General features: G+C 38.2%; 3 protein-coding genes across 4 annotated transcripts; 1 reads left to right on the forward strand and 2 right to left on the reverse strand.

The window, feature by feature from the left end:
• The first annotated feature begins 17021 nt into the window (after window positions 1–17021).
• On the forward strand, window positions 17022–62467 carry LOC140244189 (sodium/potassium/calcium exchanger 3-like). 2 transcript variants are annotated; one of them, XM_072323820.1, is made up of 12 exons: window positions 17022–17351; window positions 44270–44508; window positions 50072–50209; window positions 51305–51546; window positions 52314–52510; window positions 53191–53371; window positions 53838–53948; window positions 55072–55629; window positions 56267–56493; window positions 57301–57454; window positions 58470–58637; window positions 60135–62467. In XM_072323820.1, exons 2-12 carry the CDS (start codon window positions 44274–44276, stop codon window positions 60342–60344), a joined length of 2421 nt encoding a protein of 806 aa, XP_072179921.1. In that variant the 5' UTR covers window positions 17022–17351; window positions 44270–44273; the 3' UTR covers window positions 60345–62467. The 2 variants fall into 2 exon arrangements, with proteins under 2 accessions (XP_072179921.1, XP_072179922.1); XM_072323821.1 differs by lacking the exon at window positions 17022–17351 and adding an exon at window positions 41953–42088 and having other exon boundaries at window positions 55540–55629.
• A 3385-nt stretch (window positions 62468–65852) lies between these two features.
• LOC140244816 (uncharacterized) lies at window positions 65853–73631 on the reverse strand. Its single transcript, XM_072324430.1, has 6 exons — window positions 72896–73631; window positions 70571–70637; window positions 69672–69737; window positions 69105–69191; window positions 67796–68024; window positions 65853–66060 (listed from the first exon to the last, which is right to left on the reverse strand). The coding sequence occupies exons 1-6, from the start codon at window positions 73244–73246 to the stop codon at window positions 65853–65855; spliced, it is 1008 nt and encodes a 335-aa protein (XP_072180531.1). The 5' UTR covers window positions 73247–73631.
• Window positions 73632–112171: 38540 nt separating this feature from the next.
• Window positions 112172–136144, reverse strand: LOC140244565 (uncharacterized). The gene is made up of 7 exons (XM_072324191.1): window positions 135713–136144; window positions 135202–135475; window positions 129047–129082; window positions 120210–120272; window positions 117045–117092; window positions 112973–113103; window positions 112172–112408 (listed from the first exon to the last, which is right to left on the reverse strand). Exons 1-7 carry the CDS (start codon window positions 136142–136144, stop codon window positions 112172–112174), a joined length of 1221 nt encoding a protein of 406 aa, XP_072180292.1.
• Window positions 136145–144179: the final 8035 nt, after the last annotated feature.

Consider the following 144179-nt stretch of genomic DNA (forward strand, 5'->3'; position numbering starts at 1 on the left):
GCTCCCAAAGGTAAACTGAGCCTTTAAACCCAACCTTCCAACGACAAGAACAAGCAAACTTCGACTCCAATGGATAAAGGCACAAAACATAACTTTTATTGACACAAATGACAATAAATCTCATCTCTATATGCTCTAACCTGAAAAGTTACATTATCCCCATCATTCCAGAGCAAAATAATACTTGATTAATGTTTCATCTGAGTTTTCAGGGAGATATTGAATGCAAGAACTATACAAAGTTATGAGATAATGCAAATAGAAGCACCAATTTGTGTTTACTTTGTAAGAATGAATCATGTGTATATTTTGAGATGTCTTTCTTCTTGTACTATGTCCCATGGATTATGACATTTTGCAAGGTACCATGTGGTCAAGTCAAAGATTCTTGCGATGAGATGGGGGAGGGGCAAGAATGATTGAAGTCTAAGTAAAAATACGTTAAAAGAAAATTAAAGCTACCAGGGAAACGAAAGCAGACTAAAGAGTTATTATTCGTAACTTCATTGTATCTACAACTTGTGACGGTGTGATTGGAAAGTAATGCGATACCAGCTAGGAATGCTAATGGTTCGATCGTGGTTGCCAATATTTGACATTATCAAAAGAGGTCTTTCTGCCCCCTCCCCCTCATAAAAAGATATTTTTTTTTGATAATTCTTTATTCGAATTTCGTACCATTTCATATCATAGAAACAGAAATGTTCACAGAAACAAAACAAAACATCATAGAAAGACAAACTGCTTTTTACACAAACATTGTACACAACAACGTCAATTTTACACTACATAAAGACCAATGCAGTATCACCAAAATGTAAACAAAACATGTACACACACACACACACACATACACACACACACACACACAACACACACACACACGCACGCACACACGCACGCACACACGCAAGCAAGCAAACAAACTACATAAAGGGACGGATGTTTACCCATGACAGTCATAACATTTTGTGCGTTAGAAAATCATTGTTGTGTTCTGTCGAGTTGCTTGATTCTAGGCAAAATTCTGCCTAATTTGAGGACATCGCGATAACCATGACCTTTTAGAATGCTTACATAAGTGCTCCATAATGGCTCTCCTGTCATTCTGTAATAAACAGACCGTTGACGAAAGAGGACATCGTGAAATAATCGCCGTTAGCTCACATGTAAACAAAGTGAATACATCATTAATAACGTATTATAAATCGAGCAAAGTGTTTTGCTCTGGCATAGTGTAAACACTGTTGTAATTAATGGCATTGCTTGGAAACGGTGTTTGCTATATTCTTGTTTTCAATATAGTTTTTTAATATAGTAGCTCGATTGTGCAATGCACTGATATTTGTGTCTCCCGTTGAAATGTGCAGTCTTTGGACAAATCAACTGCAAAGGCCGTTATTGTTCCTTCTTGTTTTCTTCTACGTGTCTCAATACCTACTTTAAACATCGAAGATCAACCGGATATCAGGAATATCGTGACATCGGAATAAGGCTCGATCTCACCCTCTGTATTGGCGTCGCCATAGCAACGACGTGCTGCCTCAACTGAGGGCGCCCAAGGCTGCCGCCGTCCCCGTGGGGAAGAAATGTATTTTTCCCATTAGCACGGTGTTATGCAAACTTAATCGATCTGTTGTCATTGTTGTTTTTTTATTCGGTATGTAATACTCTATTTACTTGAGACATTTTAGGTATGTGCAACGCATGTATGAATGATTACGAGTGTGGAATCTGCACATACCTACTCTCTCTCACTCCCTCTGTTTCTTTATATATCTATATCATATGCGATAATATTATACATACTTAAATAATATGAACAATCGCATACACAACCAGTCTACATCTTGAACAACTTGCATTCAGAAGTTTTCTCTGAAGCAAGTTGTATTTTTGCCATCGTCATCATAATCTTAATCATCATCATAACCATCATTATCATTTGATCATCATCATCATTCTCAACATTACCACCACCACCATTATCATCATTATCATCATCATCATCATCATCATTATCAAACACCATCATCATCATCATCATCATCATTATCATCATCATTATCAAACACCATCATCATCATTATCATTATCAAACACCATCATCATCATCATCATTATCATCATCATCATCATCATCATCATCATCATCATCATCATCATCATCATCATCATCATCAAACACCATCATCATCATCAGCAGCAGCAGCAGCAGCAGCAGCACTCTTTCTCCTTCCGACGTTCATTCTTTTTCTTACCGATCTACGCACCGTTTGTCATAGTACACGTACAGTATCTTTACTCTTGTAAGCTCTCGAGACACTGTGCTGTGGCGCGCAGGGAGCGCCTTAACCCTTTCTCTTCCATGCATGCAGTGAGTCAACTGTTTGTGCACAAATTTTCACGCACAAACCTAAGGACAGGATATGAACGTGGCACTCAAAGAGTTTAATGAGTTTTCTTGGGAATGATGTGTAAAGCAGCATTTATAAAGCTTGGAAATTCAGCCACTGAGTCCGCAAACGGGTGCGTAAAGATGGCCTCATGAGGCCAAAGTGTTTCCCGCCCGCAGTGACCGATTTACACGATTTTAAGAGTTATCTTTCCCCTTTTATGTCATGAAAATCTCTTTCTCTCTTCTCTGTCCTTTCATAGTTATATAATATTATGCATGCATGGATCTATCTATCCATCTACTTATCTATTAGTGAATCAAGAGAAAACATATGTGGCAAATATCTCATAATGTCTTTCCTCTTTCGTTTTAAACTTGTCGACACTGGTTGCACATCGCGGTAAGCACTGGTAAGAGTGGTCAACAGTGAATCATCTTAAGCGCTCTTGATGATCAAAATGACGGGACTGTGGATAGTGTTCTGTTGATCTTCTGGCATTATACAATTCCCCTTGCGAGTCCACTCGCTGCTTTTGTTCGCAGACTGACGGTCGCGAGTTCACCCTGTAACTTCTTTTTCTCTCTCCAGGGAGAGAAGAGGGGGGACTTGCATTATTAATGAGAATGCACGGTCGATTTCCCACGTAAGATTTTTCGTTTCCCTGCGTGGGTGCGTGTTGCTGTTGCTCCTGTTGTTTTCGTAGTCAACCACTTATTTTCGACTTCACCAAGTTGTGTCAGTGCTTGTCGCAAAGCGATGGGCAGCGATGGCATTGATAATTATTTCTGTATTTAATTCTTTGTTCATCATTGTTCGAGCAAACGTCACTGCATTCCGAATAGGGATCACAGATCCTGATTCACGTCACAGAATGCAATGAGGGCACTTTGGCTTAGTGGATAAGACTGTTGACGTTTCGTTCGAGGATCCGAGTTCGAATCCCGTCAAGGCCTGTATGTCCTTGGGCAAAATGTTCTTTTACACACCATGTCCCTCTCGATCCAGGTGCACAAATGGTTATCTGGCAACCTTATAGAGTGATTATGGTGGCAGGTCCTCTTGTACAGCAATGGCAACATCAAAGAGATTTCCCTGGATTAAAAAAAAAACAAAAAAAAACAAAAACGCATTATGAAATGTATTATTATTAGGTGATCCGAGTATCCTCTCGGATCACCTTCTGTATTTGTACGGATTCTTTGTTGGTTCTTATTTCTGGACAAAAGTTGTGTATCTACTTACTCAAAAAGTTCTCAGAGTATCAATTTCAAACTCATACCATATATGTATCATGTCCCAAAGACGACAAATTTTATGTATCACTGTGATCAGTCGACCGTGACGTCACTATGACGTCATTATATGAAAACACATTTTCATTCATATCTCATTAATGGAATGGAATTTTTCAATGAAATTTACGTCACATACATTTCAAGTTATGCACATTTTACTCATATTCTCAAAATTCATATTTTCTCTTAAAACGTGCGCGTACGCGCGCGTTAAAATATTTGTATGCTCAAATCGAGCTCAAATTTTTTTTGCACACGTTTCAGACCATTTAGAGCATTTTTTGAAAAATTGAAAAAATTGGACGGACGCGTACGCGCGCGCACATATACGCACGTACAGCTCATACGCAATAGAAATTCCCCGTTTTTTTACACTTATCGGATGCGTAAAATGTCAAGGAATATTTCTACCAAGTTTCAAGTTGATCTGACTCAATATGACGTCATACGGGCCCGTCAAAGTTGAAATTCCGCGCGCGCGTCAATGGCGATATACAGTGCAACAATGCCAAAAAAGTGCCAATTTTAAATCCGATTTTACTCGTCAGGATGGACGGTGACCCCCCATTTTCTTTACATATTCTGAAAGCTGATGAGTTGTACATGTCATTTCATGAGTTGGCGATGCTGAAAAAATGATTAAAATATATCAAATTTCTTAATAAAGTTAAAAAAGTAAATTTTCAAAATGACGTCATCAAATTTCAAGTTCATTCAAGCATATCTCACTTATTCTTTAGTTGATTTTCGTCCAAATTTCAATATGTTGTAGCCTATTAAATGGTCTTTCAGATATATAATAACAACAATTTGATTGGATGACGGCATCACCTCGTAAAAAGGGATTAAAAGTAACATTGTTAAATTTGACCAGTTTACGTGTTATCTCTATGGGAGTGCAGTTTTTCTGGAAATGAAAACTGACATGACTATCTTTATCGAGCACTAGCTCACTTATGCTTCGGTGAATTTCTCCCATATTTTAGTATGTTGTAGCTGAGACTTTGGGCTATCGTTACTGTGCCCTTCGTTTTTTCATACGGAGTCGGCATCATGCCCAAAAAGTTGGTTGAAATTAAAGCTTATCTTCGATGTATTTTCATATTCCTTTCTTTCTGCAACTTTCTTTGCAATAACTCAAGAAAAACAAGCTCTATCAGCCCAATATTTTGCACATGTTTAGTTTATGTCACGTACATTATTTCATAAAATAACAACTACTTGATCGGGCACCTTCTTGGGTATGTAAATTAGGGTCAAAGGTCAAAAATGTTTCATCCTGTATCTTGGTGAATACATGTCTTATCTTTCCCATATTTTGCATACGTAAAGACCATGTTACAAGGATCATTTCACAAAATAACCACTTTTTGCTCAGACGCCATCTTGTCTGTGCAAAGTAGGGTCAAAGGTCATATGTACTTCTTTCTTTATCTTCATTATGACGTGTTATCTCTATGGGAGGGAATTTTTCTAGATGTGAAAATTGACATGATTGTCTTTATCGACGACTAGCTCAATTACCCTTCGGTGAATTTCTTCCAGATTTTAGTATGTTGTAGCCAATGTAATACTCTTTAAGTTTTCTTCAATCAAAGTTTTAATCGGATGATGTCTTCACCTCGTGAAAATAGATATAATGTAACCTTGTCAAATTTAACCAGTTTACGTGTTATCTCTATGGGAGGGAATTTTTCTGGAAATGAAAATTGACATGACGGTCTTTATCGAACACTAGCTCACTTACTCTTCTGTGAATTTCTCCCAGATTTTAATATGTTGTAGCTCAGACTTTGGGCTATCGTGACTATACCCTGCATTTTTTCATACGACGCCGAGATCACGTCAAAAAACTTGGTTGAAATCAAACTTATCTTCGATGTATTGAGATATTTCTTTCTTTCTACAACTTTCTTTGCAATAACTCAAGAAAAACAGCCCCTATCACGCCCATACTTTTGCATATGTTTAGTTCATGTCACGTACATTATTTCATAAAATAACAACTACTTGATCAGACACCATCTTGGGTATGTAAATTAGGGTCAAAGGTCATAAATGTTTCAACCTGTATCTTGGTGAATACATGTTCTATCTTTCCCATATTTTGCACACGTAAAGAACATGTTACAAGGATCATTTCACAAAATAACAATTTTTTGCTCAGATGCCATCTTGGCTGTGCAAATTGGGGTCAAAGGTCAAATATACTTCATTCTGTATCTTCGTTAGTGTATACGGAATTGTGTACCATAGATGGCAGGTCTGACTCCCTTTTCTAAATGAGAATCCAAACATCACACGGCCAATGTCCACTAAACACAGATGAAACCGGTATGGTCATGCCTATTGGGATCAGGAGACTCAAATCGTTGATTTACGAACAGATCGGATCACCTAATTTGTCAGTGTTGACAAATTCCAAGTCTAGTTGTTATTATTATTACTATTATCATTATTATTATTATTATTATTATTATTATTATTATCATCATTATTATTATCATTATTATTATTATCATTATTGTCGTTATTGTTATCATTATTATTATCATCATCATCATCATTATCTTCATCATCTTCATTATCTTTATCATTGACATAATGTGTTAGTACACTTGAATGGTATCAGTGAACTTCCTTGAGGTTCTTTTCAAGCTGCATTAAAGGAGACCTCCGGATGATATTCAGACTTTTACATTTGAAAAACTATAAATTAGTTAAACTGAGTACGGAGTTCCACCCCTTTATTGTGATTGGGATGAGGACTGAAAATGTTTTCAAAATTTATAACAAATTGCAATGAACAAGGATGATGACATGGCAGTCTCACCATAAGAATGCATGAGTTGGGGCTCAAGGAAGCAGAATTAACAAAAGAATAAGGCATGCATAGATTCTTCACAGGTGAACTTGTTAGGCAGGCGGTATTGTAATGGAATTACACTGGTACATTTCTGAAATATGTGAGTCTCTGATGTCATCAAGACTGTTCAGTGTAATTTGTTTAAGATTTTCAGTATATTGGTTTCTCTGCTCAAGGACAACAATAAATTCCACGAATCTATCTACACATGGATCTGTCGATTTATGTACTACATGATGTGAAATTATGAAAATCGTCTGGAATGATCCTTAAAGCTTGCTGCTCAGCTCGGAACAGATAAAGCAGAGAGCAGCCATCTTTTCAAGCTAGGTTTTGGCGAATTGTATTTTTTTTTTTTTTTACATCAAGATTTTGGTATAAAGCGCCTACCTCATTCAAATTGACGCTGCGGGGATGCACAATTACAGAGAACGAATAGACATCTATTATAGGCAGCAATGTGAACGACAGATAAATTGATAGAAAACGTTAAAAACCTACGAAAGCCTTGTAGGTGTCTTGTACGGTTGCAGCTCATTATTCCGAAGGTTCGTTATTCCGAAGGCTCTTTAGTCCGAAGATTCGTTATTCCGAAGGTTCGTTATTCCGAATTTCATTTTCGGATTAACCAATCTCCGGAATAACGAACCTTTGGAATAACGCCACAAATGTTCGGATTAATGAACCCTTTTTCATTTTCGGATTAACGAACCTTCGGAATAACGAACCTTCGGAAGAGCGAACCTTCGGAATAACGAACAGCACCCGTCTTGTACAACCCTTTGCTAGGATGAGGAAGGCTGCTGCCTGCGCAGTTTCAGAGGTGTTGATGATCGAACAAAAATGGGCAAACGTTAATAACGCTCTCTTTTTTAACCAGCTGGTCAAGGATCATCAATGTATAGAAGCTATCATTTCGCAATTATTTCCGCGAGGGCTCACAAACAAAGCAATCAACCACAGAACACTATAGCTAGTTATCCATCAATTCTATTGTTATGTACTCCTAATTAAGTGACCCCACTAATTGACTGAAGGAGGGGGTGGGGTGTTGGAGAAAGGAGAGATGAAAGAAATTAACACTGCCACTAGACTGGGCTGATTTGGTATACGTTCATTTAGCACTGTCTAGAGAAAGAAGTGACCGATACAAAATATCATTTTCCTGGTTCTCTCGGATTGTTCTGAAATCGGCGGAAACTGAGGGGCGAAGTGGTTCCGTACCGTACCATAAAGGGTCACGGTTATTGCAATAGGTTTGACAGTGATGCTTTTAAAATGTGAAAAACAAATGAATATTCCCGATATTCATCGAACAAATATTCGTCTGGTTGAAATGAAATGTAAGCGAAATAATAATGGCCAGTGCATAGTTGCACTGTGAGGTCTGGAATCAATTACCATTTGACATTATAAACAATGTCTTACTGTTGAGAATTTTAAATTGGGATTTGAAAAAAAAAAAAGAAGTTTATTTCAAACAAATTTGATGATATAATTAATAGCATACTATCTTAACTTAAAAGTTTTTTTTTTTTTGTATACCATAGCTGTCACTCATATTGTAATTCTTGCTATTTTTATGCCGATGTATTTTTTTTTCTCCGTGTAGATTCATCTGTCATTTTATCAGAGGACAGCATCAGAAACCAACTTCTAATGCCCTTAGCTCTCTTGGCAGAGTAGTAGATATAATACGAGCAAATAAAAATCAGTCAATCAGTCAATCAGTCAATCAATCAATCAATCAACCGATCAATCGATCAATCAATCTATCTATCTATCTATCTATCTATCTATCTATCTACCTATCTATTTATCTTTCTATCTCTCATATCCATTTATTTTTATTTATTTATTTATTTATTTATTTATCTATCTATCTATCTATCTATCTATCTATCTCTATACCTACATCTATCTATCTATTTATCTATCTACTGTATCCTGCTATCTATTCATCCATCCATCTATTCAAATATCTATGTCAATGGGTGTCCAACCTGTAGAGTGATGATGTATGTAGAAGCCCTTGGCTAAAGCAGCTCACCGTGATAATTGCGGAAAAGGAGGATTCACTCTTTTCGAACACACACACACAAAAAAAAAACAAGCTAGCCCCGAAGGTTCACGCTACCGCCTATTCGCTCAAGCTATTTGTCTGAATCTCCAGTGCTATCGCTAATTGTTTCTGTCAGTGGTAGCCATGGGCATGCAGTCTCTTTTACTTTTAACAAGCGCATCCCGAACAATGGTATCCTAAATCCGGACACTTAACAAAACACCACCAACACAATACACACTGACCTCTGTAAGAATGCTGACCAACGCCGCTCCTTTTGAGTTTCCTCCCAAAACTAGAAAGCTAAGTCCAAATCAATATCAATTAAAAATAGTTTGCTCTCTCTGGTTGTACAGTATAGCGTGCATGGCGAAAGTTCTTTATTTCATATGTCGATTTTCTTAATCCAAATCCGATCTTGCTTTTTTTTTCCATATCCTAAACGTCCTACTTGTATAATAGATGTATGCGTTCCGCATCACCAGCTCATTATGATCTTCAAACTGTTGATATCACAGGACTGGAGACCAATGACAATCAAGTCTCCTCTTAAATTGAACATGAGAGTTGATGAACCCTTTGTACCCATGAGACCTTCTCACCTTGGAGTCGGCCAAATCTCCAGCAGGCTGTCCAATTGAGTTTCATTTTCTAAGTCGCTTTTAACTGTTTCACCATAGTTATACCACTAAATGCCAACATTTCCATAACTCCATATCTAAATATAAAATAAAGATTATCAGGATTGAAACAGTATTGCTTCTTTTGTTATACTTCATAATGTATAATACAATTGCATAAAAATTGTCGGATATTTGTAAAACGTTCCAACTTTTTTAAACATTTTTTTTTTCATTCGTTTTCTTCCCTTTCCATTTTTCCTTTAAGCATAGTTGTTCTCCGTGTCTTTTTTTTTGTTGTTGTTCTTTTTGTCTTTATCTTTTTCAGTTATGGAAGGAACTCATTCTCCGATTTCTATCGGCGGATTTCTGGCTGCTCTCATTTCGACTGCGATCAAAATATATCAATTATGTTCTGCCCGCAAGGAAGGGTATATAGACAGTGCAAACACATCACATGCTGCTGATTGAGCTCCTTTGAGTCCCTTAAAGGACAGATCTATGAGACTTGCGGGCGTAAAAAAGCTAATTTCATCGCTTTTGTCTTGTTCTTCTGCCGTCCAGCGGAAATGATGAAAAACGCAACGTGATTCTGTTATTTGCTAAGTTTCATTACTTTTATCTTTTCGCTCAATATCCTTTTGTACCACCTGCAAATTAGAACAAAGCGCCCAACCTGAGGGGCAGGGATATTATGACATGAATCACAAATTTCTAGGAATGCTGGAAAATGAAAATAATGATACAGGGAGATAATAGGAGAGGTTAATGGAAAAGGGAACGTCATCATAGTTACTTCGCGTAATGCATTATTAACAACTCTTGAAATATTACTTGCACACTGCGTCATTAGGTGGAATGAGGGGTGCGGAGGGGGAAGGAGGATAGTAAAAATATTCCCTCACTTCACACTAAGGCTACAGTCAAACCTGTCTATATAGCGGCCACCCAAGGGATAAAAAAAATGGCCGTTGTAAACAGTTGGCCGCTAGAGACAGAGTCATTAACACGACTTTTCCCCTTTGGGGAATTGTGCTTATATAGTGGTCGCATACCGCAGGTGGTCGCTGTAGACAGGTTTGACTGCACTTGATATGCAAATTAGTCCGCGATTATCAATTTTTGTCAGTCGTGTTAAACTTGTGTGTGCAATCAATTTGTCCCCTGTCACCATTTGTGTTTTTCAATGATTTCTATATAGTTAAAAATTCATCCATCCCATTCCATACCATTCCATTCTATTCCATTTTATTCCATTCCATCCCATTCCATTCCAATCCATTCCATTCCATTCCATCCCATTCCATTCCATTTCATTTCAATTCATTCCATTCCATTCCATTCCATCCCATTCCATTCCATTCTAATCCAATCCATTCCATTCCATTCCATTCCAATCCATTCCATTCCAATCCATTCCACCCCATTCCATCCCATTCCATTCCATTCCATCCCATTCCATCCCATTCCATTCCATTCCAATCTGTACAATTCAGTGTTCATTCCAATTCAATTTACTCCAATTCATTTGAATCATCCAATAAGTATATAACAGGAAGTAGGAGTTTTGCATCCATGAATGATGGTGTTTACATAAAAACGCCAAGAACATTAAATGGCAATTCGTAAATAAATACATACCGTCAAGCAGAGTAAAAAGTTTTATAATGATATTTTACAACTTAAAGACAATAGCAGTATATCAGTCAAGCCAAGTTTTATTTTTGATATTTTACAAATCAAGAAATGGAAGTTTCAGCGGTGTCAATTGATATCAGCGGCAATGAGATCAGAGCCGAATTTGAACATTTTTTTTCTTTATCTTGTGTCCATCAATACTGCTCAATTTTGGGACAGTGTGTGACGCATGCACTCCTGAAAACTCGGCAAACTCATAGAATTAGGTCAGACGACTTAGTTTCCATTTAGCGCGAAAGATGCGAATGTGGAAGAAGCAAAAACCTTATGTCACTGGAGCGCGGTGATGTAAAATGTTTTGACAAGTCTATTTATCGATTAGGACTTTCTCGCCTGCTCAAAGCGATCAGCGAACGTTGAAGGCCAGACAAGGATTAACAGCGTTGCCGATTTAATGCTCACCGCTGTTTGTTATTTCTTCTGCTCTATTATGCGCTTTCTCGCGGCCTTTGGAGCGTTCAACCTTTGCCAAAGAAATTGCTTCATAATCATTTGTGTATGTATGTATGTGTGTGTGTGTGTGTGTGTGTGTGTGTAAATTAACGTTTTGAAATGAAGACAAGTAATTTCAAAATTATTAGCCGTGGTCCTTGCATTAAGGCCACGAATAAAGATAATCGTGTTAAAAGGTCGAAACGTATTTTCTTTCTATCCTTCACTACTGCATCCACTAATACCGTGCTGTTTGTCTAACAGTCTGAGAGCTGTCGGGTGATAGAGCTTTGACATCAGAGAATTAGTTTTACAGGGCCGGCGCAACTAGGGGCCTGGCCTCCCCCTTTTGTGATGAAACCCGGAAGTAGCACCAGAAAACTCCGCTGACATGGCTAAAAGTCCTTTTTTTTTTTTTTTTTTTTTTTTTTTGGGGGGGGGGGGGGGGGGCTTGTCAGCTAATGAAACCCGGAAGTGGCACCAGAAATGTAGACTGCCCCCCACTTTTAAAAACGCAGCGCCGGTCGTGTTTTAGACCCCAGTATAGACAGATTACGAGCTCATCCCGAAAGCATGGGAACCAGTATAGATAGCATTCTCATTGTAGTTAACTTGAGTGTGTGAGTGTGTGTGTGTGTGTGTGTGTGTGTGTGTGTGTGTGTGTGTGTGTGTGTGTGTGTGTGTGTGTGTGAATAAAGGGTGCAGGGGTGGATCCAGTAATTCCGGAAAGGGGGGGGGGCAAAATAAACAAAAAGCGGGGCTTGGCGACCCTTTCATTTGTTTTCCTTTCTTTCTTTTATTTTAACAAAAAATAAAGATGGCACAGGCCCGATGCGCCACCCCCCCCCCCCTCCCCTCGATCCACCACTGCGGGTGTAGCGTACGTGTTATACAGCAATTGTTGTAGAATGGAAGGCATGCCTGTTTCATTTTCCATCTGACAATATTTGCTGGCTAACCCACATTCAGCTGCAGTAGCTGGTCTTTCATGTTACAGTTTGTTATTCTCAGGGTTCATTTTCCGAAAGTTCGTTATATCAAATTAAAGGTTCGCTAATCCGAAAATGAAATAAGGTTAGTTATTCCAAAGATCCGTTAGTCTGAAAATGAAAGAAAAAGGTTGGCTTTTTCGAAGGTCTGTTAATCATATCCGAAACGAAACTAATAAGGTTCGTCATTCCGAAGGTTCGTAAGGACGTACCTTTTTCATTTTCGGATTAAGTCATTTCGCCGCCTTTCCATGATAAAGATGTTTTATGATAATCGATCGATAAAATGCTTTCCTCTTATTATTCACATGGGTTCTTTTTTATTTCAGGTTTGCATAACGTTATCCACGATCCTGTGTATATCTTTACCTTGAAACTGACGAATGGAATCAATAGACATTCGTGCAAAAAATCACCATTAAAGGTACTGTTTATCCAAGGGAGCAGTGATTTTAAAAATGTTCAAGATATCACGATTATGTGGACATCAGTTGTATCACAAAACATCCTGCCATATAAAAAAAAAAAAAAAAAAACGGGAAACGCATCTTCTCTCGGTTGATCGCCAGCATAAAGGTCACATGTTTAGAAGCCATTGAGCCACTCTGTATGTCTTCTCAAGGCAAACCAAGACGCTCCCTATACATGAAAGTGATTCATTAGTGTGGTCAATTTGCGCCATACCGTTATCCGTTATTTTAATACCACGACATCGGAGAAGATTCTGACGGGAACGATTCCTACGATTAGCTGCTTGGAGGATTGAGAAAGTATTTGAGCAAGAAGAGTGATAATGATGATAATGACAATAATAAGCATAATCATAATAATAATAATGATAATAATGATAATAATAATAAATTGATAAAAAAGAACAATGTTAATAATGATAATAATAATAACAATAATAATAATAATAATAATAACAATAACAATAATAATAATAATAATAATAATAATAATTATTATTATTATTATTATTATTATTATTATTATTATTATTATTATTATAATAACAAAATGATCATTTCAATAATGGTACCAAGGATGATAACATGATAGTGATAATGATAACGATAATTAAATAAAAACTATAAAAACAACACAAACAAAATGCAAAACTGACGATTACAATGATTTCGCATAAAGTTATAATCATAATCACATTAATGAAAATACATTAAATTCGTCATAATGGGCATATTAAGAAGACGAAGAAAGTAAATAATGTATATTTAAAGTAGAGGAAAATTTGCTACACTTGATCACTGGATAAAAGATTCACTGTAAGTTTCCAGACGTGTTATTATGTTTTTTCTTTACCATCTTTGGCAGGGCAAGCAAATCGGCCATCAGGCATAGGAGAACATCTTGAATGGTGTAGCTGTACTAGACAGACAAATTTTCCTGTATCGTATATACAGAAGAAGAAAATGTCATTGTAAATACTGAATACTTCTTTCACCCCTAACTTAAAGATGAATTCAGTTCATTATATTGATTCGATTCATTTTCCCCATAGAAAATATTGAATAACATAATGTATTATATGAAAATTACAATTATCTTGAGTACACAATGGTTGTTTTTATGATGAAAATTAAAGCTAATAAACGAATTGAAAGAATGTGTTCGTAGTAGCTGTCTCACAGTTTCTAAGAACAAAAGAATAACGGGTTTTTACTTTAAAGGCAGTGCTTGTATACTGCGGGCAACTCATTCAATCGAATCATCACATTGGTGATATAACAAGTAAGATGATAGATGTATTAGATAATCGCATTGCCTACGAAGAAATAGTGGACTGCATTGGAAGAGTCGTGATATTCATGACTCGTATTCTTTTGACTATCCATCACTATACGTCCAAATCAGCTGCTGGCGGGATATAGCTGCGCCATGCCAGTTTACATAGGTTGTATGTTGATGTTATTGGTACTGAATAGAAGTTAATTCATTTCAGCAGGCATTACCAAGATAGACTGAGCTTCACAATGTTGCTACACCCTTCCCCCTCCAAGTTTATTCAGCTGATGCATTCAGCATTCAAGGAAACAACTTTATAGGAGTGCTTGGCTTCATTGCTCTTTGGAGGTATTAGTCAGTGAAATTCATAGCATTCTCTTGGTTCCTCATTATCTGTTTGTTTGCTCATTTATTTCAGTTGCCTTTCGCCTGTATACCTGAGGGAAACGTACGCAAGGGTTGACAGGAGATGTAATCTGCTCGTATCTGACACATCCATGTATGCATAACAGCGAACATACATACGCATTAATACACACATAAGCAAGTGGTGCATACACAAATACACGCGCACACACACACCCAATTTATACACTCAGGCACAGATAGACAAACGTAGCACACACACAAACACACAAAAACACATCATCCCCAAGAAAAGCTACATATGACAGAGTGTCGCATTTCATCTCGAGGCCATTGCAACAATTACTCACGCCCGCGAATACCTAATTCTATACATCAAGTAACGATTCTATCACCGTTGAACCAGTCTTAGTTTGGGCGTAAACTTCATGCATGCAGTGTACAATTGTAAAACATAACGGCAACAACATGACATCAGGGAGGTGCTAGAGAAGGAGTGGCAACTAAAGCTCTCCTTTGAAGTCATGCGCGGCACCGCCGAGAAGTTATGCGTTCAACAACAGGTGTTACCCATGTGCTTTGACAAAAGAGAGCATCAATAATCGTGACTAGCGCTCTCACATCTGCTCCTACTGCAATTCGCTCTCTCTTTCAATGTGATGGCAACAATGAATTTGTGTACCTTGAATTGGAGCAGCGAAGCAAAATGCAGTGTAAAACTTACAATTTTAACAGCAAATAGTTTAAAAACACGCTGGAACACGCTTTAACGGAGTACTTTATTTGAAAGATCAAAATATCCCTTTATCAAAAGATAGAAAATTAACATGCGGAAATGTGCGCATTTTAGAAAAAATAATGTTTTTAAGAGGGCCTAATTCTAATTTCCTTTCGATTTGCGAATTACGAAGAAACTAGAAATACATGTTAATGATAGTGAATTCTTTCCTAAACTATTCTAAATCGATTCGAGTATTTCATATAAAATTTTGCGGTGAAATAAAGCTTGTAATTCAACGAAAGGTGAAATGCGTTCTTCGTCTCCGAACTTCGTCTTGCAACTAGAGCGGTGCCGAGCATGACTTCAAAGCGTAAATGGAATGCTAGACATCCCATTGTAACGCCTTGAACCCAAACATGTATTTGCATGAATTACGAAGAGTTGCCACTCCATCTCTGTAACACCTCCCTGATGACATCGCGGTTGTTACTTAAGCTGTGCTGATAAGTCTTTCATGGTTATAAAGGGGCAGTCCAGGCGATTTTCATAATTTCACATCATGTTGTAGCACATAAATCAACAGCTCCATGTACTAGAATTGTAGAATTTATTGTGGTCTTTGAGGAGAGAAACAATACTCTGAAAAGTCTGAAACAAATTACACTGAACAGTGTTGATGACATAAAGGAGCCTCACATGATTCAGAAATGTAGCAGTGTAATCCATTACAATACCACTTACTTAACAAGTTCACCTGTGTAGAATGTATGCATGCCATCTTCTTTTGTTCTGCTTCCTTGAGCCCCAACTCATGTATTCTTATGGCGAGGCTGCTAGTCATGATCCTTGTTCATTGCACTTTGTTGTAAATTTTGAAAACACTCTTATTCCTCAACCCAATCACTATAAATTCTGAAACTCTGTACTCGGTATAACTAATTCATAGTTGTTCAAATTACCTGTAAAAGTTCGAAAATCATCTGGATGTCTCTTTTAAGGTCAAGTAAAACTCTCTTTTTTTTTCTGCAGCGCTGTTCTGATGTTCGCCGCCTATACCGAGACGTAAAACTCATTGAAACACTGTGTCTGTAAGCGCGATAAGTTCGATGTTTAGAAGCGTTTAGGTCTCGATGAATGATTTTGGATTGTTTCCGCTTTGCAACAGTAATAATGCGCTACGTCACTTCTCGGAGTTTGCAAAATTTTCGCTTTAGGGAATATAGCAAAGGAAACCAAAGATGCAAAGATGTATCATCTATTGCGCATTTATTGTGAATAGATTGCGTAAATTCTATTTGTTAAAATCCAATCGTCTTGTATTGAGGATATTAAGAATGGTATCTCAGACGATGCAGCGATAGAATTTACACTCAAGACAACACAGTATCGCGTCTGATAGTTCGAAATCTCCTCATTTTGAAGCAAAACCAAACAAACAAAATGGTAGACAAAGCAAAAGAAAGGATAACACGCCATTACATGTGCTAGGTTTCTCGACTGTAAAGCAGTAACTAACGGTGCAGTGAGTTTGAAAATGCCACTGCTAAAATGTAGCCTCAATGTATTCATCTTTTCTTTCAGACTCTCTTGGAATCCGTTCGTGTTTTGGACCACTCGTGCGTAAACAGGTGCACTAAACCGCATTTTCACCGCTCTGGGCAAAATGCATCACTATAGGGCCGCGGTATTCACAAGTCCCCCTTTATGTGAGTGTGTGTGTGGAGTATTTTGCACCTCGTACATAGCGACGCGAGCGAGTGTGAGAAAGTGAAGTGTGTGATCGTGGATAGTTAATTCTGACGGACGTATTTCTGCCTATTGCGCCTCGGAGGAATACGCACGTTGTTGTTGTGCTGCGAAGGAACAGAACTAGGATTTCTGCCCGATCCAAGTCCAGTTGGTACAGGCCCGTTTGCTCCCCTCTGTTTTGTTCTCGAAATTTGAATGACGATGGAAATGGACAAATCATTGACGGATAGCAGCCTGATGATGTCCATGTCAACATCTGACCATGTATGACTTCATGACCAGCTGTTTGTCCGAGGATAGATAATCGCTGACAACTGACATATTCACTCTTTTTTACCTTCATCAGGCACTTTGATCTCCACACGACAACTTCTTAGGCCTGAAGAAGCCATTGGACGCTCGATCCGGGTAATTATAATCTAATATCTACTTCGTTGCGTTGTTACATTCTAGCAATCAGATATCTCAGCTAGCACAAATTCTCTCTTTGCCCATGTATCCATCGCAGGCCTTTAATTTGCGCAGAGAACGCACCGTGTTCCAGGAGCAAGAATCCTGTCATTGTTTCACGGAGCACAGTCAGCGTCTTCTCTCGTCTCGCCCCGCGACCCGAGGCGCGGGACTGACGGTCCGTGACCCGTTTAGAAAGGTCGGGTGCGTTACATAGATCACGGAATTGTCGTCAGTAAGTGCACCAAGCTTGGCATTTCCATCCTTTGACATTCGATTCGCCCTTTTAAAGGCTGAACTCTTCTCTGTCCGTATCGAACGCACTGAATCACGGCAATATCTCACTTTTGGCGATGTATAAGTAGCCAAACGCAAATATCCTTGCAACCTTGCAAGCCCTTGCAAGCACAAATTGCTCAGTCTGAAGAGAAGTTAGTGATAATTTACTTACAGTCAAACTACTAAATTCAAATAACATATGACGGAACTCATTGTCGGACGAATACGATGATCATGGATTAAACAGTGTACTAAGTATTCCACATCATTTCCGAGTTGGCTTTATTGACCTGAGGAAAATAAAACACATCTACTGATTGGTAGAGGTTTCACCAAAATAGGACCAAAAAGAGAGTAACTGAATTTAAGCGTTTCACACCTTTTTCTTTCTTCTTTTTTTTTTTTTTTTGCCGAACAGTATCAGAGCAACTATTATTCTGATGAAATGGTGTGATGACGCGGGTTAAATGTCTTCCACTGACCTTTGCCCTCTGTTGCCAATGGTAACGCGCATGCCGTATACTCCTCAAGGTTAATATTGTACATCTCAAATTATCAAGTGAATTTATTCATCGATCATAGAATACTATCATAAGATATGAATGATTCACTATCTGTAGACGACAGCAGTATAATCCCTGTCGGAAAATGTGAATAAATATCTGGAGTCGGAAAGAATTGCGTATGAGCGCCAAAAACAAACTCGTAAAATAAATCATACGCATGAGCCTATCTACATTATAAAACACACAGACAGACAGACAGACATTCACACACACACACACACACACACACGCACAAACAACACACAATGCTCGACAAAACAAACGACGATTGCGATCGTAAAAATTATATAGGGTTCGTTTCATAAAGTAATTGGAGTTTTCGTGCATGGTGATACCACAGATAGATGAATTGTTGTTTATTCTTGCTGCCATGGTATCTGCACACACTGCAATTTATAGTGATCACACTCACACACACACACACACACGCACACACACACACACACACACACAAAGCTTTTAAAACAATTTCTTGGTGTCATGTTCATCTGCAGTCCTGTATATATATATGTATATACACTGTGTATATATATATATATACACGGGGGGGGGGTTAGAAATGGGTTAGGAGATGGTGGGAGATGGTGGCTCATCACCAGGTGACGAAGCTTTACGAATATTAATATGTGCTGAAGGAAATGATTATTTTCATATCTGGTTTGTTGTTTTTTTTTTACCTACAGAAAACATTATGCCTGCCACCTTGCAAGCAAGATGTAAAAATCCATCAGTAACAGTGTCTTAAAGCTCGAGAGAACACTGAGCGCGCCTGCCTGCTTGCAAAAGAACCCCAAACAAATACCCAAAATCAATCAATCAAACAAACAAACATTCGAACGAACGAACGAACGAATGAACGAATATAATACATGTGTCATAATATTCCTGAACTAATTCGTGGAGATGAAGCGTCTGATTTCAAAGCAGGTTAAGCAACACTTGTAGGCATCAGATAGACCAAAATAAAATCTTTCCAGTGGTCCTTTTTTTAATTATGGTTTTAAAAAATCAAAAAGGCGTGTTTTCTTTCTTTTTTCCCCCTCTTAGCAGCTTTAATCACAAATATCTCAAATTAAGAAGAATGGAGTTGACTTGTTTTGCAATCAAAGTCTTCATGAATAAATAATGAAATCATTCTGAGGCGCCATGATGATTGCAGTTAACACTATAGATGATAGCAGGGTGTTTAACCCGGTGAAGTGGTCCCACCTCACATCCAACTGGACCCCATGGAAGACCAGCTTAGCATAGCTGAATACGCGGGCTATCCAGCCATCTTCTCAGATGGACGTGAACAATCAAACAAACTTTATTGCCACGGGCTCATTGGTTATTACTTGGCTGTTGCAATGATAGTAGCTGCATACAATTATTGCAACTTTGAAAAATAACTAGGCATCTCTTTCAAAGATATGCCCTGGAAACGTGACTAAGTGGATGGCCGCCATTTCTCTCACCTCTTGCCTGCAAATGCCCAAAGGAGCTCGAAGGTCTGGAGCATCTCTGAGTAGGTACGCAGGCTAAGATGTATAGTTCTCCGCATTGCTGAGCATGGCATACAATTCATCCATTTTCCCGCGTTTCTTTGGACTAGGTGGCTGGAAAAAAAAACAACAACATTCATCTCCTATTCTTCAACTCTAAAAATTGTCATTGTCATCATTTTTTGAAAGCGGGATTAATCGGTGATAAAAACAAATATGACGTGAAATATAAGTATACATGACGGGTTCTGTTTTCAGGGTTTATGACCCTTAATAATTATGTTGAGGTTTGAAAATAGAATCATGCACCTACTTTAGGCCAACACACCTGACGCCTGACGGGTGGTTTTGAATGCGGGAGCCAATTATTTCTTATGTATATATATATATATATATATATATATATATATATATATATATATGCGTGTGTGTGTGTATGTGTGTGTGTGTGTGTGTGTGTGCATGTGTGTGTTCATGGGTGTACTTTTACGACGCCATTTTGATTTTCCCGTATAAGAATGAATATAATATACTAAGAGCTGTTTCTATATACAAAAAAAAAAAAACTCACTACCTTGATTTCATATATCTCTGTTTATTTCTGCTTTATTGATATGGTCATCGAGCAGTGGTCTTCTATTGGGAATTATAAAGAACAACAGCAAGTGCCGTAAAACCTGATAAAAAAAAAAGAGCACAATGTTTGCAAGGTAGTTGCATTTAGGCCAAATACATCATACGCCCAATACCAGTATTTGATCGACTAAGAAATGCAAATCAAATTCAGCAAGGAATGCATTCTTCAGCGTTTACTTGAATGCCAGAAGTGAAGGGGTGGATCGTATAATGCTCGCATTTTTCTTATAAAAGAGCATGAATAGCATAACAGAAGATAACAAATACGATAGACAAGAGAAATATTCCTATAGCAACTTGTAACAAATCAGGCGCAGAAAATGAAGAAAAATGATAAAGTTTGATGGCATATCTACCTAAAAATTCTGTTGTGCTCCTTTAAGTCAATGCCTAGTCTATCAGGCTGCAAGGTAGATCAATAATGCATCCAAAATATCATAAATAATCAATAAGCCTTAAGTACACCTTTCTTCGTGCCATATCAGCAGTAATTAGATAATCAAACCCATAGAGAGTATTTGATAATTCAGATTTTTCTTCCATTTTCATCAAAGGAGAATACGATATACAAAAGATCACTAAATTTGGTAGGTAGATCCATTGTACTCGGAAGTGAACGTGATTAATTTTGTTTTTGTCTACTTGGTGCATGAGTGTCTTTCAGTGTTTGCCTTGAAAAACAAACAAGCAACAAACCAACTATATTGTTTATATGCCAGAGTGGGAAAATGTATCTTTCATGGAGCAGTGTTAAAGACAATGTGCGCCTTATTCGTCGTCATACAGTTTCTATACAGACTTTAAAAAAATATATTTCCATTCTGTTCCACAAATCTCTTGTAATCTACCAATCAAATAATAATAATAATAATAATAATAACCGGCGTAACTTTTTTTTTCTTATCCCCTTGAAATGCCAATAACTGATGGATACAGAAATGACTGAAAAGATAGATTGCAAACTTTCTTCAATAGTGATAGTAAAATAATCTCCTCTGCTGTCTCTTTACTGCTTGCAATTCATCATGTTCATGAAGAGTATTTGACGTTGTTTAAAGGCGATTCGTGCATTATGAATTATGTTAGACTTATTTGATGTGTATAGTGCACAATAGGATGGAATTCATGAAACCTTACGAATTTCTGTAAAATAGCTGTCACTCAGAAGGCAAATTTGTTAGTCTCTGTAATTATGCTGCAGCACTGTACACCCTGAAAGCAAACTTTTTAACTCGTTAAAAAAATAAAGACTCAAAGAGTAGTTTTCAAAATCGGTATTTTTCATTCCTTTGCTATCTAACAAAAAAAGTCATGATGTTAGCGTTAAAAGAAGAAGAAAGGAAGAACAAAACAAACAAATGTACCCAAAATACTGCCAATAGAACTAGAGAGCCGGTATGTCATTAGTGAGGGAAATGGATTGAAGAATACAAAATGAATAGTACCGAGTTATAAATGATACTTTTATAGGTATATTATTATGTTTGTGTGTTAGTGCGATATCTTCTTTATTCTGTGCAAAGAGTTTGTCCTTCTGTAGCAGCGATCTTGTGGAGCACTATACCCGTTAATGCATGATTATTATGTTTATTTACCGTTCTCCCTCACTTCGTCATGTTAGTAACTTCTACAATAACAAAACTGGATTTTCTTTTTGTCTTCGGATAAAAGCACGTCCAAGTTCAGCGATCATTGAGAATTATGTGCTCATTTTAAGCACTATGGATGATGTAGCTTCTTCTTTTTTTTTTCTCTCTCTCCCTGTTCTTATCATTTTTACCTTTAGCAGGATGTGGTTGCCACGGTAACAGGCAGGTGATGCGCCCCCAGCATCCTCCCTGGTGTCAGGTTGTGGCTTTACAACAACACACACAACGTGACCGATAGAGCGATGGGAAGAAGCGAAGTAGCTTTTTGAGCGTACGTGTGTTACAATACATGTTACTGTAAAAACACTGTGTTGCTTTGAATAGACATGGTTGATATTTCGCTCGATATACGTGATTATGTCCTCGTTTGGGCATCGTGTGTATATTTTGTCGATTCTTTTTTTTTCTGCGACGACCGTTGTTCCCTCTTACCACTTACATTAAGCCATTATTTTCTTTACGACTATTTTATAGCTACAGCAAAAAAAAAAAAAAGGGCGAACAAAATAAAAAAAGAAAAGGAGCGCTGCTTGCGTTGTGTGTACGTGTGCTCTGTCTTTTAACTTTCAAACCAAATTATTGATCAAACTTGTCTTTTTCCTTCCCCACTTTCCTTAAAAAAAGAAATCAAAAGCAACAACAAGTATAGAACATAAAAAATTCCTGTATAGAGGCACAGGGACTCTGTCCATGCAGGAAACTATTTTCTTTCTCTTTTTTTTTTCTTTGCAGCTCCCTATCATTTGGAGATCCGCGAAAATAACTCTTTGTACAATGTCAGCAAATGATTACACTGTATTTACCGAGATTATGTTTTAAATGTAAGATACTGGTGTATTACATACACACGTTAAAGGCAAAGCTGATCTAACCTTCTCCCCATTGCTTTGAAAGGTTCAGAAAGAAACAACATTCATGAAACGGAGAAGAGGCGTGTACACCGAGTGGCGCAATTAACGAGCCCACGAGGATATGCTATACGGTAGTATAACATATTTTGCTTGAGCAAGCGTTGCATCTCAAGGTGAAAATGTATTCAGGTGAGCATCGCCAGGCATTATTCAATCAGTGAGAGGATTTACGCTGGCTGATCACTGTAAGTGTAGGCGTTTGACATTCCCTTTTTTCCCCTTGAGCAGTTGAAGGTACATAGGGTTTTGTGTAGGCTGCTATATGCAGTGCCGCCCCACCCCTCCACCGTAATTCTGATGATGGAGATCAGGGGTGGGGCGGAGGAGTTTCTTCGAGATTGGTTGATTAAGGGAGGGCAGTCGTAGGCTGGTCAGATGCGCACGGCAAATTTTCCTTCTTTTATCATGTTTCCATGAAGGACTTCACGGACAAAATACTATTTCTACTAAATTACTGTTACTACAACTACTATACTAATAGTAAAAATGATAATAATGACAATATTAATAACAATTACAACAAATATATAGATAAAAAAGTAAATCAATAGATAAATAATGAATGAATAAATAAATACAATAATTCAAAAAAAAAACGAACAAGGAGCGGATGTCATTCACGACTGGTTTTTCAGGGAACCATCTGAGTTGAGATCTACTGTAGATCATCTGGCGGACCGTGTTATTCATGTCAGGGATAAACCTACGATTCCGCTATAAGATAAGAGAGATATGAAAGAAAATAGAGCCCTCCTTCGCACCCTGTGAGGAAGTCTCCAACAGTCCAAGTCTGTGGATGGATTATTACGCAACAAAGACGAATATACAAGAAACCATTAGTCCACTGAGCAGCACGAAGTAAATATCTTATTCCGTCAAGGAGGTATCAATGTGTGTGATAGACTCCTTCTCCATCCGTTTGCGCATATATATAACACGTAAGCAGGGTGAGTGACTCGTGTTTGGTTACCACATTTTGAAGGCAAATCATCGGAGTCGTGAATTCCTCGTTCGATTTTAATTGAACTTCTGGGAAGAAGCTGCGCTGAGCTATAAACGACTTAAATCCACCCATAAACTGTGCTGTATTGTGGATAAGTCTCCTAATCTAGATGCAATTAGATTTGGCGTGGGTTTTAGAAAAAAAAAAAACACCAACCAAACAAACAAACAAACACACGAGATGAATCAGTGGCCTCGATATAGTCATAATTTAATATTCCCTCACTGTCTTTTTTTAAATATAAGTTGCTATTACATTTCACGACTTGCAAGTGCATTGTGATAGTGCATGATTGTATAAAGTCGAGAATGATTTTGTCCACTTCATCTTGATGTTGGCCTTAATAATTTGAGTAAAATTTGAAACAAACCAAATAGCAGAAGTTCCATCAGGAGTGGACATGACCTATAGTAATAAACTTGTTATATTGCTGCGGTCCTAAAACCGCACGAACTGTAGTTCGCAGCTGCCGCTCCTAATAATCTTGTTTCTTTTCCTATGCTACCCTGCGAGTTCCAGATGTCTACGGCATTGTAAGTGTTGCGTGTGTATATGTTTGGTTTGACATTTTCCTACCGAAAGGTTACACTCATCTTAATTCGTAACCCGAAAGAACATTTGCTATGTAAGCGTGAAACGTGATTACGTGTCGAAGGGGTGACAAATGAAATTGCTCGGGGCAACTGTATCGTACCTGTCATATTTCTCACTTCTAGATGACGTCTCCAGGTACTGGGCATGCTGCAAGTACCCTTGCTCATTTCCCCTCCATTTTTCCTCTCACATTCCCATTATGTTGCACTGTCAAAAGTTTAGCTTGTTTCCATCGGTAATTTCCTCATGTTCAAATGGGCAGCTGTTTCAAGTGACAAAAATCGCCAGCAGCAAATATAAATGGATAAACAGGCTGTCGTTACTGTTGTAAACGGGCAACTAGTTTGTTAGAAGAAAATAGCAGAAGAGTGTTATATATTATGTTGTGTAGCGCTTATGTAACAAAAAATGAAGCTCCATTAGTCATAACAAGTCATATTCCATTTGTATGCATAAATTCCTTGGTTCTCTCTCTCTCTCTCTCTCCCTGTCTGTCTGTCTGTCTGTCTGTTTGTCTGTTTGTCTTTCTTTCTCTCTCTCTCTCTCTTTCTTCATCTATGCAAAGTTAAGACTTGTTTATCAAAATTGACCAAATCCTTTGTAGGAACTTAATACTCTTTATAGGCTCACCTCAAGATATATATATATATATATATATATTTTTTTTTTTTGCAGTAGAATTGTATAGGGAGAGAAAATAACAGATTGTGCAGATAGTAAAACAAATGGAGGTCAAGTTATAGCAAGATATACAATCCGCTTCTATACAAATGCAGGACCCTGGATACGAATATGACGATTTTTTTTTTCCCGCAAAGCGCACAATATGCAAAATAACCACACAGCATTTGGTGAAGGGCTCGAGGGGACATTCTTTCCCATGTTACACCCACAGACATTGCAGTGAGAGAAGTATATCTGTCATGGCCGCCATCAGACATTGTCGAAGTTGTAGCCATGTCATGTCCCAGATAACATTGGTTAATGGATCATTGTGTCAGCAACTAAAGAGAGCTTGATATCCAGTGGTACATTTTAGAGTACAAAGCCCACTTTAAACCCCCTTTAATTTTTGTTAAAACAAAAAGAAATAAAAAGAAAAAATGGGGGTGGAGTGCTTACGCCCCCTTTAATTTTGTAAAGGCGCCCCCTCTTTACGGAATTCCTGGATCCGCCCCTGTTAAGGGTACTGTCTACCACTTTGGAGCAGTGATTTGAAAAAAAAAAAATGGTTGAGTTATCACATTTGATACATATTATATGTAGGTCAGTGTTATCAGAAAACATCCTACTTTGTATTAAATTTTGCAATAAAGCCTACACTTAAGGAGATATTATTTTTCTCAATAAACCATAACTGGAGATCATCATCAGTATTATTGCAAAGAATATAGAAATATCTGTAAAATATCTGTTATGGGAACACTATAATTCATATCACGTTTTATCATCACCTGTATCATTTGCCATGATGAGAATTTCATATGGGCTATGGTGAATAGTTACTTGCATTTTGTCATTTCCCCATCATTATCATTGTTGTCGTTCTTATCGTAATCGTTTTCGTTGTAGAAAGCTTCAAACGCTACCATGGTATAATTACTCTTCGCGTTACTTTTCGTAGCAATGAAAAAAAAGTCTTTAGCTCAAATACCTGAACAACATCATCATCAACAACAACAGTTATTTCTTTTTCCCCTTCTCTCTTCAGTGACCACCATGGCTTCACAATTACATGCAAAGCAATTAGCTTCACACTTTATAGGGAGTATCCGCTCTCAATAAATTGTTCCTATGAACGAAGTTAATAACGCGAGAGGCATACTAATTGGTAACAAGAGCGCGTACAACAAACTTCACTCCTTTATCATTTGTTTATTCAAAAACAATGACCAGTAAGGAAGCGGATTGATTGCCATAAGGGTACTCCTTGCAAGATGATATTACGAAAAATAAACGATAAAAATCCTCCATGAGTAGGATGTTTTCACGGCAACTTGTCCTGGCATTAGAACAGGTTAATCGTTTTCTAAGTTCAAAAAGCAAATCTTTTCTGAAAATCATTTAGCGAATGATTTTCATTCAGTTAGACAGTAATACGTATATTGTATATATATATTATACATTTTAGTATTCCTCAGCGTTTATGCACGGGTCTAGGTTGTGTCATTTCGTTTGAGTATTGATTGTTCACAGGTTATTCATACATCCAGCAATCATGTAGAATCTGCTTTATATGCAGTCTTTCCTCATCTTCTCACAATACACAGAGTTGCTGAACCTTGCTGATCTATGCTATTCATGGAACATCAGATCTTATAACTCTGGTGTAACTCTAAATTTTATATTATGTTAACATAAGTCGTACACACTCCATGACGTTGCCTAAAGAAAACGGATCTTTTTTTAAACTTCTGTTTTGGAAAGCATTCACGAATTGTTCCAACATTTTTTCGCCAACTTGAAGTTGATCAGATTATTCAAGAGATCCTCAGTCCCTGTATTACTCGTTTCCGGTTTTCAGCTCGGCTAAGGATTATTTGAGTGACTCATTGTTTCTCTTTCTGTCTCATTCAGAGATGCTAAATCACACGTCTCCTTTCTCAGGGCCTGGCGAACGCAACCGTGAAAATGGAGTTCGAAATGTAGCGGAAAAGGAGGGGAAACCGCTGCAATTTTATCCCCAGGTCTCCCGGCTGAACGCGAAGTCGACTGAGGTTTCAGACAATGGAGCCATTGTCTGAATTCGCGTTGTCATGGTTGTACATGGCATATTAATACACGTTCACGTTGAAACATAATCGCCTGCCAAAGTACTGCGAACCTCTGTCCTCGGGAGAAGGCAACTATACTTTGAACTCCATATAGCTGTGGCTCTGGCACACTTTCCCTTGGCGCTACTAAAGAGGAAGAGAAAAAAAAAATAGGGAAGTAGGCCGATTGTCGGACATTTTTTTCTCGAAAACTAAAATAATTGCCTTTTTGCTCTGGACATTGATGCTACGATATGAAATGATTTGATTAAAGTAAATCACTGTGGTCTTGTTTGAATCACAGCAATATGATACATAACATTTCGTCTATTCTATTAGGCTATTTTGAATACGACGATTTCCCCACAATGTGATGATGATGATGAAACAGCACTTATATAGCGCCATTTATCTGTAGAAACATTCAAAGGCGCCCATAGTAATAACATGAAAACGTGAAAAGTATGCTCAGTGTAGGGGGAGCTATATTCCTATGTCTTTTCTAATCATATCATTCTTCGGTAATGATTGACAGATGATGTCACTGGCAGAATCTTGGTTTGGAAGTTCTTTTTTTTTCTGGGCACATCCAAGTAATCTAAAAAAAAAAAAATACATTGTAGTAAAAAAAAAAAAAAAAAAAAAAAATCATAGAATAAAATGGCACGTGCTAGGATATGCATTGGCCGCATACGAAATGTTGAGGGTATCATAAACCAAACACCAGCCAACATGCATTTGCATTGCATAGTTCCTTTAATGTAAACTCCCACCCATCAATTCCCTGAAATGATTATGGTATGGAGATTTGTGTGTAAGCAAATTCTAGACTTTTTGCAGTGTTTTGGATCAGTTTATTTACATCTGTCTTAAACACGCGAAAACTATGGCTTCACTCTGTCTACCAGATTTAAAACTTGAATGTAATTATGTAGCCGGAGCGCATTTTCGTTGTCTAGGTAGGATTCTTGAGATTTTTCTTGAGCCTGATACAGGGGCAAATTATTTTATAGTTTTATAAGATACTCTCCAAGCGAAGCATCAATGCGCACATACTGGCAATATAAAGGATACTTATCAGTAGAGTTACACGCGCCAGTCTACTGCGTCTAGGAATATACCTGACATATTAATGATAATCCTCTTGATTTATTCATTTGAAATTTCCAGCTTTAGACGGACTATTAGACGGATTATTCAATAACCCCTTTGGCGTCATTGCAGTGGAGAGTACATGTCTTATTTGTTTTGTTGCTCTCTTGACAAAAAAAAAAAAAAAAAAAAATTGATTGGGTGTGTTTCCTTTATCAAAATGTGAATGTATCAACTGCTATAGCGTTTCGTACTGATAACAGTTCAACTCATTCCAGTATGCATCACTGGCCAGAGACAGTAATATAATATTATTCTGTTGCCATGCATTGTTATGATAACTTCATGAGCCGTAACGGTTGTCATTGCCTGGTGGAACGAAGAGGGTATATTTTCGTTTCGACGCATACATCAGCCATCAATTCAGTTTCTTTATGCTAAAAAGTCGTTAATCTCCACAACGTTTTTCATTTATTCATAATCTGCATGACTCATCAAAGCCGATAATTGAATAATTATCGCCACCACATCGCAGCATGTACGGCGAGCCACCGCACTGCGCAGAGCTGCCTTGTCAGTGACGTCACAGCACTGTCTGGTATACCTCACTGATCTCTGTCTGTGATATTTACTTAAAGACCTTACCCATCGTTAAACCAGGGAGGTGGAAGCAAATCTTCCACCTCCCTGGTAGTAGCTTCCCAAAGAGCAGTCTCCATCTCTCTTACACCTTCCTGGTTAAACTTTGTAAATCTATGCTAGATGGATGAATCTGGTCGAGAGAAGGGTATCGTGGGGGAGCAGTTGTGTACGAGAATTTAGCACGGAGTGATGTTCCCAATTCCGAATTTTCGTTAATCCGAAAATGAAAAAAGCTTAGTTTTTTCGAAGGTTAGTTTTTATTTTATTTTTTTTTTTAATACACGAAAGTTCCTTGTTCCTAGATGTTAATCCCAAATCAAGAAGAAGAAGAAGAAGAAGAAGATGCATACCTACGAGCCTTATTTCGCTTTTGGATCAACGAACCTGCGGAATAACGAACTGCTTCTGCAAAAGCACCCTGCAGCACTCGATCTCTTCATTTTGTAGTAGTATATTATTCATTCATTTTTACACCTTTACAAAAGTGAGATACTTAGTACTCGGAAATACTAATGTTGTCTGTGTATAATTGATTGTACATCCGTATAAAACAAGAATTACAATTATCATTTTGCTCTGAGTTTATAATAATGAAGTAGCAGTGTATCCATTTATATGCTTGTTCATTTCCTGTTACAACCCGTTCAGCCTTTGTTTGAATTGTTCGTGGCATAACCATTTTTTACCGTTGACTGAATGTGCCTTTACGCCAGAACATTGTTCAGATTCTGGCGGATTTCGATTTAGAACACTGCCTGCGTCACACTCCGTCTTCTTCTGGACCAATACCTTTCTTGGGTGCCACCTTCGTTCTGGTAGCTGGATAAAATGTCTCCCCAGACCAATTCATCCATACCTCTTTTCTAATGTCAGCGACAAGCAGAAGCATACGGGATTTGATTGATGGGGGCTGAGAAGTTGAAAGCGAAATACATGGAACGTCGAACATTCGTGACGGGAGAAATACGAGCCCGGACAGGAACGCTTTATTGTTGAAGTTGTACTGAATTCTCGACGAGCTGATGCACGAAATGTCGATGGTGTATTAATGAGGGAAGAAACATCACCGAAGAGACGCGAGTAGATTGGAGAGAGGAGACGAAGACAGGAAAAATTTAGAGGAGATAGTTAAAGGGATAGTACAGTTTTGGTTGAGAAAGGGCATCAGGTTTCCAAAATTTTTTGTTGATTATTTTTTTAGATAATGAGAAACATCTTAGGTAATATAAAAAAGCATGTAATTTCAAGAGGAATTCAAAATTAATTTGATGAAAATTAGTTTTGAAATGGCTGATATATCCAAAACAAAGCGATCCTGACAAAATGTGGGACCCACCTTTGATTAAGATCGCTTTGCTTTACTTTGTTTTTGGATATCTAACCCATTTCAAAATCGGTTTCTCATCTAATAAACTCTGAATTCCTCTTAGAATAATATGCTCTTGAACATTTTCGTTAAGTGGTTTCGAAGTATCTCACAAAAAGTTAAAAGCTGAAGTCTTACCTTAACCAATACTATACCATCCCTTTAACTGTTACAAGGGGCATTGCGATTGGTAAATGGAAATGCTTCAGAAAACATAGGGGATAAAGACCAACGTATGATGAATTGCAGAAATTGGTGTAATGCAAAGCACAAAATGATGGGCGCTATGTTTTGTAAATATGTGACCGTGCATCACAAAACAAACAAAAAGTCGCACCCCTTAATTTTACGTGAGGACTTCAAAGAAAGGTGAAATGGGTGAACCGAGTCAATTTTGAGTTTTCCATATTTTCTGAAAGGGCTGTTCTTCTTCTACATTATTCTTGAGTTTGGAATCATAAATTGAATGGGAAAGTGGGTTTTCAGCAGTTTTTCTACAACCACTTTTTTGGAAGAGTATTGTGATCAGGTTTTTCTTCGAGGCCCCTTTCATTTCTTAAAAATCCTTTGCACCCTCTTCACTTTCAACACTAATAACTTTTGAAAGGATAATGCTACTGCTCTGAAAGTTGGCATTCATCATGGTCGGAATGTGGTTATACACCATGCTTAATTTCAGCTTAATCTGATAATCCCTTAATTGTTGGTGCTTCAGTGGTTAACATCATGTTTTTGTTCCATTCATGGCACGGGTAGTGCAGCTTAGTAAAGATTAAGCACTTGAATAGACCCTGTACTTCAGAGCATCTTTTCTCAGTTCACACTTTCCAGAACGTGTGCTTTCTTTCCCGTATACATATAGTTTAGAAGAATCCATTTGAGTTGAGTTTTACATCATTTTAAACTAAGCATGGAGTCTGCTCTTTCAGAATCTGCCCTTAACTAAAAATCCATGTCTGGCGACTTTTTGTTTATTTTGTGATGCAGGCTCACATATATTTTTCAATTTTAAGACAAAATCTGAATTAATATTTCAAGAAATCTCATTTGGACGTGGTACTGACAACTGGTCATCAATTATTAGAACCATCTTAGTGAAATTCCTTCATAAATTTCTACGTCTACCCAATGAACCTCTAAACATTTGCTATTATTTGATATATGATATAATAAATTGTGATTATAATGTCTCAATAATTATTTTCATGATTATATTTCATACTCTGGGTCTCCTTCCAAGAATACGTCGCTGTGTATGTCTCTTCCCGTCGACGCACTCCCATGGTATTCAAAGTTTTCCCTGTCGAGGAATTCCACAAGGTTCGCGTCATAATCCCAGGAAAAACAAACCTCTCGGGGAAATTTTCCCAGAGGTTTTCACCTGTCGTACTTCGTGTGGTCTTGAAGCTTCCGACTTCTGATAGCAAACACGGTCTCACTCACGATGATGGGCGACCAAAATCCTATGGGGGATAAAGGTCATGTTCGAGATTCAGGACCATCTCTAACCCAGCTTTCGTGAGGCTGGATTATGACAGAATCAGCATAAAAATGTAAGAAGCAGAAGAAGGAGACGACACAATCCATTCGTGTTGGAATGAGATGAATAATGAAGAGTGCATCCCGGTAAACATGGGCTAGCTTTTCAAAGGATTTCTCCTCCCTAATATCAGCTTATGTTCTACTCTGAACGGGAAAGAGATTTTATGCACTGAGAAAGTTTCTTTAGTTGATACACCTGTTTATATGACGGTTATAGCAAATGTTTTTAGAAGAGAAGTTACTTCATACTGCAAAAGGTCGAGGGATGGTCCACAAACACCTGTTAGCTTTTAAGTTGTTTCCTAACATGTTTATGAAAGATACAATTTCTGCATTCATATTAGAATATCAATTTCGTCCATTACCCATTGACAACGAAACGCCGATAAACTTTTGTGATTTCATACTCATTTGATGGAAAAAATGTATGTTATATTTTATACGAAACTAGAACAAATAAGGAGGTCATGGGACTATTTACGATGAGATTCTATGGAAAGCTAAAACAAAAATGTAAGTTTGTTTTGATCTTTATGTCTAACATAAACGATATGACAACGAAAACTCAAAAGTGATATTCTATGTTGTTTGTTTCCGGATATCGTAAGGACTGTACAGGACTTAGATTTAAATCCCGAAATATTCTGAGCTTCAGAGATTTGTCACATACGACATGACTTGGCTTGGTGGCTTACTATGGGTTCGTGTGATCACGAATGTTTCACATGTAAAATTCCCACAGGGATATAAAAAAAGTGATTTTGGCGAGTGCACCCTCATCCTTAGAGAGAGCCGATGGGGGGGGGGGTGTCTCCTCTCCTTTGAAGAGATGGTATTAAACTGGAGCTTCGACCATGTTCTCCTGTTGGCGAAATTAAAGTCTAAGCACGAAGAGATCGGAGAGAAAGATGGGCAAGGTGAAAGCCAAGTAAAGTGGTCGTCACAAGACACGTGCTTGAAGCAGGTGTCCTTTACAATCCCCCTCGGGGATTCGTCGAGTGGTGAATAGCGGTGTTGCCCAGTTTGTGTGTTTTGAGTCCCGATTAGCACGAAAAAGCCCAAAGCGATGTAGTTTAGCGTTTGTGTTAATTTACGGATTATGTACGAACCTTCGGAACCATATAATTCTTCAGAATAACGAATTACAACCAACCCATGTATGCCTATATATGGCAAAGATTATAATTTTGTCATTCGACTCCTCTTGATTATGAATAATGAAAATTACTATAATGAATACTTATAGTATAAAACTGTTCAATTCTTTATCATTTATGATAATCATCATCGTCATCATCACCAACACCACCACTATAAACATCCACCAAAATTTGCCAACCCCATCATCTCGTGCCTTGCCCTATGACGTGAAAATAATAAGCAGTGGGTTTGCTGATGAGGCTGCAGAGTGGACTTCATATAAACATAACTATGTAGCATAATACTTCAAGTGGGAAGGATGTGCTGTGCGTCAGGCATACAGCGTTAGTTGGATAATGAGTATAATGGTCCAGAAACATAAAGACACACACACACGGTCATGCACGCACACGAATTACCTCTCCGTATTAACTTCCCTCTTCAGACTATTCAGGTTAGCATTTCCACTGTCAATGCTGTCGTTATACAGGCGGATTTCGTATTGCGGATTTCATACCCCCACCCTCTCTTTCTCTCTCTATCTATATACTTCTCCCTAATAAGGTCAATGACCTCGATGTTCGCATACTTCATCAGTATTATATTATTTACCTCATATCTCTTGCGGTATCCATGGTTTCACGATGTAGATTGAAGAACGGAAACGCATTTCCAGTACCGGTAATTTTATGTCATGACAGCGACAAACTCTGCTCTTGTACAGTGAAGTCAATTTGAATAATCATATGACATGGAGTTCTCCTTTTAAGTATCATAAAAAAGGAAAATGTACCACGTCGTTGTAACAAGAGAAGAACAACAGAAATGAACGAATGAATGAATGAATGAGTCAATGAATCAATGTTAAGATTATCTGGAGGTTGACTCTTCCGAAATCGTGAGTGGAATGTGAATTCATATATTAAAGATGGCTTTGTTATTAAAAAAAAAATAAAAATAAAAAAAAATTGAGAATTAAACCTATTAGGAACACGGATAGTCAAATTTAGTAAATGAGAAAGTTAATTGAATAAGCTAAATTGAATAAATTAAGTAAGATAAATGTAATCAAATATCCTAACATTTTACATGACTGTTTCTTAGTGGCAGCTATGCATAAACCTAACTATACACAGCCCAGTCGCCGCTGTACATACGTAGCGCGACAGGGCTGTACCAACGAAGCTCCAAACACGAAGAGGGTCCAACGATCGCATGCCATCGGATTGAATTTTGATACTTTAGATCATTCTTTTGTCACTTCAAACTCATCTGACGAACAAAATGATAATGAGACTTCATATCTATGCTATGAATATTGAAATTTAGATTTAATAACTTGCCTGAAATGATGGTTATATGCAGCATGTGTGAACGGTTCACGAACGGTACATCGTCTTTCACGCCAGGCCATTTCCAATATCCGGGAGGTCACATGATCTGAATGCCCTTTCAAAAGGTCGCGCTGTCGACCGTGCTGCTACACCAACACTCAAGCAGCGCATCGCACGCACGCAAAAGATTTCCGCAGAGATCAAGGCGCCATTTTGAATTCTGCAACGATGAACCCTGACGGTGTTAGGGAATCCGCCAGAAAGTATAATTTTTTGGTTCCACGGACTTATCACGAGGGCTCTCAATGGACTTACGAACCTTCTGTAATACAAGCATGCACTTAAGGTGAGTAACGTTTGGTAACGTGTACATTGTTTATAAAGAACGTATGAATTTTCATAAGTTTTGTAGTTGTGTTGTGGTTCCCCACTATGTAGGTGCCCGCTCGTTGGTCAGACGCTGTATAATTCGCGTAGCGTATTAACAGCGTCTGGTCGGGCTAGCATAAACCATGTATTTATGTTATGCAGATTAACAAACTTTCTGATCAGCTTGCTTGAAAACGAATATTCTGAAAATACATGTAGATAAATCAGTCACTATTACCAATTCCCAGCATATATATCAGCCGCCAGCCTTGCAAAGTCATTACAACTGAAGAAGGATTGCGAAGGAAAAATGTCATTCATTTTAATGTCTAATTCAGGCAGCAACAATAGAATTTGCAGAGAATTTTTGAGGACGCAATTGATCCCTCTGAGCCGATCAGATTACAAAGTCAACAATTTCGCGCGCGCGATTCAATTCTACGTTTATTTTTTATCTTCCTCAGGAATGACATAAATTTAAGACGATTACGAATCATCTTTAGTACAAATTGGTTGACTGCAAGGTGAATATAAGTGGTAATTAACAAGTTAAAAGCATGTATAGGATGGTTTCAAACCAAACATTGCATTGTCTATTTTGCTCTGAGGATTAACGATATGAAAATGAAAAAAAAAAAAAATGGAGGGGTGTAGTAAAAAGGACTTCTTGTGTATTGTGGACATTGTGTGTCTTTGTCTAATATTACTTTTTCATGAATGCAAGCGAGACCTTGATATAGCTGCACTGTCGAGTTAAGCCCAGTTTTCAGATTTTGATGGACGTTTTACCGTTCTCTTTTTGTTGGAATTCCCTCTATCTTAGTCTGCTTGCCAACGCCTTTTGGAGTGGTACGTTCAAACTAACATTGCCTTTGTAGGATATTACCCTCGACAGTTGAAAAGGTGAAGGAGGGCAAAATCGTGACGTCATTCCTGTGCCACTGAGACTTTTTTTTTTTCTAAATTTTTCCCTCTTTGCCCTCATGTCGTCTGCGAGCAAAATCATACATGTATTATGCTATTCCAGTATAGACCTTGTTTAACATTATAGATTCACTGGCTGACTGATGTAGATTACTCAGAAGGGGAAGTCATTTTTAGCTACATTTGGTTTCAGGAAAAGTTATGTATTGAGTTGTGTGTGTGTGTCTGTGTGGGTGTGTGTGTGTGTGTGTGTGTGTGTGTGGGTGGGTGTGTGTGTGTGTGTGTGTGTGTGTGTCATGTGGAATTGTTTAATTAGATGAAACACTGCGCAGGTCGGATCACGTGTTTCCGTAAACATGTTGTTATGATATCAAGTCATTTAGCCTTGATTAGCGGAGTGGTAAAAGGAATGCGCGGGGATTGGTGTCCAGTATCATAAGATTTTACAAAATTTTATAATGCAGTATTTTGTTGGGGTTATTTTTTGGTATTTTTCTAGGTTGTTTTTTTGGCGAAGTTGCTTCTTCATTTCCTTTGACTCTTATCAAAACATAACGAACCCATATAAAATGTACACAGCGTGATAAACATCCATGCAGACACTGGTTAACAACCAGAACCGGAAAAAAAAAATAGGTGCCCAATTTTCCATTTTAGAGGGTATGTGTTCTCTTTTATATTTCAAAAGATTGACAAAATATGTGGAGATCATTAGAATGTTCTACATTTTGACATTTTGCATCTATAGGTGTAAAATTGTGTGCACGAGATCATAATCAATTCATGTAGCTGCATTTCGAGTTGTTGTTGTTGTTGTTGTTGTTGTTGTTGTTGTTGTTGTTGTTGTTGTTGTTGTTGTTGTTGTTTTAACAACCAAAGAGCCTTTCAAATATAGAGGGGTAAATACTTTTTGCCAATTTGACTAATATGACATTCTCTATAAATGCCAAAAAAAAAAAAAAAAGGTTGACGACGGAATACAAGTATAGCCAACAAAATGAGGAATATAGATTGGGCTCATTATTACAAAACTAACGTTCTATATATAAGATGGTCGTCCTGCTTCGTATATAAAATGTCATTTTCGGCGGTCCTTGGCAGTGGTGGTGCGAAAGAATTTGACCTTAAAAAAAGTCCAACTGAGTTTCACGAGCACTATTTAAATTAGTTTAATGGATTTCGTTTGACTCTTATTTCAGTATGCCAAAAGCTGACCGTCCCAACGTAACTAGCCACACTATGACCAGTTTTAACAATTGGGAACGAAATATTCAGTTAGCACACGAAAGGTAACATACTTTTAGCTTTTATGAAAGAATGCAAAACTCAATTGTAGTTACAATGAATGGTTTTAAAGTCATATTTTGTATTCAAATCTCAATCCGTTATCTCTAAGATATTAGAGAATTCCACATAGCCGTAACGAGTGACATATCCCCTTCCTCCAATTGAGAGAGCTGCTCCCTATATCAATCAGGAACAACTGTATATCTCGCAGTTGCTCTGTGCATCATTAATCGAACTCACCATTTTATTTCTTTTTTTTTTAGTTTTGAATATAGGACTCTAATTACGTAGAATGTAGCTTGAATATTTCAGTGAAATTAGTAAAAAAAAAAAAAAAAAAAAAAAAAAGTATGATAATGATGTACAGAACGCCGGAAGTTTCATTATAGAATGATCAAACAAGGTTATATTGATTTTCGATTGCATGTATTCACGATGATTATATATAGGTGAAGTAATAATGTCATCCTTAAAGGCATAATTTACCATTTGCAGATGAAACAAAAACCCCAGCATTAGTGCTTTAAATTAGTTCTAAAATGTGGGTTAGGGATAGAAACAACCACTTTTTAAATTTGAATCCATATAATTGATGTTAAGTATATTGAAATACAGAAAATGTGAACAATAGTTATAATGAAAATGTATAGAGACTAAACCATCTACAGTTATGGTTTAATGAGAAAAATACTGATATCTCCTTATATCTCAGGCTTTATTGTGAAAACTTTATGCGGTAAGTAGTTTTGTGATACAACAGACCTACACATATGCATCAAATATGATATCTTAAACATTTTTTTAAATTACTGCTCCCAAAGGCAAACAGGACCTTTAAGGTCTCTGTTCACTTGCACACATATATTTTCAATAAATCCCTTCTTCTTTGTAATGAAATAAAGAGGGATGAATTATGAGAGTGTCCTCGAATTATTTTAGACTCCTTCTTGCAATGTGATAATGACTTTTAGGGATGATAAGATGCGAAGTTATTTACAAAAAGCCGACTTTTTTAATCATATTTTTGTTATTGTTTTAGTTGCTCTTTTTTTCGGGGTGGATTTTTTTAATGCTTTCGTTTCGGTTACATGTAATTGCGTGCGTGAACAGTGATGAATAAAATCTATATGGAAATTAAGATGTATTGCATGTGATTATACATGATTAAAATTTGCTAAAAATACTAGTAGTCATATTAATGTATAATTGAATAATGTAAATAAAGTTGCAGAGAATCGATTTACTTCTAAAGAAAAATGCCATACAGAATAAATCAAATCAAATCAAATTAAAAATAAACTCTATATACGGGAGATTCGGCAGACGATGACACAATCTCCTCAGATTTGTAATGTTTTAGCGATATGACTTTTTTTTTAATGAAATGCTGGTGCTCCACAGCTCTCCCCTTGTTTATTTTATTGCAAATCTGTCGTTACGGTAGCATGATATTAATTTCTCAGGGAAAAAGAAAACCCACTTAAGATAAGGCGGCGCGTCATTTCAAAGTAAGATTGGCCGTCAGGCATCTAATTAGTACAACAGCTACTATGGAAGGTTTAAATAATACGACGCCATGCTATTAGCTTGTACAAAATCAAACAAACAACAATAGTTCTTGGCTTTTGAACATCAGCATTGAAAGTGAAAAATTGAAATCGAAAGCGCCAAGGACCTTGTTTTATCTAATCAAATCTTCACAGCGCGCCGGAGCATTTTTTTTTTTTTTTTTGTCACCGTTGTCATGCTGTCTTCCGCACATCAGTCCATAGAACGTGATATTCCCATCATTTTTCTTCATTTTACCCCCTCCCCCAGTCCAACTTGACCTCATTATCATGACATTTCGTCCTCCGTGGCTGGAAAAGGACCGGAAGATTGCGGAGTGAACACGAGAAATAAATGTGAATAGGTCTTAAGTAGGAGGAAAATGGCACTCTCCTCCAAAGTTGTAGCGCCATCACGCTTCTAATGACCCGCCCGGCGGAGCGCAAAATGTCCCACTGTCGCGTCTTAACCTTTATGTTTCTGACGGCACTTACAAAGAAATCAATGCTCATCTAGTCCATTGCCTAATCATTTTGCCCTTAAACGTGTGCTGGTTTCTGAAGGGTCGACTTGTCATAAGATTTGTTTTTGACAGGAAATGACTCGAGTTTGCATTAGGGACAACGTTATTGAACAAAGAAGAAATAGGACGGGGGGGGGGGTAGAGGAAGCGAAACCCTGTACTGTCGGGCAAGAAGGCTGGATTGAAGGCGATGAGCAAAATGGTGACTGAAAAAAAAGAAAAACAAAGAAATATCAAGGCGGAAATACGGGAATCCTAACAAAAGGAACTAAAAGTTTTATTGGGACGTTACAAGTTGTGTGTGTGTGTGTGTGTGTGTGTGTGTGTGTGTGTGTGTGTGTGTTTTCAATAGAGCGAGAAAACAAAGCCTAGTGACGTCAATGCGAGACACGTATTTTCTGTATTCGTTTGTTTCTTGATTGAGAAACACGTTTTGTAACGAATTAAAAAAAAAAAACAGCGCGAAATGCTTTTATATCAAAGATGCACATTGACACTTAATCGTATTGTACTTTTGTTTAATTCTGCACTTTAGATAGTTACTCATGGAAAATCATAACATGGTTTTATTTGCTCACACCAATTCTTGAATAACAACGCTCAGCATCTTTTTTTTTTCACCAGATATGGCAAGCGAATTAAAAAAAAAAAAGTGATGGATCATCACTCCACAGATCTCTCATACTTTATGTGTACCCATAAAAATATCTTAATCATGCTCTTCCTGTAATCTCTCTCACTCTAAAAGTCATTATTGCAAAGTTATTACAAGACAACGACAATTTGATTCCGAGGACACATTTTTGCTACATTCATGTCAAAAGGAGAAATTAGTGAAGATCGTTGTACAATAACTAGGAGCTTCTTAAGGTGATGACATCGGTTTCTTCAAATTTCGCATGTGGTTTTTGTACTATCTAGTTTCACTGTTCCGTGAATATTTATTTGGAAACTTAAAGGGATGGTAGTTTTGGTTGAGGTGGGGATTCAGGTTTTTAATCTTTTTGCGAGATAATCAGAAACCATGTATATGAAATAACTATTAGAGAGTTTACGATTTTAAAAGGTATTAAAAATTGATTATTTGATGAAAATCGGTTTTCAGTGGGTGAGATATAATTTGTTATATATCATTTTATCATATCATATTATATCATTGGGTATATTATATTATATGATATATTATATTGTATGATATAATATATCCACTTTGTTCTGAATATTATGCAAAACAAAGTGTTCCTAATAAAAGATGGTTACCATGCATGCACCTTTTATTACGACCTCTTTTTTTCCTTGATTTTGGATATATTAGTCATTTTGAAACCGATTTTCATCGAATAAACTTTTGATTCCTCTTAGAATTGTATGCCCTTCAATATTTCAACTACATGGTTTCTAATTATCCCGCAAAGAAGTTAAAACCTGAGTCCCATGTAAGCCCAAACTGCATCATCCCTTTGAACATTGCATAATAATATACATTTCTTACATTGGGTCCGATTTCTAAGAACGCATGTTAATCTGTTCTCGTGATTTTGCTGTGTCAAAAAAAAAAAAAAACAGCTCGAATATGAATACGGTAAAAAAAAATGGTTAAGTGTTTTGAGCACTTGAATAATACAAAGTATTTTAGACTTTGCTTTGACTGCATGGTACGTCATGCGGTTGCTCCAAAGTGGAAAGCAAACAATAGATTAAAAAGCGTCTGGTTTGAATACAAACGATACAAATGTTTTGATTTCTTCGTCACCTCATTACCCATGTTAAACCTTGATAATCTTGTTGGTTTTACCACTCGAGACATCAATAATCTGCACATAAATCGTTGGTGTCACTTGGGAGTTAGGTGCTTGGGGAGCGCATTGTGCGTTGAACGTGTTTCAAAGCTCGTCAAGTCCAATACATCCGGGCACACACGTTGTAACTTCTCACTTTGCTCCTTGTCTGTTATAATAGTATGGTCTTTGTCAAAACCGTAGGATTAATCCGCGTGTAACGAGTATTAATGCAATCACATGGTCTACTGGGGGAAACATAATACATGGTTGGATGACGGCTTATGTTGACCGAAAAAAAAAGAAAAAGAAAAAAAAATGTCCCGTTTTAACACCGTTATTTGATATTACCTACTACGTCACTTGCACAGTGAGATCTACTGTGAGTTTGTTATAAAGTGATGCTAAAAATTTGATTAACAGAAAAAAATGAAGGCAAATTGAATACAGGAATATAATCAAGACTTAAAGCAGTGACTCCCCCCCCCCCCCTCATTTTTAAACCAACACAACGGCGTGTTTGTTTGTTGTTGTTGTTGTTTTTTTTCCGGGGGAAAAGGGGTTTCCTCTTTTTGCCTTTTCCCCGAGTTTTTCACTAATAGGAATTTACAGGAAATGTTAGCATTATTATGTAGGTCTAGATTAGCCGATGGTAGCTGCCCTGATGATCTGTTTCTGGAACCAAGTAACCTAGCTTCAAAACAAACATCTCAATACGATAGTCGAGCGCTATGAATAAATGAATCTGCGATATCTTTCGCCGTCGCTGTTTGCCGACTTGGAGATGATCACCGTGTTTTGTGTGCCTGGATATAAACACTCTGCGCTGGAGCCGTTAATTAATAATGAGTCTCCACCGATTGAATTATTCCACTCGAGAGTCTATTGTGACGCTCTTTTCTCTCCCGGGAGCTTCTATTGTGACGTAACTTCTTGAAGAAATTGATCGAGAAGATGCCAGGCCCGTTATCTATCTAGCAAGCACAGAGCGATCTCAGCGGTTGCCAGGGGCAACAGTCGCCTCTCACAAAGTGCGCGCTATCCATACATGAGTTCAAAGGGAAGAGCGCGCCCGCGCACGCGTGAAGACATGCAGCACCAACACTCGGGCGTGAAGTGTAAGTCTTGTGCCAGTGTACGCAAAAACCAACCTTCCCACACATCCGCACAGCTCCGCAAATAACGAGAACGGACATTACTGGGAACCGTACAAAACCCAACATTTTGAAGGAATTTACGCTGTAAAGTCAACTTAAGAAATGGACGTGTAACAAGGTAACGCTGAATTTGTTAATGTATCTGATCTTGTCTCTACTTGTTTGCTTGGTATCTTGAGCCCTTTTCTCGTTAAAGAGATTGACAAGTAACGGTGCATGTTTGTGATGGAGTTACGGGACGTCGCTTGGAGTAGAAGCTGTTCGAGATGATGGTGACAGTCGGAGCGATGATGATAGTGGTGACTGGGATGATGATGAGTTTGCAATGTTAAAAATACTGACTGTCATAATTTTGTGATTTTAATTATACTGTCGATCCATTAGTATCATGATTTACTTATTTGTTACGCTTTACGGTTGATGTAGATATCCAGTTGACGCTGTAATCAGTTGTCTATCCTCATTCTTTTCTCAGACTACGTTCGTTTAACAAATTATGAAAGATCTTAAGCTCAACGTGGTAAATACAAAATAAAAAAAAAAGTCGTTATTTGTGAAGATCCACGAAATATTGTGTGTAGTCTGAGCTTACTGATAGCAGTGTGAAGGATGGAAGTTCAACGCATGACCCAATTTGTGCGTGCGTCTACATGGCAACAGTGTAACGTCAACCCACACATGATTGTGAGTGCGGTAGACTGTAATACTTTAATTATGTTCAAAAGCAATAAACAACACTCTATGTAATAATCCAATATATGATATATTGATATCACACCTCAATATATACCCCTAAGATTAACTTTGAAATAAGTGTATCTGTTTTGTTCTTACTTTGGAATTATCTTTCTTTTTGAGCCACTTGCTTTTTTTGAGAGAATAACGTTGTTCACGATTCTTCTTCTTCTTCTGATTAAGTCTGCCTCCTTCAATAGACTGAAGATTCTTGCAGACTGTGCTATTTACATTATAATACCATTTATTTACAGATATTTACAAGCACGTAGAAAATTTGACGAAAATAACCAGCCACTTTGATCAACCGTTAGACGATTTCGAAATGATCCCACAGATGGCGCTGAAACAATTTCTGACGACAGGGAATTCCAATTCCTTACAGTTAACTGATATTAGGTATTATGCTATCTGCGATCGCGCGAACATATCCACATACAGTACATTGAATTCTTGTTGGGTTTTTTTTTCTTTCTTTCTTTTTATGATGGTATTCAAAACACTGTTCTGATATACACAATCTTGACCATATAGTGCGTGTATCGAAATATTTTCGGTCTGCTCTCGATCAATTGTTCAAGATACATTGCCGTGTACAGTAGGCCTATCTGTCAAAATTCTCTCGACTCTTGGGCATGTACATATCATATGGGGGTAATCTATACCTACTCTTTTCAATATACATTTTCATTTTTTTTTTCATGAAGTAAAAAGAAAAAGGAAATGTAATTTCAGTTGGTCTGCATAAGATGTGAATGTTTATGTATGTTATGCTATCTTTGTATCGACTGAGTTCCATTGTATTTTGGTAGGTCTCTATGTCCTTGAAATGTTGGTGCAGTAGCAATAGGATACGATAATGCTTGCGTACATACATGCTTAAATGTGGCAAACACTGTACATGCATGTTTTCTTAAAGCCTTATGACAATTTATGTCATTTCATTTCACGTATATTTCATAGTCTAATGTTTTCCGTTCGAAAGTTATCAATGTCATCACATGATAAAAGCGATGCGGCCGTGATAATGGCGCCTGCTATTTTTTTTTTTTATTACAAGCTGCTAAACTCGCTTTAATTTCATCGAGACGTCGCGTGAGAGCAAATCGGTGACGATGTTTCAATAACCTTGAATGAAGGAGAATGAAACAGTTGTTATGCTGTTATCAGACCCACACTTTATTTAAGTATTGTCGAGATGCGTTATGATACTAACAACCAACCCAACAAAATAATAAAGAAGATGCTGTATCTTCATAATATCATGTACAATACGGAACGAGACGCAAGCACCGAACAGCGTAGTTTGGAGATCTTATGTCATTGAGCTATAGAGTGATTTACCATCAACCAACCTAACAAATAATGGAGATGATCCTGTATCGCCATAGCAACGTTTACAATCAACGAGGTACCTCCTTCGTATACAATACTGTACTTAGTACGACAAGAGACGCAATTAAGCACCAAGCAAAGGAATTTGATGATTTTTTTTTTTCAAGTAGAGACCAATTGTTACGAATACCTTTAATCGTTACCACTTTCCCAATTGTATAATTTACAGGACAATGCAATCAAGTAACATAGTCATCACACCAGCCCCGAGGCGGTGGGACGGGGCCAGACGAAGGCATCCATGGCGACATCGGGTTGGACTAGGGGGACGAGACAGGAGTGCGAGGGGCTCGCTCGACCGGCCGTGGTTGACCCGAACGGCGGTGTTGCTGGCCGTTTTTCTCATCTCAACCCTCCTGTACATCACATCTAGCGGGGAGACAGGAATCTCTAACACCTATGAAACAGGTGAGGCCCTTAACAAGGGGGGATAAGAATGTTACGTGGTATTGTAAGAGATTTGGGGTGGGGTGGAGTGGTAGGTGAGGGTTGCTATATGTGGTGGAAATGGAAGGGGGAACAGAGAAACGTATTGCAGAAATAAAGGGAGAGAAGAAAGACGAAGGATGGTGCCTGATGGAGTTAACGAGGAGATCCTGAGAAGGGGAGGAAACTAAGCAAAGGAAAAACGAGAAACGGAAATTAGAATGAAGGCTTATTGGGAGGAGGAGGGGGAGGAGAATTTGACACTTTAAGGAAGACGAGGATAAGCGGGAAGGAGACTTCAGCTGCGAACTGAGACAAGGGTACTATAAATGGAACGCGGGGAGAGGAAAGCGAGATGAATAATGAGAAAAGATAGCTGGTAACTGGAATTGGGATCAAGGAATTTCACGTACTCGTTATGTTGTGATCATGACGTTCACAACACCTTCTGATGAGTGCACATCGTCACCCACTTTTAGATGGATAGAAAATAAAGAGGGTTATCATCTTCCTTCTCTTATTTCCTTTGTGCAAAAAGAAGTGGCGACAAGGAAAAAGGACTCGTCTTGATGCCGATGTCATTACGTCTAACCCTTCGTCTGTAGCTGTCAATTCCTATAGCTACATGGGAGTGTGTTCCCCCCCCCCCTTTCCTCCTCCTCCTCCTCCTCCTCTTTAGCATCTTTGATACCTGGTACACCTTGAGCATTATGCTTCCTCAATGTGACGCACTCGAAGGTCGGATGCACGTCGGCTGAGAAGCAGCCCAAAACAACCCAGAATTAACAGCACAAACCGTAATGGAGGTGGGAAATATAATTGATAAATTCATCCGGTCCTCTCCTCCCGTCACCTGCTTGCAAGACGCCGCAGCAGCCGCACGATGCACACTGAAGGCTTGCCCCATAATCACATTATAAGTCGCGCCAGAAAATGCAGGGCGCGAGAACAAAATGACGTGGGAGAAATGTGGCGTTCACACCAGCTCTCAACATCTTGCAACATCACCAACTGAGTGGTAACAAATCATAACTGCATTTGTTTGCAAACTAGGGCAAGCCAACATCACGTTGATGATGTAGCTGTTTTACTCTACCTTGCCAAAACTAAAAGTCGTTCCAAACTAAACAAAACCAAACCAAACTGAACCAAAAAAACAAAACAAAACAACAACAACAACAACAACAACAACAACCACACATTAAGCATCACTTGTATCGTGATCACTTCACACACTATATACTATCACGGTAAGTATACGTCATGTTGACGAGCATTCGCAACGGTGGTTGATTCTGGGGGCAAAATTCATTCTGACTTTGCAGAACAAGCGTAACAAGCCCCAAGACTTTTTGAAAGCAGCTAGACATTAACTGCGAGCCAATTAGACGAGAATAAGGGGATCGTAAGGAATGAAGTCCCACATTTTCAGCATATAATGTGAATTCATCTTCGAAGGGTCCCTCGAGAATTGTCTGTTCGCTGGCAAGCGAGAAAGCAATTAAATTCACGCGGAATCAGCAAGGCTTCGTAATCGAGTTTTAGCAAGACAAGCGAACGAAGAACATTAACCAACATCTGAGTAACTATAGAGATGAGATGAGAAAGTTGTGAAATGCTTATACGAAGACCATTTGCTCAGACACACACTGCCAGGAGGGAAGTTTTTTGAGCTGAAAGTTAAGCGGCAAAACGGATTAATTCTTTTCTGGAAATTTCCCTAACTTTCAGTTACAATCAACAGATCAGTGAACTTTTTGGCTAACTCCTGACGGCATGTCGCCGTTGTTCTTTTGGCCATTCTTTAATTATTTTACGTGACGCCATCTTGCCTTCTCTATAACTTCACCGTGCCTTTCAGAAATTATTGTAGCTGTTACATACATCTCAAACTAAAGAAGAATAAGAAGTAGAAGCAGAGTGTGATGGACAATAATTGCCAATGTATAGATGATAAAATTCGTGTCTGAAGCTGACGGTCAATCATCGATAGAAAAGTCAGAAGCCATTGGCCTTCGTCGCCATGTTTGTGCGTGTGTCACGTCTGAACCATTTCATCAACGCCTGATGTAAATATTTCGCAAGGTTGCCATAGAAAACCTTAATGTCACTCCACGAAAACACGAGTATCGTTGTGTCTCCGGACCTTGCTGGATGACAACTTTTTAGCCAACAGAGCTGATTTGAGTCGAGGTACATGATGAAGAACGGAACAAGAATAATATATTTGGACAGGAATTTGTGCTCGCAGCAATACTTATTTCGGCACAGGGACAAAATGGAAGCAAAATTCTCCTGCTGTATCTTACACACAGGACCACCTTCCATTACGCCCCCGTCGATCAATACTTTTCTCAATTATTTAGGATTAGATGGACAACCCCCTTTCGCTCCTTTGCTTCAATGCGATCTGAGGCTACTGGCCTGGCGGCGAGTGCCATTATGTGAAGCTTGGGCCTATGTCCACCGAGTAGTTTCGGCCAATTGTGGGATGCGTGCCCGCCTGAAGGGTTCTTCTCCGTGTAAAACATGTTAAAGTTGCAGAGTGGTAAGACAGACAAAGGAATCTAACGGAGCTTTGTCCTTCGATTTTGGGGCTTTGCTCCCGTCCTAATCCATCCGGATGAATGGGTACGGAGGTTTCGAACCTATTCTTTCCTTGTGGCTTTGTTATAGATCGACGGCGTCGAATAGGTAATGAAGGGTTTCGGCAACTCCGCTCTCCATTGACTTGTATAGTAGGATCGCCCCCGTTCCCTGTTCTAACTCGGAGGGAGCCGAATATGCCTAGTTGTGAGTCTCCCTCAACGAGACTTAACCTTGCGAAGTCCTAAAAGCAAAGAAGCTACTTCATGCTTCATGGCGGACGGACTTGTCTGCGCGCCTGACTAGTGTGGCGACTGTCGATTGCTCGTCCTCACTGGGGAATTTCGTCTAAGCAGTAGGGAGGTTCTCCCTCCTTTCTGCTGAGAGGATAACAACCCTCCTTTTAATCCTTGCTAAGCCTTGTTTATAGATCGGACTTCGCACGTAACCGTGGACCGTTACCTGAGTTGTGATCAACACTCGGGGAAGCCATCCTAATGCGGAGGTGAGAATCTCGGAATGTGGCTTCCCCTGTGTATTCCATCTTGCTGAGATGCTATAAACGCTCCTTGTTTTCGTTACGGGTGACCTTTTTTCTTAGAACAGGGGAGCAAAACAAATACCTATCAACGCGCACTCTCAAAGGACTGATCTATCCAAACAGATCGGCGACGAAGTGCTTTGTAAGAAAATTAACAAGTTTGAGAACGTTTTTGCCAATTTATAGAGGAGTCCAACCCCAACTCCGCTTGCTCTGTTGTCATATTTCACGAACGTTCATCAACTTTACATGAAGACTTTGCGTTATCTATGTACATCGAACGTCTGAGACGTACGGATTGTCCTTCTCTTTAGGATTCGTTGGCAGTGCATGCAAACCATTTCTTGTTTTCTTGTTTTCCCCCTTTACAAAGATTTTTTTTTTTATCCACTTATTTTGTAGAAGAGAGGAAAATCAGGTTTCCCCTTGGGGCAGAGCGTGAGGTATGAACACATCGACTGCGTTTTCAAATAATAATGTTATGGCGTCTCGGAGTGATGGAGAATCACTCATTCTCACGTGGGCTGCAATGAAAAATGAAGCGATGATGATGATGACAAGTGAGTTCTACATGTTTTTGTGATTTTTGCGGGTTTTTTTTTTTTCCTTCTTCCCTGTTTGGTGTTTGCTAGTTGCGTTTATTGATTATGTTTTCGCCAATAGAAGAAGCGATATTCAATAAACTGTTAAGGATGACGGGTATCAACGACAGTTCGTCGGAAAATGTCGGTCGCGCTCTAGCCATGATGGCAAACCAGAAATATAACTGCATTAGCGTGACAGATGTTTTGAATTCTGCGCAGACAAGTAGGGCATGTGAAAAGTACCAGCAATTTATATTCCTCAGCAATCCAAAATCAACGTAGTAGAATAATGTCAGCTTTAGAAGGGCAGTGTAGAACCTAGGAGTTGTCACAGAACATTGATAACTCCCATGTAAGAACCGTAACCATTCTGATAGATTGAGACATCCCAACTCGGGTTATTCTGGCGCTGCACAGTTCATGTGAGCCGGCATTATGTTTTTCCATTTTGTTGGGATGAATTTTGATAATGCCCTAGCGAAGAGAAAAGGGAATGAAGATTTGGGGGGGGGGGGGGTCCAGATTTTACGGAGGCAGTTTCAAGTGATGTATTATGTAGGCTCTACAAGTATACATGTACAGTATCCGACGTTACGTATATTATGTTACAGTACATAGCACCTCTGTGCAAGGCCTCTAACTGTTGAAATGATCGGAACCACTAGCCCATTGGAGGATTCTTCGATTGGTTTTCTCAGTAGCATAATTTTAAATCGTTTTTCATCGCTACAACATAACTGGCTTTGTAAATCATTGTGATATGTTTGATTTGATTTATGCATTAATTTTTTTTTTATCACTCTGTATGTATGCTACACTGTTTTATCTATGTAATAACTGATGGTGTGTTTTTAATAATTATTTATTGGACCCCTTTTAAATTCAGCGCCTGCAGAAAATGCTTGCAACACAAAAGTGGAAAATAATTTCATATCACATCATAATCATAACGACGACTTGGGGTAGTGACAATTTCAAAATACTTGCCTCACATCATGGGTCAAGATAGCTTTACAGAAATAGAATAAAAAGCACATTGATGGAACCGGAGAGGTTAAATCAAAATTGGATGTGGCCTAAGAACGCCAGGAAAATTTGCACTTTCGCACTGCCTCCACCAAACAGTAATATCATCAGAGTAATCGAATGTTGTGATATAATCACCTCAGTCACTACTATAGTCTCCCATTGACGTATTCACAAATCATCACCAAATTCTGTTTTTATGACATGAAATCAGAAGGCAAAAAAAAGGTGCACTCTACAAAGTACTAGAAAACGACGGACCAAAAGTAGCGACGAACCATGTATTGACATTAAAAGAAAGATATGAATATCATGTTTTTTCCCTTCAGCGCTTGTTCAGTAGAAAACTGGTGATTATAGATTTTGTGCGCGGAGATAACAATGCCAGAAAATCAATAAATACCGTCTAGTTGATATTGATGTAACTTCATGCGTGCATTATTATTGTCATGCCTTTCCGATGTAAAGTATCCAGGGCATTTACTCTTTCATTTCTTTATTGTTATTCTTCCCTTTCTTGGACAACAGCTCGCACAGATATAAAATCAGTGTTTTTCCTTGAACAGAAGAATAATAGACACCTACAGTCAGCCTTGCTTAAGTCGACCTTGCATAAGTCGGCAGTCCAAGTAGATTCGACTTAGGCAATGTTGACTGTATTTTTTTTTTTCAGATGATGCAAATGATACTCTTTTGATGATTGATATTGTAGGTTTATGGATATCTTTCGTAACTTCGATCTGCGAAGCACTGCCAGTAGTATTTTTATAACAAAAGTGGATTCTTCTTCTTTCTCGTTATCTCACAGACACCCACTCGGGCAGACATTTGCTGTCAAACTCCTCTCACAACAAGCCTGCCTGGGAACAGTGCGATTATGAGAAGGCCCACTTGCCCGGGCTGTGGGTGGCATTCTACGCTTTTGCCGTCATTATCTTGTTCATCGGTAAGTTAAAACAAAACAAAACAAAAAACAAAACAAAGCAAAACAAAATCATTTTGTTGTCTTTGATTTGGTATATCATTTTGTTCAACTCCACTGTTTAAAGAATATCCTCCTTCCCACAACTGGCTGTATACCAAGTGAAAATATATCGAAAGAAATGGAGGGTGAGACAATCGAATGGCAGGTAAGCCTGTATCAAGTGTAAGGATTACAATCATAATATTTTACAAATTCTAATAAAAAGGGGTATGCATTCAGAAAGCTAAGAAAAAAAAAGAGAAACAAGCGGAAGAAAGTGAACGACATTGATTAAAGATAATTGGATCCAGACAATATAAGAATGTCAGTGAAAGAAAGTTGAACACGAAAATCTAGGCAACTCAATCCCAAACAAACAAACAAGCAAAGAAGGGGTTTGTAACCACTTTTGTGTTTAAAACTGGAGTTGGCCAATTTTTATTGCATTACGCGAGTGCGTTATTTCAGTCTCGCTGCTTTGCGTTTTAAACGGCATTGCCGATGGACAACGTATGGAAAAGGGGGGTATTGCCAGATTGATGTTTTCTTTATAACCAGGACAACTCGACTCACATCCAGTCTTTTGTAGTTAAAGACACTTAATTCTCATTCATCCTTCAGTCCTCTTTAACTCTCTGAGATAGGCACGTTAAGATTTCGTAAGCAGTTTATATCCCCCTCCATTCTTATAAGCGCTTCACAGTGAATTATCAGAACCGCGCTTCTTCTGAGGAGGCCTCGAGGCACATTTAGTTGTACTTCTATTCATCATTGTGTCACTTGTCTGAATAGGGAGACATTTCTTGATCTTTTCAATCTTTTCAACAAAGATTAAAGATGACAAATGCCTTTATTCACTATGTGCAATCGCATCCAGATACATATGCACGACGTGTGTAAACAGCAAAGATCAGCGTAGCCTTTCGGTAGTCTTTCAAAATAATCTTAAGTAGGCATTTAGAGCGAGGCTCTGATTGAAAAGAATTACAGCGGAGTCTCTCACTATGGCTCCCCCACCCCGGTCCATCTAACCTTGGTTGTCATGGCGACGGATTATCTTCTCTCTCTCTCCTCCAGCTATCGCCATCATCTGCGATGACTTCTTCGTGCCATCTCTGGAGGCTATTTCGGAGAAGCTCGAGCTCTCCGAGGACGTCGCCGGGGCCACTTTCATGGCCGCCGGCTCGTCGGCTCCGGAGCTGTTCACCTCCGTAGTCGGGGTCGCCTTCGAGAGCGATGTCGGCGTCGGGACCATCGTGGGCTCGGCCATGTTCAACATCCTGATCATCATCGCGCTCACAGCTGCTTTGGCCGGAAAGGTCAGTAATGAATGCCCAATGTGGGCGCATAAATAAAAATGTCAATTCGGTGATAGTTTTTGAGTCAGTAATGAAAGGTGTCGTTGACGGTTTCGTTTCTCCGAACGATGCGTGGAGCCCACTTTTCTCATACACTCCTTGCCGTTTCTATCTTATTCTGAGACCGAACGTGATGATCTCCCTGTACACACTAATCTTCATAACGAACCCTCATTTTCCATTCATTCACTCTTTCTCAGTGATATCATGAGCCTTTAGGCTTCCTGTTGCATAAAATGATTAAGAAGAACAAACAAACAACAACAACAACAACAACAACAACAACAACAAAACATGCATCCGGAGTAACCTTGTAATTATTAAATAAAAGCAGCAGTGAAAATGAAACTGTTAATATCAATACACGTGTACACTGATTTTTTAAATAGTGAAAAATCAATATTCTGCTATGCATTACTTCAATGCGTTCTACATCTTGATGTAACCGGAATCTCAGTCGATGTGCTAGCACTTCCATTACGTTCTACAATTCCCTCTCATGAAACGTAGAGCATTAACGTAGAATAATAACTATGTTGTTGCAGCAATTGATGTCATTCCTGTGTTAGTGAAGGTGTTCACTCAGTCCGTTTACTTTGCAGTCTATTGCTTGAACAACAGTTCATTCATTCCTCATCACTGCGAGAAGGATATGCACGATTAACGAATTAGTACCTGTATGTCTTTTTCGCTCATTCATTTTCGCCATTTCTCCCTCTCGCCTCCAGGTCTTGAATCTTGACTGGCGCCCTCTAGCGAGAGACAGCATCTTCTATCTGCTCTCCATCGCGTGTTACATCATTTTCTCGTGGGATGTCTACATCACATGGTGGGAGGCATTATTGCTCCTCATCCTCTACATCATCTATCTCGTCCTCATGAAGTTCAACCCTAAGATCATGGCAGCGACGGATCACATAACCTGGTGAGTGTACACAATAGAGTATAGGCCTTATACACAGCTGCTGTGCACACTCCAAATCCGATTCGGGGTCCCGTGGCCGCCTGCATGAAATCGTAGAGGGCGCTCGTACGGAAACTCGTTAAGTGTCGTATATAAAGAGCTCGTTTTTCGTTGTCTAGCATCAGAAGGTCGTTGTATGCTCATAATTGTAATCATTAAACAGTGAATAATCGGTGATTATTGACGTCGATAAAAGGCAATTTGTCAATCAGTTGCAGCAAATAGGAATAGTCTTTTTTTTACTTCTTAAAAAGAGTTTAGTTCAGGAGATTTTCAAAAAAGATTTTCTCTTTTAGCCGGAAGAGCTGTATGCCATCCACTGTATGCCATCTCCCCCCTGAAGAAAGCAAAATGTAGCCTTGCAGTGTGACATAACTGCGTTGTGTAAGTTCGAATGATCAGAATCTGATAGTTTGCGGAATCTCCGGGATGAACGCTTGAATGCATGCATATGAGGGTGATGGTAGATTAAAATAAAAGGGGTACGTATAGTTACCCACCCCCATTCTGTCAACTTAAGCTTTTTAATACCCAATGAGTCTGAGTTTAAGTGTTAAGCTTGTCGGATGGGGATTTTCTACAAAGTTATGACCTTGTTTTATTCATATCAATGAACTCTACCTCTCCTGTTGCCATGGCAGCGGAGGATTCTGTCGAAATGACGTGGCCCCCTTGGACGAGGAGGCAGCGGTGGAGCAGACTCCAGAGGCAGTCCAAGCACAACCAGCTGAGGGGAACACCGCCGAGACAACGGCGGAGCAGAAGGGAAACGCCCTACCCCGCAAGCTTCCACCTCTACAACATCCAGCAAACGCGGATGTGGTACGTTTATCAGTCTGTTCATTTACACGCGCCTAGGCCCCAGATTGTTGAAAGAGTGGCACTGCCTAAATTAAGTCTGTCGGAGAATGCATAAGTGCAAGGATAGAAAACGATAAGATTTAATTGACGGTTTCTAACTTCACTCATGCTCTCATCGATATTTGAAATATAGCTTTTCGTCTTCCATTAATTTTCATTACGTGGGTTGCAAAATATCGAAGGTATACCGTGGTTACATTGCATAATAATCCATTCATAACATAATGACATTACTTTTGTTCTAAAGAGAATGACGAGAATTTCAATCAAAGCAGTGATTACCTCTAGACTAAAGAATGATTAAAACTTTGAAATTAAGCTAAGTCAGTCATGCAGTGGCCTAGATTGCCTCATGTGATTTAGTTTTCAGCGATGAAATCTCACCGTTCCAAAATGTTCGCAATTATTATTTCTTTCCCCCATACAGGACAGGAAAATATCCGTGCTATCCAGTGCCTCCACCACACTCGCCGTTCCCAACGCCAACAACAAGCACATTTTCCACCACGTTAAACATGGCGAGCTGTCATCCAACTTCGTAAGTCCCATGCGAACTTAGTCTCTTTCAGTGCGTTTTATGTTTATTTTTATTAACTTTCTCCAATGAGAAACACAATAATATTTATAGAAGTCATTATTGTTCTTTTCCGCCTATGGCTCGAAGGTGTCACGAGACTGAATGATGTGTTGGTGCCATAAAAAGCCAAAGTGAATGTACATACTCTGTGAAACATTTGGCATTGGTTAAAAAAAAAAAGATAAAGAAAAGAAACCTTCTTTTTGACACGACATGACTAGATGATGATAATGATATTGGCTATTCTTTCCAGAGTTAGATGAAGCGTAAATGTGCGATACCATGGACATTATTTTAGTGGCTGCCCATGTAGTGATGTACCGATGTACCGATGTGTTGGCTCAGTGAGTAGAGCGTCTGCCCTCACAATCGGGAGGTCGTGGGTTCAAACCCCGGCCGCGTCATACCAAAAGACGTTAAAAGATGGGAGTTGCTGCTACTTTGTTTGCTGTTCAACAGTTGAAAAGGTTAGAGCAACGTCGATCTGGCGCTGCTCAGTGGCTGCCGGGCCCACGATCAATTGGGCAAAAAGAATTTCCATTCTTGGACAATAAAATTTGGAGTTTATATCCAAAACAATTATTATTATTATCATTATTATTATTATGTAGAATAGATATGCGTGTTATAGGATGATGTTTTCATTCGTAAGGTTATCGACTTTATCTTAGTGGATTTAATGTTTCACGTCGTTCGACATTCAGGAAATATTTTGTAGCATTTTGTAAACTACATAGGGAACAGAAAGTTATTCTTTAATATCATTTTTGACAGAATTCAATTATCCAAATTAATGTAACTTTTGTTTTTCTCATTTTCCATTCACCTGCCGATATCTTTCACCCTTGCACATTCATTTCTATTTTCCTTACCCCCTGATCACTGCCGCATGCACTTTGTCTGTAAACCTCGTTTCCTACCATACACACTCATATTTCGTTCATCTTGAATGCACTCCCTGTACCTATATGCATAATTTCATCTGTTTCACCTGTTGTCGTGTGCTGTGGATTCTCGCGCTCGCGCAACTTTGCCAATATCTTACGCATTTGCGCCTGCGCAATGGTGCCCTGTCTCAATGCAGACATCATCAAGCTATGACCTAAGGAAGCTAGCGCGCGATAGCGACAGCCGCGCGAGCTCAAGGCCAAACAGTAGCCTCTCGAAGCCACCCGTCGGCTCGCGGCCCGCTTCCCAATCCTCCTTCGTCAACGGCACCAGCAAGCCCGTGTGGAATAGCAATAATGGAGATGTGAACTCAAACAACATTCCCATGACGAAGACAAATGGGAGCGTGAGCCAGCAAAACGTGAACGCGGTGCCCAACGCCAACGGGAGGGCGAACATCAAGAACGACCTGATCGTGGGCGACGTGGAGAGCTTGGGCGGCGAGAGCCAGGTCGAGTACGGGAGTCAAACGCAGCTCCTCAGCGTGCCTAACGGCGGCCTGCGCGACTCTGATTCGGGCATCCACAGCGCGCAGCGCACACCTGTCATTCCTGACACCACTGACCCACCCTCTGACCCTTCCTCCGATCCTAACGATCCAAAGAGACGGATGTCACTCGTCGATGGACACCACCACCACCACCATCATCACCACCATGAGGACGGCAAGGCGGAAGAGAATGGCCACGCCCAGGTAAGGACCCCTCCCCTCTTTTCTTTGACTGAAATAAACCGTAAGGAACATGAACGATGCAGAAGAAAAAAAAATGCACACACGCACCAACAAACACACTTACGCACACCATCATAATTCTTCTTCCGTGGTGGGATACAGAGAACAAAAGAGTGCAATGATCCCCTTTATTCCGTCATGCTTGTCGGGTAAAAACTCATTAGGTGAAAACAATACAGTTCCCTAACAATCGATGTGTGTGTGCGAGTATGTGTACACACACCCACACACACACACACAATCTATATCCAACATACACACACGCAGGCATGCGTTTGCTCCACTAAAGGCTCCCTACTTGATAATGATTGAAAGTTATAGTGATCTTTTCTTACTGAGATAATGACTTACTGAAATGATAAATAAACGAAATCCAACTGACGCAGAAAAGAAAAGAAAAGAAAAACATGAATATAATAAATAATCATTTTTTTTTTTGGTTAACATATGTTTATCGATTCATCTATTCATTTACTTATAAATCAATCAATCGATCTTTCCATTGTTATTTATACTTTTAGGAATGTAAATGGCTTTCAATATGATGCTTTTACCATGATTGTATGATACATTCACACATTTTTATGCTCATTATCAGGACGGGGAGAAGAAGGAGGAGGAGGAGGAGGAGGAAGAGGAAGAGCCCACCCTCCGACCCATCCCGTGTTTTCCCGCCATCAACATGTACTACCCTGACAAGGAGATTCTGGCTGACACCTGCGGCTGCCTGCGGTATGCCCTCAAGTGGGTCCTTTTCATCATCAGCTTCCCATTCATGTGCGCCTTCACGTGGACCATCCCCAACTGCAGCCTGCCGCACCTCAGGTACGTGGGTCAGCGGAACACCGCTTTTAAGACCTTTTGACACCTCCAGCTACCACTGACGATAGTAATAATTATAGGGTCATCCCACGAGACCGACACTCACGAGTCATACAGCCCACGAGTTTGACATTGAAAACAGGTCCATGAGTCATACAGCTCACGAGTCATACAGCCCGTGAGTTCGACACTAGGCAAGCTAGTAAAGCCCATGAGTTCGACACTAAAGGTAAAAACAGTCCACGAGTTCGACAGATACAACACGGGGCTTAATGTGTCGGTCTCGTGGGCCTTGTTTGCTTAATGTCGAAATCATGGGTTGTATGACTTGTGAGCTGTATTACTCGTGGGCTGTATAACTCATGAGCTGTATGACTTGTGGACTGTGTGACTCGTGGGTGTCGAACTCGTGACGTGCACCCATAATATGGTTAAGGTCTTTATTGACACTGTTTAACCAGATGTCTCTGCCATTATTACTTCTCTAACCTTGCCAGGTAAACCTATATACCTGGGTCGAGAGAGACATGGCTGGTGAAAATGATATCTTGTCCAAGGACAGTGCGGCAGCCTCCACATAGTATGATGGTGTCATTCCAACTCTTCTTGTAGTCTTGTAGCCTAATCAGTACAACGATTTTACACTGACTGTCTTCTGCGTTAACGCTAGTTATGTCCGCACAAGAAAGAAGATTATCAGTAGACTCCTCTTTTTTCTGTCTTTTTTATGTGTTTCCAGAGTCAGGGAAAATGAAATTGTCATGCATGAGTAATTTTTCCATGCTTCCTTTCTTTTCCTTCCATCTTCAGGAAGTATTACGTCGCATCCTTCCTCTTGTCCATCTTCTGGATCGCCGCGCTCAGCTTCGGGATGGTCACTCTGGTCATCAAGATGGGCTGCATCCTCAATGTCAACGAATTCACCATGGGCCTGGTCATCGTCGCCATTGGCACCAGTGTCCCGGTGAGTTTTTTTTTTTTTTTTTTTTCACTACCAAGTCGATGTCGGGGAGGGATCCTATTTTAACCCATTGCTCCGATGTTGCACTGTGTTACCGTCTAGGGAGCCTTCATTTGTTTAAAAAAAACGCGTTGGTGACCTTCATTTTAGATGAACTGAAGCCCGTGTCTAATATATCGCAATGTTAAAGTAGCTACCCCGTCATGGGAAATCTTTCCAGAGGTATAGACGATGGTCCTTTATGCTTTGTGCTCATGCTCCGAACTGGATTACTGAACGTCCCATTAGCTCAGTGTTTGTTTCATTTTAATGTTGTGATAATGATAATGATAATGATAATGATAATGATAATGATAATGATAAGGATAAGGATAATAATAACGATGATGATCACTATAATTATCATGATTATCATCATCATCATCATCATCATCATCATCATCACCACCACATGTAAGGCCGGGCGTTGTGGCGTGTGCCTGTAATCCAGCTACTTTAGAGGCAAGAACGGGGATATGGCTCAGTTGGTAGTGCGTCTACCTTCACATCCAAGAGCACCGGGTTCGAGTCCCGAGTATCACTGAGCAATGATGTGTGTAATCATTCCGTCCCCTCTAGTTAGAGGCAAAACACTCTGTCCCTCGGATAGGACATTAATGGAGGTAACCTGTGTGTGTTAGCCACGACACAAGCACGTAAAAGATCCCACTTCATTCATTCATCGCAAAGAGCAGGGTGCCAACCCGGTGAAGTGGTCCCACTACCACCCACACAAGAAAACGGGCGAATGATGCCGACCCCTCGTGTTTCGCCCCAGGTGACTAGCAATAGTCAGGAAACGGTATCAACCAGGCTCACTGTGCCATACGCTTGAATGAATGAATAGATAAATGAATGAATCACATGTAAGGCCTACCTATCATTACCACCGTCATAATTACCCAGAATGTTTGTGCATTATTGTTGCTATGGTTTGCTGTTATATATGTGTTGTTTTTTTTCCGTTGTCGACTTCCAGGATGCGCTGAGTTCCATATTGGTGGCCCGGGATGGCTACGGGGATATGGCCGTCTCCAACGCCATCGGATCCAACGTTTTCGACATCAACCTCGGACTCGGCCTTCCTTTCCTCATCCGAGTCCTTGTCAAAGGCGAGAACATGGCTCTTCTGGGCCCCGAGGATATGGTGAGCTCTTTGTTTCTTTGTGTGTCTGTTTGTTTGGGTGTTTTGTTTGGATGTCTGTTTGTTAGTGTGTTTTTGCTAGGGTGTTTGTCAAAAATCTGTGGATCACTTGCTTAAGGGTGTTCACTCCATTCAACTTTTGAAAAACAAAAATATGTTGTTGTCATTTGAAGATCAGTACATATACATTATTTTATTGCCTATCGTGCGACAAAATGTGCGAAACCTTTTCTGATTTGTGAAAATTTTTCAAGTGTATTTTTTGTTCAAATATATTCATCCACAACCTATTACAGACAGATAATGAGAGATAGAAGTGGCAGGGGGTAGGGGAGTTGATAAGGTAAGCTGTATGCTGATATAACTCGTTATTGCAAGACATGTTAAGGACATCAGCGAAACACGTACAAATATATTCGTGGGTGAAATAATGGATAAAGAAGGACTGAACAGACTATGGACTAAGAATGATTTGATTTCATTTAACCACTGAGGAAGTGATAGCGAGCTTTCGAACTGCGACGTGATGGCTATAGCCCGCCGCACACTGTACGACTCACGACTATACGATTGACAAGTCGACTGACAGACTTTGGATCTGAAATAAACACGCGTGTTTACTTTTATGCTATTGTGATTCATTTCGCATCCACAGTCTGTCAGTCGTAAGGTCGTGAGTCGTGTAGTGTTCGGCGGGCTTATATTAAGACGACGCTAATTAGGCCAACAAATGGTGTTCTGCACATGCGAGACAGCTGTTTCCATTGTCCAACCCGGGAGGCTGCGTCGTACTAGCGTTTGCGTCGCGGATCTAAAGCTCGGTATTGAATGCTGTCCGCCCAAGGGCTGGGCAATGAAGATATAGTTACATTGCCTAGGGCTACAATCACTGCAGCAACGGGACTCAAACCAAAAACCTCTTGGTGTTTCATCTTAACCACTCAGCCACAACACCTCTGTGCATAAGGAAGTATGATGAAGGGTGCACGTCACGAGTTCGACACCCACGAATCATGTGAGCTCATGAGTCACACAGCCCATGAGTTATACAATCCATGAGTTATGCAGTCCACGAGTTATACAGCCCACTAGTCATAAGGCCCATGAGTTTGACACTAAGCAAACAATGCCCACGAGACCGACACATTATGCCTCGTGTTGCAATGTCAAACTCGTGGGCTGTCACCTTACCTGTTGTCGAACTCACTGACCTTATTTGCCCAGTGCCGATCGAACTTATGCGCTGTATGACTCGTGGACTATGACTCACTGAACTTTTTCAATGTCGAGCTCGTGGGCTGTCTGTCTTGTACGTGGGTGTCGGTCTCGTGGGATGAACCCATAATGAAGACATTTTGGCAGTTGCATTGTTCAGTTGTTGGTTTCATTACTTTACAGTAAGAATTTTATTTTTACTCTCTATCTATCTATCTATCTATCTATCTATCTATCTATCTATCTATCTATCTATCTATCTATCTTCTTCTCGTATACCACCAGATAAGATACGAGGACGGATGGTATGGCCCGATGCCTCCACACGCCAAGTTCGGCTTCATTCTCATCCTCGTCCTCTTCCTCACCATCATCACGTTCACGGCCGTTCGATTTCGCCTCAACGCCGTCGTTGGTGTCTCCTTCGCCGCCATGTACGTCCTCTTCCTCGTCTACGCCTTCATCCAGGAGCTCTTGTGTGAGGGGAGTTGCTGACGGCCGCTTCAGCGACAATACATCATTGTAAATCAGCCAACATCTATCCATTGGATTTAATGTCTTAAACACACCAAACATTTTTCTTAGCGAAATCGACAACTAAAGTGCACGATGACTTTCACAACATAGAAAATTATGAAGCGGCCGTAATTTATGTGACTAAAAAACAATAATAATCAACGAAAATTGCTGAATTAACCCGATGTTTGCTAGAACTGAAGACATGTTTTAGAATTTGTCAAAGCCATATACATTACAGTGCTGCACAGATGGAATTTCCTTCGACGGAATGTTCAATAGTAATCATGAAATGTTTTATCGTGCACTCTAATCTACCGGATGAACATGCATTCAGCGATTTCCTTATCACAAATAGCAACAACGACAAATCTTCATGTGTCGCAGTTGGCTACCAGCAATTTACCGTTGGACTCGTGTGCTTGATGAAAAATTTATATTGTATACTTGTCAGCTATTTGTGAAACGCAAATAGAAAAAAACATGAAGCAAAGACGATGCAATAAAGAATGTCATCAGGGTATCAATAGCCATATTTGTTATGTAAAGAGGCAAAAAAAAAAAAAGAGACAAGGACAGAACTTTGGGATAACAATGAATTACAGAACATAAAGTAAATTTCGCCATTTTTGTTGGAAATCATGTGCGCTTTCAATCTCCCAAGATATGCGCTTGAGTAATAAAGAAGTGATGAGAGAGAATTCTGAGAGCGAGGATTAGTAGATGAATAGTTAGATAGGTAAGAGATATATTTGAAAGCAGGGAGAGAGAGAGAGAAAGAGATGAATGAGAGAATTGGTAGAAATATTTGGCAGTCAGTTTGGCAATCGTCATTGCAGAAAGTTCATTTTCACAGATCGCTATAAAGGAAGTTTGCAATTTCTGGAGAGAGTAGATTCCGAAACACTTGAAAAAACAAACAAGCAAACAATGCAATGGCCGTGCGGCTTTGTTTTCATTGTTCTTTTTGTTTTCCATTGCCCGGGCAGTATTATCACTGGGCGTAAATACTTAGAATTTCAAAAGGATGATAGTGGTTCAGACGTTGACCACTTACTGCGATACTTCTTGCCATTTTAACATAATATAAGAGCGAAAAAAAGACCGTCCAGTATTTTCTTTTCCTCCGTAGCTAGTTTGTTTCGAATACGGCCTTATAGATGGCTGTGGTATTTGAGTGTACTTAACCAATTAAATTGGGGGGGGGGGGGGGAGGGGTCTCAGCATGCATTTTTGCACACACACACACACGCCCGATCATCACAAATTTGGCGAATCCCAGTGTTGAATGTGTCATGGCAATGGAAAAAAAAAGTTGAGCCGAGTCCATGTATAGTGTGCCTTAAACACAATAGCAACGAAAAACGAAAACCAATGGCTTGCAGTATCGTATTTCATATCCCTGTTGTTGGTTTTTTTAATTTCATCTTTTGCTCATTATTCTTTTTTTTTTCTCTCTCCTCAATCTGTTTAGGTTGATGTGGTGAATTATTTCCTCAAGTATTCACGTGAGGAACGTGATACGCGTTTGACATTATCGTGAGTCAAGGATAACTGCCTCTCGTATTGAATAGTGGAGCAGTACAGCAATATCATTATCAGCTAGCATTGCACACTGTCATGGGAAGATGTTGTTGTGTGTGTTACACGAGTGTACATAGAATTGTGTGAGCGATGCAGCTGTGACTTTTAGCGGTGGGAGATTTTATTATTTTCTTCTCGGAAGCGAGTTTCTCGGCGCACATAAAGCTAGATGGAGGAATAAAGAACCTTGTGGGTTTCTTTCCTTTTCTGAATAGCGTTGATTCTTCGAGAGAAGCTCCGTTCCCGCATTTCCAACGAAAGAAAGAAAGTGTGTGAATTATCATTTGTAGAGAGACGTGTATCATAATTACGAAGTTTATCTTGTACAGGCAGAAACGAACTGGACCGTTATACATATTAATTATTTTCAAGATTGTATATTATGGTTTCTTACAATTTTCGCACAAACGTGGCCTACTTCTATTCGTTATGTGCAGACACACAAAATGTGCTATGAGCACCGGTATTCGAGGAGCCTTGTAACTTATTTTCTAATAAACATGTGATATTAAAATTTACAGACTCGTTTCTTCTCCCGTGATTTCTGGAATGTCGTTCCGCCATGTCTATATCCGTATCATGTGACTTTTATTCAGACAGTCCTGTCACATTTTTTTTTGTCTTTATTTTCGTTTTGTTTGTTTTGTCGAAACGTCAGGCCATATTATATTACATAATCTATCTTTAAAAAAGCAAATGTATATATATATATATATATATATATATAAATAGGGCTTTGTCAAGTCAATGGCAGATTCTATTTTTATTAACATAAAATCTGCCATTGACTTGACAAAGCCGTATGGGCGAAAATTCGTTAAAACTACGTCTTTCATGGAGTTTTCTTATGAACTACTGTTGTGAACCAATACTTTGTTGGACTCCGACCAGTATATATATGTATATATATATATATATATATATATATATATATATATATATATATATATATATATCATCATCATCATCATCAAAAACAAAACTGAAACGAAGTTCATGCTGTATTCCCCAACAGTTTATTTCGTCACATAAATTTTCGAGCGATTCGCTCTTTCAAATGTTGAAACTGAGAGAACAATAACAATGTTGATGAATACAGCATGAACTTTGTTTCAGTTTTGTTTTTGATGAGTATCACGCCAACACGTGGACAACTTACTCAATAATGACTGTGATAAAAACCTAAAATGACATTAGAACGCTCTATACTGGCGAGGAAAGCGCATGTTTTAGAAACATGTTTTAATGCTATTTTAGGTTTTTATCATATGTGTATATATATATATATATATATATATATATATATATATATAAAACTAAGAATCAAGAAATAAACTAGTAATGCATTATTTCGCCAAGAAAGAATAACTGTGGCTTTTGTAATTGATGATTTCATCTGTTTCTTAACGGGAATTATCATACCGACTTCATCCTACCGATGATTATTTATATATATTATATAATATATGGCCTGACGTGTTTATTGAGGTATCAATGTTTGCTAGAATTGAATATATTTCACCTAGGTTTATATAAGGGAGAAATGGTCATGGCATTTCTCTGTAGGACATTATACCACGCACAGCAAGCAATCAACACGTTATAAACCATTGTTTCAATACTGGACATATACTGTTCTTCCGCAGACTTTGTCTACTTTATTTCCACATTAAAAAACAAACAAAAACAATAACAGAAGAAAAAACTGTACATCACTGGAGCGAGTTATCGAAATCGTGTCAACAAACGGATACAAATTATGACTGTTATATACACGCATAATGATTATTATTCTGCTAGAGTTGTGTGTGTGTGTGTTTTTTTTTTTGTAACAATGAGGCGAAAGGAAAGAGGGCGATAGTTTGTATCTTTTTTTTCTCGAGAAAAATAAATAATTCCTCAGACAAAGGTCACCTTTTAGATGCAGTACTAAACATGAATATATAATCCAGCTTTACATTTTTCACACAAAAGCGATAACATGGCTATAAGCATTTTTTTTTTTTACAAATAAATACATAACAGATATTGACGATACTTTAGAATATGATCACACTTGCAACATACAAATAGAACTACACTTTTATATACAACCACGACGCTCTGACACAAGTCTTCAAAAAATGTTAGAGGTCTATGTATGCGTGACATGATGAAGAAAAAGAAGCAGAAAAAGAAATAATTATAGTTATGATAGCGCTGTGCAATATTTCAAATGGTACAAAATGTATATATATAACGTAGAAGCTGTACCTTTCTTCCTGCGTCATCCAAATGAGGCGAAGGCAAATGCTTAGTTTACAAAATTCCACAGCTTGATAGAAAATCGCCCTGACTACCTGCGGACAACTTCTTCCCAAGTTGAGCAACTGACGCATTTAAATGTTACACAAACGTGTACATATTTTGCGTAACGAAGGTTACCATGAAAATCCCAAAGTTTTTGTTGAAACTAACTTGCGTACACTGTGAATACAGCACTCTGAAACCAGTTTAGCGTGTCCAACTTTCAATTTTCCAGTTCGCAGTATGAGGGCAAATACTTAATAATACCAAAATTATTTGTCATTCAATATCGGAGAATATAACATATGCAACGATGACTGTGCTCTTCTTCCAAAATACTCAAAACAGAAACCCTGGGGATGAGGTTGCCTTGAATACACTGAATACATTTCAAGGGTGTCTCAAATCTTTTTAAATTTTGACTGAGCAGTATAACAACCCTAATAGACATAATTATCCCACTATAGTCCTCATTCACAAGAATGTCTCCTTTGTCGCATATATTATTAATTCGCCCCAATGGTTGTAACGCAGACGACGCAAGGGGCGGTAAAGCATTTCTACAAACTGTAACATTTTTTTTTTTCGCCGACATATTTATCATTATGTGTGACGTATACAATTCTTCTATCTCATAACGTTTTGTTATGTCTACAGTTGTTTTGTGAACTATGATCTTCGTTAGATTGTGAATGTTCTTAAGTAACAAGGTGTCAATTAAACAACTGCTAAATGAATTAAAGAATAAATAAACAAAGCATGTCTGTCACATTGTATCTCGTCAGCTGCCAAAAACATTGATTTGACGTTAAACCCGTAATAGGTCAGGGGCAAAATTACCGCATTAGATATCTGAATATTCAAGTATAATCCCATGAAAATATTTACGAAAATAACTTCTCTCCTATACAGCCGTCCTTGTTGTTCACACAAATTACAGCTAGATAAAAGAGATATTGATTTAATCTGGGCTGCTGCCATCAAAAAAAAAAAAAAAAATTCAAATGCATTCTTCCTATTATAACGTAAACATGTGGTGGAATAATGATCCGGACTTAGTACCGTCTGAGGCAAATATTAAGAGATAGCAGATCAGTCTTTCACTACATACAGTACTGTGCATCAAATAGAGAACGATTACGTAATTTCGCATCATTGTCACCACGTGATCAATATGCATGCTAATGATTACTTCAAAAATTCAAGCAATGCACATTCATGATACAAGCCAAAGAGTCATCACGGTATAATCGGTATAATCAGAATTATCAGAATTTGAGCAATAATGACGACACTGGTGATAAAAGTTACATTACAAATTACATTTAACACGATGGAAAAAGTAAGAATTCGGGTAGAATATATGAACATGACTACAAACGCTGGTATTTTCAGTGTGAAGAGAAGGGATGTTATTATTAATGTATTTTATTTTAGCCTTTTTGTTATACACATATTGTTTTCGTGGTTTCGTGTTCATGGAAAAGAAAGCAAACTTCTTGAAATTTCCTTCCTTTCTATTTTTCACTCTATCGGACGGTTTGCTTACGCGGATTTGGGGTCTTTATGCTAAACTCACCAACAAACAAGACAGGATTTTTCTCCATATAATCATTCCTAATAAGGCAGAGCTGGTATGCATCGGACATACTGTGTACCTGCACTCGACAGGAGAACCAAACCAAAGTAGGAGTTTTGCTGGTCGATGTTGTAATAAGCGTGTAATCTTCCAGATGAAAAGGATGGTCGAACGCCCAGTTCGTCAAACTTTTCCAAGAAAAACACACCCGCTATGTGTTTGGAGTCTCTTGCATGAGTACCATTCCTATTTAAATGAGAAAACAAACAAACAAAACGAACAGATGAGCAAAAACGAGATTATACAGAGCTATAAGGCTGGCTTAAAGGTGAAAACATAGTTCTCCTTATGTCTGCAGCGGTATTTGCTCCTGCAACAATTGATGCTGTCTTATTTCCTCCAAGGACTTAGGGTTAGGATAAGGGTTGTGGTAGGGTTTCAGGTACAGTTTGATATGAGGATTAGAATTGGGGTTGGGGTTATGTTTGTGGGTAGAATTTATGTTATTAATTCATGTTGGCTCATAAGCGTGCAGATTCAAGGGAACAATTGACGCAGGAACAAATGTCATGGAACGGTCTACAGAACTGTCGATTTTTGCTCTAGAATGCACAAATAATATGCATAATTGAAGAAGGTTTGCCAGAAGGACTAGTTTCAGAGCATACCCAATCGTAGTTGCTTCGTAAATTTTGTAATCGATTATCAATGAGCGGACAAAAATCGGATATTTTGTGCATTTAGAAGACATTATGATACTATTAAAACATAGTTTGGCAATCATACATAATTATTAACTATCCGCAACAAAAATGAATATGAACTTTGCAATATCGATGTAGCTGCAAAATTATTTGGAGAAGAGGATGTCTTTTTTCCCTCTCTCCTTCTTTTGATTAGGAAAATCGAAGATTGCACTGGCCAGTGAGAGGCTTTACTGCTAGTAAGAATGGTGATGGCAACACCATCTTGATTTCTCTGCACAATTTGTTTAAATAATAAAAAAAAAACAACTTTGTGAAAACATGTGCTTATCTGTGATGCCATGACATTCTTGGCCTTTGTACAGTGTCCAGGGATCTTTCATTGTTCTGCTAATTTAGTACCACTCTATCTATTTAAGTCCAACTTGTCCCTGGATTGGAGTTAACACTTATACCCCGGATTCATTTTACGCGTCAATAAACCAGTCATTTACGGCAATAATTACGATGCACACTGGACATAGCAACTGCGTCCTCACCATAAAGCCAGTGACGTTATCCGAAATGAATCTGATATGACTGTATCTAAAAGTATCCCCAGAACCAAATTGCTACATTCACTCGTGTGATAATTGGAAATATGTAGCATTTCAAAACATCTCACATCATATCATTTCGACACCGTGAGATTCATTTAACGAAATGAAAGCATCTTAGTCTATTTTGTAACTATAACTATTTTTTATTTTACACTCATTTCCAACAATGAATGGGAGTACTTCGAGCTACTTCAGGTAGCTTTAATATCATAGTGCATGATACGGTAATGTATTGAGTGCTATATCCAGGGTGCAGTCGCGTGTACAATTAACAATATCATTGGTCCTTTATCGGCGGGATATAATAAGCCAGTTCACACTGTCACTCACAGTTAGCACCAGTCTGCAATGAACCACAGACTTTACAAAACATGGAATTGTCATTAAGAAGAGCAGTTGAGCACAGCAAAGCAGAAAGTGGTAATTCACATGCAAGTGCTGCACGAAAGCCTCTTGTTGATTTGGTTGAAAAGAATGCACATCCACCTGTACATTCCAATATGCAACTGGTTCATACATTGATAACACAGTCTTCATGAAGACTATCCATTTTTTTTAATAATATCTCAGTGACACTCCACTCAAGAGAAGGTCTGCAATGACCTTTATCTGCACATGCTCAGATTGTAACTGTGAACTGGCTTATTGCCGAAGAGGTCACCATTTAAGTTTACTCACTGTGTAGCCTCGCTCTTCATCAGTTCAACCTCCGACGCCGTCCCGCACGCCCCATTCCGCACAATGCGGTGGCCCACATACATTTGCGGACTCTCGTTGCCACCTACGGTGACCTGGCTATAGATGAAATAGTACCCCGACACCGGTACAATTAGTTTCGTGTCTTGTCTCATCTGCATTCCACGCTTGTGTGCCCCGTTTGCCCTAGATGACCACCGGAACCATTCGCCTGCAGCGAAAGAAATGTTATTACATGATAGTTAAAAACCAGTTGAAAGTTATACTCTAAGAATAAAGAGTTTAGTGCATCAGTGAAGACTTGATAAAAATGGGATAAAATTAGGGAAGTTATTGAAATTTTCACATCTTGCAGTTCTGGAAATGGTGATATGAATAAAATTAATATGATTGAGCTGATATTGATGTCACCTCACAATATCCATTGATTGTGTATAAAATAAAAACATCAAAAATTCAATATTTCTGCGATCAATTAGTGTTAAATAAAATATCGTTCCTGGCTGAAAAATTCCATAAAAATAGTAAATCTACATAATAGTTAGGATTTGAGACTGGGAAATAATTGTGTTTGAACAAAAAACAAAAAACAAACTTGAAATTTCAAGAATCTGTGTACAAACTATTATAGTGTAAGTTGTGAGGGGATGACGTCATTAACTAACTCCTTAGGATATTCAATTGGCTGTTCGAGAAGTGTTTTGTGAAAATTAGCCAAGCCTCAATACAGTCCGGACAAAATGGAATGAAATGCATGTTCATGAAACTTCAATCCCGACAGACAGATGATAATACTACTGTATACTGATATGACTCCGTGACTGAGATTATACATTACCAGATTGCCATGATGAGATCACAGGAAAATCATGTTGTTGTTCACAACCGTAGAAAAATACTTTGTATTAATGGTATTCTTTGTCTGAATTTCATTCAATATCAGGTTCTTTTTCACAATAATACTACTTCAAACAATAAGCAGCTGTTCTTCTAACTTGTGCTGCTGAATCACATTCTTTTTTAAAACATACAATAACTTTTTTATTCAAAATTAATCAAACTATGTATACAAAAGTAAAATTGCGCATAAATCACAGAAAAAAAAACTACACACACACACACTTTTTTTCAGTAATCTTTATTTGATATCTATACTTTTTTATAACGAAGAATTCATCTTGAATGTATGTAACAATACTCAATCAAGAATGATTAATCAAACAAAACAAACACACACACACAATAAAAATATATGACCGATTTTGTGGAATGTGTAGAATTATGAGCTTACTTGCTCCATAGCTTGTAGCAGAGCGCGAAACCGCCTGAGTTGCTGGAACCAAATGCGACGTTATGTGGCCAGGCTCGACGTGTCCTGCTATAGAATACAGAGAGAAATCAAAACTTAAGCTACATAACAACAAAAACAGCAATGACTTAATGTAAGAGAGAGAGAGAGAGAGAGAGAGAAACAGACACACTAGGAAAGAGAGAAATATAAATTATAATTATCATTGAATTTCTATCATTATCACCAATATTGTTATTAGTAGGGGTAGGTTCTATTATCTTTATCTTAAGTAGTTATCACATTATCAATGTTATTGTTGCTGCTGTTATCATTATCATAATTATCATCATCATTATCATCATCATTATTATCAATACTACTACAATCATCACTATTAGTAATATCACCACCAAAGTTCTCTTTGATAACAATAACCATACGATAAGGAAAGTCTTAGGGTGACATGTCTTTCCCCGTGAATGCTGGGTTAAAAAAAAAAAAAAGTACCAAGGTACCATGATTTCCCCAATGGCAAAAAAAAAAAAAAAAAAAAAAAAAAAACTTTACCTCTGGAAGGCATTTGATGGCTCTGATGACCGTGCCTGGACAAGTGACCGCCAACAGATCTCCTCCCTGTATTTAAAACAAACAAACAAACAAACACATAAGTAAGTTTTAAATAAGAGCTACTTCGGAAACATTCCAGCTTGTAACAACGATAACAACAAGAACAACAGCATCAACAACTGCAATAATTACTACCACTACTGCTGCTACTACAACTACTAGCAGTAGTATTAGTAGTAGTAATTATGATGTTAATTTCACTGTGTAAGTGTTCCACTACGAATTCATAATTGTATAGAGACTCTCCAGCTAAGTGTTGCCTTTGCTGTAACTTAATGTGATACTTCCATTAAGCTACTTTGGATTTCAAAATAACTAAATGAACTGCGAGAGTCATCCGGTCATAACCCGAAGTAACTTGAAATTTACGTGAAAAGGCATGAAATAACGTTAAGACAGAGAAAATCTGAACATTTTCTTCAGTAAAATTTGATGTACAGCACCCTGCATGTGTACGATCATTTTCGTTATAACTGAAGAATTTTATCGTAAAAGGAGCGAACTCCATTCTGATTAAGCTGAGATAGTTGCAACTGAAGCTGCTAAAAACAAGGACAAAAAACTACAAAAAAGCCACATTGAAAATACTAAGAAAATACGGAATCCTTTTAATTATGACTTCAAAAATCATAGGCCTACTTGTTATTCTACAAGTGGGTATCACTAGAAAGGTTTTATTTTGTTCTATATAATGACGGTCTTACTTTAAGATGTTTAGAAATGGCGCTTACTCCATTTTGCGGTTAAACTCTTAAATTGTTTTGACCTAAAATAGAAATTAAGAAAAGAATGTTGAGAAATAAAAATTGTAAAGGGGATATTTATAATCTGAAGCCTACCTCTTCTTCCGTGATCGTCGTTATCATGAATTCCTCTGTCGGTGTCTGTCTCCATGTAGTCGTAGTCCTGCGTGCAGGAATAAAAACGATTCAACATTTAAAGTGATTTTGATAGAATAATAACTATCATAATATCATGAAAGGTGTATCTCTTCCAACTCTAGGTATTTTCTACGCTATACCATAGGAGTGTCCTCCCTGATCTGGAGAAACTGTAATCTAAAAAGTTTTGGAACTTTGTGGCATTTCCTCGTTAGTAGCTCTGTTGCTGCTCTGTTTCTTCATCAAAATAGTAGAACATAGGATGCAATTATGATTTCGATACGTTTGTGCTGCCCAACACATACGTGATGATCCCTTTTAAGCATTCATTGTACATGTCCTTTTTTCAGGAAATACGAATGTATAAAACAAACAACTGACACTCCTTCCTCCGTCACCCCCCCCCCCCAAACAAAAAAAAAAAAAAACACTGCATAATCGTAAAAGATGCTGGTCTCTAAGGAGCTCACTTTGGCTCTATTACGTCGAAAAGTACAAACAACAACGAAGCTTTACAACGTCTAAATCCCAAAGAAACTTATGTTTGAAATTTGCAACACCAGTATCCTTATTATTAGTAGTACTTCCTTTTTTTTCCAGCTCTACCCTGCCCCTGAGTCTCCATCGGAGCCACCGGAGCAACTTTGAACAACTTTGTCTTAACTTATCACTATAAACATTTATTATTGAAAATTGGTGAAAATCTGACTGTATCTCTAATCTTCTGGTGAACGGAACGAAGATCAGACCTGCCCGTTGAGAGAAGTTATCCTTAACAGCGCCCTTACAAGGCAATTTTGCGAGTGGATCTACTTTGCGCCCACGGACTGTGAATGAACGCCCGACACTTTTCAAGATAGTTTACTCATGTAACCGTTCTTTGTTTTCACAGCGAAACAAAATACTAAAATAAATGCATGTACGATTTGGAGAGAGATCTGGGATTGAAATTTTGCTTTTTGTGAATTTATGAGATTAATTGTAACATTTGATAAACCTTGACATGGAAATGGAATGCCTACTACTCTGCAGTTCAAACTACCTTTCATGAGATTCTGAAGACTGAATCAGAATAGAAGTACTGAAGTTCCTTATCAAAGTTAAGGAACTTAAGGGACTGTAAGAAATTATCTACATGAACTTTTTTAAAGGCCCACTGTGTACTTTACTATTTAGCTATTTCAATATTCTTCAAAATGATGTCCTTTGTGCATAAATTAGAGCATAATTCAATGTGCAAAAAAAAAAAAAAACTTAAGCAGTTTTTTTTTTTCACTTCAAACTCCTCAGTTTAGTCAACATCCACTATGCCGAATAACCATCTTGAAAAATCCAAAATCTTCATAGCTCAAAATTCAATAGAACATCAAACGTTGATGTCAAACATCATAGTCAATATTGACTGAACACTTGACGGTGAGACATTCTAGATCAAGCACCATGAGCGCTCTTCACCTATACCTATACAAGACGCCACCACCATTAATCATTACCATCAGATATATAGGCTCCCACATCGTGAATACATATTTTCTAAAGCACGTATTATATTTAATGAATATTTTGCCGATTATCTACGCCAACACATTAAATTTTGTTACAAGGTGCATTGACAATGGACTGCAGTATTCAGTACTGTTGAACTAATCTATTAAAACGTGTTCCGACGTTTTCGTTTCTGCCTGAGATTTGTCAACTTTTGTGTGTACAGTTTAGAGAGCATTTAGAGAGTGTGTACAGTATTAGAGAGAATAAGCGGCGGAGGACCGATGATTAAATCCTATAATAATCAAATCAAATCAAACTATTACTATGCCGCTGATGGTGGCTTGGAACTTGTTCCTTGCTACTTACAGCCATGTGTAATGCTCATGACAATGCTTCACATTTTGAGCCAGTATTAACTTTGTGGACCAATAATGGGCAGGTAAGTCCCATACCTATACCCACATCTAGACACGGGTTCAAACATTGCATGTGCCTCCATGTCACGTATACAGCGATCTCAAGTTATCGTACCTTTGTCCTCCGCTTTGAACGTGACAATAATGTACTACAGTATTTGCATTGCCACCTTGAAACTCACAGAGGGAAAGGCAATAATTCCCTTATCCCATTGCCCCCCCCCCCCCCTCCCCACCTCCGCCTCCTCCTCCCCCACACCCCTCCGTCAAACCCGGAACATGGCAACTTCGTTTTTCGAACTCCTCCCCCCTCAAACTGAATCGTTGCACATTGTGTTCTGTGCTGCTACCTGCTATAACACTTTGACAATTCGCTCACCTGGTTTCCGGGTCTGTACGATGCTACCTCAGTGGAGTCCCAAGGGTCCATTGGGCCGGCGTCCGCAACGACCACATTCAGCTCCGATTGCAGGTCGTATATTTGTTTCTGCATACAGGCCATTTTGGTGTACAGGAGAGCGAAGCCCGCGCAGACGGCTATCGCCAGAATGAAGTACGCCAGAGTACGTCCGGCCCCGCTCGATCCGCTCTCGCGATTTCTTCCGACGAAGTACGGCAGTCGCCCGTTTGAGGCAGTCGTCTGGAATTGGATGGACTTGTGGCAAGGAATGTCCACGATCGCTGAAGATTGTGGCGGGATCAGTGACGCCGTGTCCTGCTTGGATTCCATAGTGGATTTGTCGTCTTCAATGCCGATTCGCAGGATCAGGATAAGCTGAAAATTGACGCGGGAAAGAAAGGATTTTGTTGTTGTGTTGTTGTATACGTAATATTCGTAGTGAGAGGAAAATGTGTCGTCTGCTGAAAACTTGCTTCACATTGAGTGCACAATTTGGAATAATTCAGCCTCGATGTTCTGCTTCTCAACACAGTGGCTGGAAATCAGAAAGACCTGGCGAATATTTCAACAAACATGCAAACAGGTGAGTGACAGTGTCCTTAAAAAAAAAATCACATCTATCCCGATTAAGTTGTAACAACAGCCACTCCTGCATCCTAAACAAGACGGCGCCGCTGTTATACGCCTATCTCTGGCCAGCGATCCGCCTTGGTTGATGGTGAGAGCCTGTATGGTTCCAGCGTAGGAGCAGAATTTAGCTATGTTTGATCATAGCTGCAATCAAATAGAACTTTACTACGTCTCTTCCCACCTCCCTGGTCTGTCTAATGTCTATCATCGTAGGCGTGTTTTGTTTCTTTTTTTAAGCCAGGGCCCCTGAACGCGCACAGTCTCCGCTCTCGTTGAGCGTGCGAACTTTGACACGATTTCACGCTCATGTTTGGAACACTCTGCACCAATGCAGTGGGCAATCACACGCATCAGTCAACAGAACGAAAAGATTGTTACTGAACTGGTATTCGTGCAACGAGCGAATTTACCGCTCGTTAAATGGTGCATGATACCATGTAGTTGATGACACAAAATGATACACAACCCATTTATCTTACCTGCCTATACTACACCATCTGCCCTGCCATATATCAATCATGTAGAAAAAACTTCCGGAGAAATAAAACTCAGAAGCTTTTTTTTTTTTTTTTTTTAAATCTTGTTCCGCGATATTTGCATAAAGAAATAGTGAAAAAGCTAAGCGGGAGGTCTCTCAAAGTTTCTACATCAGTGGTCTCTTTCACACAAAATATTCCAAAAACCATTGGCCCCTATGTGCGTGTCCATTAGGACAGATCAAACCTAGAGCTATTGATGCAATATACAATGTAGTTTAAAAGGGAAAAGAGAGTCAGGCACCCAAGCCTCACCCAGAACTTTAAAAATCAACCGCGCTTAACAGACTGTTCAATATTTTCCTAGTTTCTGTAATCATGTCTAGTAGTTACAGTAATTTATAAATGTTGCTGTGTCTGAAATCAATGTAGAATGTCAAACAAAATGTTTAAAGAAAACTCTACAGATTCAGAAAAAAAAAATGCACAAATGTGTCAAAATAGAAGGATTATAGAACGGAACTTATCAAAGCGGTTTGAATAATTCATAATGCATCAGGATATTCCGGATACACCATTCATGCTTGGTGAGAGCAAATGAAAAAGAAGAAAAAAAAAGAAAAAACAAACAAACAAACAAACAGATGCCCTTCCGGTTTGAAATAGAATGAGTGAAATACAGTTTGTTTCCTGGGATTTGGACTGGAGTACGCAATGCACTCGAAGAGGTACCGGTTCCACGCGTGACTGGTAGTCGTTGCCATGGTTACTCTTCCCTGATACGTCGATGCTATGCCAAGGTATAGTGTTGGTTTATACACTGTCTGTCAGTGATGATTTAGCCCGTAGACTCCCCATAGTCATAAATCCCCTTGCCACAGACAAGCAAACTGGCGGAAGATCAACATGCCATTTGTTCGTCTTCGTTATATGCTGCGATTGAGATACAGACAGAGAGATGGGGGGGGGGGGGGAATGGTAGCAGAAAGATTGGACGGAGGCCTCTCTTTTTGCATTAAAAAAAAAATCCCGAAGAACGGTCTAAGCTATCGCCGTTTGTGCGTATATGATATTCTTTACGCAGTATTTGTTTTATTCATGCATTTCGCCGCACCCACTTGCCTTCAGATCAGAATTTAACGGCAATCGAAAGTGTGGAGTGACTGGACTATAATCACAGAATGTAAAGTACCAAGCAATAGAACTAAGATCCAAGCGAGATGGTGCAAGAGTTTGGGAAAATCTTGACGTTTGTTTCAATCTATTACTGAATAAAACATTTCTTTTCCAAAATCATAATTCAAATGGCAACCTCGGTTTCGTCACATTTCCTCTCACGAAATTACTCTTATTACCTCTTACGTCAGAGTACCTCGGCTACGTAATATTATACTAACTATAATATGCATGAAAACATTGCCTTCAAGTAAGCTGTAGTATGCAATTGTGTAAATGAGTGAATACACAAAGGGTCACGAATTAAAGGTGGCCATATAGGTGTTGAAAACCTGAAGCCATTAAAATGATTTACATCTTCAATTAATTTTGTCTCGTCGGTCCCAATGTCCGTCTGTGATCAAGAATGACTTTTCTTACTTTTTTTTCCCCCTGTAAATCCTCTTGCTATGATAGATGTAGTCTGCTTTGAATAAAGAAGAATACTTAGAATTAGATTTATATGCAGCGTAATGTATACAATGTATACAAAGATAGATGAACAGAATGTCAATGCAGTTCTCTTTCCCCCGCAGAGGTGAACAGTTATGATATGCACACCCCCGTGAAAGAAAAAAAAAAGACAATGATAAATGCATTATGATTTTAAAATCATTGAACTATTAGCTCCATGATTCAACCCCCGGAGCTGAACGCGTTGTGTCAACACTCTCCTGAACTCACCGCAAAATTATCACGTGATATTTGTTTTCACCCCACTGAATTCTATTTTACATGTTAATCCACGCATTGACGCCTTAAACCTCCCCGTCTGGAGGGGCTTGTCAAGCAAAGAAACCTAGAAGCCTGATTTGATTAGACTTGGTAAGATGTCTGCCCATTTCTACTTTCATGTAGCTTTGGGATAGAAGATAATTGTTTGTTTGTTTGTTTGTTTGTTTGTTTGTTTGTTTGTGTGGGTTTTTTTTTTTGAGGGTTGGAAGGAGGATATGGGGGGGGGGGCTAGGTTCTTTTTTTTTCAAACGACGTGATTAGTTGAATTTGCATTCACTCCCCCAAAAAGTATGAGATTTTATCTATTCTCTTGGCTGTGTTGGGAGTGTTACCAATGACACTTTTCCGTTCAAATATGCTGAAATGGAATACAACTGGAGGGCATTTCTTATGAAACGTTTTGGTCGGATATTTTTCTGACAAACTGTTACAAGATACTGAAATCCTTACATCTGATAGGCTGAGAGCAAATTTGTCAGACAACTTTGTCGGACAAAATGCTTCATGAAATGCCCCCCCCCCCCCCAATGAAATTAGTTACGGTAGATAGAATCCCGCTATAAGGATGTTGCAACTTTCCTCCGTCGCCCCCTTTTTTTTTTCCTCATTCTTACATCATGACTGAATGATATTGGTTTTATGGTTCACCACTGTGTCTAAGTGGATACGACTCAGGATTCTCAGTTGTGAGGTCTCATGGTTCGAGTCCTCTGTGAGCAGCACTTGTGTTCTTGATCCCCGTGTCGAAAATAAGATAAAATGACGATCAAAAGAGCACATTCCATTAACTTCTTACAGATGCATGTTAACATCTTTCGTCTGCTTCCTTAACGAAGTGCTCTTTCACCGTACCAAAATTATACAATATTATGTAAAATTCTTTTAAAGGTTCATCTTTACGTCTATTAAGATCGTGATGTCACTTCACTCTTACATCATAAACTCCTGTAGCCTTCTGTAAGCATCTTGTACTTCCCTAGAACGGATTGTCCGATTTTCCTTATATATTTCTGCAGTCACTGAATGTGGATTCAGTGAATAAACTCCGACTAAGTAGAGTAGATTGCCCAGTAATAATGATCACAGATGAAACATTTTTTTTTTTCCTGTCGTGGGTGTATGCAACCAGAGCTGTCTTGCGTGCGTGCTTCTGCAATATCATACATTCTTCAGTCAACAAAAAAAAAAAAAAAAAAAAAAAAAGACTAATCGGATAAGAATGAGGGTCTCCATCACGCAATGGAGCGGCTAAATAAGGTCTCATTGGCCAAGTTCTGAGAAATTTCTCAACTTCTTCTGAGGGTGTTAACAATAGGCCTACTTCCCCTCGCTATTAAAAAAAAAAAAAAAAGTACACTGACTTTATCCAAAAGCCACCTTATTGTCCCCCCCCCCCCGCCGCTAAACATACAAAGAGATTTACCATTTAAATCCTTGTATTTTATGTATCCTAAAAAGTATTGTGATAAACGATTTTCGTATGACTAAAATATCGTGATGAGTCAATGATTCGAAGTTTGACCCTATGAAATTGGGTGTATACCTAAACACCCCTTTTATTTCAGTTATGTGCTCTTGTATATACACTATCTAAAGATCTAAATTGTTCCGCAATACATCCACTCACAGGCTACTGGCTTTGGAATATAAACACCGTTACGTGGCATGGCGCGCTGGTTTACTGCTTGATGTGTTGTTTGCTGATATGCTAGATGGAATGATACTAAAGATAGTCATGATTATGATTGATAACGATTATAGAAATAGCAATGATAATAAGAAGTAGTAGTACTACTTTACGAGTAGTAGTAGTAGTAGTAGTAGTAGTAATGATGATGATGATGATGATAATGATACTCAACTTCTACTACTACTACTAATAATAATGATAATAATAATTATAATGATAATGATAATAATAAAAACAACAATAATAATATAGATTCATTAGGATACAGTCTTCAATTGAGCACTGCTCAGAATGCTCTGCTGTTATCGCCTGGAAAACCGTCTTTACACCTCGGTTGAGAGGCCGGGACATTGTGTTTTTTTCTGCATGTTTTGTCTTGCTTCTTCGATGCCCGTGACATTTTTGCCCTTACATGAAATTGACCTGTAAGGAAATATTCTTGTAGACGTATCTACGTATATCTGGTGGGGGAAAAACAGTATGCCTTGGAGCTGTGTTTCGGGACATAATTTTCCCTTTCAAGCAGTGCATTCCCGATTGCTCGAGTCCCGATTAAACGGTGGCGACTGTAGATCTTGGCCGACTCTGCAGCCTCTACCATTTCCTGCCACTACACTCTGTATTATGTGCACATGTTATTGAACCCAAAGACGATGATAGCCTGAACAAACGTTCCTGAAGGAGTTTACATAACACGTTGGTCCATTTCAAAGGACATAGGTTTAGCTATTGCCAGTCTGCTCGGTCAGGAAGGTGGTTTGATTAAGGAGACCTCTTTGGTTCGATACTTCGTCCCAAAGGTCAATGGGCATGATTTTTAAGATTTACAAAGCCCAGCCTGCTGTACGTAATGCGGCCATTGCGGTATAACCAGTCGTTCCAGGTACCGATCGTGTAAGCTCAGTGGTGTTTTCTGTTGACAAAAGCATGTAAAATCGGGGACAGCCCCGTTTGAGTCCCTTCCTTTCGACTATGAATATTCATGATAACATGAATATGCATTGTTTTGGCAGTTACGCCCACAATGTAAACATGATACGAGGAACAACGCGGGTATTTTAAATGCTGTGACGTATGACAGCCCAACAACAATGTATCTGGCATGTACTGAATAACAAGCCAAGGTGATTACTAAGTAATGTGTTCCTCCTCCCCCCCCCCCCCTCTCTCTCTCTCTCTTCTATATCTCTATCCCCCCCCCCCCCCCCACTCCCGCTGTCTCGTTTAATGTTGTAAAAGTCGAAGTGACTGCGCGTGCCTGCGGAAAAGTAAATTATAATCATTTTGAGTGGAATACAAATATGCGGCTATTATGATGTGCAGTCACTCTTTTACAGCTATGTAGTCTATTCTATGAAGATTGTTTGAACAATGATCCAATAGAAACATCGGTAAGCTTTCTGCCGCGTACTAAGCCGGAAAGGGATTGTCAGGGGCTCAAAGGAGGACACCTTCTTGGATGCTCGAACCCTAGATGGCGCCGTGTGATGGATGGAACCATTATACCCCAAGTGGCAGATAAACCATGAAGCAGATGAGTAGAAAGTTGGAGATATAGAGATAGAATGGGTGAGAGAAAGAGACCGACCGACAGACAGACAGACAAATAAAGAAAGGGGGATGGGTATAGGCCGGGCGAGAGTGAGACAGCAAGACTGTAGACATGTTATTATCCCAAAGCGAACACTTACCTCTTTGACAGATATAGCACAATCATACCATCAATATGTCATTCATATAAATTAAGTTGTAATCAAAAATACACACAAGCGCGAATACGGACCTATTTTTGTAAACGACACGTTAACACAGTGGGAGAAAAGTGAATTTTGTTTAGTTAATGAAGACCTGCATGTAATAAAGTAAGATCAAAACTACGGAACCTCCGGTCTAGCCACATTTGGTCGGTGTTTTGTAACAAATAACTAATACAAGAAAAAAATACAACTCCCAAAAGATTTGGAATAATCACGCAGAAATCACTTCCAAAGCACGTATTAATTCAATGTAGCGAAAAAAAAAAAAGTTGTATCGTAACAGAGAAAAAGAGGAAGGAAAATCAAACTTTAATATCACATTTAATGAAGAAAGAAAATATGCTGAATTTATCATTCGCAGAAAGTTACCCAAAATTGTTCGAATACAAAACGGGGCACAACAGAGTATAACATCGCCTACCTTTTTAAAGACCTGTTGACGAAGACCGTGTGGTATGGAAGATGTTTCAATTGAAAAGTAACAACCGAGTTCCTTCAAAATGCGTGTAGTTCTCAGTTCGGTTGTGTTGGAGAGTGTTTGAGAGGAACACCCTTGGGTTTATATATGCATAGCAGTGGGGATCATCTTTGTGTCTTTCGTTTGCGATGAGTACATCTCTTTCAAAACTGGACTCATACGCCATGTCGTTACGGTGAATTGCGAATGACTAATGTTACCAGAAATAGAACCGTTACCACAGCGTAGGAAGCGAGAATCTCCCGAATTGAAAGCTGTCTGAATGGAGTATTAAGTGCACGTTCTAAAATTGGTTTCACTGCTCGCGTAAAAGACTGTAAGAGTGACAGGTGAAGTGCTTGCAGAGTATGGAGAGCCCAAGAACGTAGTTTACAAACCGGCTGTGGGTTGGAGCAGTTCGTCCCTAGAATTGCGTCACACGCTTCGCACACGCCGGTTGAACGGGCAGCGTGTTGGTATATTGGGATTCCCTGGGTAGGCGCACGACGCGATAGATCGCCAGCCAAGAGCGCGAAGACCCCGAGGCGCGGGGAATCCCCAATCTCCACAACCGGGGAACCACGCCTCGCGCATCCACTCCCCCAACAATTTCTCCTGGCATGATAAAACCAACAAAGAAAGATAGAAAGGAAGAAACAAAGAAAGCGAAAAGCAAAAACAAAATCAAAGTGATGATGCATTCACTTTATTTTATTTTATTTATTTTTATTTATTCATTCTCCACTCATGGGACGGATAGCCCTGGTCAGCTAAGAGCTGTTTTTCACAGGGGTCCGACTGTAAGAGTCACTATGTGTTTTCCATTGGTTAAGATACAACCCGGTTCATTTTATTCCTTTTTCTTTTCTTTCTTTTTCTTTAACCCGCAAATAAGGGCTTACTCCGAGGGATTAAAATCTTGTAGATAAAGGAAAATTAATGATCCATGATATGCATTAATATGTCTTATTTCAGTAAAGACTGCACTATCCTTACCTCCCATTAGCATCATACCGATACGCCTTATAAGCGTACGATTGGTGAAATATTGTAATATGGAAATTTACCTCATTAGACAAACATTACCATTATGCGGAGCAAAGATAGGGGTGTTTTTTATGAATTTGTTTCACCGCAAAAGGCCCACACCCTAACTATCCTATCATCTCATGTCATTGAAACTCTCATTTCTAATGCTCTTGCAAGAGATAATGGACTATTGTGGTGGAAAGTCTCGCCTGTATGAATGCACGCCAGTCCATCGATACTGAAGCGCCAATCCGTGTGAGACTACGTCATCCTTCCAGACTTCCAGATATAGCTTTCTTTGTCGTGCATAACTTTTTATGTGACCGCCCTTGCAGCTCAAAACCACAAAAAGTAGGACAACTCGAATTTTACGTACAGAGCAAGCGCTAAGCCCCTAGATAATATAATTATAACTTGTTGAAATTTGACCATCCCATTCAAAAAAGTGATTGAATTAAGAGAGAGTCAGGAGAAGTTTCATAGAAAAGAGAGAAAAGGGTAAAGGTTACGATTTTACTCAGGCGTGCTGTGCCGAAGTATCAATAAAAGCATGTTCAACTTCACGCTGAAATCAGTGCTTTTCAAATATCTTATATCTATAAATAAATAAATATATAAATAAATAAACAAATAAATAGATAGATAAATAAATAATAAATAAATAAATAACTTTATACAATATATATATACAATATGTATATATATATATATATATATATAAATGGTCTAGCAAAACTGTTTATATCTCAATTTCAACAGCTTCTTGTAGATTAAGAAAAGGGTACTCTCGTAAGTATATTAAGATAAACATAAATCGGTCAACCAAAATAACACATTTTGGTCCATTACAGTGAATTTGCGACTTTTCGTTGGTGTCGGACTGAACAGTCATGTATAGTTGCTCTCATTCTGATCTTTTTCGTCAATCGAATATTCAGGAAAAGTCTTTTTGATATGTTTTTTTTTTATATATATGAGTTCTGTTTTTAACCTTATAAAGCCCAAGCTATTTTGACCCCTTCCCCTTATGGAACAAACACAGTGTTACCACAGTGTGTTCACATAGTTGACTATGTGTAAACAATGTGTTAACCATGTGGTCACAGCGTTGTCACAGTGTGGTATTCGAGATCACATAGTGTACCACATTACTGGCATACTGAACACAGAGTGGCACACATATACCACAGTGTGGTATAGTGTTACGACAGTGTGTTCACATAGTTGACTATGTGTAAACAATGTGCTAACCATGTGGTCACAGCAGCGTTGTCACGGTGTGGGATTTGAGATCACATAGTGTACCACATTACTGGCATACTGAACACAGAGTGGCACACATATACCACAGTGTGGTATGTATTTAACTATGTGTAAACCCTGTGTTCATAATGCTACCACAGTCTGGTATTTCAGTTTAAGTGGTTTACCACATAATCCCCACATAGATGACATACTGAACACACTGTGAATCATGTTTGACACAGTGTGGTATATTTTGAACTATGTGTAAACCCTGTGTTGATAGTGTTGTCACACTGTGGGATTTTAGATCATTCATTTACCACATAATCCACACAGACTTGGCATACCGGACACTGTGACATGTGCTTAACACAGTGTGGTATATGTTGAACTATGTGTAAACCCTGTGCTCGGTGTTGTCACTTTGTGGGTTTCAGATCATTCACCTACATCATCTCCAGAATCTCATTAGTAGGTGAGTTATGCTGTGAATTATGACAATTGATTTAAGCAGTACTTAACCTGTCCTATACTCCTACAGTATTACCTATTAAATGGGAGTGCTGAGGTACAGCATGTGATACTTCATGTGGTATTTCTGTGGTATTCCTGTGGTATTCCTGTGGTACAGATTTTTGCATAGCTCATGAATATTCATAAAAAGCAACCTGGATTTTAGAAAATTCATAAAATACTTCTAAATTCGAAGTATTTATGATGGGATTTCCTTTGAACTATTGTCTAATAATGTTATGTTATACCCAATGTCATAAATTTTGTTATGAAAAGGTAATTTCATATTCAATAACAGTAATTATCTAGTCAGTAACCGTGCCTTCATGCATTACAAATATTGATACACCTGATGACTATGTGGTGACTACAACAATGTACTGCGGTGGGCTATGTGGTGACTGCCACAGTGTGGTAGACTATGTGGCGAATACCATAGTGTGGTGGACTATGTAGTGAATACCATAGTGTTGTGGATTATGTGGTGACTACCACAGTGTAATGGACTATGTGGTTATAACCCTGTGGTCACAGTGTATGAGACTGTGGTTTGATTCACAGTGTATTTAATATGTGTTTTGGACCATGTGGTAACGCTATGTTGCACAGTGTGGTGACGTTGTGTTTCATACTGTGGTAAATACACAGTGTTACCACACGTCCCAAAATCACATATTAAACACATATTAAACCCATGTGTTCGACACTGTGTTACACATTGTGTGCCACACTGTGGTGCACACTGTGTTACATAGTATGGTAAAACTGTGTTCTTTCCATAAGGGCAGGCCCAAGGGGTGGGGGGGGGGGCACATTGTGCCCCCCATATAACTTCTTTATTATATGATGTATGACCGTCATATTTTGCACATGGATAGAGCAACTCATAGTCTACATGACCCAACATCTGAAATTTCTCAAGGTCATCCACTGAGGGCGCTATTTGCCAAAATATAAAGAAATACTTAGGAAATACGCTAAAATCATGTTTTTTCTTGTATTTCTTTATCCCAAGTATATGTTTTTATTTTCATATTCACCTCAAAGGACAAGCAAGTCAACCTTCACTATTAGTTATGGTTGAAATTTCTCAAGGTCAACATGTGGGGCGCTATTCATTACAATATAAAGAAATATATGAAACCTATGATGTATTGCTTGGAATGGGTACATAGTATTGGTATCACATTTCATATTTCCAAAATATTGAATTTTGAGTTTGCAGATTGATGATATGATAAACAAATGATATTACAGGCAAAGCTTGTGTGAAAATAACATAAAATAAAAGGGTAGTCTTTGAAAAATGCTGTATTTTCGATTATTTATATTATATCTATTGTTTGATGCCTATGTCATATAAGAAATAAAGGAAATAGTAAGACCATTTCAGGGTAATTCACAACCATGATTACTTCACATTTTGGTCCTTCGGCAAATTACAGCCAAGAAAACCCCCATTTCATCCATTATTATATTGTTAACTTAAATTGGAACAGAAAATTATGCAAAATGTGACGAACATAGTTGTCAGTTTACGGTTGCCATGGCAACCAGCAATATCGGACATGGCTAAATTATATATCAAAATGTTTGCAATAAGATTTCAGGAAAAGTCACCAAATTTGGTTGAAATCGGGTAAAGGGTGTAGGAGTGGCAAATGGAAATATTGTGGGGGCACAATGTGTCCCCCTTGGGCTTTATAGGGTTAAGGCTTTGATGGCAATCCATTCTAAGTACAGTATACATGATATAATAATATTTACGATCAAGAACGATTCTTTTAATTTCGACAATGTTACTGCGTGTCATTCGCCTGTGTATGTTCATTCGCGTGTGTATGTGTGTCTGTCTGTTACTCTGTCTTCTTATTGGGCTTCCAGACTTTTTTTTTTAATCTGCCTTTATTCCCAATTTTTCCCCCTTTTTGCATGAGATCATTTTCTAGTGACATTCTGTACCTGAGGGGCCCACATTCTACAAGCATTGCCTTTTTAGTGGGTCCCTCCATTTTTCGATATTTTGTGTAATGTTATATCGTCTATATCACTTCAGTCAATTTTCATTACAATATTATTTTTTACCCCAAGGTTCCACAATTATGTTTTCTCAATTTACTTTGTTTTGATTATATGTAACCTTATTCTCTGTTACCAAAGAAAGTGAAATGTTTATGTTCTTTTCGAAAAATGAAATAAAGTTTGAATTGAATTTGAACTGAATATCTTTTTATCTTAATATTTATGTATGTATGTATGCATATATATATATATATGTATATATATAATATGTACATTATATGTATGATTATATATATATATATATATATATATATATATATATATATATAGATTATGATGTCTCAGCAGAATAATAATTTCAACCTACCGATAAAAAACCTAGATCTCCTAAATCTTGCATAGAAAAAAAATAGAAAGCAGAAGAAGAAGGAAAAGAAACCGGATAGATAATTCCGTCAAATCATTTCTGCACTCTTTTTATTTGAATTTGTGGTCATCACAGAGATAGGTCATTATTACTTTATTGTCGTTCATACTCGTCTTAGATTAACCGTTATGAAGCCCAGCTACGCATTATATCTGGGTTTGTCAAAGACAAAAGCAAAACTGACTACATTCTATTTCAACTTATAGTAAGTGTAAATGCAAATTTAATTTCTAATGTTGAATGCAAATCATTTTTACAACTGTCAACAAAGCGTAGCCTGAAGCAAGTGGATGAACAAGATTTTATTCACGAATTTCCCTCACAAAAATCTATACGTGTATAGGCCTATTTCTATTTTTGTCTGTCAAATTTACCAAACATTTTACCCTCAGATATCACATATCTCGAAGATTTGTCAAATTTGACAAAAGGTCGCTCCTTCATGAGAACAAATACTGAATCAGTATAAGTGGGAAACGTGAAGTACAGAAAACACTTTTTGTATGACTGTATAACATGTTACTTATAATTATTTCACTCAGTTTTGCTTACAGATTTTATAGACTATCTCAGTGTATAAAACGTGCCTACATGTGCACCAAGACTTTGCATCTTTTTGCTTTAAATTCTGAGAAAAACAACAACAACAACAACAACAACAACAACAACAACGCGACAATAGGATAAATACCTAAGATCAATGCTGTACATTAAATAGCTTTGCTGGTAGACACGTAGCATTCGATTGGTCTATTAGACATTTGTGACGTCGCTTGTTATTGCAAAAGGCATGGACTATACCCCGCGTAATGGCAATTGACAATGTTTCAACCTCCATGTTTCAACATTAAACGTTTGTTAATGTTAGTCAATAAGTCTCAGGTAGTTTGTCTTCAGAACGCTCCGTGTTTGAACCCTATTTCCGGGAGCTTAGAAACACGATTATGTTGGCAATGTGCTACAACATTTAATTGGGGCATTGTGATATTTGTAGACTGATAAGTTATCGAATATCTGGGCAAACTGTTGATACATTGACTATTATCTGTTGGCTATGTATGATCGGTCAATTTGTCAGTCTATACGTTCGAAGACAATGAATTTCGCAATTCTTGAGCGGCGCATTATTGCGGAGAACCCACAAAAATGGTGAACACTTCTATATCTATTATTTATGCTAAAAATATATCATGCGCTTAAAGAGGTGGGCGGGGATACGCGAGTAACACACTGTGGCATAGTGGATCAGTCCCGTCAAGTGCTCATAAGTCCTCAAGTCGCCAAACCGTACACACCCAAAAAGAAGATGTTAACAAAAACATCTGTCAATTTCACGAAGCAGCATAAATGAGGCCGGTCATTCCTTCGAGCTTTGCTTGATATGGCGGCCATCTATACATTGTCTATAGCTGCCACTATCGATATCTATGTTCCCTATGCAAGGTCAACTTCCTGTAATAAACCACTGTATAACTCTCACACGCACGCACGCACGCACACACACACACACACACACACACACACACACATATATCAGGAGTCTCATATATTTTTCAAGTATACAGCGTGTTCCCTGAATTCGAGATGTAGGCGTATGTGTGTGTTGTCATAATTTCTACTCTCTTACATGATTTAATTAAATACATATATTTGCAGTATCATTGTGTATGGTTCGAGAGATTTGCGGTAATTAATGAAGGGACAGATGAGGATAATCAAACAGCGCTAAATTTAGATTCTTTATGGTCAATTGTCCGAGACCATGCACGTCAATGAAGTGGAGACTATAAGGCAGACCGGAGGGAAAGTATGATGTCAAGTATTGCAACAACGAGGCAACTGATTACCGTTTCACTTCCATGCGTATTGCACACAGCAGAAGATAGTGTGGAGATCCAGGAATAGAAAGTGATATATTGATATATGATATATATGATATATATGATATATATGATAGTTATATATAATATATGATATATTCTGTTATCGGTATAAAAGCCACTGTTACATCATCAGTTCAAACTGATCCGTATGCATACAGTTTCCCTTTGCCGATCACGTTTCACGTTAGCGTATAGATAATGTGATTGATTATAAATAACCTGCAAATAAATACTATAATTATTAGTCATAAGGGATTTGCCGCGCAGTTTCAAGAGCCATTCAGAGCACATTTCTAAGAATGCAATTAAACGCAGGCATCCACTTTCAACGTGCTTGCGATGGCATGAAACATGTCTAGGAACAGAAAAAAAAAATCCACACTGTGGGTCGATTGCAACACGGGATACACTCTCCTTTGAAAGCCTCTGTTCCGTTCTCTATTGTCTTACGGCTGTGCTTTCAGAATCTTTTGAATTATACGTGCGTAATGTGTTGGCACATCAATTCAATGGATGACATTGATTGTGACAAGTTTACGCAACGGGGTGACTGAAAATTGACTGTTAAGTACTCGCAGCTCGCACAAATATCCCTTTCTATATACCTTATATCCGTCTCTGTCTTACATTCCCTTTGTGTTGTCCTCCTCGTCAAAATGCTATACTGAAAATACTCGACGTTAAAGTTGTTTATTTTGAGTTCTGGTTCTTCAATTCTTCAACTTGGATCACTATACGTCAGATACCATATCGCCAAGAAGCCGTTATCCAAGTCAAGCAAACTGCTCATTAATAACGGTTTTTTCCACTAGTACCTCCCGATTGAAATATATATTCGTGTTTACACGAGACTATATCTATTTATATTAGTCAGTAATTAAATCAATCACACATTTTTATTGTCCATCTGTTATCATGGATATTTGCTTTGTTCATATGCTTTAAAAATATACATAATACAATTACACAAACAACATTCAAATGACATTTAATTACACAAAGAACATTTAAATGACATGTAAGACATAAGTAGGCATCAGTTTGCCAACATTATAGAACGTGGAAAACAATAATTTTATATCAACATCAGTTTTCAAACATTCAACAGATTGATGTATCTTCAGAATTATCATAAACTGTAAGTACAACAAAACTGATATAGGTGGTTTATTTTCGTGCCTTGAGGGTACAATGTACCAAATCCTACAAATCGTTCATTTATATTCACCGGATGAAATAAAATTTATAATAAATAGATAATCTTCCTTTGATGAGATTCAATCACATCCAACTTCTCAACTTTATTATATTAATCTTAAAATAAATAAATGACGTCAGCTACAATAATTTAGACCTTCTCTACAACGTCATCTTTGCAACCTCCAAATCCTTCCTAAAACATACATTATCAATCAATCCAATCAATCAAGTACTCTTTCTGTATGCTCTTTATCAGTCGTATATTTTACTGTGAACGATGTTAATTTATCATGATGATTTCATTTGCACAAGAGGAGAAATAAGACATATTGAAACTGGACTGCATTGAAACAGGGTTTCTCCTTCCAGAGGGGGAATTCCACACCAGTTAATATTAGTTTGGAAAGAGAGAGTGAAATATGACAAACACAGAAGTGAAAATCACATCAATTAATGGTGTCAAATTTCAAAGATTCACTAATTTTTGTGTAACAGTTCTTGAACACTAATGGGTGAGCTGATAATGCCATTACTCCACGATTTTCCATTGTCCTTGAACCAAAAACTGGTGAAAATTAATTTTTTTTTCTGGTCTAGACGTAAAAAAAAAAAATCCCGTAATATTATTCCTGATTGAATAATTTCAAAATTTGATCTGTCAGCAGGATTTGAGACTGGGGCATTTTACTTTGTGACTGATTAAGAAACTAGAAATGTCATGATTTTGATGTACACACCGTCATTGACTGTAAGCCAAGTTGTGAGGGGATGACATCATCCATTAACTATTTGCATGTGCATATTATTGACTGTTCAACAACGGTTTATAAACTTTTCTCGAATCTTCACAATTTTCATCCGATTTTGGTCAAACTTTGTCTGCTGTGCTTGTAAGATTTTATTCTTCTCCTCAGAGTAAATTTTATTTGTCCTGGATATCCCCTTTAAAGAGGATGTTCAATTGAGGAGAGCACCCCTCACTTGCCCGTGGCGAGAGGGTACGGAAGGGCGCGGTCAGCCTGACCCGGCCAGCAACACCACACCGTTAGAGGGACATTAAGGGAAGACGATTACCACCATCGATTCGCATCCCTTATACTACGTCACCTTGATAAGAAGTCGCACTCTTCTCCCTCGCTCTATAATCATACAGGCGCGCGTGCGCGCACACACACATACATCCGCACCTTTTCCCGAATAGTATTTTTATGATTCTGTTCAAATAATACCCAAGACAGTAATCAAGTAATTCAATCTGATTTTCACAAATATTGCATACAAGTATTTTGGTCACAATGGATTAAAACATTTTCCTTTATTGTGTATCATTTTTCTTGCAGTGCAAGTGAAAATCAAAAGTTAATGATTGAAACACATACGTAACATTTCATTTATTCAAATGATGAGTGTAACTCATACACGCACACAACACACGAACAATAAACCCGTCAGAATATTGCGATACTTGTGTTTCAGAGGGGAGAGGAGTTTTCCGGAAGTGGCGAACAATCACAGCGGGACATAGAGAGAGAGAGCACACTGGAATACCCACAGGATACTACATCGCCGAATGACGTTCTTTTGGAATGTTCATGACATTATTTTCATCTGTAGCTTCAAAATCTTTTACAGTGTCCTGGCTGTTTCTGTCGAAAGAACTTTTCTTTTTTTCTTAATCCGCGGAAAGGAAAGGTCGAAGTAAATGTCCCTGACGTGAGATATAACAGCATAACTCTCGCACACAACTTTCTCTCTCTTTCTGCAATGCCTGTATTAATTTTGTCAGCTTCTTTCTTCGTAACTACAGAAATTCTTGTTGGTCAGACCACTTGTTGCGATTGGTAGTTTCTGATATCCGTCAAAGTCAAGTTTCACTTATATGCTTTCAGGGTCAATTCCCCTCAAACATTATATTTCATTACCTATTGATGGTCGTGGTTGTTGCTATTCATATCGGTATTGAAGGCATATGCCGCTTTCAACGAATTAAAAAAGAAAAAGAAAAAGATACAAGTAATCACTGTGACGTACATGAAACAAAAAGCAAAAACAAAAATGAAAACAATAAAAAAGCAAAAACTATAATAGATGTTAGGGAACTGGCGGGGGTTTTCCCTTACTGTGTCCTCTTTTTTTTTTTCATCAACTGTAAAGTATATTGACAGGTTGGGAGAGAGCTGGACGTGTTTATCTATATTAGCACTTGCCCAGTTATAAAACAATGAAGCAAACTTCGCGGGAGTTTTGAGGTAAGGGCTATACCACTTTTTGCACCCCATTTTCATTTTCGGTTCACAGCTCAGGTTCATGTTTTGTTGTTTTCTTTGTTTTATGTCATCGTCCTTCAACGTCAGAGGGATCTTCTCGCATCGATATATCAATTGATAATGATAGTAATGTTTGGGATATTAAACACAGCGCTAATAAGAGCGAAAGCAAAAACGACCACAACACTCGGCAAACGTCTGTATTTCAACCCCGATCAGCTGCAGATAACTTCTTCCGTGCAGTGTCCCGTACGAAGGGGGAAAAAACTCACAACAATCTTATAACTGCCCTGGAAAAAAAAAAAAGTGTTATCTTAGATTTATGAGTCATTTCGTGATCTGTATCATTAAGGTGTGGTGAGAACTACAGCAGTAGCCGAAGAGGGTACGACATTTTCTCTCTCTCCCGACATTTTTTATTTTGTATGTTATTGTTATTTTTTTTTACAAACAGAGAGGGCGACATTTATGGCACCGCAATTTTTTTTTTCCAACAGGTTGTAATCGAGTTTTGAAGAAAAATAAAAGAGGACAGGTATGTGCACCACTGACGACTTACCTGTTCCCTTCTGTATGAAAATATATTTTCCCCTCTTACTCAAATCAACCTCCCCTAACTTTCAAGAATCAAAGCACTTTGATAGGGCAGTAATTTGGCTCAGTCGGTAGTGCGTCTGCCTCCAGGCCCAAAGGACCCGGGTTCGATTCCCGAGTCTTACTGAGCAATGTTGTGTGTAGTCATACCCTCCCCTCGTAAGAGGCAAAACAGTCTGTCCCTCGTATAGGACATTAAATGGAGGTCCCATGTGTGAAAGAGTCACGACTCATGCACGTAAAAGATCCCGCTTCTTATCGCAAAGAGCAGGGTGAATAAACCCGGTGGAGTGGTGCCGCCTCACATCCAACTGAACCCCATGGACATGATGAAAGATCAACTATTGCAGCTGAATATGAGCTATCCAGCCATCTTCTCAGATGCAAAATGAGAAAAACAGACAAACAAACGTAGTTGGTGTTAATAAGTTAATAAGTTGACATGCATAAGACTCCTCGATAATGGGGAAAATATATGCGTCCTGTCAAATGCCTGTACAAGCCTGTGGGGTTTAAGAATTAAAGGAGACCTCCAGATGATTTTCAGATTTTTACATTTGAACAACTATAAATTAGTTATACTGAGGACAGAGTTCCAGAATTTGTGATAATTGGGATAAAGAATAAGAATATTTTCAAAATTTAGAACAAATTGCAATGAACAAGGATGATGACATAGCAGAGTCACCATAAGAATGTATGAGATGGGGCTCAAGGAAGCAGAACAAAAGAAGAAGGCATGCATAGATTATACACAGGTGAACTCGCAAGCAAGCGGTATTGTAATGGAATTACACTGCTGCATTTCTGAAATATGTGAACCTCCTATGTCATCATCCTTGTTCAGAGTAATTTGTTTAAGGTTTTTCAAATATTGTTTCTCTGCTCAAGAACCACTATAAATTCCACAAATCTATGCATGGAGTTGTCGATTTTTGTATTACATGATGTGAAATTATAAAAATCATCTGGAATGTCCCTTTAATTAGGATACAGAATAAGACGCTCAGAAAATGAAGACATCGTTATTTGATACATGCCAAATTTTGATTGCAAGTCAGGAGACTTATCCACTACGCTACAGTGCCCCCCCCCCCCACCCCGTGTGTAGAAGCAATCAGCTTGAAAGGAAAACCATCGTACTTTGTACGTACAAATATTTGTGACATGATTCTAATGACTTTGCACCAAATTCCTATGGCCTTTCTCACGCCATGCATTGCACGTGGGACTGGAACGTATAGTTGTGACAGCATGGCGCGTCCAGGCCCGTCAATACTTACAAGTCTCCACCCCACACAATCCATTTACTTCCATCTCCCCATCCCTCTCCACGATCTAAGAAAAAAAAAAGAAGAGAAACCTATCTGACCTAATAAGGGAGTTCACGGTTGCGATTTGCGCGTGTGCAAAATAAAGGTCAAATGAGAATGTTTGTGTATTTGCCACTGACTTTCAAACGAAAAGAATCCTCAGGCAAATGAGGATTTGGAATGTTAAGTTGTGTGTTTCACCTTGTTAGAACGCACAGGTGAAAGTGATTCATAAATAATGCTTAACAAAAGCTGCACACGCATTTCATTGACATTGATTACAAAGGTGGCATGCTTCAACAAAAAATGCTCTGTCACAGGTCCTTTCCATGTTATTTGAAAGTCTGTCGTTTAGGGGTCAAATGAGACATGCGCTAACCATGAACTCCCTTATTGCACAACATGATCGTTGCTCCTGTACTGATCTTGGCGCTGCCGTTAATGACAAAAAATAATGACTTGAGTTTGTCATTCTAAACTTTTTTTTTTTGGAATTTTAATTGCTTGACGTGAATTTACAAGTACACCCTGTTTAGTTTAGTTTTTTTTTCCCTCACCTGTGTAGATCCACACAGCAACCAGTATTCGAGCTTTTTGAGGTCACGCTTTGAAACCGTTTTTGTTATTTTGTTATTTTTTTTTACATAATAGTCGCGACTATTAGTGAGACTTAAATTACGACCGTGTTCCACTAAAAGTGCGATGTTTCTGGAATGGGGGGAAGGGGGGCACTTCTGGGTTTCATGTAATCGAGCTAACAAGCAAAATACAAAACAAAAAACAACAACAAAAACAAAACAAAAACAAAACAAAAACAAAATCAGGGTCTTCAGCGCAAAAGCATAGCCTTACCGCGCTCACACAAGATCTCTATCTACTGTATTTCTTTTTAGTGCCACGCACGTAATCCCGGGTTTTAAAAAAAAGTGAGGGGGGGGGGGGCACAAAGTGATGACACCTTATGTATTCCTTTGTATGGTGCACAAAAAGTGGGGTCCCGAGCCCCCCTGGCCTCCCCCCCCCCCCCCCCGTTCCGCCGACCATGAGTCCGTCGTCGTCGTATATTCTCCTCCTCCCTTCTCTCTCTGTCTCTCTAATTATTTGTGGAATATATTTCTTATTCTTCTGATCCCAACCTTCAATTTGTCACACTATCCTCATCTGCACCTGTCGACAATGCTTCTCTGCACACAGATGCCTAAATATCACAATTTGTGGAAGTCTACCAGCAAATAGAAAAACAAGGACAAGAATTTCACCAAATAGTTGTCTCTCGTCCTCACTCGCTTGCAAGACAGATAAGCATTTAAAATTTTCTAAAATCAGTTCGCATGGTGCTCTAAACGGCCCGCTCAGTGAAATTTTAAGAATCTTTTCCCCAAAATATCACATTCAGATGTAGATGGAGTCTTTTTTTTTCTTAGAGAAGATGAAAATCCTCGTCGCTTCTCAGTCAAAAACAGAAGAGAAAAAAAAAATCATTTTACGCACAATTTAACTCCAGCATGCATGGTTGCGGGTGAACATTCTGAACCAACCCATTGCATTTCTCCGGAAACATTTTTTTTTTTTTGGCTCGGAGAATGAAGTGAATTTCCGGCAGTTTTCAAAGTGATCATCGCAGACACATACATTTTTTTCCAGATTGTCGAGGTCTTCATGAAAGCTCTTCGTAATGTTTACGTTCATCAGTTCAGAATGAATAATTTATATGCTAGACATGGGGTGTGATAATTTCCGGTGAATGATTTTGTCTCTGCAGTTCTCATAACCCATTATATCGATGATAAAAAAATGTTCACTGCCCTTTAGCAGTTGTTTAGGATTACCGGAAAAAAGGAAAAGTTTCCTGATGTGTTTGTAATTGCCCCATCCCTTTCCTGGTATTCTGGCCGGTGCTTGTGAGTGATATGTCATACCATTTTCACGTTACTTTATCGGACATACTAAAAAATAATATGCAGAATTCTAGAAATTCATATCTTTTCCTGGAACGATGACTATGGTCGTAACCACAGAGACTGATGTGGGGTAGGCCTATGCGATGATGTCATCACCTCATTTAATGTTCTGTCGATGATTTGTACGCCAAAAGAGAATAAAGCGTACGTGTTTGTTTTATAATCTATTCAGCAGTTATAACTTTAAATTGTTTTTGCCGCAAGTTATTTACACCTGCTATGGTGCGGATATAAGACAGCAATGATTTGATTGATTCCAAAGACCTCCTTCTTTATTTCATTTTGTAAAAAGGAAATCGAGCGAAGACTTGTGCAAGCTAATAACGAACTTTTGAGAAGTTGACATGTAACATCCTTAGTCTACACTTATCGCTGCAGCTGTTACTCTAAAATTCCGAAACCCTCCTTACTTTTAAAGTCCGATTTCCATGAAACCCTACCAGTCTGTTTTTGAGAATTTCGTTTTTAAGCACCAATGCCGTTTGAACATTGAGAGGAATTGTATCATGATGGAAAAGGTTAATTGCTGGGTCAGCGGGAAGAAAATGGTAATCAATCGCAGAAACTTCCTCAGAGGAAATCACAGATAATGTTTGGTGTGGTTTGGTTTATTTCTGCATTTGATTTTTCTTTCTCCGAATACAATAACAAATGAAAACAAAGTGATACAGAGTATGCAAAAAGGGGGAGAGTTTAACATACAAATCAATATAAGAAATGTCACTTTCATAACAACATCAGTCTTTAATGACATATGAATCAAAACATCATAAAAAGGCATGAACAAGGAGAAATCAATACAGGGAACCGTTATCATAAGCAGAGCTTGACGTGGATGAAGCCCTATCTGTATTATATAATATGAATATAATACAACACCAATTAATATACCTTATACCTAATTTTATACTCTATAATGTGCCTTGGAATTGTATCGAAATGAAACTCTCACAGCAGCAGGTACATGGAAACGAAATTTAAGTGGCATTCACCTGAAACTCTAACGACAAGTGTACATGGCAGCAGTTTAGTGCATATTAGGATGACGTCATCAGTTCTGTATTCAGTCAGAGGTGGCGTTCTCTTTGTATTTTCAAGTGTAATTCGTTCATCGGTGACAAGCGATAAGTTGTAAACACGAGCAGATTATTATGATAGATGCGCTTATAGAAACAGTTATTCAGAGATGGCACTCGTCACTGGCTGTTTTGAATAAAGGTCACAGTTCAAAAAAATTGCCCTTTATTTTGGCATCAATATCTTTTTTTTTTTCATGATTGTTACACAATTAGTTCTTTCTTGTCTTAATTGGTACAGGTTAGAAGAAACAAGAGCCCACTGCATAGCAAAGTTGGGTATAGGTGTGATCTCTAAAACCTGCTACCGGAAACCCGAATATCGAAAGAAAAAAAAAAGTTCCATTCTCCCCATTTTCTTTCGTTTGTTTTCCTCACCGCTGATATCATATTTCTATCATATGTCACTTTTAAATACCATTCATGAGGAACGAGTTGCAAGCAATTATCATATATCTTTGTTCGTAATCTCTGAAAGTATGAACATAATAGATGACCGTAAGTCACCGATATTGTCATGAAAATTAACAGTTTCGTTTAAAGTCCAGTAAAAATAAGGAGAAATCTTTATATGGTGTAGGAAGGTTTTGCATGTTGCAAAGATGAGGCTAGAGGTTTGGATTATTGTAGGTAATGATATTTATATTCCTTTTATGATTAATGCAATGTATTAAGAAGGTGGAATAGATTGAATCTCATCAGAGTAAGAATATTTGATTTATATGGGTTTATTCTATTTCATCCGGTGATTACAAAATGATTTGCGAGGATTCCGTATATTGTACCCTCGAGACAAGGAAATAAACCACCAATGTCAGTTTTGTTGTATTCACGTTAAATATAATTATATAAAGATATATTAATATGTTGAATGTTTGAACATTGATGTTGATATTATATTATGTAACATGATATTTGTTCTATCACTATTTACTGGCAAAATGATGCCTTTCGTATATGTCTCATAGTATGTCATTTAAATGTTGTTTATGTAATTATATAAATATTCTTTTCTGGCGTAAAAAGTATGTGGACAAAACAAATATCCATGATATTGGCAGTAAATGATTGAAATGAAATGAAATGAAATGATATCTTTGAATTCAGGTAGGAAATGATTCCATCTTATCGTATTAATTGTTCCTCGTTTGTCTGGTTATAATCTGTCGAATTGTTTTGAATGACACGTATCCTTTGCGGTGAAATTATTGGGGAGAACACTGAAATGTGATAACAAAACCATGAAGACTTTTAAAGAAGACCTCTAGAATCTGATGATTTTCAGATTTTAGCATTTGAACATCCATAAATTGGTGGTACTGGTTACAGAGTTATAAAATTTATAGTGATCGCGATAAGAATTAATAATGTTTTCAAAATTAAAGAAGAAAAATCACAATGGACGAGGATGATTACGTAGCAGTTTCACATAAGAATGCACGATTGAGTGCTACAGGAATCAGACCAAATGAAGAAAGCTTACATAAACACAAGTCAAGTTGTTAAAGGCATAATTTACCATTTGCAGATGAAACAAAAACCCAGCAGTAGTGCTTCAAAATAGTTCTAAAATGTGAGTTAGGGATAGAAATGACCAATGTAAAAATGTGAACCAGTATCATTGATGTTAAGTATTGTTAAATGATACAAAATGTGAACAATGAAAAATGTTTCCATACTAAACTGTGTACAGTTATGGTTAAATGAGAAAAATAGTGATATTTCCTTATATTTTAGGTATTATTGCAAAAATTGTATATGGTAGGATGTTTTGTGATACAACTGACCTACACATATGCATCAAAAGTGATATATTGAACATTTTTAAATCACTGCTCCCAAAGGTAAACAGGACCTTTAAGCAAGTTGTATGGTAATGGAGTTACATTACTTCATAACATTACTGAGATATGTGAACTTCCTATGTCATCATCTTTGCTCAGTGAAATTTATTTTGGGTTTTTCAGAGTATTGGCTTATCTGCTCAAGGACCACAATAGATTCCACAAATCTACACATGGCACTATCGATTTATGTACTACATGATGTGAAAGTATGACATCTTCTGGAATTCCCCTTAATGGAAAATACATGTATAGGCTGTAGGAATACTTCTTACAACATTAAGAGCACATCCTAATCGGAGAGTTGTAAAAGCAAAGACTCCGAGTTTGCACAAGTCTTTGTAACCGATGTGACCCAGTAGTGACGAAGCTCGCTGTGTGCCGTTTGTTTGATTTTAGGCCAACTGATTTCATGTAGGTCCAATAAGTCACTATGAACACGAGTGAGGTATCCCTGTCAATACTAAAGACTCTCAGAACTTCTGTGGCCGAGAGGGCGTGTGTGCGCGCGTGCGGGTGTGTACATGTGTGTGTGTGGGGGGGGGGGGATGTCGTCATGTTATAGACTTACTACCTGTGGCATGCGATATGTCAAGCAGTAGCGGTAAACATTATAATATTATAGATGATGACTGGCGGGGGAGGGAACATACCGAATGTTCCACCCTAAGGGTTTGAAATGCTATTGAGGGAGGTTATAAGTCCCGAGACGAAGTCGAGGGACTTATAGCCTCCCGAAATAGCATTTCAAACCCTGAGGATGGAACGTTTGGTACATGATCCCGACAACAAAAGTCATCTTCTGTTATATTATATGGGTTAGTCAAATACGTCAAATACGTCAATGTCAACCACCGGCACAACGCACTCGATCGCTAGCGCAGAGTCAAATTCACTGTGCGCGGGTCCTTCTGTCATTTGTTACGTGAAAATGTTTTCCCATGGGAGAACATTACAAAAATGTTCTCCCATGGGCGAACGTAACCAATGTTCCTCCATCACGTGACTGTGTTTAGCCAATCACTAACCGGTATTTGATATACGTCTTTATTTTATTTTTCCACTCTCTTTAATTCTCTTCTCATTGTTGGGGAAAACCACATGCTCTACATAAGGCCTCTGCCCCCCCCCCCCCAAAAAAAAACCCGGCTGCAAGTGACCTTCCCTTTTCAAAATGCCCCGTTGTTTGAAACAAGTGTAAGACCACAACGTTGTAAGTATGGACTTGATCCACATGCACCGAGCGAAGATGCGTGAGCGGAAAAAAAAAAAAACCTACAAAATGTTACATACTGAACTTGTAAAACGTAAAAGGTGATGGTGTGCTTATGCAAGCTCTCCTTTTCCTTTTCTCTGTTGCATAAACGTAAGATTATGGTTCATTAGTCTTAGCACATTAGAGTACATCCTGTAGTTCTGATAATCATAACTCATTAGTATAGGGTATGATAAGAACAACAAAACAGGGTAGTCAATAATATTTTGTTATACCGTAATTTACTGGTATCACTGTAGACGAAATATCGAATTGTCAATAATTGTCTTTCACCCTTACCGTAGATTAGGGAATGTCATCTTCACAAATTGTCAGTTCGTGCTAAATGTACCGCTCTTTTGTTGGTGATTACAACAACAAAAATAAATGTTCCTCGTAAGTTTGTAAGGTCCAACGAATTTTGATATATTTGCAGACACTCCATGTTGACAGTCCCTGAAACATTACGCGAATCCTTTTGCAGAAGAAGAGATACCCAAAGAGATAATACTCTTATTGTTTACACCTTGACAAACATACATTATACATTAAAAAATCTAACTAATTTCTGACCATTGCTAATACGCTGTATCGTCATATCTATTGCACTAGAAATCAACGCTAGTGCAGTGACTGACATCCAATACCGACGAGCTATTTTCAGTTGCTGGGATTCCCCACTTCGCGCATGCGTACTATCAGCGCCGACCCTGGCTGGAATATAACCATTGTGTTTACTATGTGTAGTTGCGTCTAGTCTACGCGGTGTATCTCGGTCACGCATGTATCGCACACCGCCAACATGAGAGATTATGCAAAATCCTGGGGACTCATGGACCACTTGTACAGTTTACGCAGCAACATCGCACAAGACAGTGCAGTAGGACCTAGACAGAGCCTGTATTCGAGTAGTATTTTGCATGAGGTGTCCCAACGTTTTCGTGACGGCCAATGAAAATTGATTGTGCAGCTTGCTTCATCAGTTCTTTGTAGGTGGCCCCATCACTTGATAGATGGGCAGTGTTTTGAAGCAAGACTACAGATTCGACATGTAGGCCTACTTTCCAGAGGATGAGTCCAACCATGTGTAACGTTTGGTAAAGTTGTTGGACCTTGAAGGATGATATTTAGCAGTGGAGAGTATATCACCAAAAATCTGCTGCAATTCGCAACATGCTGCGTTATTCAGAGGCATTATGAGTTCTCGAAGCGGTTGATAAACTTCCGAACAAACATTGTTAGTGCACGAGACTGATCAATGTAAATAGAAACAGCTACAGCAAAACAAAACAATAATATTTCAACATGGAATCCTCACTTAATCGTAAACAATGGAAAAGGTTGTGATCGCGATGACTTGTTACATGATATTCTCAATAGTTTTTGTGTGGCTGTGTTCACTGTACACATCAACATAGATGATTTGAAAACTCGGGTAGTATTGATTGTGTTGATGATGATGATGATAATAATAATGAATTTATGATTATAATTATACATAATATGTGTGTGATTGTATTTACCCCAAGTATCCCCTTGAATGTTTTACACTCGCATCATCAATACCTAGGCATGGTTTCGGGTGGCCATTTATGAATTCTTGATCGTAAATTTATGTTATGATAATGATAATGGTCTTCATTTCTATTATATTCCGGGAAACCTCTTCAGTGTTGCTGTACTGCTCTCCCAGAGGGCCCTGTCATAATTACTACCCTAGGCGTTGCCAGGTATCCTTTTATATGGGGGCACGTCACGAATCCGAAACCTACGAGTCATACAGTCCACGAGCTAGGCACTAGGCAGATAAGGCCCATGAGTCCGATACTATATAGGGAAACAAGACCCACGAGTCCAACACTAGACCAAAAACGCCCTTGAGTCCGACACTAGGTAAACAATACATCACGAAGCTTAATATACTCGGTGTTGGTCTTGTGGGCATTTTGGACTCGTGGGTCTTGCTTGCCCATCTTTGTAGTGTCGGATTCATTGGCCTTTTTTTTTTTTTTTTTTTTGCCTAGTGTCGAGCTCATGGGCTATGTGACTCGGGGACTAGCTGTATGACTCATGCCACGATCTTTTTTCACTATCTAGCAGGTGGGCCGTATTATTTTTGGGTGTCGGGCTCATGGGATGATCCCATTTATACACCTGGTTCGAGAGGGACAACGTGGGTTGAAACAAAAAAAAAAGCAAAGAAAAGATCTTGTCCAAGGACAATTGTACTCGGCAGTACTCAACTTGGGACCTCCGTTTCAAAGTCAATAGTCTTATTCAGTATCTTGTACATGTAAAGTGCTCCCAGGTTGTCATTATGAAGATCTGCGTTTACATTATGTCCGTCCGGCCACTCGATCCCTAAAGTAGTTCAAATGGATAGTGACAGAATTAAACGATAGACATAACAAACTTGCTTATTTTTGAAGGGAAAAATCCAGTCCAAATATAAGTTAGTCCGATAAGAAAGAGTAAAATATTACGAGTTCAACGGTAAAATTTTGATCGAAATCGGGTGAAAAATAAAGAAGTTATGACATTTTGAAGTTTCGCTATTTTTTCAGGAAACATTTCTTGAACAGTCAATATGAATATGCAAATGGAAAAGTGAGCATGTCATTCTTTCACAACTTGCCATATAGTTTGTACAAAAGATTTTGACATTTCCAGTTTTCCATTCAAACGCAATTATGCCCGAGGCTCAAATCCTGATACAGTGTATATCTAACTGATCACTATTCTGAAGCTGGATAGCCAGAAATAACACCATGTTTCAGACTTCAGTGACAGAAACGTTGAATTTTAGGGTATTTTTTTTTTTTGTACACGATCAATGGAAAATTGTGAGGTTATGGCATGACTAGTTCACTAATTTGCATATTAATATCCACTGTACATGTACAAGAATTATTTTGCAGAAATTAGCAAAACTTCAAAATGTCATAGCTTCCTTTTTTTATCCGAATTCAGTAAAATTTTTACCATTGAACTTGTAAGATTTTACTCTTTTTTTATCAAATTGTAACTTATTTTTTGGACTGGATTTCTCCTTTAAGCAATTATGAGCTAAGTAATACAGTGAGAACAATGAAGATTGTTTCGCAGTGCAGCAATTACAATAAGTGTGTTCTGTCAAGCGAGAATTCCTGAGAAAAATAAAAAAAAGAGAATCGTCTAATAAAACCACATCGGAAATCGCTAGACTAATGTATAATAAAAGTGTTTGCATTGCTCAGCCTTTTCAAATGTTAAACAATGTCGAATTGTGTGAATATAACACACACTGATTTCTTCTTGTGTATGGTAGGATAAACTGTTAAAAGGATCGAGATCGACCTACTGAATTTCTAGGCATATTCATTAAATCAAGTTCGTCCTGGAATGATTACGTACTCGGAAAGAAGGCGCAGGCGAGACAACGTTCAAAGTACGAACTGTAGGATTTACCTAAGAGTCATGAACTCTTTGGCCTTTACCAAACAATGATTCGTGAGCGAAAAGACCCTACGAATGTTACGCACTGGACATTTTAAACATGGTTAAACGTAACAGATGGTGGCGTGTGAATGCAAGCCCTCTTCTTCTCTTCCTCAGTTGTATAAATGTATGGTTGAGCAATAACATTGGTTATTGGAATACACCCAATAGTTATATATGTGATTATTACGACTCAGTATAGTAAGGAAAATAAAGGCGTGCGATAATATTAGTCATTAGTTAATTAATTTCAATCACTAACGATGAATTCGTAAAGTTCACAATAATGTAAAAAAAAAAAAAAAAAACTACCCCTATCCCGAAGATTGGAAAATATCATGTACATATATTATTTGCTGTTTCTTTACGACTACACAATCCCTCAGACGCATTGTTCTCTCAATTAAAAAAGAAAAAAAATGATGACATTGACATTTTAAAAAGACGATGTTTATGCACTGTTACACGTTCAACGAACTGTAAAATTATCTTTCTTTTCTTTTTTTTAATTCCTATTTCCAACATTAATATTCCTACCCGACTCGAGTCAAATTGAGCTAGATGTCTCGAATTTTCTGCCGGATCGCCTTAAGCAATGTGAATGTTTTCACTTGTTTAAAATGCAGCTTAATGATAATATCAAAATGTGTAATCGTATGAAGAGTTTGAATTTGAGTTTATTAACAACAAAACATATTTACATTAGAATAATTATGAATACATAAGGTGCATATTTGCATAAGCACATGAGTATGTTGTCATACTCGTGTGCTTATGCAAATATGTATAAATCTTTGTTTATTGTATTCATATCATGAATAAAATAAATAAAGATTTATGTACAGGAATAGGTACATATATACATAATCATAATAAATATTTACCTCGATTGTTTAGAAAAAAAAAAGTTGACTAAACGATCAGACAATTATAGGATGTCGCTAATTATTCAATTACTTCTTAAATCAATTCAGTTCAATCAATTTTAATTCTGTAGTCTCCTCTCTTCACGCTCATCATTTAAGAAAGGGTCCGAACTTCACGTATTCAACAAACATGACTTTAAAACACACATCCGATGACTATCACATACGCACAAATCATCGCTTCACAAAGCACCAAGTATCACTGCACTTCTTTTTTTTTCTTTCTCCACTCATTGAGTGAAAACGTGATTATCTATTCACGTTGACGTAGCATATCCGGGCCAATTATCCTCGTAATCTTTTATCACCTTCTGTACAAATATATTTGTAAGATCGCACCTGCTGATCTACATGTCAACAAACACGTCCGGATGTTTTTTCCGACATGTTTGTTGACATGAAGATGGGGATATCTTATAATTCTTAATTCATACTTCCTGTGTACTTTAAACTTGTTACTGTTTACAAAAAAAAAAAAAAAATGATGCACGTTTTACAAACTCTGTTTTTCAGTGGAACATTTTTTTTTCCATGAACATAGCTTAGGTTTCGTCAACCGTGCAAAGTATGCATTTTTTTTATATGATTTAATCAATACATTTATATATTTTTATAATGTACTTTACGATTCATTACAGATTGTTCAAACAATATTTAATTTTCAATTCAATTCAGTTCAATTTCAGTTCATCCTTATTTACCATAATTTCCAAAATGTAATATAAAAAGAAACAAACATGATAATAATTTGCAAAGTAAATGAAACCTTAAAAAAGGGAAGAGTTTCGCGATAATGGGAGGCCCAATACTATCAGTGCTTATATAAAAATAGGGGCCCCAGAAACATTAATGTTTAGAGGGTAATTCAGGTCCAGTTAAAAGTTGGTCCGCCAGGAAAGAGTAAATTTAGGAAAAGTTTGTTTAAAAAAAATTAGAAAAATAGTAAAAGAGTAACACACACACACACACACACACATGCACACACACACATGAATAAGGAAGTTATACAATTATTTTTTCTGCAGCTTTTTTTTTTTTGCAAAACAGTTATCGAAAATATGAGTTTGCAACTAGGAGAGCTGGTAATGTTATCACCTCACAAATTTTTATGGATCGTGTAGGAAAAAAAGACAAAAACTCATATTTTCTACGACAAATGTGTAAAACATATTATTCCTGGCTGAAATTAAAATGATGAAAAGAAGTTTTACGTACAAACAATATGGCAAGTAAAGTGATGATACATAATCAGCTTACTTATTTTCATATTCGTATTGAATGTTCAGGAACTGCTTTGTGAAAAATAGCAAAACTTCAAAATGTTGATAAATCATCATACATTTATCTGACTTTGATCACATTATTACATTTCTTGTTGTCCTCATCATTTTTTTCAACTAACTTTTAACTGGTCGACAATTCCCATTTGTCACGAGTCTGAGAGATTAGACTTGAAACAGCCTCATGAAAGTAATTTAGTGACGACGATAATTTATATCAATGTAACTATGATAATGAATCTCTGAACTTTCCCAGGGAAAGAACAGTTTGAGAGAAAATCTCTTGAATCTCGATAAAGTTGGACTGTGCTTTATGTCCTCTGGAAGAGAACTCCATATTTATAGGGAATTTCACTTGAAATGAAAACAAGGATATACTTGAAAGAAACTTTTGGTTGTCTTACTTAATTTCTCTAACGAGTGTCGCACGAATAAATGGATCTCTTATACAGAGAGATAATTATCAATAAATATACACACTTGGCTACATCTATACATGAACATTTAAGAATTAAAAAGATAATTAAGTCGGTTATTGCATAGTAGCACAAAGTTGAGAAAACAGAGAACTTGTTTTTGCATATAACAATGTAAGAATTTGTAGCAGCTCCGATTTTGTTTCTAGAATATTTCTTAACAAGTTGACTCTTGTGTTAATTACCTGTAATTACCTATTTAAAATGTAGCAATATATTTATTGTCCAGTCATTTGAGCACAATCTGAGGTAACAAGTGTTTTAACTTTTCAATACGTTGGGAGAAGTGGTATTGATGTGAGTCCTCCAAGAGAGAAATTCATTTTATTGTGACACCAAGAAATGTTATATTATCCACTAGTGACACAAAGAGGCCTCCCATACAAATATTTGAGCGACTTTTGGGTATTCTTGATTTTGCACATAATAAATTTTGTTTATCAAGATTTAGAAATGATATGCTAGAAGATAAACCACCCAAATAAATTGTTTTATTCTGCGTTAGCTATTCGTTATCATCAGATGGACTAAATTTTTGTGGGATCACGGGGGTTGTTGTGTACGTCATTGGCAAATAATGAGAACTTGACAATATCAAACAAAGAAACAATCATGTACCGCCACATACTGTTTTTATTTGCCAAGTAATTGGTTTAAACCAATCCAAGGCGAATCCCCTCACACACTAACACCAGTTTACTTACATAGTAGTCATGGGTGGCTTTTAGAGAGATCCACACCAACATAATAGAGTTTTTGTGAAACGTATGTTTTGTATCATATTTGTTAGATGGAAATAAACCATAACTGAACTGAAAAGTGACTTTGGCGACTGATATTCCGCCTCATCAAGTCGTCTTTTTTTTTTTCTTCAAACAATGTAGAGTACTAGAATGCAGAAAAATTCATTAAAGATACGCTATACTATCATGCTCGTTAAAGCTGTTACTGTATCCTACATTGACAATTTCCGGTTTAAATTTGTTAACGTTTCAACCATTTTCAAAGGAAATAAAAGTGTATATTGCATGAAAATCAGTTTTGAACTGGCCAAGACATCCATAAAACAAAGACTTCTAATAAAAGGTGGGACCCAGTACCTTTTACTGGGACTGCTTTGAATTACTCTGTTTTTGGATATCTCAGCCATTTCAAAACCGATTTTCATCAAATAACTTGGAATTCTTCTTAGCATTGTATGGTGTATTTTTTTTTATATTTCATTTATGGTTTCTAATTATCTCGCAAAAAAGCTAAAACCCGATTCCCCATCCAAATCAAAACATAACCATCCCTTTTATTGAAGTCTACGGTGCACATGATATAACGTGCGTTTGACAGACTGAAGTGGCAATTTCTATTGCCACTGCCAAGTTTTGCTTGGTATACTATATATAGCTATCAAACCTTGTCCGGCGTAACATATCCCGTAGGACATACAGTGCTTATTCCACTGTATGCAGTGTTACTATTTTCTCTTTCCCTTTCTCTAACACATACACACACACACACATACACACACATGCACACACCCTCACACACCCACACACACACACATTCTCTCTCTCCTTCTCTCTTTCAGTGTGTGTGTGCATGCGTGTGCGTGTGTATGTGTAAAAAAAAAATGTGTGCGTGTGTGTGTGTATGTTAGAATGCATGAATGAAAAAAAAAAAGCAGTACGCCCTGCATGGGTACCACGCGTGTGAGCATGTGCGTGACATTAATGTGTTGTTTTATTTTGTACTTTTTCTTTTGGTCCACTTCTTTTTCTATCTGCCTATTTTTTATTTATCTTATCAGGGACCTGCAGAACACAAGGCACATTGTGTAACCGTTTAACCGTTATGCAACTCCTCCTTGAGTAATTTCCGTTGTTAAGCGTAGACATCGTTATGTTGTTGTTCGTATGTTTTCGAGCTGCTCGTTTATTCTTTTAATACTTACCAACTAGTTTATTATATTGCACTGGGTGCACGACTACTACAACTGCCTACGTGGCCGTAGGAGGAGAAGTAATTCTGTTTGAACATATTACGTTCACCTGTATGTAATCTTTCAAGAGTTGGCCTATTTAGTCATAGCAGGAAACGCTCCAGCAAGAAATAAATTTGTTATATGTTATATGTTATTATTGTTATTGTTATTATGTTATATTCAGGGTGTATGCCATTATCTCACGAGACAGATGGATGCCAATAACTATAGTATATATATATATATATATATATACTCCTAGATGGGTCATTTGGAAGACATTTCCATTTGTTTTATATGCAAATTTGTTATATACATGTTCAATGGCAGTTTACGCAATGGAGACACGAAAATTGTCTCCTTAATGACCAGTTGTCTCCCTAATGAAGACACTTCCCCCCAATATGTCTCCCTAAGGTGCCAACTAGGGATATATATATATATATATATATATATATATATGTATACATATATTGCCAGCAAAACTTGCACGAGAGACGTGGCTGTGATGTTGAGTTGCAACCCCTTTAACTGAGCTCTCGGGCTAATTGCCCTTCTTCAGAATCTACAATAACAATGTATACCAACAACATTCAAACAAAATTAACCACGATGTTACATCATGCTGGACTTAACTAACCTTCAATACATTAATCATATAACTATACATTCAAAAATATACTTAAACATGTTTGTTTAATACTTAAATATACATACATATATAAATGTACGAAAATGTAATACAGCGGTATGTATATATATTACATTTTTATACTTTATTGACATTAGTTTTGAGGGGAAAGCATATTACAAGCTCGGTTTTTTAACCTAACCTCCATTTTCAACATTACACAGTAAATAACTTAGATACGCCTACTTTTATTTATGTCTCCCTTAATTCATGGTGTTTATATGATATTTCGACGTATTGAATGTATTATGTATCTTCCTTTTCCATGTTATTGTTCTTTTCTCATGATATGTTTGTATATTGCTATTCTTTGTTTTAAATGAAATAAACGAAACGAAAACGAAACGAAACTATATCATGACGATGATATTCTGGACCAGCATATTTCAAAATGCGTGTAGTCAGCTGCAGAAGTATGGGAGAACAATTTTATTGTTGAATCTTGATGATCAAGTGATTTTAAAACTTATCTTTGTTTTGTTTTTCTTTTTCTTTTCTTTTTTCAAATACCTTTTCCTCGTCAACTCTGTATCCATGTAAGGGGGAAAATGTGAAAGAACACAGATGTGGTTAAAAACCTGTAGCAATGCTACATACAACAATGTCCTTCCTTGGCAGCTATCCGTTTATTATTTTGTTACGAAACCTTATGTTCACTATTTACAAATCATGCTCAACAGCAGACACTATCATGGATCGAAACTAGAAAGGCACTAGTAGTAACAAGTAGCATATAAACAGTAGTTACATGAACGACAATAAAGCTTATATCCAGAATCAAACACTGTCTTCTATTCATTTTTCATCAAACCGTAATTGTCATATCACAGTTGATGCGTACATTATACATGACACATGATACATGATCTTGTTTTATAAACAAACGTAATTTAGGTGCATTTGTGATTCAAAAAAAAAGAAAAGAAAATGAGATTCAGATATCCAAAAGGACAAGATATGGTCACTGCTTTTCATTCTAATGTCTCTTTCCATTGCAATATTCCCATCTACATACAATATCGATAACACATACTAGCTTCCCTCGTAATAACCTTTTATAGATTTAATACATTGTTTACCACGTTCCGATTTCAAGTGGGTTAATGTGGTATGCATGAACACACACATACATACATACATACACGCACACACACACAAACACACATAAACTCAATTTCTCTTTTTTTCGGATCTATTTCTTTCTTTCCCTTTTACCCCTTTTACGATAAAATACCAAACATTCAGTCCATCACGTCCCCTCCCCTTTAAGTGCCCTCCGAACAAAACAAAAAAAAAAAAAAACGAAAAAGAAAACGATTACTGACGCATTCAAATCCTTTTCAAACCTCTTCAATAAAGTTCATCCACGCCATCTCCAGAACCTTTGCCTTTTGAATAAAGAGTCTTCGTAAGGGCTGTATTGTATGTGGAATAAAGAGGGTTGTTAAAACTCTCTAAATAACCATTGCCATAGCCTAAAACCTATAAACTGTGCTTCACTCATCAGTCTCAAGTTCATAATTAATTTCACAATATCTACACAACTGCAGGCTGTTCTGTAAGCTTCTGTAAGGTTTCACACTTTTATAATGAGTGGAAAACGAAAGAATAATTAACATAGACATGTAAGACAAGCGAAAGACACCCATGTCTAATAAACTCGAATTTACATGGAGAAAGAATAGCTCTGTCAAAAAAAACAACAACAACAACACTAAACCGCCCAAATTAACAAAGTGCAAAATGAGGTTTTCGTGAAGTTCAAATTATTAGAGAAAACACGTTCAGCATCAAAGTTATTCACAACTCATCGAAAGGGGTTATTCCTGAACAACCCGAAATAAATTATGGAAGACGGAACATGCAGGAATGCCACTTCTGACAAATTGGGCTCCGAAGATAAGGGTTTATCGGAGGCACTAAGTCGTCCTTTCAGTGTGCATGGAACAAAAAAACCTGTAGCAATGCTACATACAACAATGTCCTTCCTTGGCAGCTATCCGTTTATTATTTTGTTACGAAACCTTATGTTCACTATTTACAAATCATGCTCAACAGCAGACACAATCATGGATCGAAACTAGAAAGGCACTAGTAGTAACAAGTAGCATATAAACAGTAGTTACATGAACGACAATAAAGCTTATATCCAGAATCAAACACTGTCTTCTATTCATTTTTCATCAAACCGTAATTGTCATATCACAGTTGATGCGTACATTATACATGACACATGATACATGATCTTGTTTTATAAACAAACGTAATTTAGGTGCATTTGTGATTCAAAAAAAAAGAAAAGAAAATGAGATTCAGATATCCAAAAGGACAAGATATGGTCACTGCTTTTCATTCTAATGTCTCTTTCCATTGCAATATTCCCATCTACATACAATATCGATAACACATACTAGCTTCCCTCGTAATAACCTTTTATAGATTTAATACATTGTTTACCACGTTCCGATTTCAAGTGGGTTAATGTGGTATGCATGAACACACACATACATACATACATACACGCACACACACACAAACACACATAAACTCAATTTCTCTTTTTTTCGGATCTATTTCTTTCTTTCCCTTTTACCCCTTTTACGATAAAATACCAAACATTCAGTCCATCACGTCCCCTCCCCTTTAAGTGCCCTCCGAACAAAACAAAAAAAAAAAAACGAAAAAGAAAACGATTACTGACGCATTCAAATCCTTTTCAAACCTCTTCAATAAAGTTCATCCACGCCATCTCCAGAACCTTTGCCTTTTGAATAAAGAGTCTTCGTAAGGGCTGTATTGTATGTGGAATAAAGAGGGTTGTTAAAACTCTCTAAATAACCATTGCCATAGCCTAAAACCTATAAACTGTGCTTCACTCATCAGTCTCAAGTTCATAATTAATTTCACAATATCTACACAACTGCAGGCTGTTCTGTAAGCTTCTGTAAGGTTTCACACTTTTATAATGAGTGGAAAACGAAAGAATAATTAACATAGACATGTAAGACAAGCGAAAGACACCCATGTCTAATAAACTCGAATTTACATGGAGAAAGAATAGCTCTGTCAAAAAAAAACAACAACAACAACACTAAACCGCCCAAATTAACAAAGTGCAAAATGAGGTTTTCGTGAAGTTCAAATTATTAGAGAAAACACGTTCAGCATCAAAGTTATTCACAACTCATCGAAAGGGGTTATTCCTGAACAACCCGAAATAAATTATGGAAGACGGAACATGCAGGAATGCCACTTCTGACAAATTGGGCTCCGAAGATAAGGGTTTATCGGAGGCACTAAGTCGTCCTTTCAGTGTGCATGGAACAAAAATAAGATTTAAAACTTCATGACAACCACTGTAAAGGAATTGCCAGATTACCAAAGACTTAGTACAATCGTAAACAATATCATTGTATTCATTGTCATGGCGATGTATAAACACTATCACTGTCTATAGTACATTGTCAAAAGTACAACTTGTGACGTGATGTTTTAAGATATTATAACTTTTAAGATATTATAACTAAATTCCCAATTTAGACAAAAGGGGATGACTCTATCAGAACAAAACTAAAAAACAAAGAACAATATCAGCCGAGCTGACCTTACAAACATACTGAAAATGGTTGTAAGTCTATGAATGTAACAATAGTAGAATAAATCGTCTAAATGTGATGCAAGATATTGCATAACATGAAAAACAAAATGAAGACGGCTGTTTGACATGAGGTAAGACGAGACATAATGGAGATTTAGACAAGGACAGGTCAAAGGGTTCCCTGTCTTTGATTAATTTAAAAAACAAAAACCCTAAGATATGTTACACTGTAATGATATTCTGCATTTTTTTTTTATACGTGGGTGAAAGACGAGGTATTTCTTTATTTCCTATATATACCTGTAGGACATGAAAAAAGTATAAACCATGCACGACATGCAATATCTACTGTCCTAAAAGAAGTCTTTTTGTTAAGCCTTTTTTTTTTTCAAGATACATCACGATACCTTACATGTATAGTGTCTTCTTTTAAAGTGAAAACATGCTTTATGCTACCTCACATTCAGAAAAAGAGTTATATCCGTTTTGGCAGCGTAATTTGCCAAAATCTCCAGAGCATGATTGGTTTCCTTGCTCAGAACACGATGATAGTCTACGATGTACAATATCAACATTTTCCAAACTTTATGGCAGCTCATTCAATGTCATTTATGATTATTTTCTTTTTTTATTGTCAAAGGAATGTGTTTTGGTTTTCGTGATGACACATTATGATTTCCGTCGTATAAATTTTAAGATTTCTGGCAAGTTAATACTGCTTACAAAGCAACACGATTATCTGCTTTCCATAAATACAAAGTAACTCGAAAGGGCGTTCAACTTGTTTTTTAATTGTTTAGTACGAATGCGGCCGCACAATTGGTGTGAACATGAACCAATGTATCCATAACGGTTTAATGAGGTCATCTGACTCAAGGATGCACAATATCGTATTTCGGTCATTTGATTATGCGATATTACCTGTAGATTATGAAAGTTATACATAAACTGACACAACTGTTCCTGATATCATTTCAATGGGCTACATTTTCAGAGAGCGATAGCACTTTTAGAATGTCACTCAGTGTGGCGCCGCACCGGTTTTCACGGTATATTCAGAGTTGTTAAAGTGACCGATATATTCTCCAAATTACCAGAATATATTTTAAGAAACACTTCCAAATGACTTTAAGCCATGCTAATTAGCATAATATATTTAAAAAAAAAAACACTTCCAAATGACTTTAAGTCATGATATCAACATCGATACGTTTCCTTGTTTGAATTAATGGGATCCTTTGGCCTAGGCAATTTTGAACAGGCCAAAATACGAGTTGTTGTAATGGAGATTCACTGTGCGGTTGGGGAATGCCATGCGGATACTAACGGTAGAATTCGGGTGGAGGTATACGACGCCGCCGATGTAGCAGGTATTGATTCTGCGCTCTTCACTCGCGGGACTTTCGGCACACTTGAACAAGCTGACACCGTTGACAACAATTTCATGTCCTGTGTACCTCCCTTCGTCGTAGTACTGGATCTATATCATAAAATACAGATAAACAAAGGGGACTATTATATATTTTGAAAAGGATCGTGCCGATGTAGCTTGCAAGAGAGGGCTTCCACGAATAAAATTCAAGAATATTCGTGGGAACATAACATGAATATACTTTCTAAAACCTTTGATGTCAATTTAAGGGTTGACCAGCTGGAATAGGTCATCTTTTGTTCTATTGTTAGAATCCATTGATCATTATATGACATATTACGAATAACCATTCCCTAGTTACATACATAAGGAACATACAAACCTCCATGTAAGATACGAATAATGCCAAGGAGAGGAAGAGCTCGTTTGCGTTTTATGTAAATATCTTCGTACAAATACCACAAGTGGCAAAATATTTACAACCATCGCAAGGTATTTGCCAGACGACTGAACAATGTTTCCTGACTTTTTTATCTCAGCTTGAGCATTACATGCATGTAATTTAAATCTTAATTAAAAAGGGTCTTGACTGTCTTTACCACGGTAATTTAACATGTTTAAGTAGTTAAGTTTGAACCCCACGATTTTTCGGAATATCACAAATTAACTCGCCTGGCTGTAAACATAGTAAACTCCCGCCCGGCTGATAGTCACATTCCCGCGCATGTGCAGTCGAAACAAGTCCTTCATGGTATCGTCCCCTTCTAACCAGTTCGCGTAACGCCAGAACGAAACGACAGACCCTACAGATCGTTGAAGATACCAGAGGAAAACATATCTTTAATATACGGCGTCGGTCACTCTCACCTGACTATAGACGTAGTAAAAACCACCGGTGTGAACGGTGACGTTGCCATTTTGAAGAGTGAATTGTCTTCGCTGTCTAAAAGGTATCAGGTTGTCATACTGCCAGTATTCGACCCAAGAACCTATCAAGTTAAGAAGTTAAACAGAGGGAAACTAAGCGTTGTACCTGTATCGACTCTCCAAGATAATAGGAATGATCGAAAACTAGAAATGTTAGTATGATTATGGCAAGTGCGGGGCCTTCTGTAATACTTATAGGCTCTTACTCTTACATAATTATGAAACACTTGAAATGATGCACTGTTTACTTCTTGTATCCATTCTTCAAACAGGCAACATGTGATTACAATAGATACACAGGAAAGCGTTCAAACATCTCATAGATTTCTGCAAGCAGAAACCAAACACATTATTTTTCTAATATTCTCTGTAGTTAAATTTACGAAGCCTTGACATACCTTTCATTGGCTAGATATGACGCAGTTTCTTCACTTGTAACAGAGGAGCATAGATTTCTACCACGAACAAACTTTGAGACAACATTTTGTGAATACTGTGTTATGGAGCCAGACCAACGCATTGTGAACAATAATTTTCGTTCATTATCGGTTTTGTTCAGTTATCACAGGTCTATCATAATTGGATTCAAAGATGTATATGATTTACATTTCTATACTTCATGTCATAACGGAAAAAATGATTGTTTTTTTTTTTAATTTCCGAAGTTATTCCGTAATTTCAATGAACCTGCATTTTAAGCGGTGGTGAGCAATGGCATAAATTTATGTAGAGTTGAAATTCCATAGCATTGTCGTTTGCGGCCCAATCAGACATTGAATTCGTGACATTTTATATTCATTTAACTTGGACATTGGCCACTTTACTTCAACATGCTGCTCATTCAAAATAAACTGGTATCAATGTGTGAAAAAACAGCGCATGAAGTACAAAGTGACTGTAAACATCATTTATATCACATCAAAAGTTTATAACGTGATGGAAAATATCAACTTTGGCCCCATATACACGGCACAATAGCGTCAAATGCATATCTTTCTTCTGGCGTTGCACTGTAAATCCTATGAATAGCTTTGCAAAGAAAAATTGGGACAGCGCAGGAACACTCTGAAACATGAAGACCATAGAATGGACCGCAATTTACGAAAAGCTTGAATATCAAAGAGATTGAGATATCGATTGCTATTTTGTTATATAAATTCGTTTGTTCATACTTATACATTAAAAAAGAATTGCGAGAAGTTTACTACAGACGACTGAATGAGGTCACGAAAAGCTTAACGTACATTTTTTTTTTTCACTAGTCATCCCTTAATAGGTGAAACAAGTCCCTCGGGTAACTCTAGGCGGGTATGCCCCGCAGAGACGGTTATCTTTCCACGCGTGATCGCAGCGGCCAATAATAATTTTCATAACAAGAGCAGTTGATATGTAGAATCAGTAAACAACAATGAATTTCGAAAACAAACTATCGCTTGGCAATAGAACATCGATTCCATCTTTCAATCGTTACAAAAAGGACTCGGAATAAATGCATTCGATTGCTTCCCAGCTCAACACATGTATCTAGTAGCCTTTAAAGGCATAATTTACCATTTGCAGATGAAACAAAAAAAGCTAGCATTACTGCTTCAAAATATTTCTAACATGTAAGTTAGGGATAGAAACAACCAATGTAAAAATTTGAACCAGTATAATCGATGTTAAGTATTGTTAAATGTGCAGTATGTGAACAATAGCTATAATAAAAATGTTTCCAGACTAAACCGTCTACAGTTGTCTAATGAGAAAAATAGTGATATATCCTGATATTTTAGGCGTTATTGCAAAAATCATATATCGTATGATGTTTTGTGATACAACTGACCTACACATATACATGAAAATTGATATCTTGAATTTTTTTTTTCAATTACTGCTCCCAAAGGTAAACAAGACCTTTAAGGAAATAATATGCAGGATGGTTAGCTTTGATAAACTGGTAGACTTTCTGGCTATTTTGTCCGCGCAAACTGCCCACGCATATGAAACGATGACTACAGAGGTCTGCGGTCACAGGCACAAGTTTCAGTGAGCCAGTCATCATGCAGATTTCACTTTATAAAATTCTCTTGAGATGTTAAAGTTATATTACTATACATGCTATATTGTCACAGTGTAACCTAATAACTCTCAGTGTATCATTACTCATTATTACCATAAACACAACCAGTGGAATCCGAGAGTGACATCATTAAAATATTGTTTCTTCATATCGTCGTTTTCACATAGGTCTAAACTGTCATCATTCGCATGTCCAACGAATAAAACTGCTCCGAAGAAAATAATAAGGTTGGAAACAACAGATCTTTTACTAAGTTTTGAAAGTGAGGATATGAATTCATATCTGTTATTCATAGTATTTCAGGGACTTATTACTAAAAGTATTACTGCTTGATTCACGCAACAGAATGTTATTGAAGGCAGTATTCATGGAATGCCTTTGTGTATGAAAGGTTTTGTTTGATCTTTAACATAATTAAATTGAAATTGAAACAGCATGGGCACAAAGTACGAAATGACGTTAAATTTATCGAATAATAAAAAAAAATAGGATTGCAATTTCCTTATTTTTTCCACGAAGAACAGGTAAATTATTTCTATGCCATTGGTAATTCATTAATTTCTAATTCAGACGAAAAGTTCGCAGCTGTATTGTATTACAAGGGTAACAACTGTCATGGAAGATGATTTGGCTCAAGAAGGGAAAATCTGAAGAAAAAAGGGGGAGGAAAAATAAAATGGACATTCGGGCAGATGGACCTTCCAGATGAAGTCAAAGGAAACCAGTGCCCAAATTTTACTGTGGATTGAGCGAAAGCTGCAATATAAATAGCAGACACACATCAGTAAAAGTTTGGGAAAAATTAGACAATCGAATTGAAAAAAAAAAAATATTACTTTTCAAAGATTCGTTGCCGTCATTGCTGGATAAGGAGACTATTACACTTCATGACGTTATTACGTCCTTATGAATGACAGTATAGAGAAAATGTGAAGAAAACAGGTTTTTTCCCCCTCTATAATAAAAGAACACTTGACTTACCTCTTGCAGAAAGCAGGGGAATGATATTACCCTTACAATATGTCAGTAAAAAGTAAATGAAATGTGTATTTTTCATAAAAATGAAATTTTGTGAATTTCTTCTGAATATTGTTGTCCATGATGACGTCATGAAATGTGATAATCTCCTCATCCTTAAAAACTGAACTTTAAAAAGTCCTAACTTTGATTCGATTGTCCGAGTTTCTTAAAACTTTCACTGTGTTCTTCTTATATCGATGCTTTCACTCAATACACATTTCGGCTTTGGTTTCCTTTAAACCTCATCAACCGTTTGAATGCAAACAACTCCTGAGAACGCAAGTCGACCTCGCACAAATCGAAAAACTGGCTGAGTCGAAAAGAGGTTCTGTCCCAGATGGACATAAACATGCTTTAAGGATTTCCTCCGGTTTCTTGTGACCTATTAAAAAAAAAAAAACATAGCCTAAACTTTGTTTACACGTTAACCCTATCCCCACTTCATTTAGAAATGCTACGGACTTTACATAAAATTCACCGGGTACCCGCAGGCCTTCGATTTTACGTTGTGCGCTCGTTTTGCGTATAGCGCTATACACTTTGCCTAGGGCCCCTGAAGATCCTATAGGGCTATCTAAAAGTGAAATTCTTCAGCTTCAGTCATCTGGACACATTATTTATGTATGTAGTTAGTTGCTTTTAGAGCTTTACGATATAGCGTGAGGTTCCATCTTATTTAGGATGACTTAAACAGACTTTTTGCTCTGAATAATTTTGAGTTTCATTGCTACATACCAGGAACGTTGAACATCGTCCAAGCGTACGGATCAAATCGCTCTGGATCTAGTGAAATGAAACAGAAATTTCAAAAAGATTTCAGCCGCTAGTATAATACATCAGCCCAGTCATTTCTTAGCATGTTCAGTACTTTAAAGCCCTCAAGAGGAAATGATAATATGAAACTCTTTCATCTTCTTGAGAATTTTGAAAAGCAAGAAAATGTGTTACGACTCAACTTCATCATTTGAATAAACACACAATATCACAAGAGATATGATCCAAGATTTTAAAAAATGTGCTATTGATTAAGTGAAAAAAATCAAAAGTAAACAGGAAGCCACGCGATCCAACATGAATTTCAAAAATGTAGAGCAGTATTCTTAGAAAAAAAAAATGATATACTGGTATATATTCATATACATAAGAATTTCATGGATGTTTGCATGTGGAAAAACACACACTTGACCATACGCTTTCTTTTTTTTTCGGTTTTATCACTCTGCCACAATGCAACATTTCTTTCTATAAGTCAGACAAAGATTCGCACTACAGTCATAATCGGACAGTAACCTAAGTACCCTTCGATCCTACGAGTATAAGATATAACTAAGGTCACCCGTGAATGCACTTGCTCGATGCACTTTTTTTGTTGTTCCTGTCATGTAAGCTATATAGGGAAGTTGACATAAGAAATTCATTTTGTCATTTTACAATTTTACAAAGACTTTGAAGAATGAACAAACTAATAGCTTTTGTTATATATATATATATATATATACATGTATATATAATTACTTTGATAAGTATGCAACTTCTTCAAGGCGGAACAACTTGAAAAAATATATGATTATTCAAACATATGCCTCACTTAAACATTTTGTCACTGATTTCTTGGCGAGATTCATGTCAACTTTTAACTATTTGTATATATCATGGGATTGTCGATGTAGTTTGAGTGATGTACGTGAGAAAAAAATGCGAAAAATCAAGTAAAAAACAACAACAACATTATGTCTGCAGTCTTGTTTAATGGCGATCGAAAGTTGTCGAAATATGATACCAGTATAAATTTCGCGTCAAAATGCCAAATTATGTAAGTTTGCGAGTCGAAAATGCGTTTGGCATCACACAAGACGGATTTATATAAAACTTTATGTTAACTGGCACTTGAAATCACTATTCTTTTAAATGTAATGGAAAGATAAGCGTCTCTACAACAGGTTTGGCCTCTGTTACCCCTACAATTAGCCATCTCTCTATCTTTCTCTCTTGCACAAGGGTTCATTTGAGAATGAAATTTTGAAAATCATATATGTTAAACAGGATGTACTGAAAAAGTAATATTTAGGGGTTTTCTTTTCCCCCTTTTTTATTTCAATTTCAGATATCGGATTCAGTTTGACAGTCTATTTTTAATGCATCAAATTGTTTCATTTTCAGTCAGTGAGGGATTAAGAGTAAAGGCGGGAATAAACGTAAAGTCGGAGAAACAGACAGAAAACAATAGCACAGACACACACACGCGCGCGCGCGCGAACACACACACACACACACACGAGCAGGGTTTGCTCTTTAGCAATCGATTAAATGTTGCTGTCATCACGATATAACATTGATTTTTTTTTTTATCATTCCTTCCCATTTCCAGCATTTCCGTATACATAAATAGTCTGTACACTTATCTTTTTAATGTATTGTGTATTGTGTATTTTTTGTATTCAATTTCTGTAAAATATTTATTTGCTTATGTTGGAAATGGAAACAATTAAATGAATGAAAGAAAAAAAAATGACTGAATATTGTTCGCTTAGATATTGCCATATCCAGAGTATAGATTGAATTCTAGGATACCAACTTACATCCCCTAACAAAACTATTTTGTTAGTCTCCGTAACATTTCTTTCAGCAGAGCATGTGTGGCTCCGAGATTTAAATATGAATAGCTTTTGTTTATTACCATCATAATCAGTTCCTGACGAAACATACAACAGGGCGGAAGTTTGTTGTAATATGACAAATTGCCCGTTGCTATATATATATATATGTATGTATATATATAATTGTCATCATGAAGTATGGTACTTTTTCATGTTTCAAGGGAGGTGTTTTGCATTTTCAATGTAAGAAATAAAGTCCCTCATCCTTACAAGCCCGCATCAGTATTGTTTCAGAACGTTATTTCTTTACCTGCAATTTAGAAAAACTCAGAATAGGGGCTTGATACTGTGTTATCTTTTCTTCAAAATTTCTACCTGATATTTTTTGTTTTGCTTTTCATTGTTCCCTCTGAAGCTTCCTTAAAGAGGAATTCAAGTCTAGTTAGAAGTTAGTCCGTTATGTGTAGAAAGATTAAAATCATACGAGTACAAGAGTGAAAATTTGATTAAATTTGGATTTAAAAAAAATCAGGGAAGTTAAGATTTTGTGAGGTTTGGCTAATTTCTACACAATGGTTGTCGTACAGCTGACATGAACATTGAGCTGATAATCTTATCGCCTGGCATTTCTCCATTAATCGGGTACAAAACAATGGCGAAAATTCAATATATCTGCTATTAAAGTGTATAAACATGATATTATTTCTGATAGAATAACTTCAGTATAATGATCAGTTGGAGAGTATCAGGACTTGAGACTGTTTAGTAACTGCGTTTAAATGAAAAACTGTAGATATCATGGTTTTATGTAGAAACTATATGGCAAGCTGTGCTATGTTTACTATTCGTATATTCATATTGACTGTTGAAGAAAAAAAAAGACTTCCTTACTTTACATAAGATTTTAATAAAATTTTTATTGCTGTGCTGTGAAAATATTACCCCTACCAGCCTACTTTTCAGAAAACTTTAAAATGCACTAGAATCCCTATTCAACTTGCAAAATCACTATCTTGAAACAGTATTGCGCTATTTTGTCGATTTAGAAAAAAAAAAGTTTCCTTAGTTTTACTGCTATAAAAGCTGTCCATTAGAGTACCTTTTAAACGCTTGTGTAATCAATGAACAGCACACAATATACATATGTTATTTTTTCTTGTTGTTTTCTCAGAAGACCACCAATGCGTTAATAGGGGTTATGTTAACGCGTTGTTATTGTATTACAATGCAAATAAGAGGTGCCATATCGTCTGGGTATTTGGCTGTGCATGAATGAGGTATAGAAAATGTCATATCAACTTACGGACTCGTCGGGCGGAGTCTACATCTCCCTGGAAATGAGCAAAGGCTGGCTCGGGAAGGCATTCTGTAAAACAAGAGTGAAGAATAATTACCAAGAGAATCAAACCTATAGAGCATTCCCAGTGAGACATCGAATCAATTGCAATAATTGAAATAATTGCATAATCCATGTCCTTGCATGGCGACAGTTACTTTTTGGTTACAAGGAGAAACAAAAACACAGTGACGCTTGGTAGAATATCTTACATGTCCTTACTCTGTTTCAAGGTACATGCAGAGATCCTGCTCGCAATAAATCAAGAAAAAGTGAAGTAGTATTAAAAGAACAAGTATTTACATAATCATGTAAATAACGTACTACAATAATAGTTTAGATGCCATGTTTTGTTATGACAGGTGGAATATCATACAGTGCATTTGGTTACATGTATGTATGCACATTATGTAGGCCTATATATTATATATATATATATATATATATATATATATATATACATGTATAAATACTATATACAGTGATGTACATATTTGAGGGGAGGGTTGAAGACATACACATGAAATTTGGTGGTAAAGTCGTGTTGCCATTGTGTCCACACTCTCAATGGTTGTAAACAATGAATAGAAACAGAAATTGTTCGGATGCAATATTACACCTTGAGTGGCACTTTATCTTGTCTTGAGCTAATTTGTGTGGAATGTTATTCTACATAAAAAATTTCAGTCGTTTTCTAAATAAAGCTGAATGAAATTGTTCGTACCACTCTTACATTCTTTCTTTTAATAGCTTTCTTGTGTTGCAGCGATTCACAGTGTGAAGGGTATCACTTTAACACTTTAACCACTGTAACATACACTGTTTAAATCGTGTTCCTCGAGCGTATACAGAAGTTGCAAAACATAGACAAATAGGGTGCCGAATAAACATTGATCAAACAATAGCAAAATACAACTGTAGGTACAAAACTTCCGCGAGTACTATCTGAAATTGATAGTAATAGGGCGTACCAGTTGTCTTTCATTATTTATTAAATTCTTCAAATCTCAATCTACGAATGTAAAAAAGCGACCCACACAAATCTCCCTTCAATAAACATTTTTGAGGTAGTCTAGGTCCCCGCTTCTCAAATGGTGAGCAGCAAAGCTCTGCCAGGTGGGCCGCGATGTCGGCCAAAATATTAATGAAAATATATGTATTCTATCGAACTGTGCCTCGAAAAAAAAAAACTAAAAAAACTTATAGGGCCAAAGTGGGCCTCGGTTTACAAAAGGTTAAGAAGCTTTGATCTTGATGTGGACTATAGAACAATCACAATTTCAAGCTTTTGATTGGGCAATACCATTTGACGGCTTCTTTAGTATATTTTTGTTTTGTTTATTCAGTTGTAAGATTTAAATTGATTTCCTTACGGCGCATAGTATCATTAACCCCCCCCCCTCCACGCACACACACACACACACACACACACATACACATGCTAGCAGTATAGGTGCTTGTGGCAGTGTCCCGTTAATTGTTTTCTCTCATAGACAAATACTCCCACAATGTCATACTTACTCCCACAGCGCCTGACTAATAAACAAAGCGAAACATAAGCTGGAACCCCCACAACTATTGTACTAGTACATCTTGCTCGTCCACAAACACGCACATGTATCTTTCATCCATGTCACACTATGAAACAGAAAAACACTCCATGGCAACACAGTTTTAACAATAAAATATTACACGCACTAATAACACAGGATGGCACTTGCGGCTAACAAAAATATGCCAATTGTAGCATAAAAATAGCACTGCGTGAGTGTACAGAAGAATACAACATACAGCTCAGGCCACCGTGAAATTCCGACGAGAGTGGGACGTTTCTATTTACTTTCGTCACAGGGCTGCCATTGGTGGGCGTGAAGTTATATACATGGATTGTTTGTTTGTTGTTGTTGTTTTCCCCTCTCTCTCTCAATCGACTTTAATTCTCCCAGCTAATACCAGAAGACATAAAAGCGAAATATGAAATCTCGTCTTCTTGACATCTCGGACAAGTTGGCGAGTTGTGAGGTCAAGATTTCCAGCTATCTGAGATCTTCTCGATCAGACGAGACCTGTTATCTAGCCTTCTCGGACCGGAGAAGTCTAGAACACACGATTTCGGATCTCGCATTCTCGACTTCATGGATCTGAGCTCCGATCCGAGAAGGCAAGATATATTAAAACTCGGAACCAAGACATCGAGAATATATAATCTTATGCACACTAAGAAATACGGGTTCAAATTTGAACCCCAAAATTGTCCCTATACAACCGCCCTAATGGGTGCAACTTTGCAACGCAATAAGCAATTTGCACCCTTAGAGGTTCAATATACTGAATTTTGAACTTGCAGGGGTGCGCATTTGCACCCTCAGTTTTGTGCTAATCAAGGGTGCAAACATGCACCATAAACATTAATACATTGTCAATCAAACACAGCATGGACCACGAGTACCAAGGTTTTACTCGTAAGATCAAACTTATACTCTAATAAATATGTCCGCATCTTTACGAATATAAATATTACGAGATTTAATTTTCTACTTGCATAATAAAAGGTACAAATGTGCAACTCAGGGTGCTGGTATATGGACAAATAGGGTGCAAGTTTGAACCTTCATTTTTTAGTGTGTAATATTTCTCCTTCTTGCCTTCTCGGATCAGAGAAGACAACGAATTCGTCTTATCGATGGCACTGATAAGCTTGCGTAGATATTAGGTACTTTCCTGCCAATCTCGTAATAGCCTCATGGCGATCCATTGTTTTGCGTGTTTTCTCTTTGTTTTAGCCTATATCCAATTCGATGCCATTTATGGGCACAATGTTGTCAATCCTATCTGTCAATCCTATCATATACAGCGCCATGATCCCATCCACTTGCCTTACTATATTGCATCACTTACACACACACACACACACACACACACACGCATACTAAGATAATGTGGTCATTGTGGGCCGCGCCCCACCGGCCCGGGTCGAAAAGGAATAGAACACAGTTCCACGTGCATGCTCCTTCAAAGGGAGACGAAGTGTTCAGAATAGTTCCATGGCATAAATGCTCCTGCGACAATTGCTCCCATGAAATAACTGCCTTTATACAACGTCCAAGTAGATCCTTGTAATTTGATTGGAGGATTGTTGGTGACGTGATATTAAATAAGTACTCCATTCAACGCGCCGTGCAATTTTGGTTCTATTTTTGCGTGCAACTTGGTTCAATTTTTTCGTTCTATTCCACGGTTCGAGAAATTGTACGGTACTGCGTGTACTGTGTGTTGGATATTGAGGATCGCATGCAGCTAGCGCAGGTACGTGTGCGGTACATGCATGCGCATACGTAGGCCTACGTAGTGCTAGTGTACGTGTATGAGCGCTAGTATAGCTGTGACCTGTATCTACACTGATTGCACAAGCCAGAAAGAGAATCGCAGTGGATCCACATGTAAGTATATAGCTATATTTTTCATACATATATAGACTTCTAGGCCTACCTAAGACCAAAAAGATCTACTTGGACGTTGTATAAATCAAATAGTGTATGGTCTTTACTCGTGCAATGGAACGAGATTTCGCACTCGGTGAAAGATGAGGCGCACTATTCAACTCGGCTTCGCCTCGTTGAATAGAGCGCCTCTATCTTTCACCTCGTGCGAAATCTCGTACCATTGCACTCGTGACCATTCACTATTTGTATATTATTTCAATGGGAGCCAAAATGCCCTGTGCTCCAATGTTTTCGACTTACTTCCCCTTCTCACTCACTTCCATGAACTGATGGATGAAAAATGATACTCAAACTAGAATTGATGTTATGTTTTAGGCATATGCTGAACGCTCGCAAGCGCAGCTGCTCACAAAAACGTTCTTAAACAAATCTAAGTATGATAATAACCTGAGCCTATTTTATCCACTTCAAGGGGTAAGAATGACGAGTTGTTTAAGCTGTGCAAGGTTCAGTTGATTCAGTAATTATCGAGCAATAAACGCCCTGCATTCCGTTTACTTTGCTTACTTCGCTTCCATATCTCGTATAACCAACTATGACGTCAATGCTTTTCAATAAAGCAACGCAAGTGTCAATTTGTATAAAGCTATGTAGCGACAAAAACCCATGCAAGACGATAATCATATTAACGTGTTCCATCATCAATTTGGTGATAACGATGGTGATGATAATAATAATCCAGGGCTGCACACTAACCCATTTTTTCTGCCGGTCCAACCTGTCTCTGTCGGACCGGTAAATGCCCCGTTTTACCATTTTTTACCGGTCCGAACAGAAAAATTACCGGTCAACAACGACAACCTAAAAAAACATTAAATGACTTGCAAACTTATTTTCTTGTTTTTTTTATGGACGTACCCCCTTACCCATGTACATTTTACATATTAATATTATTTTTTTTTAACTTGCATTATTAATTGCACAAGAAATAAAAAAAAAGATAGGAAAAAATGGAATGTTTGTTTGTGAATTACAGTGTAAAATGATAATGAACAAAATCAGATTGTATCAAATGCGTTTGTGACTTTTTCTAAACATCGGCGCACGAACTTGCTGCGTAACCTGCTCTTGGTGGTCAGTTGGATTGCGACGATTTAATGAATTATTTTAGCTGTGATATTTTCTGATGCACGCGCTACAAGGGGTTCTTTATTTTCCTCCCGATAATCTATTCGCATTTGTGCATGCGTTCTTGAAAGGTACACGACATGCAGGGCCGAATTCGCAATCCTTTTTGCGCCCATTTCCACCTCAAATATTAGCGGGATTGTGACGATTTCATAAATTACTTCGGCTGTAATATTTTCAGATGCAAGCGCCAAAAGAGGTTGAAAATGTGTCCTTTATTTTTCCCGATAAACTCTTCGAATTTCGTAAGTGCGTTCTTAAAAAAAGATGCACCACATGGCCGAATTCATGATACTTTTTGCGCCTATTTCTACCTCAAATATCAGCGGGATTGTGACGATTTAATAAATTACTTCGGCTGTAATCTTTTATGATGTAAGCGCCGAAAGAGGTTGAAAATGTGTCCTGTATTTTTCTCCCAATAATCTCTTCGTATTCGTACATGCGTATACGACACGGCTGAATTCACGATCCTTTTATCGCCTACTTCTACATTAAATATCAGCCGAATTGTGGCAATTTCATGAATTACTTCAGATGTAATCTTTTGTGATGCACGGACTAGCTAGAATGATTGAAAATGCGTTCTCTATTTTTCTCCCCATAATCTCTTCGCATTCCGTACATGCGTTCTTGAAAGGTATACGACACGGCCGAATTCACGCTCCTTTTTGCGTTTATTTCTACCTCAAATATCAGCGGGATTGCGATGATTTCATGTATGACTTCGGATGTAATCTTTTATGATACACGCGCCAAAAGGGGTTGAAAATGTGTCCTTTATTTTTCCCCGATAAACTCTTCGCATTTCGTAAATGCGTGCTTAAAAGATATACGTCACGGCCAAAAATCATGATTCTTTTTGCGCCTATTGTTTCCTCAAACGTCAACGGAATTGCGATGATTTCATGAATTATTATTCGGCTGTAATCTTTATGATGCACGGGCCAAAAGGGGTTGAAAATGTGTCCTGTATTTTTCTCCCAATAATCTGTTCGCATTTCGTACATGCGTATACGACACGGCTGAATTCACGATCCTTTTATCGCCTACTTCTACATTAAATATCAGCCGAATTGTGGCAATTTCATGAATTACTTCAGATGTAATCTTTTGTGATGCACGGACTAGCTAGAATGATTGAAAATGCGTTCTCTATTTTTCTCCCCATAATCTCTTCGCATTCCGTACATGCGTTCTTGAAAGGTATACGACACGGCCGAATTCACGATCCTTTTTGCGCCTATTTCTACCTAAAACATCAGCGGGATTGCGATGATTTTATGAATAACTTCGGCTGTAATCTTTTATGATAACGCGCCAAAATGGGTTGAAAATGTGTCCTTTATTTTTCCCGGATAAACTCTTCGCATTTCGTAAATGCGTGCTTAAAATATATACGTCACGGCCAAAAATCATGATTCTTTTTGCGCCTATTGTTTCCTCAAACTTCAACGGGATTGCGATGATTTCATGAATTATTATTCGGCTGTAATCTTTATGATGCACGGGCCAAAAGGGTTTGAAAATGTGTCCTGTATTTTTCTCCCAATAATCTGTTCGCATTTCGTACATGCGTATACGACACGGCTGAATTCACGATCCTTTTATCGCCTACTTCTACATTAAATCAGCCGAATTGTGGCAATTTCATGAATTACTTCAGATGTAATCTTTTGTGATGCACGGACTAGCTAGAATGATTGAAAATGCGTTCTCTATTTTTCTCCCCATAATCTCTTCGCATTCCGTACATGCGTTCTTGAAAGGTATACGACACGGCCGAATTCACGCTCCTTTTTGCGTTTATTTCTACCTCAAATATCAGCGGGATTGCGATGATTTCATGTATGACTTCGGATGCAATCTTTTATGATACACGCGCCAAAAGGGGTTGAAAATGTGTCCTTTATTTTTCCCCGATAAACTCTTCGCATTTCGTAAATGCGTTCTTAAAAGATACACGACACGGCCAAAAATCATGATTCTTTTGCGCCTATCGTTTCCTCAAACTTCAACGGGATTGCGATGATTTTATGAATTATTATTCGGCTCTAATCTTTATGATGCACGGGCCAAAAGGGTTTGAAAATGTGTCCTGTATTTTTCACCCAATAATCACTTCGCATTGCGTACATGCCTATACGTCACGGCCGAATTCACGATCCTTTTAGCGCCTATTTCTACATCAAATATCAGCGGGATTGCGATATGTCATTAATTATTTCGGCTGTAATCTTTTGTGATACATTCACCAGAAGGGTTGAAAATGCGTTCTTTATTTTTCTCCCGATAATTTCTTCGCATTTGTGCATGCGTTTTCAAAATTATACATTGCATGCAGGGCCGAATTCGATATTTTTTTTTGCGCCTATTATTGTTTACTCAAATTCCAACGGGGTTGCGAAATTTTCATGAATTACTATTCGGCTGTAATCTATATGATGCAAGCGCCAAAAGGGGTGAAAATGTGTCCTTTATTTTTCTCCCGCTAATCTTTTCCCATTTCGTACATGCGTTCTTAAAAGGTATACGACACGGCCGAATTCACGATCCTTTTTGCACCTATTTCTACCTCAAATATCAGCGGGATTGTGGCGATTTCATGAATCACTTCAGATGTAATCTTTTATGATGCACGCACCAGAAGGGTAAAATGTGTTTTTTATTTTTCTCCCGATAATCTCGTCGCATTTGTGCATGCGTTTTTGATAACCAACACGGCATGCAGGACTGAATTCAAGATCCTTTTTGCGCCTATTATTTCCTCAAATTTCAACGGGATTGCGTTGATTTCATGAATTGTTATTCGGCTGTAATCTTTTATGATGCACTCACCAAAATGTGTCCTTTATTTTTTTTCTCTCTCCTCTATAATCTCTTCGCATTTCGTACATAAGCTTTTGAAAGATACAACGCGGCCGGTCGAATTCATGATCCTTTTTGGGACGATTTCTACCTCAAATATGTAAGCGGGACTGCCATGATTTCATGATTTTTTTTTTCCTCCCTAGTATTATCTCTTCACATTTTGTGCATGCGTTCTTAAAAAGTACACGGAAGAGCCGATTTCGTGATCCTTTTTGCGCCTATCTTCATTATGAGACCATTCTGAGCGAATGAAAATATTCATTTGTGAAATGACTGTGTAAAATGAAAATGAACGCAATCAGATTCATTTACTGTATCGCTGAATATCGAATGTGTTTTTACTTTTTCTAAAAATCGACACAAGTAAATTAGTTCTAACAAAACTGCCACGCTGCTGCGAAGCCGGGATCGGATCGATCTTGCGTTAAAAAATCATGAGTAAAATGAACCAGAAATGCGTGCGCTTCTATCAATGCTTCTTGTCTGGCATGACCGCCGATCGCAAGCAAACGAAAAGCAGTTACACTGTACATGCTCTGCATGTATTGCATTGCATGGCAGTGCGTGACCAGCGCCAAATGCGCAAGCGCGAGGGCGAATAACTGGTCGACTGCTAGTGCTCAAAACTAATGTATGTTTACTGTGCAAAGTGCGCCGGTAGACATAAACGAAAACTTGCGTAAAACTTGTTGAACAGTGCGATATCTTGCATTCTGTTTCTCCCTGATCGGGGCTGCTATTTTTCTTTCTACTGACCCCACCAATGCTTTTTTTATACTGGTCATGTCGGACCGGTAACTTGTGGATTTCCTGAAAAGTTACCGGTCCGACAGTGACTTTTACCGGTCTTTGACCGTCGGACCGGCGCCAGTGTGCAGCCCTGAATAATCATTTATTCATCTTCGAAGGTTGTCGAGAAAGAACAAAAAACAAAACAACGAGAGCATGAATGTGCAAAAGGCACGGTTGTGCGAATCTGCTATTCTGGACTTCTGGATTTGTAAGGACGATTATCACATGTTGATACAATTACTGGTACAATTTGTTGATACATGCTACGGTGGGAAAAAAGTTGTGTATTTAATGTCTTACCAGGGTTCGACGCCAGCGATGGTCCGGTGGCCCGCCCACTAAAAATAGTATCGAGCCCTGCTTATGGACCTTTAAAATCATTTTGTGCTCCTATATTCAAATGTCAAACACTTCAGGGAAATATGTCATTCTTCCTTTATAGACATGCTCTTATCAGACTCAATTGTAAACCCCTAAGTCTGATGAAAAAGAAAATGATATTGAGCATACCTTGAAATCTTCGGCACCGATTTCTCTGGCCACTCTCTGGTAGGATAAACAAGAGAAACACACAATTTTCTCTCTTCCAAATCAAGTGCCAAACATACACAGTCATCACTTTGAGTCGATGTTCCAGTAATATATCAATAAATCGATGAAGTCATTGAATTAAAATCCAGTGAAGAGCAAATGAGAATATTCTCAAACATGCAAGCTTTGAAGCATTTTTTATTTCTTTTTTTTTCCGATTCAAGGAATTACTCTATTATTTGCACATGAAGACAACATGCATGGTTATTCCAGAAAGACGGTATCATTAGTCATATAATTTTAAGAAATATACAAATATTCAAAATGACCTGATTTTTGCGATGTGTGTGTTTGTTAGTGTTTATTGTAAAGAGGATGGTCCTTCACAAGTGAAAATTATTTTGATAATTGGGAAAGGAGTGTACAAGGAATCGTTGTGGAAATAACGTTGACTTCCTAGCTCTGCCTTCCTTGCTCTACGTATTATGTTACCGATTGGGAGAGGGGAGGGGCGAGGCTGGTTAGGGTTGATGTACGAAGGATGAAGCGCATGACAACTCACAAAGTTATGTTTCTCATGACTGCCAGCAACAAAATAAGCAATATGAACCTACAGACCACGTGGTCGACAGACCAACTATACAGCCATGCAGGATGAGCGTTATGTAATTTAACAGTTCATTTTGACCCTATTCTCCTCATCTGTTGGTACTCTATGTTTCTGACTAACGATAATCTTTGTGATGAAGATCTTGACACGTGCGGATGAGATGCGAGCTTCCACACTTTATTTCCCTCTGAAAATACATTCTTGATATTCATTTTCAATACAGATATAAAAACAAAATTATAACTATAACTGTTATAATTACAATAGACAGCCAACCCCCATCCCCCCCCCCAAAAAAAAGAAAAAAAAAATCTTGTCGATACAATTTATGTATCGCCATCACTTGTTACTTTTGAAGCCTTGGAAGTTTTTGTTGGGAGAGTTAGGTTGCTTTCTTACAGTGACAAAACACTAATCGAGGGAAGTGCGGAAAGGCATGGTGGCGGGCACTGATGACACGAAATTATATTTTCGATATTCTGTTCGTATCACAATGTGCCCAGCTGCCGACGCCTTCCACTGCATCCTGGTCAGTTGACCTACGAGTGTATATGATCCAGTTTATGCTGGGTTCCCATATTTGCGCGATCGGCTACACACGCTGCAATTGGCCGTCAGTAGCTGATGGTAGAATTTTTGTGTATATGTCTGTCACAGTTTGCCTCACTTTTGAAATCGTGGTCTCAATCGTGGAGTATCAGTAGTGATGATCTTATCAGATCTTTTCAGATCTTGAGGTCAGTCGTGGCAATCGCATTGCTGATAGACATTTTTTTTTGAACCGTCAAAAACTTGTCCACGATCAACATGACTGCCACAATTTGACCTCAAGATTTGATAAGATAGGATTAGATCACCACGACTTATCTGCGATCAAGACCACAATTTCAATCGTGTCGCAAATTGTGTGATATACATAAACAACAACAACAAACCGGCCAATTGTGGCGTGCGTAGTGATCACGCGACAGTGGGAATCCCGCACAACAGGCACGATCCTTTCACGAAAGCCTTCGAGCGCAGTCAGCCAGCACCATAATATCAACAGGAGACAGCGTGTAAATGCTGTTCTCGTGTTTTGTTTTGTTTTTTCGAAGCAAGTGAAGATTAGCGTAGCAAAACCACCCGAGCAGAGAGATTTTGCAAGTAGAATAATCCATAACTACTCTACTCTCTTCGCCTTTGTGTGATGGTAAGCAAAAGGAAGCAGACGATGCTTTAGAGGTGTTCGAAAGCTGCGAACACATGATGAGCGGCCATAGCCGTGCACATGGTCATGGATGCTCTACGTATGACGAAATAATCGTGTCCCAGCAACCATGCTGATGAGCAACTAAATAGAAGAACTACTGACCCACTATCAACAGATACCATAGCAAAGCAAAAGAAAAAAAAAAGACGTGTAGGATACTGAACACTCAGTGGCAGATCCAGGCGGGGGCGCACCGGGCGCGCGCCGGCCCACTCTTTATTTTTTTATTTTTTTTTTTTGTTAAAACAAAAGAAATAAAAATTAAAAGATGGGGGTGAGTGTGCAACCCCCCCCCCCTCTTTAATTTTGTAAAACAGCTACATTGTACCTCATCCCACGTCAGAAAACAGTGGCAGTGGTCCTCTCGATCTCTCGAGAAGTGTGTCAGGGCATCCAGTGTGTGTGTGTGGGGGGGGGGGGGGGAGGGGGGTCATGGAAGGGATTATTTTTTTTGAAAATCATTGGGAAAATGTACACGTTCCTTAAAGGGGCATTCCAGACATTTCTTTATGAATATTATTTCACATTAGAGTGCATAAATCAATAGTGCCATTAATAGATTTGTGGAATTTATTGTGGCCCCCGAGAGCAGAGCAACCAATACTCTGGGAAAAAAAAAAAAAAAAAAAAAAAAAAAAAAAAAAAAAAAAAACATGATACACTGAACGAGGATGATGACAAAGGAGGCTCACATATTCCAGTAATGTAGCCATGTAATTTATCAGATTCCACTTGCTTAAGAAGTTCACCCTGTGTATAAATTATGCATGCTTTCTTCTTTTGTTCTGTTTCCTTGAGCACCCAATTATGCTTTCTAATGTAAAGCTGCTATACCATCATTTTTGTTAATTGTGATTTGTAATGAACAATGTTCTTATTCCTCATCCTAATGACGGAAAATTCTGAGACTCTGTGCCCAGTATTTATAGATGCCAAATGCAAAAGTCTAAAAATCATCTGAAGGTCTCCTTTAAACATTTAGCTATTAGGTTCAAGTGCTTCTGGCATCTTTCATAGGCGAACACTAGTTGCCTGCAGTGAACTAAAATGTTTAGAAAAAAAAAGGTTATTTTGTTAACCACAATGAGTTGATTTCTGTTCGAAATCCGAACGGCTACAAAGATTATAAATGGAAAACACTAAAGCTGTGTCTCAAAAATTTCACTCAAGTGTAAGGGCACACAATAAACCCCCTTTCCCGATGGATTTGTAAATCTCCCACACACCGGTAATTTTAGAAAACCAACAGCACATAAGTTTTGCAATCTTTAACGTTGTAAAGGAGGCGTATCTGTTTGATGTAGAACTAAAACAAATGTTAGCTAACTCTGATGGAGACAACATACAAAAGCATGCAAGATACGAGCATTGACACATAGTGATTATGCAGATGCTGCAAGCTCTTAAAAATGTTTTTAATCCTGTAAGTCATTTGAATAAAGGTCATGCTAATGAGATGTGTATAAAGCTCTTGAATAGCCAAAGCATCCCGCACACTGTTAATAAGCCAGCCTAGAATGTTAAAGAAAGCATAATTATTGTATGGTACTTAAAAAATAAAAACAATCAACTCATAAATCACAAGAGACCTGACTTTGAACGGTTGGATACGTATAACATTTCATTTAAACCGTTGCTACACAAGCAGAGTTTATTATTAGTAACTTTGTGCTTTTAGCAAAGTTTCAAGGCGATATACATTCATTATACAAGCACAGAAGCAAATATAAATTAGAAAACTACATGGCAACAACTGCTACGAGCAGCTCAATGTAATTATAAGTCTCTTGCATACAGCTCCTGCTCTTGGCCGACTGAGTGACAAGTATCAAAATTGTTAAAAACTATTTGTTGCTTTCTAGAATAACATTTGACTCGCGTGATGAGTAAGATAGTATATGTCAAACATACATGCCTTGGGCGTTGTTAGAGATATTGCTATAGATTATATACTCCATGAGATTTTTTTTTTTCGTTACAAGAGCGTGCTCACTCAGAATACATAATTACAAAAGAATTACGTCACCACGTTCAAAGTATCCCGGCTGGAAGGAACACAGTGTATCAAAGTGTGTTAACAGTGTGTTCACATAGTCGACTATAAAATTAGTAGTGGAGACGCTCGAATTTATCAGTGTGAAGATGATTTCACACTGTGGTGTGGTTTTTCATAGAGAGTTCACAAAGTAATGTTCTGTTTCACACTGAAGTGATAATTCACACTGTGATCACATTCTTGTTAAAACGCTCGAATTTAACAGCGTGGAGAGATTTCACAGTGTGTTTACAATGTGTTTACACTGTGTTCTTTCCAGCGGGGATTACCCACAACAGGCGCATGTGAGAAGCAACCCATTTCAGGCCGGGATTCCCAAGAGTTCTTTCCGCCGGAAGTGCCATCTGAAGCCCATTCAGACGTGATCTCTAATCTTAACGTTATATAAATACAATCCACTCCACGTTCAAGTTTACCTCATCAAATATATTTATAGATAGATACGTAGATAGATAGACGGTATTTTATCGATATATTCATGTCTTGCAGTCATATACATCGCAAAAGAGACAACATTGGGTACAAAACAAGTACTCATATCAACTAAAGAGTAAAGTACAATGGAAGAGTTGTGATTGTGAGCGGTATCGTTATATCTCAAATTTCATAACTTCTGTTCGTCTGGCGTAACTCCTCTTACTACAAGTACATTCAACTTGAAAACAAAAAGGGGTTTTCATATAGAAAAGGGCGTTGTCTCCCCCCCCCCCCCTCAAAAAAAAAAATGCAGCAAAATCCGATAGATATCAAGGATGGTATACGTTAAGGCAATTGGAAGTTTGTTTGAAGTTCTGTTAACTGAGCTCTTTAAAAAGAAGGTGTCTTGGCAGCGTAATTTAGACGAAACTGAATAATTCTTTTGTGTTGGGAGCAGGAGAGATACGACTGCTTTCATATAAGTCTAAATAATTAATGTTTGTCCTCGTCTATGACGTCGATAAACACAGAGGGCATTGTGATATCATGGAGACGGTTCTGGACTGTGAGCACGTGAAAGGAAGAGCCCTGGGTTCAAAACTTGCCAGACGCGTGCGTGTTTAGGGCAAGATGCTTTACTCACCATGCCTCTCTTTTTCACACAGATGTATAAGCGACTAGTAATATAATTCAAATTGCCGGAACAATACGGGAAAGCAAGTCGTAAAGAACATTAAACACTAAAAGATTGTCCTCACTGAATGGAGTTACAATCCAGTGATATGTCATTATCACACATACTGCGACAAAGACAGCATTTAGAAAATCTGAGAATTCGAGAATTTACATATCCAAAAGGTCATGATCCGATCTTTTCGCGTGAGACGCAATGTGAGGGTCTCTGTCTACAAAAGGATGTTACCTTCTATGGACTTGAGACAAGTACTGCCAGAATTCCATATTTGGTCTAATGCAACTCTCACGATTCTGACGTTAAGTGCTGTTTTGCCCTGATATCTTTACTATTTGACTCAGATCACCTCTCTCTCTAGAGGTCGTTCACCTCTGGTTGCAGCAGTCTTGGATAATAAATTTGCAGTGAAAATGCGTGCATTTATGTCACTTTGAGACAACTCTAATTGTATTACTGCTTTCACAACCAACACCCTTGCGTATGCAGATGAGTTGTTCTTGGATGGTTCGTTTCCGAGGCATTTTATTCATATTTTCGCATAATTCGATTATTAATGACCTCAACTTTCCTTTTATCAGCTCTTGCGGGAAATGTTTAATCAATTAAGTTCAAATTAGTTACTAAATTGATTTACGATTCTATCGTCAGAGCATTCCTGAGTGGCATTGTGTTGATTTTGGTGCCAGATATCATTATGTATGATTTCAGAAAGACTTTCATGTTACCTGTGCTAAAATCTAGGCGGCCATAGCCAGCGACTTTTTCCCCCAAAAAAGCACGCGTCATATCTCACTCATAAATAGAAACTTTCTAATATTCACCCGGAGTGGATCTTTTAGAAATTGCAACGAAAGGCAGTAATATTGCCTATCGTACAGTCTATAGCATGTACTCTACAGCTCATCCAAACTAGGTGAATTTGGGTTCTTACTCTTTCATGCATACGAAATTAACCTTCTCCGCGCATGCGTAAATCGTATCTACGAGCACTGGGCGTTGCATCAGAGAGTTGGGGGACACAGACCCATCTCCCTGGTTGCATCACCCAAAATTATCCTCAATCCCGGCCTGAAGGGGTTCAAAATGGATTAGTATAACCATTCACCTCGCCTGCGGTTGCCTTGGTCGGAGTCCCTCCGACTTTCCCGGCCCCTCTGCCCCGTGCTCTCGCGGCCACTTTCGCGGTGGCGGTTGCGGTTTTGTGACTCACGGTTTTCCGTCTGCCGCTTGTCCCTTGCGCCAATCGGTCGGTCTGTGGTTTCAGCGCCGCTGACGTCAAGCTGATATTGCCGCTCATTGGTGGAAAGTTTACCGCCGAAGTATTCCAGCAGCATGTCTTCTCCATCGCCGTTGTCATGGTAGTTGGGCGTGTCCCCATCCTAATGCACAACCAAAGATGGGTTGGGAATAGAAAGAAATACACTCGAGTTACACAGCTGTGATAGATCTAAATACGTAACGCTTTAGCTTTAAAAAAAATAAAAAATAATAATAACTTCATTCATGCTTTAGAGCTGATGCATTGGTCTGGAGTATCTTATAACTTACTGCTAGAGGAAGGGCAAGTGCTATGATACTCATTTTCCGAAACAAAAACAAAAAATGTCTGTGTATACCTCATCGAGTGCGGACAAACTGCCAGATTCTCCTTTCGATTTGTCGAGTAAGCCAGAAGTGTCACTAGAAATGGACGATTTCGATTCAGTTTCCTTATCTTCTGCAGTAAGAGCATCGGAAGCACCAGCTTCTATTGGTCCCTCGGGGATGGCTGGGCTGTGGGCCGGTATTTGAACGCCGCTGGTCAGGGCGCAGTCGTCTTCCAATCGCTGCATCCTGGCGTGCAACGCCGAGATGTCCGCGTGCAAACCCTGGATGAGGTAACTCTGGGCACGCACTTGAGACAGCGCGCAGACGGCTGGTGCAGTAGCCAACACGAGGGCTGTGACAATAGCGCAAAACCGGGCCAAGCTCGGCATTGGTGAACCAGTCTCTTCGACATGCATGCTGGTGATGCCGAGATCGGACGTTTTCTCCTTATAAGCCGCCATGATTCCGAATTTGCACTCGTCTAGACGCTCTTCACAATTTCAGACTTCGATTTGCCTCGTGTGTTGAATACTGCATTACTGGCAGACACTTCTGTGTTAGAAGTGCACCCAACGTGCGTCTACTCATCATGCCACCATGAACAACAACTGGATGTTTACAATTAGAATTTGAACCCCGAACAACCCTATAACCGATCACTTACCTGTACTCGATCGCTTGATCGTGCGGATCGTTCTCTCCTATTTGGGGAGAAAGAAAAAAAAATGTGCAAAATCTAGAGCCCTATTCCCCAGGTCAGCTCAAACAGGTTGTCTGCTAACTTTACGCACTGGAAGTAGCCCTGGATTTCTACAAGACCCTACCAAGCAGTGCGCGGTTAAGGGCCACGTTCCTCGTCTAAACTGCGAACTTAGGCGGGGCTGCGTCCTCTGATTGGTCAGAAGCAAACCAACAGGCACTTTGACAGCAGTTCATCAGCATACTCGGCAATGCCGTCGGCGAGGCGGCTTCTTACAGATGAGTTCACATTTTAGTCTCCTGCAGTTTTCGCGCCCTTTGTTCCTGTTAACGATGCCTAAAAGGGACCTGGAAGACAGCCAGATTCTTGATGCACACATGTCTGACTAGCCATGTAATGAATTTCAGGAAATAAGAGACATTTTCCAGCAAAAAGAAGATATCAAACGCGAAAGGCCAAGAGCTGAATATACTTCTACATGACCCATTTTATGAGTTTCAAGAGTTTCCAGCTATCTCTTTAAGTCAATGATTTAGTAGACTTAAAAACATACATTGTTTGCTGGTAGGTCGGTGAATTGGATGCAACAAACGAAACCATTTCAAACAAAATACAATTCCTCACACGATATTTCTGAGACTACTGTCAGGCCAAGAGATACACGTATGGCGAGTGTTGTCACGCAACTTGCTTTTTTAAAAGAGACCCAGCTTTCGTGTAAGCTTACTGTAGCATTTTGATACCCAGTGTGCCTCAATTTCTCTCATATCTCTGTCATTTCCCAATTTAACTGTATAATATCAAGCAAAGTTTGAAGGGAAGTTTCTCATAACTCGTATGTAGATTCAGTGAAATCAGGGGTCATTAACGAGCTCGCGACACCCACTGTTCATACAGCCCACGACCTCGACACTATAGGCAAAAAAAGGCCCACGTCCCAACTCGACATTAGGTAAATAATGCTACAAGCTCGACACTATAAAATACAGGAAAAAAAACCAAAAAAAAAAACCAAAAAAAAAAAAAACTCGAGAGACCTACACTGCGTATCCCGTGATATTATGTCAATCTCTTGATATTTTTTTTTTTTATGCCTCCGCCACGAAGTGGAGCCGGAGGCATTATGTTTTCGGGTTGTCCGTCCGTCCGTCCGTCCTTCCGTCCGTCCGTCCTTCAGTCCGTCCGTAATCAAATTTTGTGGACAGCGTAACTCAAAAACCTTTGAAGGTGTCCTAATGAAACTTGGCATGTATGTGTATGAGGGGGTGAAGTTGTGCCTATCAACTTTTGGGTGCACATGCTTAAGGTCAAAGGTCAAAAGGTCAAGGTCAAATGCTCTAGATTTCACTATTTCCCCCATATCTACGCAATGCCTGAAGATATTGTCTTGAAACTTAGTGTATACAAGTACTACCCAATCAAGATTCTCTATTCAGAGTTTCAGGTCATGAGGTCTAAGGTCAAAGGTCAAGTGAAAATGTTAAAATTTCACTTTTTTTCTCCATATCTCGGAAATGGTTCAAGGTATCTTCATGGAACATAGAATATATTCATGTACTGACTGGCAGTGATCATCCAGGGAATTTGTGGTCATTGGGTCAAAGGTCAGGGGTCAAAGGTCAAGGTCAACTCTTCAAATTTGACTATTTCCGTCATAGTTATGCAGTGCCTGCCGGATTTTTTCTTCTAACTTGGTGTATACATGTATTACCCAATAAAGATTCTCTGGGATTTTTTTTGTTTGCCAAAATGTCAAAGGTCAAAAGGTCAAAGGTCAAATGAAAGTGCTTCTTCCTCCATCTTGGAAGTGGCTCCAGTTGTCTTGAAACTTAGTACATATTTATGCATGTTCTGCCTGACAGTGATTCTATTATGAATTTTAGGGTCATAGGGTCGAAGGTCAAGAGTCAAAGGCCATGACAAAATGGTAACAATTTACTATTCAATACAGAAATTGCACTTTTTCTCCATACCTTGAAAATCACTCAATCCATAAAGTTACAAAAATTGAATGGTCAAAGTCAAGTAAAAGTCCTCAAATCCCAAAATACATCCTCTCCCATCATTCATCCAATTTAACCTACATTGTAGGTCAAGGAAGGTGAACATTCAACACATTTCTGACAAACATGTCAATTTAATATTTTGCCAATTTATATATGTGAAACTGTCATCACACATTGTCCACATGTACTATAGACCTATTAGGAGAATCATGCATTATGGCGGAGGCATGTCAGTTGCCATAGCGACATTTCTAGTTTTGTTTTGTTTTTGCCTAGTCTCGAGCTCGTGGGCCGTGTTTGTCTAGTGTCGAGCTGATGGACAGTATAGCTCGTGGGCTGTATGACTAGTGGGCTGCATAACTCAAATGTTGTAAGACTCGTGGGCTGTATAATTCATGGACTGTATGACTCGTAGGCTATTTAGATTGTGGGTTGTCTGACTCGTGGGCTGCATGACTCGTGAGCTGTTTAACTCGTGGGATGTATGACTGGTAGGTAATATGACTCATGAGTGTCGAACTCGTGTGGTGCACCCTGAAATCAGACTTGTTTTTGACATCGATTGATAATTTGAGGGGAAAAGGACAAACATTTACACTGGTTTAAAAGGATATAAATGTGTAACTAAAGTTTTCCTCCACAAGGCACAAAGTTGTCTTAAAGCACCAAGGGAATGAAAATTGAAATAAAGATTTATCAACTTTCTTTCATATTCTATTCATATCGCTATCTTATTGTGACATCAAGTATTGTTGCGGGACCCCCATCTAGAAAGAAGGAAATTCACACATTTAAACGGATTGTGCGACTTTCGTTGAAATAATCATTTGAATCAAGATTATTATATAAGAACGATATGAAATTTCATTTTTCACATGCTACAATGAATAGTGATAGCATCTTAATAGCATTATGTCAGTTTGGACAGTTATATCAGGTGACGACATCATCACGTCACAAATTTACCCTTGGTTTGTACACATTATGTAAGCAGTACCCTCGGGTGATAATTAATTTCAGCAGTTAAAATATCTTAACCCCTAAAAGCCTTCATCGCTCGGTTTAATAGGAGAATACAGCAATAATTGATGCTCATTTTCCATGCTTATTTCATACAGAAAAAGAAGAAAGTGTAGTCAATGGGACTCTTGTGAAGCTACTATATCACTGTGTCATCTAATTTGCATAATGTGGTCGCTACAATAAGCAGTTAATGAAAACACGTACGACATTTTGAAACCCCTAACATTCTTAATGTAAGTCCGATTTTTATGAATCCTGTACCACTATATTTATTTGATCGTCATGCCGCATAATTAGGGTCCACCAGAACAGGGTGTGGTGCGGTACTTCAAAGATTTGGTTGCGTTTGGACTGTAATCAAGTTTTGTTTTTGTTTTTCATGTGAAAAAAAAAAAGTTATTTCCTGTCAGCACATTTAACAAGATTTTGAGGGATGAAGTCTCCCGTAAGAAAGAAATGGGGAGGGGAGGGCCCTTCCCTCTCCCATTTCTTTCTGGGGGTATTCACAACATGAAAAGGTTAGACTTACGTTAGGAGTGAGGTATAGGGGGTGGGGTTCCAGTTCTACGGTGTGATTCCAACTACCTGTGTGACTACTGAATTTCTGAACTCTGGCACATATAGGCCTTTGACAGCAGTTCACTTACTTTCGTGATGCCAACTGGTTTATTCATTCATTTTCTTTTCTCCGGCTCGGATCGTTCTGCAGGGAATTCTTGCGGAAACACGTGCTGCACAGACATTCACGTACGCCCCGTACATGACCGGCTATGAACCATGCATCTGTACAAGTTTGTCAAAAGAAGAGCTTGATTCAGTGGCCGCAGTAAAGGCGTTGACATTGAACGGATGACTGAAAATAAAGAGAGGAGAAACAGAAAGTGAAAGTTTCATCAAAGAAAAAAAGGCCAACGAACAGCTCAAACTGAGTATTCGAGTTTCCCTTTCGGTGATGTCAAATCACAATGATGAATAGACATGGGTTCAATATGCCGTCGCCTCTCAAGTTTCCCCACTCCGAGGAACGTAAATCTTCCCATAATTTTCTTACACGGGATGAACGTAGAAGGGACAAATAACTGCACATTTCATTGTATAATTCCAACCATTATGTTTTGATAGGGAGAGTTTGGTGGCGAATATTCTAAGCCCCAAAGTTAATGTTATGATATTCTCATGTTAGAACCAGTGCAACATTTGAGCTCGCAAAACAGAGGTGAATATCAGCAATCTTTTAACATCGGAATGATAGTGAGACAAGTTTAGGATCAAAGGTCACGACAAAGAGTGGGAAAACAGATACTTATAGTTACTTAGGCCTACATGCTCCATGGAGGAGTCTTTCTTCAGTTACATAGGACTTACTCAAATTACCAAATGGGATAACATCTATACCTTGGTTAAAGGGAACCCAAACCCAAAGAGAACCCACACCCAAAGAGAAATGTGGATTGAGTGAAAGCAGCAACATTAGTAGAACATATCAGTGAAAGTTTGAGGAAAATCGGACAATCGATGCAAAAGTTATGAATATGTTAAGGGTAGCAAGTTTATTCCCCCTGCTTTCTGAAAGCGGTTAGTCAAGTTCTCTTTTCATTATGCTAGAAAAGTGAATTTTTGTGGAATTCCCTTCATATTTTCTTTGTATTGTTGTCCACACATGACGTCATGACCTCAAGTAGTCTCCTCATCCAGCGGTTCCAACACCAAAATTTTAAAAAATTCATAACTTTTGCATCGATTGTCCGATTTTCCTCAAACTTTCACTAATACTTTCTACTAATGTTGCTGCTTTCACTCAACCCACATTGCTCTTTGGGTTTGGGTTTGGGTTCTCTTTGGATTTGGGTTCCCTCGTTATTTCTTTGCATGATAAGAACATACCTGAGTTAGACAACGTACTTGTACTCCCTACCGTACGAGATGGTGATTGAATAGTTTGTTATAAAACAATTTGTTACGAAAAATTAGTTTGAAATAACGCAACGCTTAGTCCCCCCCCCCCCCCCGCCCCCATCCCCACGTGTTGAAAATGATGGTTATTCCAGAGTAGGGTCATAATGGTATAACAGCTGGTTTAGTTCTGATGGTCTTAGAGCGGAAATTACTCCACATTAGAGCTGGCTTTGATGAATAGAGTGATACTTGTGACTGATGAATTTGCAGGAGAGTTTTATTTTCGGAATCATTGACACGTGAATGAGTTGATTAAGTTTTCATTAAACAAAAATCAGGAAATGATTACTCAATGGTGGAGTTGGCGTTGATGAAAAGTGAAATAACTTTGTAGAAGGAAGATTGGGTTTTCGGAATCACTGATAAAGTGAATGATTTAATAAAGTTTTCATTACAAAAAAAAAAAGAAACGACGAAACAAATCAGGCAATAACGGGGTCATGGCTGTCTGTGATTATCACCAATATTGTTTGTGAAAGCGCAGAGAAAGGAAGAGAACGGAAAACGAAAGAGAGGAAAAATTTGCCAGTCATCATGCACGGATCTGAATTAAAAAAAAAAAAAAAAAAAATCATTGGAAACGCCCCTTTTTGAGAAACAATAGTCAAACTTCTTTTCAGTGACAGTTTAAATCATTACCTTAAACAACGATTAACAGCACTGTTTCGAGGAAAAAACAAAAAGAGGGAAATGAATGAACCCCCCCCCCCCAAAAAAAAAAAAAATTTACTTTCTGTTTCGCAGTATTTCATTTTGGCTGTCCTATGACCTCTTTTTTCGGGGGGGGGGGGGGTGGAGAGGAGGAGGGGAACGACACATAGCTTTGCAGGTGACCGTTGGACTCGTTACCATAGTTCGTGAAGGTTTTCCAAATCCAGCGGGAAAGTGTTGATACAAATGAAAAACAAAGAGGACGCAAGGATAGACTACTCTATGTGATGTCAAAATAAACTTAGTCAAAATTAATAGAACAGTAAAAGTTTCATGAAACTGCTTTAAAGATCTTGATAGCAAGGAAACAGTTGATCTAGAGGATAGGATATCTTTTTCTTAAAAAGTCTCGAACAGGAAACTCACCGACAACTTGGCTGGAAACAAATGGAGGTCTGATGGCCTCATCTCCATCACTATGACTGTGATTACTCTATCACCATTACGTTTGAACGTGAGATACGGAAAAATGAAGTGTGAATTGATTCACTCTGAACATGGAGACGTGTTTTGATTTATTCTTGAGAGTGCTTAGTGTAAATAATTTATCGCTTTATTCCTACATTTACTCTTACAAGACGTTTACCACCTTGCTCAGACATGAACATCATACGCCTTTGTGTTGCTAGTAATCGAAAACATCCTCGCATTTGGGCTTGTTCATTTTTCATCACTCCCTGCCCCCCCCCCCCCCACCACCACCACCACCACTACCACCACCATTGGGTTAATGCACCCTAATCAGTGTGTTGCGTTGAATGACTGAATATTCTACGTGCATGGGACCTCCGTATTTTTATATCCTACCAGAGAGAAATGTGTTTTGCCTCTATCCAGGGGACCCTTTAATATCATCAGAACACATAGCATTGCTAAGCAAAACTTTCTGGGATTCGAACCTGCGCCCGAATGCTACAAGGTAGATATACCGACTGAGCCAATAACTCTTGCAGTAACACTGCGGATTACCCATTTTTAATTTCTCTTTTATCAATATTAGTATAGTAGTAGAACATTTATCCGGTTTATGTCAAACCATCAGCATACATGGTTGAACTTTGAAAGCATGGCAAATTACAAAATGTATATAGGGTATTGATATGATGTGGTGATAGTGGTCGCCACCACATAATGATTTTATGTTCTTTAGCTTTGGTGATGCCTTCATTAACTAAAAAACATTTCCCTTGATTTTGATTTCCAAAATGTATGCCCTCAATGATTATGATGTCTATGTGATTAGGCACTGGAGTACTTAGTTAACAATGTGAACAAAATTAAGTCACCTCGTCATGTTTTCCTTTCTCTTTCATTTCCTTTTACAACGAAAGGGAAACTGATTTACGTCGTTATATATGTCGGCATCATACTTTCAACAACGGTTGGAAGCATCTTGGTACGTGGGGACACCTTGGTATAGACAGAAGATATTATTCTTGACTTTCAAACTGGTGTTCCGAGTTCGAATCGCGCCAAATGCTTTATAAGCTCTTGATGTTTCTATCGACAATGTTCCTCTCTACGCAGGTACATCAACGGATCCTGGCATCGTTGGGATAATAATAATGGCAGGGCCCTCTGGTAGAGCAGTGGTGACAATGAGGAGGCTACCCTGGATAAGCAAAATGTATACATGTATCATTATTTTACCCGCGCCGTCATGTTAAAAGTGCGACCTGGAGCTTGTCATGGAATACGACGTATCATCGGGATCCGTACAGTGGGTGCATGGACGCCGGGGGGGGGGGGGGGGGGGGGTGATGACCTATATTCACCAACATTATTGTAATCAAAGCGTTTAGGAATCTCCCTGCTACACATGCACCCACATACACAGGAAAAAAGGGATCGTGCTCTCCACATAGGGCTGAAAAACGTCGTAAATCTCTCTGAATTCGATGAGGCAGAAGAAAACTTTCTCGTCCTATTCTATTCAGATGTTGACGCCGACGAAAACAATTTGTGATAATCATCAAGAAATTGGGTATTATGATTATCGCTATGTCATTGTACTTAAATGTGGTAGCCTAGCCACAATTTCATGGCTTGATTCGCATCCTTAAGAGACTTCCTTCGAAGACTGTCATACATAGCATTGGC

This window comes from Diadema setosum, chromosome 21 (assembly GCF_964275005.1).
Source record: "Diadema setosum chromosome 21, eeDiaSeto1, whole genome shotgun sequence".
Lineage (NCBI taxonomy): Eukaryota > Metazoa > Echinodermata > Echinoidea > Diadematoida > Diadematidae > Diadema > Diadema setosum.

What these genes read in the sequence shown, in the direction of transcription:
- LOC140244565 (XM_072324191.1), bottom strand. Translation starts at nt 136,144, where the DNA reads ATGGCGGCTTATAAGGAGAAAACGTCCGATCTCGGCATCACCAGCATG. An exon ending in GTTTGTCCGCACTCGATGAG is followed by an intron (nt 135,476 to 135,712) that starts GTATACACAGAC and finishes GTTGTGCATTAG; the next exon opens with GATGGGGACACGCCCAACTA. An exon ending in AGACTCCGCCCGACGAGTCC is followed by an intron (nt 117,093 to 120,209) that starts GTAAGTTGATAT and finishes TCATTTCACTAG; the next exon opens with ATCCAGAGCGATTTGATCCG.
- LOC140244816 (XM_072324430.1), bottom strand. Translation starts at nt 73,246, where the DNA reads ATGGAATCCAAGCAGGACACGGCGTCACTGATCCCGCCACAATCTTCA. An exon ending in CGTACAGACCCGGAAACCAG is followed by an intron (nt 70,638 to 72,895) that starts GTGAGCGAATTG and finishes TCCTGCACGCAG; the next exon opens with GACTACGACTACATGGAGAC. An exon ending in CCATCAAATGCCTTCCAGAG is followed by an intron (nt 69,192 to 69,671) that starts GTAAAGTTTTTT and finishes TGTATTCTATAG; the next exon opens with CAGGACACGTCGAGCCTGGC.
- LOC140244189 (XM_072323820.1), top strand. Translation starts at nt 44,274, where the DNA reads ATGCAATCAAGTAACATAGTCATCACACCAGCCCCGAGGCGGTGGGAC. An exon ending in AAGAGAATGGCCACGCCCAG is followed by an intron (nt 55,630 to 56,266) that starts GTAAGGACCCCT and finishes GCTCATTATCAG; the next exon opens with GACGGGGAGAAGAAGGAGGA. An exon ending in TGCAGCCTGCCGCACCTCAG is followed by an intron (nt 56,494 to 57,300) that starts GTACGTGGGTCA and finishes TTCCATCTTCAG; the next exon opens with GAAGTATTACGTCGCATCCT.